The sequence below is a fragment of the Ovis canadensis genome, chromosome 24 (assembly GCF_042477335.2).
Source record: "Ovis canadensis isolate MfBH-ARS-UI-01 breed Bighorn chromosome 24, ARS-UI_OviCan_v2, whole genome shotgun sequence".
In the NCBI taxonomy this organism is placed as follows: domain Eukaryota; kingdom Metazoa; phylum Chordata; class Mammalia; order Artiodactyla; family Bovidae; genus Ovis; species Ovis canadensis.
The window spans coordinates 47,960,953-48,078,199 of record NC_091268.1 but is presented as its reverse complement, the minus strand read 5'-3'; the positions used below and the strand labels follow the sequence as shown (position 1 = coordinate 48,078,199).

The 117,247-nt window shown below is 41.0% G+C and overlaps 1 protein-coding gene and 2 long non-coding RNA genes across 20 annotated transcripts; 1 reads left to right on the top strand and 2 right to left on the bottom strand.

Annotated features, from left to right (window-relative positions):
* Window positions 1-29,213: 29,213 nt before the first annotated feature.
* Window positions 29,214-115,870, top strand: GTF2I (general transcription factor IIi). Of its 18 annotated transcripts, none has more exons than XM_069570976.1 (35): window positions 29,214-30,025; window positions 52,617-52,720; window positions 55,814-55,952; window positions 58,699-58,833; window positions 60,529-60,712; window positions 60,880-60,908; window positions 63,835-63,889; window positions 64,351-64,394; window positions 66,908-66,985; window positions 73,323-73,379; window positions 75,515-75,571; window positions 77,626-77,688; window positions 85,359-85,469; window positions 86,860-86,925; window positions 87,965-88,148; window positions 91,896-91,954; window positions 92,733-92,804; window positions 96,614-96,797; window positions 97,798-97,856; window positions 100,869-100,940; window positions 102,050-102,233; window positions 103,891-103,949; window positions 104,281-104,355; window positions 105,449-105,550; window positions 106,237-106,302; window positions 106,624-106,807; window positions 107,825-107,883; window positions 108,256-108,336; window positions 108,763-108,846; window positions 109,206-109,389; window positions 110,873-110,901; window positions 112,605-112,646; window positions 113,404-113,445; window positions 113,916-113,991; window positions 114,712-115,870. In XM_069570976.1, the coding sequence occupies exons 1-34, from the start codon at window positions 29,302-29,304 to the stop codon at window positions 113,972-113,974; spliced, it is 3,726 nt and encodes a 1,241-aa protein (XP_069427077.1). In that variant the 5' UTR covers window positions 29,214-29,301; the 3' UTR covers window positions 113,975-113,991; window positions 114,712-115,870. The 18 variants fall into 18 exon arrangements, with proteins under 18 accessions (XP_069427077.1, XP_069427075.1, XP_069427078.1 ...); XM_069570974.1 differs by having other exon boundaries at window positions 73,320-73,379; XM_069570983.1 differs by lacking the exon at window positions 29,214-30,025 and adding an exon at window positions 33,580-33,990.
* On the bottom strand, window positions 32,323-34,439 carry LOC138429454 (uncharacterized). Its single transcript, XR_011252805.1, has 2 exons — window positions 33,691-34,439; window positions 32,323-33,591 (listed from the first exon to the last, which is right to left on the bottom strand). It is a non-coding gene; the product is annotated as an uncharacterized lncRNA (long non-coding RNA).
* Window positions 34,790-39,839, bottom strand: LOC138429455 (uncharacterized). Its single transcript, XR_011252806.1, has 3 exons — window positions 39,475-39,839; window positions 36,840-36,945; window positions 34,790-35,011 (listed from the first exon to the last, which is right to left on the bottom strand). It is a non-coding gene; the product is annotated as an uncharacterized lncRNA (long non-coding RNA).
* Window positions 115,871-117,247: the final 1,377 nt, after the last annotated feature.

The window sequence follows — 117,247 nt, the reverse complement described above, 5'->3', positions numbered from 1 at the left end:
TCTTCCAGATGAAGAATTTGAGGTTCACAGAAGATCAAGGGCTATTATCTGGGGTTACACAACTAGGAAAAATTGAGCACTGAGCCAGGATTCAAAACTAAGCCTGGCTGACTCAGAGAATTCAGGCCACCAAGCACTGCCCCAGGGTGGGTCGTACATGGAGCTGACCCTCCCCAACTCTGGACGGAAAAGCAGTGGGCAACCTCCAACTGGGAGGGTTCTCTTCTGATTTCCTCCTTGTCTGATGAAGAACAGAGGTACATTTAAAAAGAGCCGGGGGTGGGGGAAAGTGGGTACCAGCCAGTTCAAGGCTTGCCCAGAAAAGTTGCTAAGACACTCTTCTCAGTCCACAGGAAAGGGACATGAACAGGAGGCCACAGCTGGAAGGACTAGAGAAAACACAACACACACACTCACACGTCTACACATTCACACGCGGGCTCATACACATATTTTTAAAACTGTTAATTAGACGTGTTGTCACAATCCCCAATTATAGCGAGTCCTTGGCTCACAGATGTTGGGATTGGCATCTGAGAAAGTGCCGCAGAGAGGAACCTTCCTCAACCACAGCTCTGAACACTCCCGCCCGCGCTGCCCCGGGAGGAAATCCTCCTGCCTGGCTCTGGCATCTGGGGCCCAGCCCCCCACAGCTCCTTCTGTATCTCCCAGTGTGCCTTGGGCTCCAGCCAAACCATGTCCTCGCTGTTCTCAGAACATTCTAGAGGCTCACATACCTCCATGCCTCTGCCCCAGCTTTCAGCTTGGCTGGCCCGCCCCCTTTGCTTTGCTTGACAAGGGTCTGCCGCGCTCTGCGGTCCAGCAGGAAGGTCCTCTTCCTGTACAGCTTCCCCAGGCAGTCCCAGCCCAGCAGGTGCTCTCAGAAGACACAATGTGCTATTGTCCCCTGGGGGGGAAGAAAAAAGAGCTTATTGAACACACGGCCTGAAACAGTAGCTCCTAACATCTCCTAAATGTGCATGTGTGCTCAATCCCTTTAGACGTGTCCGACTCTGTGTCCAGCAGCGGAGAATGAGATGATTAGATAGCATCACCGACTCAATGGACACGAATTTGAGCAAACTGCAGGAGACAGTGAAGGACAGAAGAGTCTGGAGTGCTGCAGTCCATAGGGTCGAAAAGAGTCAGACACGACTTGTCAACAAGAACAATACCATCTAAGTCCATCCAAGTTGTAGAAAATATTAGGATTTCATTCTTTTTTTGTGGTTGATAATCCACTGTGTGTGTGTATATATTTATATATTTTCTCATTTAGGTTATTACAGAATATTGAGTAGAGTTCCCTGTGCTATCCAGTAGGTCCTTGCTAGTAATCTATTCTCTATATAGTACTGTGTATATGTGTTTTGCTTTGGGGGAGTGTTTTGGCAATACTACACAGCTTGCGGAATCAGTTCCCTGACCAGGGCTTGAACCCAAGCCCTCCACAGTGAGAGTGAAGTGAAGTGATAGTTGCCAGTCATGTCTGACTCTTGGCGACCCCGTGGATTGTAGCCTGCCATTTCCTTCTCCAGGGTCTTCCCAACCCAGGGATTGAACCTGGGTCTTCCGCATTGCAGGCAGATTCTTTACTATCTGAACCACCAGGGAAGCCCCGCAGTGAGAATGAGGAGTCCGGATTGAACTTATGCCCCCTGCATTAGAAGGCAAAATCTTGACCACTGGACTGCCAGGCAAGTCCCCAGTAGTGTATATATGTTAATGCCAATTTTCTAAAGATTTTGAGATCTGTGACTCTGTTTCCGTTTTAGAAAAGAAGTTCATTGGTATCATTTTTATTTGATTCTATATTTAAGTGATATCATATGATGTTTGTCTTTCTCTGTCTTACTTCCTCTGTCCTCTTTTTTTTTTTTTTGGCCTGCCCCCTCGTGGCTTATAGGATTTTAATTTCCCAACCAGAGACTGAACCTAGACCCTCAGCATGGAGTTCTAACCTCTGGACCACCAGGAATCCCCCCTCTGCCCATTTTTAAATCAGATTGTTTACTTTTGCTATTAACTTTTGAGTTCTTTATACGTCTTGGATGTGTGTTGTATGTGTTAAGTCGCTCAGTTGTGTCTGATTCTTTACAGCCTTTTAGAGTGTAGCCTGCCAGGCTCCTCTGTCCATGGAATTTTCCAGAGAAGAATTCCTGGAGTGGGTTGCCACTTCCTCCTCCAGGGGATCTTCCCAACCCTAGGATCAAATCGGAATCTCTTATGTCTCTTGCACTAGCAGGTGGAGGATTCTTTACCACTAGTACCACATTAACCCCTTATCAACTGTATGATTTGCAAATAGTTTCTCCCATTTGATAGATTGTTGAAGCCTCATTTTGAGGGGGAGGGAGGTCTCTAACACTCTTTCCTTCTCCAAGAGCTTGCCCTGCTCAGCAACTAAAAGATCCTATGTGCCACAACTAAGGCCTGGCAGAGCCAAATAAATAAATAAATTGTTGTTCAGTCATTGAGTCATGTCTGACTCTTTCCAACCCCACGGACTGTAGCATGCCAGGTTCCTCTGTCCTCCACTCTCTCCCAGAGTTTGCACAAATTCATGTCCATTGAGACGGTGATGTCATCTAACCATCTCACCTCTGATTAAAAAAAAAAAAAAAAAAAAACACACCAGCCAGCATGTAACTACAAGACCAGAGCTGTGAAGAAAATGAACAAGATATAAGGAACCAAGGCTGAAGTTGGCCAGGGAAGAGACAAGGATGAAACTGAGCCCTTAAAGGTCAGTAGGAGTCAGCCAAGCAAGAGCAGAAGGCAGGCAAATGCCTCAAGAGAGAGGGAGCAGGGCGTGGGGCCCTGGGGAGGGGAGTGGGGAGGATGCGGGCTGCTTTCTGTGGGGTGAGCGATGGGTGAAGGGGAGAGAGCGTGAGATGGGGCTGGGGGGGCAAGACTTCATCCACAGTCACCTGGCTACTGCCAAAGAGTTTTATTTCATCAGGGGAGCAGTACCATCCCATTGATGCTTTTTAAAAACTCACTCTGGTTGCTGTGTGGAGAATCTAAAGAACTCCAACAACTCAACAGAAAACACATACGACCCAGCTGAAAAATGGGCAGAAGACTTGGGTGGCTATTTCTCCAAAGAAGATATGCAAATGGCCCATCAAGTCATCAAAAGCTACTCAACATCATTAATCATTAGGGAAATGCAAATCAAAACCGCAATGAGGTACCACCTCCTAGCTGTGTACCTCACTCAGTCGTGTTTGACTCTTTTCAACCCCATGGACTGTAGCCCTCCAGGCTTCTCTGTCCATGGAATTTTCCAGGCAAGAATATCAGAGTGGGTTGCCATTCCCTTCTCTAGGGGATCTTCCCAAGCTAGGGATCAAACCCAGGTCTCCTCCATTTCAAGTAGATTCTTGACCTGTGAGCCAAAGAAGGCTATTATAAAAAAATAAAACAGAAAATAGCAAGGGTTGATGAGGATGTGGAGAAATTGGAATCTTCCTTCATTGCTGGTGGGAATGTGAAATGGTGAAGGTTCTGTGGGTTTCTCAAAAAGTTAAATATAAAATTATCATGCAACCAGTGTGATATTGCTATATGAGAAGAAATATATATTTTGGCTTTAATCTGTTTTCCCAGTACGGTACAGGTTCAGAGAGCTTCCAAGTGGATGAGCCAGAATGCCTCCACATGCCAGGAGGTTAGCACACCTCAAACTCCACTGGGACAGAAGTCCCTGTGCTCTGGACCCTTCTGGATCTGGCTCTCTGTACCTCATCATCTGGGCTTCCCAGGTGGCACTAGTGGTAAAGAACCCGCCTGCAAATGCAGGAAATGTAACAGATGCTGGTTCAATCCCTGGGTTGAGAAGATCCCCTAGAGGAGGAAATGACAACCAACTCCAGTATTCTTGCCTGAAGAATCCCATGGACAGAGGAGCCTGGTGGGTTACAGTCCATGGGATCGCAAAGAGTCAGGCATGACTGAGCGACGGACACACACAAGACCATTTTTCCTACCATCCATCCATGCTGGGAAAAGCATGTAATATTGACCATACCATCCTCAGCTTGCCATCAAAGATTCCCTGGCCCAAACCCAGGTGATCAGAAGCCCATAGACACTTATAGGTGGGTGTCTGGGAGACTCAAGCTTGTGTTGATCCAACCCAATCCTGCAAGTCCCTCCAGGGCATCTTGAAACTCCCTCATTGTAAAGAAAAAGTACCTGCCGAGAGGGCTTTTTGCTGGTGATGGCAGTGCCAGTGCTAAGCACTCTAAATGCCACGGTAGGTGATGCCACCAAGATGCAGCCCCTGTAGATCACTGAGAGGCCATGGTCACCAGTAAAAGAATGGTTCAGGGCCCAGTGGGAGCTGAATAACTCTCTGTCTGCAGGAGGGAAGAGGAAATTCTATCTCCTTGGATCATGAGGATCCTTTTTCATTAAAAAAAAAATTTTTTTTTTTTGGCCACACTTTACAGCATGTGGGATCTTAGACTCCCAAAAAGGGATCGAACTCTCACTCGCTCCATTGGAAGCGCAAAGTCTTAACCCCTGGACCACCACGGAAGTCCCAGGATCCTTTTTTGTTTCTCCATCTTACACATACCAACTGCTGGCCAGCTGCTCAAAGGTCCAGGAGGCATGCTCCTCTCCCAAGCCTGAGTCTGACACACAGAAGGGTTTCTTGGGACCAGTGGGATGAATAAGTGGATGGTTGAGGCCACAGACAGCATGTTGGGAGCCAGGCAGGGCCACCCCCTGTCCAGGGTGACCCACAGGAAGTTGGTGGCTGAGTCACGATTGAACCTGGGTGCCCACTCCCAGTCTGGGCCTCTCTCCATATCTCGGGGGTGCCCCCCACTGGGAAGAGGTCTCTCCACCCTCAGACCCTGAGCAGGGGCAGCTGTTGTCAGACACTACTCTCTCCACCAGATGGTTTTGTTTTTTTTTTTCTTTTCTTTTGTTCTCTTTCTGAGAAATCTGATTTGAACACTGAAAGCCAGAAGCATCTCATCCTAAGATTTAGCAAATGAAAATTTGTGATGCTCTGTTAAATGTGACTTTCAGATCAACACCCAATCATTCTTTAGTCTTGCGCAACATTTGAGATAGAACTTATACTAAAAATAATTATTTGTTGTTGATCTGAAATTCAAATTCCTGTATTTTTCTGGCAACCTTACCTTGGCAGCCAGACTCTGTTAATCTGCAACGAGAAGGTGGTCTTTGAGTTGGGGGAGATGGAGGAAGAAGCAGAGCAGACAGGCTTAGTTCAGCTCCCCCACTACCCATGGCTGAGCCTAGCAAGCCCCCATCAAGCTGAGCTGTTGTTCCTTCCAGGGAGCACCTTTGAACAATCCCAGAGGCTCTCTGCTTGCTCCCAGCCTGTCTGCGTTTCTCAGAAGCAATCCAGACACCTGCTGCAAGATGAGGAAGTTGTTCAGACAGCCAGAGAGGACAGGAAGCCCCTGGCTGCCACAGAGAGGAAATTGGAGCCAGGAGGAAGCACTGGAGGAGGCGGGGCCAGGACAGAACCCCTGTGGCCCACACCCCCACCCCTCGGTGGTGCAGTGGGGAGCGTGAAACCTCCAGAAATTGAAGACTCACTGGAAAGCCATAGATCAGTGGCATGATTTTGTCTGTGATTTGGTCTGGACACCTGGATCCTGTGTGCTGCAGCCCTGCTCAGCTGCAGGTACAGTGGGATCCAGCTGCAAGTCAAGCCCCACCCCACCCCCAGAGCAGGCGCAGTAACTGAGCCCTGCTCCTGAAAGCCAGGATCACTTGGGAGCCCGGGGCCGACGCTACATTCCACCAGCCCTGCTAGGTTACAGGTCAAGGCTCCTGCTTTGCATCCCCTGGCCCCAGCTTCCCTTGGCCCAGCTTCCCCTCAGGGCAATTAAGCCTGTGCGCCACAACCACTGAGCCTGCGCTCTACAGCCCTCGGGACGCAGCTGCTGAAACTCTTGAGCCTAGAGCCTGTGCTCTGCAACTAGAGAAGCCACTGCAAGGAGACGCTCATGCAGGGCAATGAAGAGTAGCCCCCGCTCACCACAACTAGAGAAAGGCCCCTCGCAGCAATGAAGACCCTAAATGCACAAATAAAGGGGGGAATTTGGACACAGAAACTGACAAGCACTGGGGAAGACGGTGTGAAGAGACACAGGGAGAATGCCACGTGAAGGCAAAGGAATTCCAAAGACCACTGATAAACCACTGGAAGCCAAGGAAGAGAGACCTGGAGAAGGCGCTCCCTCCCACTCTTAGAAGGAACCACCCCTGCTGGTCCCTTGATCTTGGACTTCTAATCTCCAGAACTATGAAACAATACATTTCTGATGTTTTTATTTTTAGTTTATGGTACTTTATCCTGGCAGCCCAAGGAGGTTAACACAACAACTAAGAGGGACTTCCCTGGTGGTCCAGTGGTTAAGACGTCACCTTCCAATGCAGGGGATGTGGGTTTGATCCACAGTTGGGGAGCTAGGATCCCATATGCCTCGTGGTCAAAAATCCAAAACGTAAAACAGAAACAATATGGTAACAAACTCAATAAAGATCTTTTTTTATTGAATTTGAATAAAGACTGAATGATAGACATCCAAACATTTATATTTATATATTAAATATATATATTTGTATTTATGTATATATACTATTTCATTGCACTTATAAAGTGAAACAATGTGTTAGTTGCTCAGTCGTGTATGACTCTTTGCGACCCTATGGACTGTAGCCCGACAAGCTCCATGGAACTTTCCAGGCAAGAGTACTGGAGTGGGTAGCCATTCCTGTCTCCAGGGGATCTTCCTTGACTCAGGGATCAAACTCGGGACTCTCGCATTGCAGGCAGTTTCTTCACTCTCTTGAGCCACCAGTGATTCATATACAACATTTTTTTAAAAAAGAAAGAAAAAAAAACTAAGAGGGGAAAATGGACATATTGGGGGCAGCCAGGGGTGTCTGTAGCTCAGGATCTGGAAAGGAAAGCTCGGTTCCCACGCTGGGCTTCTGGCCCAGATGCGTTACCATCGTGGTAACAGGTTCAGTTCTGGACTACATGTTTTCTGTTGTCTACTTTGGTGCCCAGGGCAGCCTGGAGCCCGGTGTAACGTGTACATGTTAGAACTGGACTTGGAGTGTGGAGCTGGAACATGCCAGGGCAGGGGCAAGAGGGCTGTGGTCCCAGCACACACACGCTGTAAGAGATCACTACTGGGACAGTATTCGCGTGGAAAATGAGCTTTTAAGCACCTCGGTTTGTGTATGCCTGCATTCACTAAACACAACTGGTTGACCCACTTTGTTCTAAATGGAGAAATCAGATGAAAAGGGCCCGCCCTAGGGAGAGACAGACCTGCACATGGGGTATGAGAATGTGGACAGTCTGGTCGTCCCTGGTGGTCCAGTGGTTAAGATGCTGTGCTTCCAATGCAGGGGCCTGGGTTTGATCCCTTGTCAGGGAACTAAGATCCCACATGCTGCATGGTGCAGCCAAAATTCAAAAAACAAATGTGGACACTGGTAAGAAGTTGCTATATAACACAGGGAGCCCAGCTTGGTGCTCTGTGATGACCTAGATGGCGGAGATGAAGGGTGAGAAGTTGCTAGATAACACAGGGACCCAGCCTGGTGCTCTGTGATGACCTAGATGAGGGAGATGAGGGGAGGGGAGGGAGGTTCAAGAGGAAGGGGATATATGTATGATTATGGCTGATCGGTGTTGTTATATGGCAGAAACCAACACAAACATTGTAAAGCGATTTCCCTCCGATTAAAAAATAAATTAAAAAAAAAATGCGGACAGTAGCAATGAGAGGTCACACTTCCAGAGGGTTGCCTCTGTGCCAGGCCCTGCTCTAAGCACCCAATAGATACTAGCTCATTGAAAGCTTATAATAACCCTTTGAGGTAAGACTATTATTATCTCCCCTATGCATCAGAGAAAACTTACTCAAGGCTATAAACTAGTAATAGGCAAAGCCAGCATTTGAACTCAAGAGTGGGAACTCCCAGCTCTCACACTATTCATTCTCTCTACAAAACTATTACAGTACAAGGAATAGTAATAAGGCGCCAGAACAGTAAATACAGTAAGAATAAATATGACCCTAAGAGTGGGCAGAGTTTCCTGCAGGAACAAAGAGGAAACATGACCCACTCTGCCTGGATGGGCTGAAGGATGTTTCCAGGAAGCAGCCATACTCTTAGTGGAGCTTTGGGAAAAGAATTCCCCTGAACCCAGTGGTGGGAAGGTCGTTTCATGCGTGGATGAGACCAGGCAGGTGTGAAGGGGTTGGCCCTGTTTAGCTAGCATTGGTCTCTTTGTTCCAGAAGTGTTCTTTAAATATTAAAGATGAAGAGCTTAAGGGAATACAGTTCATCATTAGGTCCTCTTTGCTCATTTCAATTGCAATTAAATCATGTTTCTTTATTTTAAAAGTAACTATTTAAATTTTAAAACTTTTTTTCATTTAAAATGTTTTGAAAATAAGTATTGTTACTTAATAACTAATCCCATTGATTCTATGACATGCTAACCATTTTTGAAGTGACCTCCAAGGACATAAAAGCTTCAGGAACAGTCTTGGAGATCCAGGGGTTAGGACTTTGCCTTCTAATGCAGGGGTTAAAGGTCCATCCCTGTTGGGGTGGGGGGAAAGGGGGTGGGGTCCCTCCACAGACACCTCATGGCCAAAAAAGATCAAAACATAAAACAGAAACAATATTATAACAAATTCAACAAAGACTTTAAAAATGGTCCACATCAAAAAACTCTTTAAATATAATAAGAAGAAATAAAAATAACAAAAAATAAATAAAAGTTTCAGTTTGCAGATCAAAGATTTCCAGAGGTTTTGGTCCCAGTAACGGTGACTAGAAGATCCTGGAAGAGAGCAAATGTGTATTCTCCACTGAACTGGAAGTTTATCAAAATTTTCCATGAGGTGGCAGCAGTTCTTCAAGTAGTTGTAGAAAATAATCTTGCTTGAAATTTTTAAAAACATTTTTACCAATGAAGTGCTCCCTTTCCTGCGCTTGAATCTTGCCTGCCTTGAAATAAAATCTGTGATTTACGAGTCCTTTGATTTAAAAAATGGAAACTGTTTTCAAGTGTCACCGCTCTTCTCTTGACGGTTTTTTTTTTCCCAAGGACCATGAATTGAGGTTCTCCTCTCTCTCAAGGTCATTTCCAAAGTGTCTAACAAAAGATGCAAAAATTCAATTCCCACCGCAGCTACTGGAAAGCAGTATTTAATTTTAGCCTTGCCAAACAAAGTGAAGCAGGCAGTAAGTGATTTTGGCATCTGGAAGTGTTTCATGCTTCAAGACCGACCAACTGTGTCCCTTACTTTTCACTCTCAGGATGGCTGCCCTCTTAATTCCTAGTTTCTTGGCAATTACACTGATCTCAATTTACACGTAAGAGAAAGAATAAGAAAAGAACCAAGCTGGCTGAATTGCAGCGGAGAACAAAAGGTAGAATGGATGGGCCCTTACAGAAGAGAATTGTTTCAGTCTCAGAACAAAGGGACAGATGGATTAAGCCAGTCTGAGCCCTGGCTCCGCCCCTTGCCAGCTGGGCCCCTCACCTGATCTCTCTAAACCAGCTTTATTCAACCACAAACATAATGACAACGATGTCTATTCACAGGATTGTAGAGAGCAAAGCGGAGTTGTTGTTGTTTTTTAGTCGCTAAGTGGTGTCGGACTCTTTGGGACCCCATGGACTGTAGCCCGCTAAGCTCCTCTGTCCATGAGATCTCCCAGGCAAGACTACTGGAGTTGGTTGCCATTTCCTTCTCCAGGGGATCTGCCTGACCCGGGATCAAACCCAGGTCACCTGCATTGCAAGCAGATTCTTTGCTGCAGGGTCACCAGGGAAGCCTCCAAAGCAGAGAACATCCTTGAAAACACTTTAAATGCTTTATGTGCTATACGAGTTAGCTGGACTTAGAGCAGCCATTTACCAGGTCACTAAAATATTTTTACCCACTGGCTTTTTTTAATCTGTGGGACTCCCATCCAGGACAGACAATGGAAGTAAAACCAAAGTCATCACCCTCCTGTCAATCAATTCTTGGCTGGTTTTCCTCCCTGGCTGCGCATCAGAGTCACTGGGAGCCCTCACCCCAGCCCGGGGCAATGGACACAGTCCTTCTGGGGTGGGGTGTGGACTTGAAGCAGCCACTTCATAAACCTCTGAATGTCCTTGACGGGACTTGGCCTTACCCCGGGTGGTCACATGGTTTCCCTGCTGAGGACACTGCCAGCCGAGAAACCAAAGCTTTTGCTTAAATGAATCTCTTAAACAGCTGCTTCAGATTCAACCTAACAGATCCCTTGGGGGCTAAAGCCGGCCTGACCTCACTGAGTTAAATGGACATCCTTTCATTCTAGTTTAGAGCAGCATTTTAACTAGCACTTTTATAGAATTATTCAACATTGAAAGTGCATATCTGTGGCCTGTAATTTGAGAGATCTTTAATTTAATATAATTATAGGGACAATTCTGAAATTAATGTCCAAATAACCAAAGGCATTAGATGACTACCATGATACATGATTTCAACACCTTCCTCTATTCCTCATCTCTTCTTCAAAGTGATGCTTAGATTTAGAGCTTTTAACTAATTTTAAGTACTTCATTTATTGTGACCAGGTTTAGTAAGTCCCTCTAGTGAAAATATTAGCAGTTTTTGGTTAGTTTTAAGTCAGAGGCATTAATTAATAAAGAGTCATCAAATATAAATATTCCAGGAAATTCCCTGGCAGTCCAGTGAGTGCTTAAGACTCCACACTTCCAATGCAGGGCGTCCAGGTTCCACACATAGTCAGGGAACTAAGATTCTACATGCTGCTCAGCATGACCAAAAAACAAAAAAACAAAAAACTCCAGAAATGTTTTCCATACTATCTGATCAAGATTAATCTGCTATATTACCTTTCTCTGGAAGGTATCTGCATACATTTGAATCGAACTCATTATTTTTCAAAATAAGTCCTAAATTAAAAAAAAAAAAAACTATTCTGTAATAAAACAAAAAGCTTCATACAACTTCCCAGGACTAACAGCAAATGAAACAAGGCCTTCTTGTAAACTGTGGTCCTGAAATGTCCTGGTAGACAATAAATGTGCATTGAACATCCCCTCTTCAGAATCAACAGTGTCTTGCAGCCTTGGAAACCAAGGAAAAGCAGCAACTTCTGGCCAAAAGCAGAACTGAGGCTGCTGGGGTCCAGGTATTTCTCTATTACAGGCCACACATCCACTGGGGTGCAGCCACACTGCGTGTCTGTAGCGCCTTTGTTATGTCGTCCTAACCGCATGCTTGGCCCAGCCTCACTTCTTTCATTTTTTACTTTAAGCCGATGCTCTCTTTTATGTTTTAGATGTGTGTATGTCCTCAGAGGCTCAGTCCGACTCTTTGAGACCACATGGACTGTAGCCCGCCAGGCTCCTCTGGTCCATGGGAATTCTCCAGGCAAGAATACTAGAGTGGGTTGTCATTTCCTTTTCCAGGGGGTCTTCCTAACCCAGCGATCGAACCTGCATCTCCCATGTCTCTTGCGTTGGCAGGTGAGCCACGGGGAAGCCCTCGTTTCAGGTGGACTTCCCAGTAATTCAGCATTTGCATACAGCATAAAGTGATCACCACAATACATCTAGTAACAGACTTAGTCTGCCGACAAAGTCTGCCCCTTTGTAATAACGAGGTTATTACAATATTACTGACTATATCCCTTATGCTGTTTTACATCCCTGTGGCTGATTCACTTTATAACTGGAGGCTCATAACTCTTAATCCCCTTCACCAGTTTTACTACCGCTCCCCCCAGCATCCTAACTTCTCCTTCATACTCTGTGCCTACAAAGTGCTTATTTTTGACAACTATCCCCACACATAAAGTCATCCTCTGTGAGTCTTACAAAGCCATAAAACAGTCATGACCTTCTGCAGAGAAAGTAAATTAAAAAAATTTTTTATCGTTGGTTTCCAATGTTGCATTAATTTCTGCTGTACAGCAAAGTGATTCAGTTATACGTAAATATATTTTTTCATATTCTTTTCTATTATGCTTTATTACAGGATGTTGAATACAGTTCCCTGTGCCATATACAATAGGACCTTGTGGTTTGTCCATCCCATATATAATAGCTTGTAGCTGCTAATCCCAAACTCCCAATCCTTCTCTTCCTTACCCCCCGTAAACTGTTTCAGTTGTGGTCAAGTGAACATAACATCAGACATGCCCTCATAACCATTTTTAAGTGTACAGTTCAGTAGTGCTAAGTATATTGATGGTGTTGTGCAATCCAGTTCCGGAACTCTTTCCATCTTGCAAAACTGAAAACCCATCCAACAACCCCTCTTTCCCCCCCATCTCTCAGTCCCTGGCAACCATCATTCTATGTTCTGTCTCTGTGAATGCTACTACTCTAAGTACTGCATACAAGTGGAATCATACAGTATTTGTCTTTTTTGTGCAAGCAAGTGTTTGTTTGGTTTTGTTTTTAATTTGTTTTTCAGGCAAATGTTTTGAACTATAATTGTGTCCCATCCAGTTCACAGCCAGAGGGCAGACAATCAGAAAACTTGAACTTTGTAAATATGTAAAATAGGTTTACACACATACACACAGACTGCAGACCACACGCTTCCCACAGCCCTGAGCTTGGGACAGAGTCCATCTGTGGGGGCCATCGAAGGGCTGTTGTGCAAACCTGCTGCCCCAGGTGTTTCGTCTGAGTGAGCAGAAAATAAAGGTGTACTTGTGGGCGCTGGGAAGGGTCAAGGTCTTTCAAGTTACACAAGAACGGACCTGCAGAGAAGGTTCTTGGGACACAACCTGGAGCTGAAAGTTGACATGCAACCAGTTGCCAGAGGCAACAGCAGCCACCTCCAAGATCACACCCAGGGCCAGGTGTGCAAAGAGGCCTTGGGGCTCAGAGCTCTGGCCTGGGAATTGCGCAGAGGGCTCCATCTGGTTCTGCAGGTTTGGCTTTGAGGCTGGCTTCCTAGGCCTCCCAATGTGATTTGCATCTCCCAGGCCAACTTGGCCCAGGGTCAAGGCAGACTAGATCCAGGAGAGACCAGAGAGCAGGTGCTCTGCGGATGGCAACAGGAAGCCCCATGGGGAACACTTCTTACTGTCTTCACGCTGAAAGCCACTGTGTTCTTCCTTTAGGAAAGGTTCTGGCTAGTTTGCTCAGGGGTGGAAGCCATGGCTGGCTGCTCTGTTGGTGACGGGGCCAGATTAGGCCCCACAGAGGCCGTCCGACTGGGTATCCTGCGCTGCCAGGGACCCGGTCTGGGGGTCCTATCCTGTGGCTCCTCCCGCATCCACAGGAGGGATGTCAGGCCTGTGAGTGGGAAGGGGCCTTCACTGAGGGCTCTGTGCTGTTCCTCTCCCCCTCTCCCTTTTCTGCTGTTCCTCTCCCCCTCTCCCTTTTCCGCTGTGAATCCATCTGGATAGTTCTTCCAGAGGGCTTGTAGGAACTGGCCGCCTGTGCTGGCCGCCAGCGCTCCAGTGGGCCCGAACAGGCGGCTCCCCCGGGCCTGCCAAGTGAGTTCATGGGAAAGGCCCCTCCTCGGGCCTCCCAGCCTCCAGCCTCAAGCCCAGGGCCTCGCCAAGGCCGAGTGGGCGCCACCTCTCCAGGCAGCCCACCTCCCGCCATGTCCCACCTTGCCTGCTTTCCGAGGCCTTGATCCCGGGGCTCTAGACTGGCTCCGCCCCCAATCTGCACTCGGCCTCCGGCTTCCAGGGACTCCTGGTTGCACCTGCCCGGGGCTCTTCCATGGGGGCGCCTAGGGTTCCATGTAATATTCCGTGCGTTTTTATGGATTGGGAGGAGGCCTGGCTTCCTTGGGATGCTGCGGCAGCCACGATGGTGTGGCCGGGACACAGATGAGCGTAGGTGAATGAGCGCTGTGGGGCCACCCTGCAGATGCCTCCCTCCCTCAAAGGATCGCATTCTAACTTAATTCCCCCGCTGGCCTGAGGGAAGCTCACTCTTTCTCCCTCTCTCTCTTTTTTTTTGTTCCCCAACCAGGGATTGAACCCACGTGCCCTGCAGAGTCTTAACCTCTGGGCCAGGAGGAAAGTCCCTCTCTGCTCTCTCATCTCTCTGCCCCTGTCCCCCACCACTTCCTTCCTCTTCTCTCACAGTTCTGCACCTTCTTAAAAGTTAAACACACATTTTCCTCAACACCCAACAGTTCTACCTCCAGCTATTAATCCAAGAGAAGTGAAAATATGTCCACACAAAGGCTTACACAGGAACATCCAGCTTTGTCCATAATAACCCCAAACTAGAGACCATCCAAAGGTTCATCATGGATGAACAGTGAGTGGTACATTTGTACAAAGGATTAGTATCCAGCGGTAAAGAGGAACAGATTACTAATACCTACAATAGTGTGAATTCATCTCCAAAACATTTGACTGAGTGAAGGGAATAAGTCTGACACAAAAACTACATAGCAGGGACTTCCCTACTGGTCCAGTGGCTAAGACTCCATGCTTCCAATGCAAGGGGCCCGGGGTTCGAGCCCTGGTCAGGGAAATAGATTCCACTGTTGCAACAAAAATAAATATAAATTTCTATGAAATTCTGGAAGAGGCACACTAGTGGCAGAAAGCAGATCAGGTGAGGCTGGGCCTGGAGTTCAGGGGAGAGGATCAATGCATGCAGGGGGGCGGGAGGGGATTTTTTTAGGGTGATAGAAACGTGCTTTATGTTGATGGTGGCAGGGGATTACAAGGGTAAACACATTTGTCAAAACTCCTTTAACTAAACACACAAAAAGGAATCATTTTATTCCATGTAAATAAAATACTTGAATGAAGGTTTTGTTGTTCGTTTAAAGCGGCTTAGTCCGGTTTCCCTGAGTGGGTGGCACAATTTCGCCTGGAAGTAGCAGCTGGAATGACAGGCATCCTGACTAGCATGTCCAGCACACACTTCTTAGGCGGCACAGAAGGCCCATTGTCATCAGATGTGAGTCCCTCTGCAGCCTGGTCTGTTCCTGGCCCCGAGTCCCAGCTGGCACTGACTGTTTGCAACCCCTTCTGTGAGCTGTGCACCTTGACACTTCAGTACCTTTGACATGCTCTTCTCTTTGCCTTCCCAGGTGGCTCAGTGGTAAAGAATCCACCTGCAATTTGGGAAACCTGGGTTCAATCCCTGGGTCGGGGAGATCCCCTGGAGAAGGACATGGCAACCCACTCCAGTATTCTTGCCTAGAGAATCCTGGGGACAGAGAACCCCTACAGTCCACGGGGTTGCAAAGAGTTGGACACAACTGAGCAACTAACACTTTCACATTGCCTTTAATATCCTCCACCCTTCATCTTCTTTGCTAGAAACTTCCATGCGTCCTTCAAAGCCTAACTCAAGAGTCCCTTCCCTTCTCTTCCTCTTTTGGGCCTCCTGACAGTGCGTTAGTCATACTGTGTGATGACCTGTTTATGACTCTGTGCTCCCACCAGTCTGTAGACTTCCTGAGGACGGGGCCGTATTTCTCCTTGCATCCTCCAAAGCATTCAGTAGTCAATATGGAGGACTTCCCAGGTGGCACAGTGGTAAAGAGTCTGCCTGCCACTGCAGGAGACACAAGAGACTCGGTTTTGATCCCTGGGTTAGAAAGTTTCCCTGGAGTAGGAAATGGCAACCCGCTCCAGTATTCTTGCCTGGAAACTTCCATGGACAGAGGAGTCTGGTGGGCAACAGTCCATGGGGTTGCAAAGATATAGGCAATATGGCAGAACTAAATAAGTTCTCACAGTCTCCCTAAGAAATAGATGGCATTCTCCCCAACATGCAGATGAGGACATGTAGCTCAGAGAGTTTAGGCAAGGATGCTGAATATCTCAGAGGCAAGGTGTGGTGGAGTTAAGTCTAAGGTTTCAGAGCCTGAGCTTTAGCTTCATTCAGTCAGTCAACAAACACCAAAGGCCTACTGTGTGCTGAGGCATTGTCATCCTAAACCCAGCTGTGCTTAGTCGCTCAGTCATGTCCAACTCTGTATGACCATATGGACTATAGCCCACCAGGTTCCACTGTTCATGGGAATTTCTCAGGCAAGAATACTGGAGTGGGTTGCCTTGCCTTTCCCCAGAGAATCTTACCAACCCAGGGATTGAACCCAGGTCTCCTGCATCACAGGTGGATTTTGAGACACCAGGGAAGCCCAGAGGGTGGGACAATAAATGAAGCTCATAGAGGGACTTACCTGGTGGTCCAGTGGTTAACAATCTGCCTTCCAACACAGGGGACACCAGTTCAATTCCTAGTCAGGGAACTTAGATCCCACATGCCTCAGGTCAACTAAGCCCACACGCCACAATGAAAGATCAAAGATCCTGTACACCACAATTAAGACCTGATGCAGCCAAAAATAAATAAATAGGCATTTAAAAAAAATGAAGTTCATAGAGGAGAAAAGTTCACGAAGAGTGGAAATGTATACTGGATGGAAACACTGAGTGAGTGAATGAATACAAGCTACCTTTCCCCCTTTTGCTTTCTGCGCCAGCATGCACCTATATATACAGCTGTGCCCCATTTCTTCTGGACTCTCCCAACCCCCACCCTGGAGGAACCTAAACCAGAGGACCTTTGCACACTCCCTCTCAAATGCAGCCAGCTATGGATCTGTGGGATTGCTTGGACTAATGGATTTGCAGTTCTTTAGTAGGCTTACAGTCACAGCTGTGTTTTGTATTGTATTAGAAGAAAATCTGGTTGGTTTATTAACTAGGTTTATGCCGGCACTGTTTGCATTTTTGCTAGAATCTGAATTTGGAATATGTGGCTATCACACATGTAAAGGGCCAAACATAACTTTTCCTATCAGTTCATTCATTTAAGGGCTTTTCTGGGGCCTTGAACAACATTGAAATATAGTAAATGTGCAGATATTTTGTTATGAAGAAGTTTTTGTCCATTTCATTTGCTGAAACTTGATTTTGAGAGAGTGGACTTTCTTAGTCTGAGTTCTAAAGAAAACAAAATATCTTTCATTTCCTATGTCTGTCTGCAATATGTCAGGAAATAGCTCAGAGATCATTTCACTTTACTTGAAAACAAACTTAACCTTTAATTTGGGGCTGAGTGTTACTTGTTTTCTCTTGCTTTCCAATTCATTGGTGAAACAGAAAAAACTGAGCTGTTTTACTCTTAATACATGGTCCCACCCAGAACAATGCAATTTAGAAATTAGTACCAATATTTTGCTTTATGTTTTTTTTTTTTTTGCTTTATGTTTTTATAAGAATTAAACCTATTTGGACTTCCTCGGTGGTCCAGGGGTTAAGACTCCAAGCTCCCACTGCAGGGGGCACCAGTTTGATCCCAGGTCAGGGAACTAAGATCCCGAGTGCCATGAGGCATGGCCAGAAAAGCAAAACAAACAGCAAAAAACACCTATCATCAAGCTATGATGAAACAAAGAATTGCTGCTTAGAACAACGTGGGTGAATCTCACAATATTGAGAGAGAAAAAGAATACAAAGCAGTATGTGCACGTCATGACTCCATTCACTAATTTTTTATGATTTTTATTTATTTCTGGTTTCGGCTTTTCTCTGGAAATCAGAAACTGGTCAACAAAGAAAAGTTGAAGGGTGCACACTTCTGAGTTTCAGACCTTATTACAAAGCCACAGTAATCAAAGCAGTGACAATGGCAAGACAGACATTTAGACCAATGGAACAGAACAGAAGAGAAAGCCCAGAAATAAACCCAAGGCTATTCCATAGGGAAAAGGCAGTCTTTTTGAAAAATGAATGGTGCTGGGAAACTGGAAACTAAATATCCATATGCATAAGAATGAAATTAGACCTTTACCCTGAACCACATACAAAAATTAACTCATGATGGATCAGACCTAAATGTAAGAGCTAAAACTATGACAGTGTTCCAAGAAAATGGGAATATCTTCATGGCCTGAAATTTAGCAATGGTTTCTTAAATATGATACCAAAAGCACTGGCAAGTAAATAAGTAGGTGAATTAGACTTCATCAAAATTAAAATTTTGTGCATCAAAGTACATGTTATTTCATTATTGAAGAGGGCAAAGGAATAAGTTGGGATGTTGGGAGTGGAATATACACACTACTATATATTGTGCTGGCCAAAAAGTTCGTTTTGGTTTTCCAGTAAGATGTTATGGAACTTGAACGAACTTTTGACCAAACCAATATAAAATAGGTGACTATTAAAAACTTGCTGTACAGCACAAGGAACTCTGCTCAATACAGTGTAATGACCTGTATGAGAAAAGAATCTAAAAAGGAGTACATATATGTATAACTGCTTCACTGTGCTGTGTACTGGAAACTAACACAACATTGTAAATCAACTATATCCCAATAAAAACTTTTTTTAAAAAAAGAGTGAAGAGGCAACACACAGAATGGGAGAAAATATTTGCATAAATAAATCTGATGAGAGACTGATATCCAGAATATATAAAGAACTACTACCACACCTCAAGGACAAAACAGACAGCCTCATTGAAAAATGGCCTGGACTGCCCTGGTGGTATGGTGAATAAGAATCCGCCTGCCAGTGCAGGAGACATCGCTTTGATCCCTGGTCCGGGAAGATCCCGCAGGCCATGGAGCAACCAAGCCCTACACCATGGCTGAGCCCATGTGCCGCAGCTGCTGAGGCCCAAGAGTCTCGAGCCCGTGCTCTGCAACAAGAGAAGCCACACAATGAGAAGCCTGGGTACTGCAATGAAGAATAGCCCCCATTCACCACAACCAGAGAAAGCCCCAAGCAGCAGTGAAGACCCAGCGCAGCTAAAAGTAAATAAATAATAATAAAAAAAATCGACCAAGGACTCAATTTCTCCAGTGATTAAAAAATGGCCAATAAGCACTTAAAAAGATGCACAACTTCATTCATCATTAGGGAAATACAAATCTAAACAAGCACAATGAGATACCACTTCATAATCACTGGTGGTGGTGGTGACTTAGTGTATTTGTTTTTGTTTAGTTGCTAAGTCGTGTCCAACTGTTTGTGATCCCATGGACTGTACCCTGCCAGGCTCCTCTGTCCATGGGATTTCCTAGGCAGGAATACTGGAGAGGGTTGCCATTTCCTCCTCCAGGGGATCTGCCCAACTCAGAGATTGAACCCATGTCTCCTGTTTGGCAGATTCTTTACCACTGTGCCACCTGAGAAGCCCCCACACCCACTAGTATAACTAGTATTAAAAGCTGACAAACACAGACATACACACTAATAAAAAAAGAAAACTGCAAGTGGTAGCGTGGATGTGGAAAAATTGGAACCCTCCAATTATTGTTAAGTGGGAATGTAAAATGGGGCAGTCTCTATGGAAAACAGTTTGATGATTCCTCATAAAGTTAAACAGAAGTACTATATGACTGGACAATTCCTCTTATAGGTTTATGTCTAAAAAAAAATGAAAAAAAGGACTCAAACAGATACTTGCACATGAATGTCCATAGCAGCATTATTATTGTTCTTTTAGTTCTACCAGTTTATTACTACTAACCCATCTCCCTCCACCCTCATGCACACATGCTCAGTCATGTAACCCCATGGACTGCAGCCCATAGCCAATCAGTTCAGTTCAGTTCAGTTCAGTCGCTCAGTCATGTCTGACTCTTTGCAGCCCCATGGACTGCATCACACCAGTCCTCCCTGTGCATTACCAACTTCTGGAGCTTACCCAAATGCATGTCCATTGAGCTGGTAATGCCATTCAACCATCTCATCCTCTGTCATCCCCTTCTCCTTCCACCTTCAATCTTTCCCAGCATCAGGGTCTTTTCAAATGAGTTAGCTCTTTGCATCAGGTGGCCAAAGTATTGGAGTTACAGCTTCAACATCAGTCCTTCCAATGAACACTCAGGACTGATCTCCTTTAGGATGGATTGGTTGGCTCTCCTTGCAGTCCAAGGGACTCTCAAGAGTCTTCTCCAACACCACAGTTCAAAAGCATCAATTCTTCAGCATTCAGCTTTCTTTATAGTCCACCCCTCACATCCATACATGACTACTGGAAAGACCATAGCCTTGACTAGATGGACTTTTGTTGGCAAAGTAATGTCTCTGCTTTTGAATATGCTCTCTAGGTTGGTCATAACTTTTCTTCCAAGGAGTAAGCGCCTTTTAATTTCATGGCTGCGGTCACCATCTTCAGTGATTTTGTAGCCCCCAAAATAAAGTCTGACACTGTTTCCACAGTTTCCCCATCTATTTGCCATGAAGTGATGGGACCAGACACCATGATCTTAGTTTTCTGAATGTTGAGCTTTAAGCCAACTTTTTCACTCTCCTTTTTCAGTTTCATCAAGAGGCTCTTTAGTTCCTCTTCAATTCTGCCATAAGGGTGGTGTCATCTGCATATCTGAGGTTATTGATATTTCTCTGGCAATCTTGATTCCAGCTTGTGTTTCTTCCAGCCCAGCGTTTCTCATGATGTACTCTGCATAGAAGTTAAATAAGCAGGGTGACAATATACGGCCTTGACGTACTCCTTTTCCTATTTGGAACCAGTCTGTTGTTCCATGTCCAGTTCTAACTGTTGCTTCCTGACCTGCATATAGGTTTCTCAGGAAGCAGGTCAGGTGGTCTGGTATTTCCATCTCTTTCAGAATTTTCCACAGTTTATTGTGATCCACACAGTCTAAGGCTTTGGCATAGTCAATAAAGCAGAAATAGATGCTTTTCTGGAACTCTCTTGTTTTTTCGATGATCCAAAGGGTGTTGGCAATTTGATCTCTGGTTCTTCTGCCTTTTCTAAATCCAGCTTGAACATCAGGAAGTTCACAGTTCACGTATTGCTGAAGCCTGGCTTGGAGAATTTTGAGCATTACAATAGATGGCAACGATCTAGCCGATGAATAGATACAGCAAACACAGTATATACATACAATGGAATATTATTCAGCCATAAAAAGGATGGATTTCTGATGCATATAACATGTAATCTTAAAAATACGTTGATTGAAGCCAGTCACAGAAGGACAAGTGTTGTATGATTCCACTCTGAAGAGGTATCCAAAGTAGGCAAGTCCAGTGACTTTTCTGGTGGCCTAGTGGCTATGATAGTGTGTTCCCGATGCAGAGAGCCCAGGTTTGATCCCTGGATGGGGAACTCGATCCCACAAGCTGCAACTAAGACCCAGTGCCACCAAATAAATAAGTAAAAATAAATATATAGAAAAATACAATAAGCAAAGTCAAAGAGACAGAATAGAGTTTACTAGGAGCTTTTTGGGATGATGACAAAAGTTCTGGAAATAGGGTGATGGTTATACAACATGAGGAATGCATGTAATACCACTGAATTGTACACTTAAAGTGATTTCAATGGTAGATTTTATGTTATACATATCTATTTTACTACAATAAAACAAAACTGAAATCCATATTAAACTGAAACTTACTCTTCAGCTACTTATAAAGACTGAAAGGACATGTCAAAGGGAAATCTTTCTCACTGTTTAGGTAATGATGCTGTTTGTCTGTGAACAGGATTCGGATGAGGATTAAGGAGGCGAACCCACGCTAAACAAGCTCGCGCAGACTGAACTAGAAAAGCCAGAATACTTATTCACCTAGTCACAGTTTATAATGAGGAGCAGAAACGTGTGATGGACCAAAGGCGCTTTTGTTCTAAGCTATTTATGTTCTGCCTGCAAACTGTACGGAAAGGGAAATCCCTGCCAGGCTGGGGATTTCCCCGCTGATTGGCAGCGGCCGGAGAGATTGCGGCACGGTTTAGCGGTACCCTCGGCCCTTTCTTCCGCCTCCGCATTCAGGACCGAAGTACCCTAGGAAACAGTTCCTTCGGCCACGTGCTTCCGGGATTGGCACGGATGCTCGGATTCAGCGCGCTGCGGGCCACCGATGAAGCCGGTCAGCCGGTGGTGCTAGCGGAGGGGAACAGCAGGTCTCCTCGGCCGCGCGCCTGGAAAACGATGGTCCGGGGCTGCGAGGGAAGTGAAGCCTTCGGGGTCTGGGAGCCCAGGAAGCGGTCCCAGGCGAGGACGGTCCGCGCGCCCCACCTGGACCCGCGGGGACCCAGAGGAAGAGCCTTAAATGGGGCGGTGAACTGGAAAGCCCCAGGCAGGCCAAGCAAAGGAGGATGAAGATGATAGATAGAAATACAGAGATCTTGCTGTGGGGAGAATATGTGGGTGTTTGTGTATACAGGCAGCTCTCTCCCTCCCCTCACCCCTCTTTCTCTCTCTTCTCTCTTGGTGTGGGCGAGAATTTTCTTACCGTTGGTTAACACCAAAGACATGGGGGGAAAATGGATAACTCGGACCACGTAAAAATGAAACTTCTCAGTACAACAGCAACACACAAAAAAAGGTCACAAAAACAAACTGAGGAAATATTTGTAACCTCTTAAACACAAAATTTGCTTTCATTTAGAAAAGTAGTTAAGGAAGGGGGAGGGATAAATTAGGAGTTTGGAATGAATATATATACAATATTGTGTATAAAATAGATAATTAACAAGGACAGGGAACAATTCCCTATGGCACAGGGGAACTCTATATTTTGTAAAACCTATAAGGGAAAAGAATTTGAAAAATAATAGACATTTTATTTATATATCTATATAATGTCTATATTTGAACCACTTTGCTGTATGCCTGAAACTAACACAAGGTTGTAAATCAACCGTACCTCAATTAAAAATAAATAAAGCACTCATGCAAGAAATAAAGGGGAAAAAAAGAGACCAAAGGACCTAATTGTGAAATGCAAATGATTAGTTTGCAAAAACATAATTGCAAATGGATAGTAAAAATATGAAAAGATGCCCAACTTCGTTCACAATGTGCACATTAGAACCACTAAAAAATCTTTACTTTTCACTGAGTGTGGGCAGATGTGGCGGAAATGGGTATTTTCACACTGCGTATGTATAATGGTGCTATCTGGGGAGTAAACACAATAATACACAATATGGATCAAAATTTTAGGTGCGTGGATATTTTTCTTTTATATTTAAAAAATCATTTAAAGTTTTTATTGTGGTAAGAATTTGTGACGTGAGAGCTGTGCTGTTAAAGTTTCAAGTGCATATTCTAGTTGGCTACAGGTAATTTACAGCAGAATTCTAGAACCTGTTCACCTTGCTTAATGAACTGTATCCCTGCTGATTACTATCTGCCCATTTCTCCTTTTCCTCAGCCCCTGACAACCACCCTTCTACTCTCTGAGTCCACGAGTCTCACTATTTTAGATATCTCACATTAGTGAAAGAGCTGAATTTGTCTTTCTGTGACTGGCTGATTTCACTTAGCATAATGTTCTCAAGTTTCATCCATGTTGTTGCATGCTGCAGACTCTCCTTTTTAAAGAATGAATAGTATTCCATGCGGGCTTCCTTGATGGCTCAGAGGGTAAAGAATCCGCCTGGAATGCAGGAGACGCGGAAGATATAGGTTTGATCCCTGGGTCAGGAAGATCCCCTGGAGGAGGAAATGGCAACCCTCTCTGGTATTCTTGCTTGGGAAATCCCATGGACAGAGGAACCTGGCAGGCTACAGTCCATGGGGTCGCAAAAGAGTTGGACATGCCTTAGCAGCTGAATAACAACAACAAATATACCACTATAGGTTTCCCTGCCTGCCCCACCCCCCAGGATGCCTCTGATGAGAGGTATGGGAAGTGTCAATGAAAACTTAAGCAGTCAATCTAAGAAAGAAATGGAAAACTTATTCGAACCAAATTTGAGGATTATAACCCAGGAAGAGCATCTCAGAAAACTCTGAGATCTGTCTGCCTGTTAGAAGTCAAGGCACAGTTAAGGAAGTTTTCTGGCACATTTCATTAATGTACATCAAATGATGTATGATTTTTAAAACTGATTTTATTAAAGCATAGTTGATTTGTAATGTGTTAATTTCTGCTGTACAGCAGAGTGATTTCATTATACATTTAGGTACATCCTTTTTCATGTTCTTTTCCATTCTGGTTTATCACAGGATATTGAATATAGTTCCCTGTGCTATACAGTAGGACCTTGGTGTTTAGCCATCCTATGTATTGATGTAATAGTTTGCAGCTACTAAGCCAAACTCCCACCCATCCCTCAGGAACGATATCTTTTAAGGAGTTGTCTTGTTGATGCTGACAGAAGGTTGCTTTTTGTGGTTGAGCATGTTGGGGATGCGGGAGGTGTGGTCGATGCAAAATGCAGATACAACAGATGCGCGGGGTTGGGGGGGGCAGAGAGAGGAGGTCAGAGAAGGAGGAAGGGAGAGAAGAGTTTTTCTGTTTACATTTTTCTTGTTTTGCCGTAAAGCATGGATTTTATTTCACAGAAACCTAAGAGAGTTTCTTCTCAATTAAAAAAAATTGTTATTATTTTTTTAAATTCTTTTTTTGAGATATATGTGTTTATTTTAATTATTGTTTTTTTAAAGTATTTATTTATCTGGCTGTACCAGGTCTTTGTTGTGGCATGCAGAATCTTTAGTTGCAGCACGGGAACTCTTAGTTGCTTCATGTGGGATCTTAGTTCCCTGACCAGAAATCGAACCCCCTACTCCCTGCATTGGGAGGGTGGAGCCACTAGACTGCCAGGAAAGTAGCCATCTTTTTTTTTTTTCAGTTCTACCAGTTTATTGCTACCAACCTATCTCCCTCCACCCTCATGCATGCATCCTCAGTCATATAACTCCATGGACTGCAGCCCGCCAGGCTCCTCTGTGCATGGGCTTTCCCAGATAAGAATACTGGAGTGGGTTGCCATTTCCCTCTCCACGCATCTTTTAATATTCATTGCAAACGCTACCTCTTCCATTTAAAATTGCCTGCTTTCAGGGCTTCCCTGCCAGTCCAGTGATTAAGACTCTGAGCTTCCACTGCAGTGGCCCAGGGTTCAATCCCCGGTCAGGGAACTAAGCTCCCGCATGGCCGGCCTATAGGAGCAGCCAAAAATGAAATAAAGGTGCTCGCTTTATCACCAGCCATCTCGTACTGTCTCAGTGTGTTTATCTGAGTGTACCTTGCATTTGATTCGTTTATCACATCAGCCCAGCTGAGATGACTCTTAGCCTGCAAAGACATCAATAGTGGAGAATCCAGACTTGGAGACATGCTGATTTAGCTTAGAATCTGGATTTTGCCATCTGTATATCATTAACCAAGTAATTTAACCTTTCTGAGCCTTTTTTAGCATATGAGGAAGTTCTAAGCACCTACCACAGGGGGTAGTTGTCAGTGTAATGAGGTAATCTCAAGTGCTGAGCACAGCATGTGGCATGGAGGGAACGCTCAGTGAGTATTTCCCCTTATTATACATTTCTGAAGGACGGAAACCTTGTCTCAGTCTTTCCAGAATTTAATCAGTGCTCAGCCTCTTTGCTGTTGCTCACTTTGGGATCGGTCTGAGTTCATTTGGGATTGAACTGCACAGTCTGCTGGAAAAAATGGAAGTCAAAAACCCCAGGTACAACCCAAAGCCTGGCTAACCTCTCTCCTTAGATTCTGGGGAAAGAGAGACAATGGTTGGTGTGCCATTCCATTGCTGGGGAAACAGCTTAAAGCAGTACTTGACCCACTGATGATGGGCTAACTTCACATTTGAACAGTATCATTTTTGGCTTCTTCTTTCCCCGCTAATAAATTTCCTTTGACTCTTGATTTCTTTTAATATTTTTTTATTTTTATTTTATTTATTTGGCTGTGTGGGGTCTTATTGCAGCACATGGGATCTTCAGTCTTAGTAGCTCCATCTGGGATCTTTAGTCATGGCATGGAAACTCTCAGTTGTGGTTTGTGGGATCTTAGTTCCCTGACCAAGGATTGAACTTGGGGCCTCTGAGTTGGGAGTCTTAGCTACTAGTCCATCAGGGAAGAACTCCCTTTGGTGGCGGTTTAGTCGCTAAGCCGTGCCTGACTCTCGCGACTCCATGGACTGAAGCCCACTAGTCTGCTTTGTCCATAGGATTTTCCAGGCAAGAATACTGGAGTAGGTTGCCATTTCCTTCCTCAGAACTCCCTTTATTCTTAGACGAAAACTTACCCATTGTATTTGCCCTAATTATAATAAACACAGGTTCAGGAGGGGGTTAAAAAGATTGTTTTGATTCACGAGAAAAAGAGGCCCGGTAAATGCAAAGATAAGAATCAAGCACCCAGATGTGAAGCTGATATTTGAGACAAAAATAGAAAAAGGAAAGAATGGGGCTATTTTTTTCTCAATATTGAATCCAACACTGATTTTACAAATGATACGTTTCAAGGCTATCAATTATACATTTTATTTAGAAATAACTTATTTGATTGGATTTTTTACTCACAGGTTTCTGAGTACAATCTTCCTGGCAGAGATAGTATTCTAAAAGGAAGTGCTGCTTATAATACCAGTTATTTCATTAGTTGCATCACCTGATCTGTCAGATATGATTACAGGTTCACTGAATTGAATAAGTGTTGTTGTTCAATCACTCAGTTGTGTCTAACCCTTTGTAACCCCATGGACTGCAGCATGCCAGGCTTCCCTGTCCTTTGCTATCTCTCAGATTTTGCTCAAATTCGTGTTCATCATATCTAATGATAAGTGTAAGTATCTGTCAATAAATTTTCCTAAATCTTAGAATAAAAAGCATTAAAAAAATCCTTAAGTAGTTACAAAAGAAACATGGACATTTTGTTCTTAAGATATTTAAAAATACTGCTTTGAATGCTAAATTATACCACTTAATATTTATAGAACACTTAACTAAGATTTTATAAAGTATTTTCATTTACATATTGCCTGATTCCCCCAAATCCTTGAGGGGGGCAGGGAAAATATAGTGATTTTATGTTTTAAAAAAGAAGTTACACAACAATTACAGCAAAAGTCACATAATAACTAAATAGAAGATAACACTCATCTGCATGCATGCATGCTAAGTTGCTTCAGTCGTGAACAACTCTGTGTGACCCCATAGAGTGTAGTCTGGCAGGCTTCTCTCTCCATAGGATTCTCCAGGGAAGAATTCTGGATCCTCCTCCAGGGGGTCTTCTGGAACTTAAGTCTTCTGCTTTGTAGGCAGATTCTTTACCATCTGAGCCACCAGGGAAACCCAACATTCATCTAAATCCAGCTAAGTAAGTGAAAGGGAAAGGCATTTAGTCGTGTCCGACTCTGTGCAACCCCATGGACTGTAACCTGCCAAGATCTCTCCATGGAATTCTCCAGGCCAGAATACTGGAGTAGGTTGCTGTTCCCTTCTCCAGGATATCTTCTCAACCCAGGGATCAAACCTAGGTCTCTTATGTTGCAGGCAGATTCTTTACCACCTCACCACCAAACCAACACATAAAACTGTTTATTTCAGTTGGTGTTACATGAATATTAGATTCACAGCACAGGCCAGATGTTTGCACAAAAAGGCATAGCAAGAGCTAGAAGGTCTATTTGGTCACATCTACATTATTAATTATTATGAATAAATCATAACGGGTTTATTTATTTTTCCACCTTTGGAAGAGTTCTGTCAAAGATACTGTTTCCACAGTTGTAATATTCAAATGGTCCAAACAAAAAGCTGTTCACAAATAGTGTTTTATAAACAGTCCTTAAAAAAGCATCCTTATAATAACAAAGGATTTATCTGTTAGAGGGCAGATACCCAGGCAAAAGCTAAAGATGTCATTTTGGCCCTACCCATGTGATCTGGACAAGGCATGCAATTCCTAACTAAACCCAGATCTAAAAGCTCAAACTATTATTTTAATCAAGATATATATTTTTCATCCCATTCTCTCTAAAAGTACTAGATGGTTGGGTGGCATCACTGACTCAATGGACATGAGTTTCAGCAAGCTCCGGGAGTTGGTGATGGACAGTGAAGCCTGGTATGCTCAATCCGTGGGGTTGCAAAGAGTCAGATTCGACTGAGCGACTAAACTGAACTGATACCATAAAGAACACCCAAGAAACTGGACCTGAAATTTATTGGTCCCGCATCAAGCAGAGTTATAGGGAAAAAGACCTCTGTTTAATGTTCATCAAAAGATGGAATCTACTTTGAAAAATGGGTTATGTCAAGAGTGTCTCAGCTTTTGCTAGAGTTACGGTTTGGGGCAATATAAAATATAGGACAGGGTCACAAAAAGATTAATTATTCAGTTTGGATTCCAACCAAACATCTTTTTAAAAGGAGCACTAGGAAATTTCCTGGCAGTCCAGTGGTTAGGACTTGGAGCTTTCACTGACAGGGCTTGGGTTCTGTCTCTGGTGTGGGAGCTAAAATCCTGCAAGCTGTGCAAACAAACCAAAAAAAAAAAAAAGAAAGAAATCAAACAAAAACTCAATCACAGTGACCCTGACCAAGTGGTGGAGGCGCATTTCTGTCATAAAGGTGGCTGATAGGGGGATGGGTCCTGTGATAATGGACAAAGCAGATTCCTGACACCAGTATTAAAAATCCAAGATGGTGATGATTTTTCAGGACTAGTGAAGGCATTCCAACATTGCCATGTGACTTGCTATTTAAAAGCAGTTAACAAGGCTGTGTGTGCTTGGAGATTGTGTGAAGATGCATTTAAGTTGGTGAAAGAGCTCACACTCGGTTTAGTTCTATCTCTAGCCTGGCTGAATCTCTGAATCTCCTCTGACTTGGCTTTTGTCTCCCACAGACAGCAGCCCCCCCTCCCCCCTCCCCGCCCTTATCTGCGGTTTCACTTTCCACGGTTTCAGTTACAGGCATTTGGAAAACATTACAGCCATCCCTTGGTCTAGAAGGGTGATTGGTTCCAGGGATGCCCACCCCCCTCACCTTCCCAAAACCCCCAGGTGCCAAAATCTGCAGAAGCTTAAGTCCCTTATATAAAATGGCTGTAGGATTCACATACGCCGTACACACACCCTCCCTTGTACTTTTAATGATCTCTGGATTTATAATACCTAATACAGTATAAATGCTATGTAAATCATTGTAAATACAATGTAAATGCTATGGAAATCGTTGCTGGGCACCCACCCAGCAAAGGCAAGTTCTGCTTTTTTGAAAGTTTCTGGCATTTTTTTGTTTGTTTGTTTTGGAATATTTTCCATCCACGGTTTGTTGAATCCGCAGATGCAGAACCCGCGGATATGGAGGGCTGGCTGCAGATGGAAAATTCCAGAAATAAACAATTCATAAGTTTTAAATTTCACACCCGCCTGCTCCGTCCTGCCCAGGGTCATGAATCATCTCTTTGTCCAGCGTATCCTGCCCGGTAGTCTCTTGGTAGCTGCCTGGGTTATCAGATCTACTGCTGAGGTATCAGCAGGGCTTGTGCTCAAGTTAACCCTTATTTTACTTAATAATGGCTCCAAAGCGCAAGAGTAGTGATGCTGGTGGTTCAGATATGCCAAAGAGAAGCCGTAAAGTGCTTCCTTTGATTGAAAAAGTGAAAGTTCTTGACTTAGTAAGGAAAGAAAAAAAATCTTATGCTGAGGTTGCTAAGATCTACGGTAAGAACGAATCTTCTATCCGTGAAATTATGAAGAAGGAAAAAGAAATTCGTGCTAGTTTTGCTGTTGCGCCCCGAACTGCAAAAGTTACAGCCACAGTCCGTGATGAGTGCATAGTTAAGATGGAAGAGGCTTTAGATTTGTGGGTGGAAGACATGAACAGAAAGCGTGTTCCTATTGACAGCAACGTGTTGCGTCAGAAAGCACTGACCCTGTATGAGGACTTCAGCCAGGGAGCCCTTGAAACGAGTGACACCAAGCCCTTCACTGCCAGTAAGGGATGGCTGTACAGATTCAGGAATAGGTTTGGACTGAAAAATATAAAGATTACTGGACAGGCTGTGCCTCCTGAGGAAGCAGCTGCTGCCCTGTTTCCAGCGGAGGTGAAGAAGTTGATTAAGGAGAAAGGATGTTATCCAAAGAGAGTCTTCAACTGTGATGAAACTGGGCTCTTCCGGAAGAAGATGTCCAATAGAACCTTTATTCATAAAAGTGCAAAGGAGGCACCAAGGCGTAAAACGCGGAAGAACAGATTAGCTCTGGTGATACCTGGAAGCTCACCTCATCATAAGAAGGGTGAGTATAGTGTAATAAGATATTTAGAGAGAGACACCACATTCATGTAACTTTTATTGCAATACATATTGTTATATTGTTCTTAGTTATTATTAACCTCTTGTGTATGTTCGCTCAATTGTGTCCGACTCTCTGCGATCCCCTGGACTGTAGCCCACCAGGCTCCTCTGTCCGTGGATTTTCCAGGCAAGAATACTGGAATGGGTTGCCACTTCCTTTTCCAGGGTGTCTTTCCAAGCCAGGGATTGAACCTGCATCTCCTGCATTGGTAGGTGGATTCTTTACCACTGCGCCACCTGGAAAGCCCATTAATCTCTCACTCTGCATAATTTATAAATTAAACTTTGCTATAAGGGACTAACCTGGTGGTCCAATGGTTAAGATTCTGTGCTTCCACTGCAGGGAACTTGGGTTCAACCACTGGCCAGGGAAATAAGATCCTCATGCATGGCCAAAAAACGCCCCCAAAACAAAGAACTTTATTATAGGTGTGTACACACAGGAAAAAAAGATAGTATATAGAGAATTCAGTACTATCCTCATAGATAAGGAGGGGCTACTGTATGCAATAGAATGGAGTGTCCTGTTTTTGGACACTCACCTGCAGGACTGCATATGGTGGGTTAAACATAAAAAGAGATGTATATGAAATAATTTGAAATAACCTGTAAGATTCTGCCAGCTGGTAATTCCCTGGCAGTTCAGTGGTTAGGACTCTGAGCTTACACTGGAGGCGGTACAGGTTTGATCTCTGGGTGGGGAACTAAGATCCAATGTGCCGCATGGTGCAGTCAGACTGCAGTCTCAGTCTTGGTACACACATCGTGTTATGTTGAATGTGATTCTAAACAAAAGTTGAGTGTTATTTGAACAAAGGAGGATTCCATAAGAAATCATTCTGAAATATACAAATCAATTTTGTTTTTGTATTTTTCATTTGTTGCTCAACCCAAGCAGTATAATCTTGTGTTGGAAAACAGCTGGCTGTGCTGAGTTGGTATCTCAAGTGGCATGTAATTCTGATCACCATTAACATAGCACTTGTACCAATGAGGTGAGGGAAAAACTGGTTAACCAACAGCAAGTGCACCAGTAACAGCCAAGGTGAGCCGGGTCTTAAGACTGAACATGTATGATATTTACGACTGTAAGTATCAATCTGAGGGTTAAACCTGCCAATAGCAGTACACGGGGAAAAAAGGTTGACTTCTATACATTGTTCATTGTCCCCAACGGGCCAGCTTTCTGTCCAGAGGCAATTCAAAGCCACCTAAAGTTTTAAGACCAGTTCGATAGTTCAACCTCAACCTCAAGGAAGCTGGAGTTGTTCATGAAGTAGCAGCAAAATTTCACACAGAACTGTTAACTTCAGAAAAGGGGGGGCTATCTCCCACATAAGTTTTTAATGACAAGGGTGCTGCTGCTGCTAAGTCGCTTCAGTTGTGTCCGACTCTGTGTGACCCCATAGACGGCAGCCCACCAGGCTCTGCCCTCCCTGGGATTCTGCCTGCAAGAACACTGGAGTGGGTTACCATTTCCTTCTCCAATGCATGAAAGTGAAAAGTGAAAGTGAAGTCAGTCAGTGGTTTCCTACTTTTAGTGACCCCATGGACTGCAGCCCACCAGGCTCCTCTGCCCCTGGGATTTCCAGGCAAGAGTACTGGAGTGGGTTGCCATTGCCTTCTCCAATGACAAGGGTAATCGTGACTAAATGAACTCATCTTACTTCCTAACACCCTTCCAAAGCTCCTCCATTACTCCACCACACCCAGTGCATCCTCCCATCACTGTCTTCAACTTCTCAGTATTCCGAATAATCCGTTCAAGACCAAAAAAAAAAAAAAAGTTGTGTTAGTCCCTCAGTCGTGTTGGACTCCTTGCAATCCCATGAACTGAAGCTCACCAGACTTTTCTGTCCATGGAATTCTCCAGGCAGGAATATAGGAGTGGGTAGCCATTCCCTTCTCCGGGGATCTTCCCGAACCAGGGATTAAACCCTGGACCCCCTTGCATTGCAGGAGGATTCTATGCCCTCTGACCCACCAGGTAAGCCCTCAGGGTTCCTATCCCTCCATAAAACATCCTCAACTGATGCTCACAGCAGCTGAGTTTGCAGCTCCTGGGGTGGTTGCTATTACCAGCTGAATTTTAGGCTTCTCAAGAGTTAATGTTTATCCCTAAGTATGTCAGTTGTACTTGGTATTGGGAAGATGGAGTTTAAATATTTCAAAATGTTAATGAAGAAAGACTGCAAAAAGAAAATTGTTCTTATGAAAAACTAAACACTGTGCAGAAACTTGACAAAGAAAAAGTCTTAATTGAATTAATCGAGGACAAAATGACAGTAAAAGATTGCAGGGGAAATCGGGAAAATGTAGACGTCTTCTGGAATCAGATTGCTTCGCAGGGATCTTTAAATTCTCCATCTGTTTAAAAAGAAATCCAACATGGACATTCTAGATGAGGCTTTATGGGTGCGGTCTACGGAAGAAGATGGGGAAGGCTAATCTGCGAACCCAAATTCAAAGGAAAGGTCTTGGCCCTACATCAAAAGACTAGCTGCTCGGAAAGTTTTCTTGCGAGCGACAAAGGCTGGAAAAAGCGCCGTGGTCGCCACCTACCGAGGAGGAGGGGGTGGGGGGAGGATGGCCGGCGTGGCCCCAATCTCCGGCAGGGAGAAACATCACATAATCACCCGGTTTTGTTTTTACATAAACATCTAAAATTTATGGCCTCGAGTTTTTTAAACTTCTAACTTGGGGTGAACAGTAATATCATCATTTTCGAAATTCGTGAGCTAATGAAAGTTGAGATGCCAAAAAAAAAAAAACAACCAAACACCGGGGGGGTGGGGTTTGAGGAAAATTGCTTAGCGGTTGACAGAACAAAACGGGCTGCAAATCACGTTTTCTGCTCGCCCTCCATGGCTTTTCCGTCTTAAGTTTCCTTCTACACGTCGAGTGAAAAGTGAGCAAAGCCTGGAGGTGGAGGCGTAAATAAAAACAGAATGGTGCCCTTCCTTCGCCCAGTCCGAAGTTGCGGCAAGAGTCTCTCGAGGCAAGCTTTAAAAACTAACAGGAGTTCTTTGTGTCCCGGAGGGTGGTGCAGGGCGGAGGAAGTCCCTTAGCGGAGCAGGGAAGGCGGCAGGCCGGCCTGGGGCTCCCCGGCTTTTGCTGTATTCCAGCCTCTCAATTTGCAGGGAATCTCGGATGCAAGAGTGAGCGCGAGCCACGGGACCGTGGCTGCGGCCGGCTGAAGCCTGGCAAGGGAGCCGACTCGGCCTGGATTTTCATCCCTGCGTCCCCGCTCCCCTCCCCCACTCGGGCAGGCGCGCAGGCCCCAGGTGCAGCCATGTTCCTCGCTCCCACCACCCGCGCCTCCATTGACAGTCCTTGCCCGAGAGGGCCGGGCGCCGAGCTCGCCGCGTCCTCTGGCTCCGGGCTGGTCGGCGCGAGGCTTCCTGGGAGTCGTAGTCCAGCGTCCCTCGCCGTCGCGTTGGTGGGGACAAATAGGAGACTACAACTCCCGCTGGGCGGTGCTGCGGGTGCGCACGCGCAGCGCGCCTTCTAGGAACAAAAAAAAAAAAAAAAAAAGAGGAGGAGGAGGGTGAGAGAGAGAAGCTCGGAGAGCAGAGAAAAGGGGCCACCGATCGCCCCCCCGCTTACCCGCACGCGCTCTCTAGCCGTGGCCGCCCGCCTGCAGCGGTTACCCCGGCCTATCCCTCGGTTCCCCTGTGAGAGGATCTAGGCGCTGAGCGAGGCCCTGCCAAGGGCGGCCATGCGGCGGTGACAGGAGCTCGGCCGAGACGCTCGGGCCCCCTCGCCCTCTCACCTCCTGCCCGCTCGCCAGCCCGTCTCAACCCCAGGCTGCTCCGCCGCGGCCACAGCTCGCGCGCGCGCGGCCCACATTCGCTTCCCTTCGGCGCCCCCCCGGCCCCGGCGCTGCCTGGAGGCGGCTGCACTCGGGTGAGTCCCCGTCGCCTCATCCCCGCTCGCCCCCCCAACCCCGGCCCCGGTTGCCATCTCGAGCGGGGCTTTTATTTTGAGACTCGCCCCCTCCCTCCGTGGGGGGTGCTGCACGGACAGCGGGGGGATCTGAGGACCGTCGGCGGCCGTGTTGGGGGGGCCCACCCCGCCCCCCACCAGCCCCGGGCCGCCGGCGTTGGGGGTGGGGCAGGAGCAGACGCGGTCGCGGGGGACGACAGTTGACGCGCGCGCCTGGCTGCGTGGGGGAGGGGCGCGCGCACCGGCGCGGCGTGTGGCGGCGGAGGGGGGGGCGCCTCACGCGTGAGGGCCCCGCGCGCGAGCGAGCCTGCGGGCTGCGCATGCCCGGTCCGCTGATTGGCCCGCTCGGGCGGTGCGGGTGCGCGCTCGGTGCCAGGCCCCAGCCGTGGGGTCGCGCTCGGACTGGTGTCTCCGGGGCTCGTGCGCCCGGGCAGCAGACGCGCCGGATTGGCCGGCGGGCGGCGGGGGTGGGCGGTGCCGCGCTGCCTAGTAACTGCGGCCGGCGGGCGGGCCGCGGAGCGCCGCCCCTCCCCGCCCCTGCCCGCGCCCAGGTGGAGCCCGGGAGTGGGCTTTGTCCCGGGGCCGGGCCGGCGCGCCTGCCCCCGCGGGGCCTTGCTCTTTGGGGGAAATAAGCACAATGACCGGAAGGAAAACCTCAGCCTGCAAGCTTGGGAAAATAAGCCATCGGGATTCGGCCAGTATCCAGAGGGGATTCAGAGAAGACAACCCCCCCCCCCAAAAAAAAAGCGTTACTCCCGACTTTGTGCTTATCCAAATTTTGCCTTTTAATAAAGCGGTTTTTTTTTAAGTGTTCATGGTTTTGCGCTTGTTGGTGTCTGAGAATGTTCAGACGTCGGCTCTAGTTGGAGTAGCGCCCACTCCTGAATGCGGGGCTGCGGGCACGCTTCTCAGCTTCTTGCGTTCGACTTTGCTGCAGACAATGGCCTGATGGGCCGCTGTGCGTATAAATGGTCTCTGGGTGCTCAGAAAACAAAAGGGGAACTTAGTTTACAGACGAGCGTGTGCATTAGAGTGCCTCCGCCCGGGTCTTACCCACGCCTCGAATCCCTCCCCCCACCCCCAGCTAAGCCCCGGGATTTGGGGTGACCGATTTTATGTCCTACAGCATATTTTTTCCTGGTCCGTTTTCCAGCCACTGCAATCTGCTACCGTGCACTTTGCGTTTGGCCTGCTTCTTGTGATCTTGGCTCACACCTGTAGGCTGGAATGACTTTTTCTTCCCTTGAGGCCGTGAAACTCTTACTGCTCATATGCAGTCACTTCTTTAAAGCCTTCTCTTAAAATTTTGGGTCAGAATTTGTTGCTTCTTCTTACGGTCAGCTCGTTTGCCCCTCTTTATTTCCTCTTGGAGTTTGGTTGGTTCTGCTTTGTGTACACGTGCCTTGACCTGGTCACTAAGTTAAACTCCTGGAGAGGTAGGGATTAAGCCTTTTCTGTCTTTGTCTTTATCCCCCTTCCAGTCTACAACCGTCAAAGCTCATATTAGTAGCGACAGCTAGTGCTTGAGTAATGTTTTTATATGTCAGGCATCGCTCTTAGAAACTTAACGTGGTTTTCTTATTTAATATTCATAACAACCCCCTAATTCCACTGAGAAACAAGTCTAGAGAAGCTGGGTGATTACCTGTTGGTCACCAAGCCAGTAAACCTTGAACCTTTATGACTCTTAGCCCTTAGGCCATTGGTTCTCAGAATCCAAGCATCCCCTGCGGGACTTGTTAAAACACAATTGCTAGGCCCCACCCCAGAAGTTCTGATGCTGCACGTCTGGGATGGCCCGGAGAATTTGCATTTCTGTCTAATTCGCTACTGATGCTAAGGGCTGCTGCTCTGAGGAAGAACTCTGTGAGAACTATTCACTCTGGTATGAAATTAAGTTGTGAGGGGAGTTTGTTCTAGGTGCATGCTTTTCCTTACTTTAAAACGAGGTCTTAAAGAATCAAAGTAATTCAGACTGCTTACTGTAGCTTACTTGGCAAACAGGGAGTTAAGAATTTTTGTTTAACTTGGCAGGTAGAGCAGCTGGAACTCCCCAACTCTTTCCCCCCACCCCCATTTCCAAGCACCAATGATTTGACTAACTTTTAAGAAAGTGACTAAAAGACTTTGTCATTGAAGCATAGGCTTTGGCCTTCATTGTCTTGGGGCACAAGTCTTGGTGAGAACGATTTTAATTTTTAGTATAATGGATTTCTGTTTTGGAAAAGTAAGTAATCTTAAATTAGATAAGGGTAGTGGGATTAGTTTCTAGTAATGTTCTATCATTTTATTTGGATGATCCTTAGATCGATGGTGTGTTCCAAAACATAAAATATAAAAGACAAGGTCTCTGCTCAAGTAAATCAAAAGACTGAAAAATTTCCAAACACCTCACCTTTTCTGTTATTACTGGTGACCAGCTATTTACCTTGCATTCTACCTAATTAAATTCTATCATGTTTCATTCTTCTTTGAAAATATGAATTTTTCAAATATTGCAGTCTCTTCACATAACTGCTGTGGTGTAACTAACATGAAATTGTCTTAGTGGCTTAAACAGATGCTGATCAAGTGATTTTTATGTATGTTTAAGGGGAAGCATTTTTTTGAAGAATTGTTTGAGATTTAATTCTCTTTGAGAATAGTATTAATATTTCACTTTTCCTGAAATGTATTAGAGGTAATCTACCTGAAAGATACGGGCTTCCCAGGTGGCCTGGAGGTAAAGAATTCAACTGCTAATGCCTGAGACAAACTTGATTCAGCCCCTAGGTCGGGAAGATCCTCTGGAGAAGGAAATGGCAACCTACCTACTCCAGTATTCTTGCCAGGAAAAGCCCATGGACAGAGGAGCCTGGTGGGCTACAGTCATGGGGTCGCAAAGAGGCAGACAGAGCTGAATACACACGCACACACCTGAAAGATAATTACCAAGAATTTTTTTAATAGTTTACTAAAGGTCCTTACATTGGTACCTGTTTTCTTCAAAAGTTGTCTCCACTTATTTGAGTTAAGCTTATTCATTGTTACTAAAAGAAGGTAGGAAATGTAATTAATGAGTTGTTCATCACAATTGTAGAGTTGGGTTTCCTTGTAATCAGTGAGCTTAAGTGGCAGTATGGCAGTGTGAAGAATGTGAAGTGAAAGTCGTTCAGTTGTGTTGGACACTTTGCGACCCCATGGACTCTAGAGTCCATGGAATTCTCCAGGCCAGAATACTGGAGTGGGTAGCCTTTCCCTTCTCCAGGGGATCTTCCCCCACACAGGGATCGAACCCAGGTCTCCCGCATTGCGGGCAGATTCTTTACCAGCTGAGCCACCGGGGAAACCCCAATATGAAGAACAATACTTGATTAACCAATGTGTAGCTGAGGCTACTTGTGTGGGGGTAGTAGAACCAAGAATCAGTATTTGAGAGAATGTGTGTACATAATACTGGAAAAAATCAGGTGTATAAGTCAGAAGTACTGAACGCATCTTAATATTATTCTCTTTCTACTCTTTCTTTTTCTTCCTTTAGCGTTTTCTTCTTTCTTGGCTTTCCTTCACTGGAATGCTCCCACATGCAGTTTTCCCATTTTTCTTTTTTTTCCTCTGTTTCTGCAATCCTCGCCTTCATATTCCATGCCTGTTTCTGTCACTACTCCTCTGCTTTTTCCCACTTTGACCTAGTGGGAAAGTAAGAAAAAGTTGCATAGGGATTGTCAGAGTTGATGGCAGATTGACTCATGTTCCTTGGTTGTAAGTTGAAAAATTATGGAGGACTTTAAAAGAATTCGCTTATTTAAAAAGTGTAACTTCAGAGGCAAAACGAATTTATGGCTGAGTGAGACAGAGTATGGCTTCATTCAGTTCAGTTCAGTTCGGTTGCTCAGTCGTGTCCGACTCTTTGTGACCCCACGAATCGCAGCCCGCCAGGCCTGCCTGTCCACCGTATGGCTTAGTGGGTGCCTGTTGACGTGGATTCTGAAATTACTCCATCTGTGTCACCTTGCACAATTCCCTTTCGCCTCTTTGTATCCCAGTTTCCCTGTGTTCCCTTTGTATTAAAAGGATGATGATAATAGAAACTGTTTCTCTTTTAGGGTTGTTCTGAAGATTGAATGAATTAAAATTAAATACTATGTTTAATACTTTACAGAAATTGAATTTCCTAAGGAAATAAAAACTGCATGTGATACAATCCTTGTTATACTGATTACAGGGTTAATCTCCATAGACTCTGGAGAATGTAAATTCTGTGAGGGCAAGAATTGTTCTTCGGGGATTTTCCTCCTCTGACAAAGTGTTTTTGTCTTTGTAGGATGGCAAAGGAAATACATCACCCATTCCTCAGCTTAAAGTACTATCTGTGATTGTGCATGGGAATTCGTAGGTGAGAATTGTGGAGTGGGTTGCCATGTCCATCTCCAGCGCCTCTTCCCGACCCAGGGATTGAACCCCGGTCTCCTGGATTGCAGGCAGATTTTTTCTCATCTGAGGCACCAGGGAAACCTGTATGTGATTGTATTCTGGTATAATTGTAGAATCAGAGTGTAGTCAAGTGCTTGGTCCTATTTGGGGTATCTGGTTAAAATGAGCCCTGGTTAGTAGACAGCTATCTATAATGTGAATTTCTATAATGGAGATTAATGTCTGCCTTGTAATTAGTAAACTTAAAACTGGAAAATAGCCTTTAGAACTGGTTACCCAACACAGAATCCCTCCACCAATTTTCTTCAGCTATCACACAAGTCTTCAAAGCAGTATCTTCCCCCCACCCCACCCCTGCCCCGGGGAGTCGTTATATTTGAGATAGAAACTCATAAATGTGTTGAAGGGCAATTGGTATTTCTTTGTTTTTATTGGGCAATTAAAGAAGGTAAGAAAAGTTTAGCTGTCTTAATTGTGGTCAGGTCTCACTCACCTTAGTGTTTTCACTAGAAATGGACAATTAAATGATACCTGAGAAAACTGCTTATATCTTGTTCATTATTAAGAATTCGATATATTTAGAAAAAGCTCTTAGTATTGACTATAACATAAATGTGAACAGAGTTTTGTCTCGATTGAATTTTCAGACCAAAATTTACTTAAAATGAGATAGTGGAACTGCACTAAAATTAAAAAGTATTTGGCCTCAGTCTTTAAACCACTTACTTTATTGAAATGATAATTTGACAAAGGAGGATGACAGTGTGTAAAGTGCCCCCTGTATACGTAAGGAAAGTGCAAAGAGATCGACCCTAGTACTGGAATTAGTTTGAAAAGTGCCTAAAGGTGTTCAGGGAAATTTGTTTGCTTCCCACTTTTCTCCTGTTCTTTTTCTGTTTTTCCATTTAAAGCATTTTTAAGCCTTTTAAATTCAGTGCCTTTAATTACAATCACAGCATTGTATAACCATCACCACTATTTCTAAAATCTTTTTCATTGCCCCAGATAGAAGGCCATTAAATGATAACTTACCTTTCCTTCTTCCCTGGAGTTCCTGGAAATCTCTTAATTTACTTTCAGTCTCTGAATCTGCTTATTTTAGATAGTTCATGTAGGTAGAATCCTGCAGCACTTGTCCTTTTGTGTCTGGCTGTTTCACTTGGAGTAGTATTCTCAGGGTTCATCTGGGTCGTATGTACCAGAATGTCATTCCTTTTTGTAAAATGGCTGGATGATACTGCATTGCATGATACACCGAATTTTGTTTTCTGCTCCTCTGTTGATGGACATTTAGATTGTTTCTACCTTTTGGACGTTACAGTGTTGCAACATGAACATTGCTGTACAAGTATTTTGAGTCTTCACTGTTTTCAGGCTTTTTGTGTGTATGCTTAGTGGAATTGCTGGATCGTTGCTTTTTCTTTTTATCGATTTCCTTGGGGCAGAATTTAGGTGGATCTGAACAGATCTCTAAATAGCAGAGAAAACCGCTGAGAAATGAGTTTGTCCCTTTGTGAAGAATTTGCGTTGGCCATTTCCACCATGAAAACCTCTTTCTTTCTGATAGTTCCTTATAGTGATTTTTTTAAAAGTTGTGGTAAAATATACATACCACAAAGCAGTGTTAAGGGCAGTGTGTACAGTCACAGGGTTGAGCAGCCTTCATAAAGTCCAGCTCCAGGACTTTTTCATCTTCCTAAACTGAAGTTGCCCATTAACCCATTCCCTCTTTCTTGCAGCCCCTGCACTCACCGTTTTACTTTCTGTCTCTAGGGATTTGACTGTTTGATTTGTTTTATTTGGCTTTGGTGCAGAGATCTTAGTTTGCTGTGTGGAATCTTAGTTTCCCCACTAGGAATCAAACCCAGGCCCACCACTGCAGTGGAAGCGCAGAGTCTGGGCAAGTCCCCATATGTGTGTATTTTAGAAATAAGTGATTTAATTAAATTTACAATTAAGTGCTTATTCAGTTTATGGAATGCTTATGTTTAGCATTCTGTCAGGTACTTGACAGATTCTGATAGGAACCTTGTGAGTTAAGTTGACATATTTATTGCCCTTTCCAGACTAGGAGATTTGGGATTAAAGAATCCCACAGCCAGCCATATCTAATATTGGAGCTAGGCCTTTAATTCAGAATTTTGTCCTGATTACAAAGCTGCCGTTCATAATTGCTTGGCTCTGTTGCCTGCTTTCTGTGGACAATACACTAAAAAGAAAAGATGGCGCTTTTAGGCCAGTTACTTGATTTTTATTTCCTCCTCCAATTCATACAAAGTTAGAAAAAGACAAGTGAGCCAGTTTAACAAGTAAACCAAATGTTTTTTAAACTTGAAGTAAAGTAAAAGGAATATATTCTTTGTGTATTGGTAGAGAAAGCTGCTACTTTCAAAAAACTCTGGACTATGAGTATAAAAATATACTTTATACATGTGTGAAAAATTTCAAACTAGTGCTGAGGAAAGTTGTGGATTTTCCTGAATAGTTGATAAGGTCTGTGTTTGTTTTACAAAGACTGTTCTGGATACTGTGAAACTCAGTATTGAACTTGTGATCCACTATTGGGAAAGATCAACTTTCTCTGGCTTCATTTAATTATTTTATCATTCTTTCCTTCACCTGTTGTGTTTTTTTTTTTTTTTCCCCTAGTTTTTATTATTTTACTTATTTGACTGCATCGTGAGGCCTGTGGAATCTGTTCCCTGAGCAGGGATCAAACAGACCTCTTGCTTGGAGTCTTTAACAACTGGACCACCAGGGAAGTCCCCTGGCTTTTTTATTTCTAAATATTTTATGTATTCATTTGGCTGCAAAAGGTCTTAGTTGCCCCGAGGTATAAGGGATCTTAGTTTTCTGACCAGGGCTCGAACCCCTGTCCCCTGCATAGAAAGGCAGGTTCTTAACCACTGGATCATCCGAGAAGTCCCCCCTGGCTTTTTAAAAAAGGGAAAAATTTGACTGTTTTTGTTAGCTATCTCAACAGTTTTTTGGAAATAGGGTGGAGAGGGTATAATGTTTTAAGTATGAAAGTAAACACTTGGAGATCATTTCAAATCCTAACCTTTGCAATATATTTTGTTTTGTCTTGAGAGATTGCTTGATGTTTACTGATAAAATTACAAACTTTATTTCTGCAGAAATAAGAATTTACACTAGTGCTAAAGAACCTGCCTGCCGATGAAGGAGACGAGATTTGAGTTCCATCCGTGGGTCAGGAAGATCCCCTGGAGGAGGAAGTGGCTACCCACTCCAGTATTCTTACCTGGAAAATCCCATGGATAGAGGAGCCTGGCAGGCTACAGTCCATAGGGTCACAGAGTCGGACGCAACCAAAGCAACTTAACACATCTTAAAATGTAAACGTAGCCTACTATAGAAACTTAAAAGCATTGACTTAAAAATGAGCCTTGATCCATCTTGAATTAACCAGTGTGTCATGAGTTCTGACTGTGCTGAACTGGATGGAGGACCTGGCCCCAAACCCAAACACAGTACTGTTGAAACTAAAAGACCCTGGTACACCATTTGATTGATACATAGTCTGTACGAGAAGTTTTTTCTGACAATCTTTAGATAAAGTTGTGTGCATGTTTATACCTTTGACATGAAATTCTAACTACTCCTTCCTTAAAATGCAAGAAGCAAAAAAAAAAAAAATCCAATTTAATTTAGCTAATCGGGACAAATTCTAATCAGTAATCACAGTGTAACATCCTTCACTCTCCCAGTTCTAATACTCCACTTGTGACTGCGAAAGCAAAAAAGTTAGAACCCCTTTGAAGTCAGGTAAAAGTAGGAGGAATTTTAATTAGTGGCTATGTTTTAATTAATATTTTAAAAATTATTTTAATATTTAATTACTTTAAACAAAATAATTATAAGAAGAGCAAACAAACAAAAATTTCCCACATACCCTTCATCCTGCAAGCCCGTTCATGTTTTGCCAAACACCCCTGTATGTAGCAAAAGGCCTAGTCCAGCAGCGCACTGAGTTCTCCGTCCAGGGATTGAACTGTGGCCTCGGCAATAAAAGCTCAGCGTCCTAACCTCTGAACCACTAGGGAATCCCCAATATCACACTTTTCATCCAGTTGTCCCATCTCTATAATATACTTCACTGTAGAGCGGTTCCTCTGTCTTTGATGTTCATGCCCTTGACGGTTTTGAAGGGCATTTCATAACATGACTGTCAGCTCTGGTTTGTCCAGTGCGTTTTGGACAGGAGCATCACAGTGTTCTTGGGTTTTGCTGGGTGGGCGCGATGTATATTTGTCCTGTGACTGGAGTTACTTTGAACACTTGGTTAAGATGGTAGATGATGTATGCTATATTTTGCTTTGCCTAGTAAGTGTTTTGTGAGGCAGTACTTAGGGATAATGAAAATATCTCTTGTCTTTTTAGCATTGCGGAATGCTGGGAATTTTAAAAATTTAGGCTGAGAATTCTAAACTTTTTTAGGGGTGACATTTAGTGCTTGAACCTAAAAACCTCATGTAGAGGCCTTAACCTAAGTCCTTGAAAACAATGAAATTTAAATATTGTGGGTAGTGGATTTTGAAAAATGTTAAAAATTGGGTTATAGTGTACAGTGTATAGTGTAGTTTAAAAGAACTTGGGAATTAAGAACAGTCAGATATGGATGAGACTAATAATATAATAATTCTGTGATTGTGGGCAATTTACTTTCTAAGTTATCAACTAGTCTTATGTTAGAAAAGGTCTGCTTTGTAAAATATGTCTGGCAGCTGTCACAATAAACATGTCAAGATACTATGTTAGCTTCTTGGGATCTTTCAGAAGTTAAACTAATGGAGTCAATGAATTACTATAAATACATTTTCTTTAGAAACTGCTCAGTGGACATAATTAGAACACATGGTTGGTGCATGCTCAGTCGTGTCTGACTCTTTGCGACCCCATGGACTGTAGCCCGCCAAGCTCCTCTGTCCATGGGGTTTCTCAGTCAAGAATACTGGAGAGGGTTGCCATTTTCTCCTCCAGGGGATCTTCAGGGCCTAGGGATCGAACCTGCGTCTCCTGCATTGCCAAGTTGGTTCTTTACTGCTGAGCCAGCTGGGAAGACCAGAACAAATGGTACTATGCTTAAAAAAATTTAAGATATTTATAAAATCTTTGTTCACAACCCACAGTGATTTCACTAAATGTATGAGTTTAGTTTTAGGGATGAGTAAGTTTTCTCTCCTAAAAAAAACTTTAGCTTTTAGGATATTGTAGCTAGAACACAGAGCTATTAAATACAAGTTTCAGAGGTGGAAATTTTTAGGCAGATTAATAGATTGCCAGTATGTAATATTACATGATAACCTATACTAATTTTAGTGGAACTGAATCTTGTTTAGGATAAAATCAGCTGATTCAGCTATTAGGTCCTTGCCTTTTATTTTAGGTACCATCTAAAGAAAATATATAGTATCTTAGATGATGAATTTTAGCTTTTTCTTAGTTCTCTTGATTAAAAAAAATTACTTTCATAAAATCAGAATTTTATAAAAGTTTGAAATTCCATTTTACTGTTCTTAGAATTAAGTGATACTGAAAGTTATTTTACATTTCTCGCTGAAGATGAGTGTAGTTAAGACTGTAATGATGCCTTTAGTCACAATTTTTTTGAAATCTGGCTTTCATGGCTGTTAGTAAAATTAAGTGAATTGGTAAATTTGAGACTTAGCTAACCTTATAAACAAAAAATAACCTGAGACCAGATCTCAAATAATGGAGACAACTAACAAAGATGTGTGTGTGTGTGTGTTTAGTCACTCAGCTGTGTCTGACACTTTGTGACCCTGTGGATTATAGCCCGCCAGGCTCCTTTGTCCATGGAATTCTCCAGGCAAGAATACTGGAGTAGGGTGCCGTGCCTCCTCTAGGGGATCTTCCCGACCCAGGGACCGAACGCACTGCAGGCAGATTCTGAGCCACCAGGGAAGCCCAAGAATACTGGAGTGGGTAGCTTATCCCTTCTCCGGGGGAATCTTCCTGACCCAAGAAACAAACTGGAGTGTCTGCATTGCAGGCAGATCCTTCACCTGCTGAGGCTACCAAGCAACAACCAAAAAACCAAGGAAGAGATAGCTCATCTTCAATGCTGGTACTGTGGAAGCAACCACAGCACAGGAAAGCCACGCTGCATTTTGTTGGAGTGCGGGTCGAAAAATTAAGTTTCGGTGGAATACTTTCCTGGTTAATTAAAGTATTCCCCCCCCCCTTTTTTTAAACTCTTAAGCCTGTTTTATTGCAGAATTGAATACCGTATTATCTGTCCTAAATATTGTCTGTAGCCTTCCATGGCCAATATCCTAGGGGTAAGTATGTTAATTGATTTTTAATGTTTTCTCAGTTTTAATTGGTCCAGGTATCTGCGGTTTAGTAATTATGGCTCTAGAAATAAAACAGTGAGTTGGGAAACTTACTGGTTTTTGTAGTCATAAAGTTTATTTCACCATGCTTTGCTAAATGTACAGTGTGGCTCTTAGTTGCCTATAATAAGTAAAAATAACAGAACTTAAACTGACTATAGAAAACTGAAAATGAAATTTTTGAGAAGAAAACGTTGAGCCTGGTGCCTGGCTGAATGCAAACCCATTTCTTTCTAGCTGACCATGGGTCTTGGTTTTGGGATTTTACTAAAATAAAGTGTTGCTTAAACGACTCATGGCTGTTTGCATTGTTACTGGTGATGTGTGTGCCTGACCGTGCCTGTCAGCAGAGTTTCGTGACGTAAAGTTACGCCCTCGGCTAGACGGTCGGTCTGCAAATAGTCCATATTTATTTCTTTGAACAACATTCTTTGTTTTTTTCAGAAAGTGCTGTTGTATGTTCATATGTACCCTTCAGTGTCCCTCTGCTGCTAAGTCGCTTCAGTCGTGTCTGACTCTGTGCGACCCCATAGACGGCAGCCCACCAGGCTCCGCCGTCCCTGGGATTCTCCAGGCAAGAACACTGGAGTGGGTTGCCATTTCCTTCTCCAGTGCATGAAAGTGAAAAGCAAACGTGAAGTCGCTCAGTTGTGTCCAACTCTTCTTGACCCCATGAGCTGCAGCCCATCAGGCTCCTCTGTCCATGGGATTTTCCAAGCAAGAGTACTGGAGTGGGCTGCCATTGCCTTCTCCTCTAGTGTTTGTCTTTTGGACAAAAAGGATATTATACTTTTGCTTCAGTTTGCTTCTAAGTGCCAGTTAATTTGCTGCCTTAGAAAGATTGCCTAGTAGTACAGTTCTAATCACCTTTTAACCTGCCTTTCTTGGATTATTTTTGTGCATGAAAGTTAGAATTTGGAGATACAGTTCTAGTCCCTGGTTATAAAATTAGCTGTTTCTATGACTTTATCCAGGCAGCTAATCTTGGTGGGTTGGGTTTCTCATTTCTAATATAATGGAACAAAGAGGTTGCACTAAAATATCTTGAATTTTCTTCTTGATCTAAGATTGTAAGCTTTAAGATTGAAATGGGAAAATGCTCGTTGAAAATAACTATAACATCACAAAAAAGAAGACATAATAAAAAAAACGCAAGATCAGAGTTATGACCCCTCTCCCCCCACTGATTTAACAATCTGACCTGAAGCTTAATTTGAAGAAGTAGTTACTTAATTCTAAATTTTAGCAAAACTTTAGAAATCAACACAATCAGAAATCTTAGAGTCTCGGTTTTTTCATTAGAGTGATGATGGCCTTAGTCAAAATGTTATAGAGCTCTGTTTGACTCTCTATAAAATCTCTTTATTATTGTGCTGCTCAGCATTAATGGCAAAGATCAATAAATTAAAATTGGAAGTGTGGTCAAATGAAAACACTTCCATGGGGGACTTCACTGGTGGCCCAGAGGTTCAGACCCCATGCTTCCATTGCAAGGCCCGTGGGTTCCATCCCTGCCTGCTTGGGGAACTGAGATACTGCAGGCTGTGCGGAGCGAGTGGCCATAAATAAATAAGTAGCAGGCACACTGGTTACAGCAAAAACAAGCCATAAAAAACCAAAGCACTTACATGGAATTAATTATTGGCTAATTTTGAGGTAGAAGAGATCAGTACAGTGAGGACACAAACAAACCTAATCCCTGAAAGGGATCCAATGAGGAACCCAAGAAGACTTTACAGGCTGGCCAGAGTCCCTTTTCAGAGACATGAAAGAAGGCGTTGCTTCTCTTAAACAATAGCTGACAGGTTAAAAGATAAAAAGATGAAATAGCAATAGGCCAATTAAGTTCAGTTTTGAAACTCATAAAGGAGAATTAAAATCAAATCAGGGAAACAAAAGATGAAGTTAACAAACATTTGGAGTTGAAGAAGTAAGGAAATTGAAAACACGGGAAAGAAGGTGGAACGGACTCTGGTAGCCATGATTTTTGTGTCTCTGAGCACTTTTATCAAGCCCTTTCCCTGATGACAGTGCCCTGCTTTGCCTTTTGAATAACTGCTTCCCTTCCCTTCCTAGTCCATGCAGTTCCGGCTGGACTGCCCGTCTCAGTGCGTCCCGGGTAGTCTTGTTCTGACTAGCCAGCTAAGGGGGCTTGGGATGCAAATCCCCAGACCTGTGCAGAAGGCAGCAAGAAGGTACAGGGATCACAGAATAGGTGTGTGGTCAAACTTTAAAGATATATGCATGGCTGTCTTCTTTGTCTTAGGAAAAAACTCATCTTCTTAAGGAGAAATAAGGTCTGCTGGGAGGGAATAGAAGTCTAATGATGTCTCTTGTGTTCCTTGACTGGCTTTGTATGGAGTCAGTGCCACCTTTAGGCTGAATAAAACAAGAAAATTTCCTTTGTTTACTTGTGGTGCTTTGAATTGGGTAACCTTGCAGTTTAATAATAGTTCTGGCTAATTCATAAATTATTCTTGAAGATAAAGACTATTGTAAATTAGATATGGTTCCCAGAGTTGGTGCGACTACTAAGAATGCTCTAGAATTATAAAGAAAAACTTTTGTAAAACTACCAAAAAGTTGGTAGGAATTTTGAAGAGCTGTTATAAGAAAGCTAATATTAACGGGAGGATGGGGGACTTCCCAGGGGACCCAGTGGTTATCATGCCTCGCTTCCACTTCAGGCGGCAAGGGTGTGATCCCTGGTCGGGAAACTTAAGGCCCCATAGCTGCACAGTGAGCAAAAAAAATTCTTTTTTAAGGGAACTAATAGTATAAGTGGAAATCTCTTTTGCTCTGAGGGCGTCTGCCGGTTTCACCATATGACCTTGAGTTTTGAAAACCTTGTGGGTTGAAGAGGCTGAAACCAAAGCACAGAATCTGCACAAAATTCAGGGGTCAGAGTCACCATTCCCCTCCATAACTGGCGACCCCCGATTGAATAAGACTGATTAAGAAATAAGCCAGCTTGTATCCCTGTCTGTGGTCTGGGTTAACATCTAGGAGATCCGAGGAAGGTGAATCCTTGGATTATGGTGATCTCCCAGGCAGGTACTGTTCCCAGACACCAGGTCTCTTGTTTACATCAAGGTTTTGATGTAAAATGACCAGCAGACAGTAAAAGACAGGCAGGTACACACGGGAACAAGGACCATACATTTGAAGGTAGAACTATGAGAACAATCAGAAATACAACTGCAAAGACTTGAGATTTTGAATTATCCTAGACTATGAAACAACTCCCCCTACTATGTTTAAAGAAATATGTCAAGCTTGAAAATCTTTGGGGTGAAGAAAACTTTAAATGTGACATAGCAGCGAACAAATTGTATAAATGAAAATTATAAACAAAGTAAAAATCCTGATGGGTAGTTTTAACAGAATAAGTACAAGTGAAGGAAAAAATGAGTGAAATGGAAGGTAAGTCAGATGACCAGAGTTTAGTTCAGGGAGGATAAATGAGAAACATACAGAAGAGAGTAAGAGATTTAAGGATTAACATACAGTTAACCTGAGCTTCAGTGTGGGATAGGAGACAGAAAATGGGACAGAACCAATACCTGAGGAAAGTGTGTGTGTGTGTGTTCTATCCGACTCTGCAACCCCATGGACTGTAGCCCGCCAGGCTCCTCTGTCCATGGGATTCTCCAGGCAAGAATACTGGAATGGGTTGCCATTTCCTTCTCCAGGAGGTCTTCCCAACCCTGGGTTTGAACGCAGGTCTCCTGCACTGCAGGAGATCTTTACCATCTGAGCCACCAGGGACGCCCCGAGGAAATAATAGCAGAGAATTTGCCACAACCAAAGGATGACAGTCCTTAGTCAAGATGCCCAGTGAATGATAAACATACTGAATAAAAGGAAATCTAAACTCTGCACACTGCTCACATTCTGAATTGTTTCAGTGCATTTTTTCTTCTCTGTTTAAAAAGATTAAAAGCCATCCGCCATTTTTGTATTTATTCTTACATGGAGGACACAGTCGTTTTGGTCATTTCCCTTTTTGTTCCAGAGAACTCGCTGTCCCATTTTAGTTACTTGAAATTATTTTGTTTCATAGTCTCTTTCTTTGGGAGCCTTCTGAGTTTTGATATGACTGATCATATCCTGGGGATTTTTCGTTGTTGCTCATTTCTAGACACACGAGACAGACACAGACACACAAGAGAGACACACAAACACAGCCTCCCTGTTTAACACACAGCCACACACATCCCTGTTTAAATTAAACCAGAAAAAGAGTGCCTGTTTCCTTTCTGTGAGGTGCTGTACCCTTCAAAGTTCTTTTTTTCCTAGGCTCCCCGGATACTTTGTTTTGCTCTTACCCTTCCTCTCTCCCAGGGTTGTTGTGAATATGTAAAAGATGACTAATAAAACATGATAGCTATGTTTAATAAATGTTTATTTCTTTTTGGTCTGTCTTGCTCTTATTTTAAACTGACTGTATAGGGTGAGAGGTGAAAAGACCCTTCCTAGGAGGTGAGTGGTTGGGTGTCTCTGATCAGAGAGGAGGCAGCTGCGGGCAGCCCACCGGGGTCTTGTAGCTGGTTGGTGGTCTGGGGCGCCCCCAGCCTGGCTTTCCTGCTCCTGGCTCTGGGAGGGCCCGCCCGTCAGGCCTCGTGCTCTGGAAGCTCATGTCACCACCCCGCCTGGTGTGTGGTCACCGCTAATGCGGCGGGGCGATGACAGTTTCTTCCTGGCAAAGGCCGGAGGAGCGGACGCAGTCACGGGGTAGGGGTGCAGGGAATGTCCCACGCGCTGTGTTGGTAAGGGCGCTCAGGGAAGTGATCCAGATGCAGCCACTTCTAGAGAGCAGAAAGCCCCAGACAGAATCGGCCTTCCCCATGGAGCCCAACTGGACTCCGCCGCCTCCAGGGCTCTTCCCGTCAGAGTACTGAGATGGTCCCGGGAAGTTCTGAGAATGGAGCGGGAGCGCTCACCTCCTGTGGCTTGCCCACAGGCTGTTAGGATGGCGTCCTTCCCAGTTCTTAAACTTTGAATGTGATGGATATCATAGCATATCTGTGGCAATTGAAGGTGAGAGGTGGAAGCCCCAATAGGCAGGAAATTGTTCTAATGTTATATTCTGGCTCTGAGGATGACTATATGACCTTGAGAAATTATTGCATTTGTAACATGAGAACACATCTTTTTTTCTCTTGCTAGAGAATTAAAGGAAAAGTGAGATTATTAACGTGCTATGAACTTTCAGAAATAATGATAGTATTAATATATTCTAAATGAAAGTGATTATAGAAAAACAGTATGCCTTGTCCATTTTGATTTAAGTAAATTTACATATAACTTAGGGCTTCCCAGGTGGCACAGTGGTAAAGAATCCACCTGCCAATACGGGAGACACGAGAGACTCGTGTTTGATCCCTGGGTCAGGAAGATCCTCTAGAGAAGGAAATGGCAACCCACTCCAGTATTCTTGCCTGGAAACTTCCACGGAAAGAGGAGCCAGGTGGGCTACAGTCCACGGGGTCACACAGAGCCAGACGCAACTTAGCAACTGAATAACAACAATAGTTAAGAAATACCCAGGTGTCTTTAGTAAATTAATTTATATATATGTACTTGTTTTATAGAATTACTGTTGGTCCTTAATTTTTCAGTTATCCTCTCATTAATTTCATTTCATTATTTGGTGTCTTGCTAAAACCTAGAATTAACTGAATTGAAAGGGATAGTTTTTAATAAGCATCTAATTTGCATGCTATTTATAGGAAAGCAGTTCTTTTAGTATTATAATTTTTTAAAATTTGCTTTAGATTTTGGCTTCTTAAGAATGTCTTTATAGGATGTATGTTTGCCTTTTAAATTTTTTATTATATATATTAATATCTAAAATTGAACATTTTAATGATTTAAAATTCCCCTGGCATTAGTTACATTCAGTGTTGTGGGACCGCCGTCACTGTCCATCTCCAAACTTAGACTCTGTATGCATTGAATGATAACTTCTCAGTGCTCTCTTTTCTAGTCCCTGGGAACTAGCATTCTGCTTCCTGTCTCTTAGTCAGATAGGTAGTCTCTTTTGAGTGGATCACACATTTGTCCGTTTGTGTCTGGATTATTTCACTTAGAGTAATAATATTTTTAAGGTTCATCTCTATTACAGCATGTATCAGGACTTCATGCCTTTTTAAGGCTGAGTTACATTCCATTTTATGGATGTACGATGTTTTGTTTGTTCATTCGTCTGACGGTGGACCCTTGGGGTTCCAGCTTTTGGATCTTGTGAATGATGCCGCTGTGAACGTGAGTGTGCAAATATCTGTTCGCATCCCTGCTTTCAGTTCTCTTGAGTATATACCCAGAAGTGGAATTGCTGCATCACGGTAATTCTGGGTAATTTTTTAGAGGAATACCAAACTGTTTTCCACAATGGATGCGCCATTTTACCCTCCGGATAGCACAGGGGCTCCTGTTTCTCCACATGCTTGCCAGCACTTCCTACTGAATGGCTTATGTGTTGCATTTTTATGGTGCTTGGAATTCAGCTGAGCCTCTTTGCTGGCACTGAAGTTTTCTAGAGCAAAAGTGTTATAAAGGAATCGTAGATGTTACTTGTCCTGCAGCCTGTTTCCTTCTTAGTGAAAAGTGAAAGTGAAATCCGTGTCCGATTCTTTGGGACCCCATGAACTGTAGCCCACCAGGCTCCTCCGCCCATGGGATTCTCTAGGCAAGAATACTGGAGTGGGTTGCCATTTCCTTCTCCAGGGGATCTTCCCGACACAGGGATTGAACCCAGGTCTCCCGCGTTGCAGGCAGATGCTTTAACCTCTGAGCCACCAGGGAAGCCCCAAAGAAAGAAATCCCGTGCCTTACCCTGTCTGCTTCATCCACTTTTCTGTAATCAGGGCCCTCAGGAGAAAGGGAGGTGGTGTGTGTTGAACTGTGATATAAAATTCGTGGATTGTGAAGTGCACTACCTCTTTCTGTCATTGGGAAACATTTTAACTAGTTCTGGGTGACATCTAAATTTATTTTGGAAGGTAATGAAGTGAAGTGAAGTGAAGTTGCTCAGTCATGTCCGACTCTTAGTGACCTCATGGACTGTAGCCTACCAGGCTCCTCAGTCCATGGGATTTTCCAGGCAAGAGTCCTGGAGGGGGTTGTCATTTCCTTCTCCAGGGGGTCTTCCCGACCCAGGGACCGAACCCGGGTCTCCCACATTGTAGGCAGGTGCTTTACCATCTGAGCTACCAGGGAAGCCCATTTGGAAGGTGATGCTGACCTAATTTTATGGAAATAAAACTAGATGGAAAATTAGGGGATAGGTTCTGTATCTTATAGGATAATAGCAGTTTGGGGCAAATAGAATACTGTTTTAAATAAATAAATTTTATTTATTTATTTTTGGCTACATCTTGTGGCATGCAGAATCTTAATTCCCCAAGCAGGGATGAAACCCACACCCCCTGCGTTGGAAGATGGGGTCTTAGCTACTAGACCAGCAGGCAAGTCCCTAGAATACTTGGTTTTTGAGTCTCCTACTTTTTCTCTATAGCAAGAAAACTGTGGCTCAGATGATAAAGCATCTGCCTACAGTGCAAGAGACCCAGGTTCAATCCCTGGATCAGGAAGATCCTCTAGATCTTGCCTGGAAAATGCCATGGATGGAGGAGCCTGGTAGGCTACAGTCCATAGGGTCCCAAGGAGTCAGACATGACTTCTCATTCTCGTTGGTTCTTAGGCAACTCATGGAGGACCCTTCCAGCTCTAAACATATGTTGAGCAGGACACTGAGTTTCTAGCACTCACTTCCTTAATGCTTCTCTTTCCTAGGGATCATGGCCCAAGTAGCAGTGTCTACCCTGCCTGTCGAAGACGAGGAGTCCTCGGAGAGCAGGATGGTGGTGACGTTCCTCATGTCTGCTCTTGAGTCCATGGTGAGCTGGCTCTGCAGTTGTGTAAAGCTTCCAGTTGGGTAACACTGGGCTTGTGAAAATGCGATTGATTGGTTTTTGGAAAACATACACTCTGTCTTTTTTTTTTTTTTTTTAGTATATACAGATTTTTTGCTTGAATAATATTTAATGGGATTTAAGCTTTTCAAATCAAATATTATTGCATACCATGTTTCAGAATGTTCTTAACTTAACCTGAATGTGTAGTTTTTTACATTTCAGTTTTCTACCTCCTAATATCTTAGGCAATCCCTTGTTTTGCAAGCCTTAACTTTGAATTTGAGTGTGATATTTGAAGTTAGTCTGAGTCAGTTTATATATTGTAGTGTGTTGCTGGTGTCTTACCGTATCGGTGTAAAGAACATTACCACAATTTGGGGCCTTAAGAGCATATTCACTATTTTACATCTATTCTTTATTATATTGTGCTTTGCATTAACAATTTTCTGAATTCGATGGCCTTTACCAAATCTGTAGTGTAACTTTATTTAAAAAAAAAAACTTATTTATATATAATTGCAAAATAATTAAGTATTTTGTTGCATTTCTGTATTACTATCATAGTACTATAGTTTGCTTATCATGTTTTTATGAATATGTATGAGTTCATAGATTCAAAAACTATCAGACTTAGGTATTTTCTGACACAGTGAAATTATATATTCTAAGCAGGAGGAGGCAGTGTATTTACTGTCTTTAAGTATTATATATATATATATAATATAATACATACATATATATATAGCAGAATACTAGTAGAATCTCTTATTTTTCCATTAGGGCATTTTTTCCACCCTCTTTCTACTACATGGGAATTAAAAAAATTATCTCCTTCAAGAAAGCAATTTTAGAGTGGTTAGTGACCATATGTACTATTTCTCTCTGAATGTCACTTATTTCTCACTTTTGGTCTTAAAATCAGTCAACATGTGTGGCTGTCATGTTAAATAATTTAGAGATTAAATCTACTCTGTTGATATTAAGTCATTTTCTTTAATACTAAACTTTACGTAGGATGACATAGTGTTGCACAGGACCCATTCTCTTCCTCAGACTGTCTTCATAGTTTCCTCGCCTTTGGCAGTGTTTATTTCCTCCTCACCAGCAGGAGTGAAGGTCTCTCCTTTTCCCAGTTGTGTACTGTGAAGTGTGGTAGGATATAGTTTGGCTTCATCCCTCTTCCTTTGGCCCATAGGTTTCTTTGATCTAAATCCTTAGACAGTACGTGAATCTTGCTTTGCTGTTTCATAAACGCTGCGTTTGGTGACAGGGTTGTCCAACTAAGAATGGATAGTGAAGCAAGAATGCACCCTCATTTATCACAAGGTACGTAAATAATAGTTCCTTATAGGTGAGCAGCCAGGGTCCATCTCACAGAAATGTAATATAACACAGCCTCAGTACAGCAGTGTTCGTTATGCTGAGAAGATTGTTGGCTCACCTCAAGGTCACAATTTCTCTGCTGTGGCTTTTATCACAGCTCAGAAGCTTTTTGATCATGAAAGTAGGTATAAAATGATTTATTCCAGATACCATTTTAAAGCGATAGTATGCAAGTAATTCCCATTTAAGAAATTAGAGGGTGGTAATTTCAAAAACAACCAGAGGAAGCTATAGTTTTCAACAAGTGATACTGAGAACATAGGCTATTTGGTGGAAGAAAGTCTTAATCGTGTGTTAAGTTAAATTCTAGATGAGTAAAAACTTCAAGATAGTCATATTAAGATTAAAAAACCAGGAGAAAATGTATGTAAATTTGTATTTAATTCCATAAACAACTTTTCTATGCCTTATAGAGAAACACTAATATAGCATGAAAGATAAGCTGATTTACAGAAAACTGTCTAAAGTTCCATATTCTTTAATCCTCTTTGATTTTTATGCTACTCATTGGATTATTGGTTTTTTTTTGTTTTGTGTTTGTTTTTTTTGCCATGCCTTGTGGCTTGTGGGATAAGTCCCCAGCCAGGAATTGAACTTGGGCCCCAGCAAGTGAGAGCACGGAGCCTTAACCACTGGCCCGCCAGGGAATTCCCTGGATTATTGATTATACTAAAGTATAATAATGGTTTATACTTTTAAAAATGGTTCTGGGAAAGTTGCACAGTAATTTTTGCTAGGATACTGAGAGTTAGCCCTTCTAGAAGTACAGATGGGAGTGTCAACTGATGACCCTTCTTAGAAAGCAATTTTCAGTAGGTTTTGAGGACCTTAAAAGTTTTTACTTTGAGAGTTTTTGGACTGTGGTTTCATGTCTCTGACTGTCTTTTAAGAAAGTCAGTCAAGGTACACATAACTATTTTGTTCCCAGATGATTTTTTCAGTGTTGTGTTTCAGACTGATAAGCAACATTTTCTATAAAGATTGCACTAAATGAATTATTGTTTATCCACAAAATGGAAGGCTGTATACTCTTTTGTAAAGATTTTAAAGAATATTTAGTCTCTTAGGAATGTACTCAGTAGAAGTGTACCTTTCTGAATGGGTTTCCAGTGGTGTATACATATGGAGATACTTGTGGAGGGGGGCATTTGTGATGGAAGTTGTAGTGTGGCTCTTGGGCCCCTATCCCCTGTAGGACTGCTGGCCTCTCTGTGTCAGGGGCTCCCTTGCCCAGGGTCTCCCCTGCCTTGGGGGAGGCCGGAACCAACTCCCGAGTGCCTGCAGTGCCTCCGCAGCAGCTGTCGGTTCTTGCTCTGCAGAATCCGGCTGCCCCTCACCTCACAAGGTTGCTATCACTGGGAATGCTCGACAGCCAGCCTGTGTGCACATCTGAGTCTGTCTCTTGGGTTTTTGAGTTATAATAGGTTACAAAGGATTTCTGCCCTTTTTTCATAAAAATTCTGTGAATCCTTAAAAATCAACGTTATAAACAATTTAGAAATAATGGTCTCTTTAAAAAAATGGGAACTCTCTTCTAGATAGGATAACTTAAGGCCAGAAACTAGAAACTTTACCTTTTTCTAGATGAGGCATTAAGGCTGGTCATGTGATAAGATTTTTTTATTCATCCAGCTGAAAGAGTGCTTTTAAACGTCTGTGTGTAACATAAGATTTTCTATTTGTGTATTTTAGTGTAAAGAACTGGCCAAGTCCAAGGCGGAAGTGGCGTGCATCGCAGTGTATGAAACAGATGTGTTTGTTGTTGGAACCGAGAGAGGACGTGCTTTTGTCAACACTAGAAAGGACTTTCAGAAAGATTTTGTAAAATACTGTAAGTATTGTTTTTTGGTCTTCCATATTCCATAAATGTTTATATTTATGGAGAACTCATTATTTTCGCTTCTAAAGGTGAATGAGATTTATACCCAAAAAAGACTTTTCTGGAGTCCGTGGTGACATTTCAGAATGCTCAAAGGAAATCACTGACATGGTAACATATAAGGGGAAATACTGAAGAGCTTAAGGAAACTCACCACTCTTTATTGTACTGTGCTCCTTGCTTGACTCTGGCTTAGTGAAACACCTTAGAAGGCAGAGAAATGTCAGAGTGATGAAAATTTCTTAATTCAGATAAGAAAGTCTTGTCCTGATAGATGTTTGATGTATTGGGGGGAAAAAGTTCACCTCTGCATTAGGTTTGGGTAAGCATGAAGAAGGTTCCACAGGTCTTCCTGACCCCTCAGTGGAGTCATCTTATCCTCTGTTCTCAGTGAGGTTTATGATCCTCCAGTCAGAAGCTCATCCAGGTAATGTGTTTATTTGATATTGGAACAAATGCATTAGAGAAATTTACTGTAGGGTGTTAAAACCTAGACCCTCCCACAGTATGACAGTGTTCATATCTGTGTCTAACCTAACACTGTCCATAGCTTTTGTCTTTAAGATCCAAACTTAAGTTTCCATTATCAAGTCAGATCTAATTCGTGATACATTAAGGCAGATAATAGGTGAATAAAAGTTCATTCTCAAGTCATTAATTTCAATTCTCAATTGTGTTTTTTAAAAAACGTCTCTCCCCTCCACTTTATCTGCCTCCCCTCCCCATTATCTTTTAAGCTTCATGGTAGTAATCTATTTAAATTTTTTCCCTCATTATTTCTTACCATTTTGAGAATTTTTAAGACTCTGGTTATGTTTGTCTATTTGAATTTGTACTAATAATGTTGCTTTGATTATGTGTGTGTCAGTTGCCGTCTGTCCCATGAATACTGTAATCCCACTGGCAGCTGTGTGTACATCCCTATTCCCTGTATGCTTTGCTAATGGGCTTCTTCAGTGGTTAGAACTAAGCATTGGGGGAATTGTCCTCAGTTGCAAATTATAGTCCCTGCCTGTTAGTATTCATACGTTTTTTTATTACCAAAATGTTGATGCCACAGAGAATAATCTTTTGGTATATAATGCTTAAGTACCTGATACTTGTTTCCTATAAATTGTTCTGCAGATAAGATCAATTGTCTTCCGAAACCAAATCAATGGGTTTATGAGTCAGTTTAGAAATTCTTAGAGTTCTAAGCTCTTTTCCAGGGTTTTGAAAGACACTATCCTATGGAAATAAAATAAGGTGAATCACTTAGGTAATTAAAATTTTTCTAATAAAAAGTAAGGAGAACGTATCATTTGTCTTAGTGCATATATTTTAACCTGACATCTAAAACATCATTCAATATATATAATCAATATGAAGATTATTCTTTTGTACACCTGTGCAAATCCTTTATTAAAGCAACATCCAAAATACAGGATGGCTCATATGGTTTTTTTTTTTTTTTTGCTTTTTTGCCTCTATATCAACTTACATATTAATCATTTGTTTATACTTTTAAATTATTTTTAAAAGGTGAACATTTATAGCTCGCAAATCAACAGTGACATTTCTACCCGGATATATTTTTCCATCTTATTTCCTGGCTTTAACAAGGGACATCCAGAACCAGGGGCACAGCACATCAAACTTAAGTGTCAGCACCTTCTGTGAGCAGCACTAGGTCATTTGAGAGATACACTGAAGGTTTACATTTTTCACTAAATACAAATAATTGATGCCAGGATATTCTTAGACCTATTTGCTTTCTGTTTTTACATTCTCTGTGAGCTTCAGTTTTGATGGTGGCATTCTGAGAATTAAACCCCTTGCAAATGAAATCTCTAAAAAAAATCTCAAAGGTCATTATCACCATCATATGTTATTTTCTTGTATAACAGACACTCAGTCCTTCAGAAAGCATACTAAGCAATTCTGTTTTATTTGATTTTTTTTCCCCCACCACTGATTTGTTTAATCCAAATCTTGTTAATCACTGTAGAAACCTTGGAAGTCATTAGGAAGATGAACTTTGTTATCTCCTAGACGATTTTAAAATGAATAGGTGAATGTAAAAATGTCTAGTACCTTGAAGGATGGGTGGTGGTTTAGTTGCTAAGTTGAGTCTGACTCTTTGCAATCCCATGGACTGTAGCTTGCCAGGCTCCTCTCTCCATGGGATTTCCCAGACAAGAATACTGGAGCGGGTTGCCATTTCCTTCTTCAAAAAAATTATTAATGGGGTATTTTGCATACAATTTTTGGCACTAAATCTTTGAAATCCAGGCTATATTGTAAATGTACAACACGTCTTAATTTGGACTGTGCACATTTCAAGTGCTAAGTAGCCATACGTCAAGTGTCTATAGAAGCTTTTGTGTTAGACTTGGCAACAAGAATGATTTTGTGGTGATAATCTTCCCATATTAAATTTGTAGTTACTCTAAGGTATCTTTTCATTTTAAAATTACTAGTACCTAATTTTTACTTGGCAGAATTGTCACCTATAGCTGCTTTTGTTTCCGAGATGATCTGTGTTTCTTATAATTTCCATTCAAGTCATTTGTCTTTTAGGTTCTTATTCTTAAAGTTCCTCCTCTTCTTTTTCCTTTGTGTCAAATCATAAGTGTTAGCATTTAGAAAAAATATTCTTAGCAAAAATCAGATATTAAGATAATGGATATGGACCTTTTATAGCATTAATATTTTACAGGTGTTGAAGAAGAAGAAAAGGCTGCAGAGATGCATAAAATGAAATCTACAGCCCAGGCGAATCGGATGAGTGTCGATGCTGTGGAGATTGAAACACTCAGAAAAACAGTTGAGGACTACTTCTGCTTTTGCTATGGTAGGGTTATACACTTGAATTGTTTAAAAAAATATGTTATATAGTTGACTTTTCTAAAGGGCAGATTAAGTAATTGACTTAACAATCGCGTAACACACTTTCACAATTGAGTGAGTTGATTCCCAGATACTGCGTTAACATTATGAATGACCTTTCTTTAGCTGTTAGAGTTTTTTTTTGGTTTTGTTTTTTAATGTAGTTTTAGGTTCACAGCAAAATTAAAGAGGAGGGTGCAGAGATTCCCTGTCTACCCCTTTCCTCTTCTACAAATGCTTAACTTCACCACTGTCCGCATCCCCCACCAGAGAACCTGCAGTGATACAGCATAATGGCCTGAAGAGTCCTGTTTATTTTTGACAAGTGTGCTGATCTCAGCAAGTCCCTGGGAAAAAAGCACCTTTCGTTAGTCTAGTTATGCAATAAACAGCTGTTTTTAGGGAAAGAGGAAAGGGGGAGGATAAAGGGTACACTGTGAAGTTGGAGGTAAAACTCAACTCTGGGGACCGAAGTTTCCAGCATGTGTGGGCCTGCCTGTCTGATACCCACAGACAGCCGAGAGGATACGTTCGCTTGTGAATGTAGGGTGTGTTTATCTAATAAGTTTTCAACGAGAATATTAGCCTGAAATTGCTTGGTTTTTTATGGTAACAGTAGGATTTGTCAGGGTTCCATGTGCTGAGGCTGAATTGTATATGAAAAGATTGTATTATACCACAGTGGGCCATTGCACCTTGCCTTTTGTGTGAATTTTATGTGTGTATTTTATCAATATATACTTTCCATTTTGGCTTTTTGAATTCGTTTCAGGTTTAGACCACTGCTAACATAGGAATAGGGCTCTCTAGTATTAGAAAGTAGTTTTGAAATCAAATACTGGTGATTATAGCCATGAAATTAAAAGACGCTTACTTCTTGGAAGGAAAGTTATGACCAACCTAGATAGCATGTTCAAAAGCAGAGACATTACTTTGCCAACAAAGGTCCGTCTAGTCAAGGCTCTGGTTTTTCCAGTAGTCATGTATGGATATAAGAGTTGGACTGTGAAGAAAGCTGAGTGCCGAAGAATTGATGCTTTTGAACTGTGGTGTTGGAGAAGACTCTTGAGAGTCCCTTGGACTGCAAGGAGATCCAACCAGTCCATTCTAAAGGAGATCAGTCCTGGGTGTTCTCTGGAAGGAATGATACTAAAGCTGAAACTCCAGTACTTTGGCCACCTCATGCGAAGAGTTGACTCACTGGAAAAGACTCTGATCCTGGGAGGGATTGGGGACATGAGGAGGAGGGGACGACAGAGGATGAGATGGCTGGATGGCATCACCGACTCGATGGACGTGAGTTTGAGTGAACTCCGGGAGTTGATGATGGACAGGGAGGCCTGGCGCACTGCAATTCATGGGGTCGCAAAGAGTCGGACACGACTGAGCGACTGAACTGAACTGAAAAGCATGAATGCGGGGGAGTTCCCTGGTGGCCTAGTGGTTAGGGTTTTGGGTTTTTTTCACTGATGTGGCCTGGATTCAATCCTTGATTGGGAAACTGAGATTCTGCAAGCAACATGGCAAAAAAAAAAAACAACCCCAAAAAACCTACTAATGCCATTTATTGAACTGTGATAACTGATCATGGTTAAGTTTTTCAAATTTTACCACTTAATGATGACTGTCTTTCTGCCTTTTCCCTATCTCTTAACCTCAGGGAAAGCTTTAGGCAAGTCAACAGTGGTGCCTGTTCCATATGAAAAGATGCTCCGAGATCAGTCGGCCGTGGTGGTGCAGGGGCTTCCAGAAGGAGTAGCTTTCAAACACCCTGAAAACTATGATCTCGCAACCCTGAAGTGGATTTTGGAGAACAAAGCAGGGATTTCATTTATCATTAAAAGGTGAAGTACTTTCTCCCTTGCCCTCAATAGCTTTTTCAAATAAAGTTGAATAATTCTTCACCTTAAGTTATTGTTTTTATGATTATTTACTATAGAAGCCATTTAAATTTATGCTTTTTGATAACTTTTTGTGTTTACATGTAATATTTTGTTCTGTTTTACTGCAGACCTTTCCTAGAGCCAAAGAAGCACCTAGGTAAGTGATTGCTTTGCTTACATTATAACAGGACCAATTACTAAACCTGTTGTGTCAAAAATTTAATACATTGTAATGATGTCTCCTTTATTTTCTTTGCGAATATGATGTAAGACATTTTGGAGTGGAGTGGTACAATGTTTATATAAACCAGTGAAACGTATTGAGCTGAAAAACCGGAGACTTATTGTTTTCAGCTCGGCCGCTTGCTTGATGATGTATTCAAGGCTTTGTGTTTGCAGGGTGTAAGGATCTGCCCTCATACCCCAGAATTATGAGGGATTTAGTTTGCATAGTGTCCACTGAGCGGGCACAGAGAGATGGAACACAGGATTGGGTGGGGAGGGAATGCACAGCCACGTGTAAGCAATAAAGGTGTCCAATGCGGGTGGTCTAAGGGTGGGGTCACCACAGGAGGAGCACGGTGTACCCACTGGAGGAACGGTTAGTGGAGGTTCCAGGGAGGAAGCCCAGGAAGGAGTTTACGAGGAAGAGGGAATTAAGATGGGCCGTTGAAAAATGAACAGGTTTTCAACAAGACTTCCTTCTGGGAAGTCCAGACATTCCTTTTGAAGGGAAAAGGGGTATTTAAAAGACTAGCACCCCTTTGAGAAGGCAGTGGCACCCCACTCCAGTACTCTTGCCTGGAAAATCCCATGGGCGGAGGAGCCTGGTAGGCTGCAGTCCATGGGGTCGTGAAGGGTCAGACACGACTGAGCGACTTCACTTTCCCTTTTCACTTTCATGCATTGCAGAAGGAAATGGCAACCCACTCCAGTGTTCTTGCCTGGAGAATCCCAGGGACGGGGGAGCCTGGTGGGCTGCCGTCTATGGGGTCGCACAGAGTCGGACACGACTGAAGTGACTTAGCAGTAGCAACACCCCTTTGAGACTTGTAAAAGAAAATAATCACTGTTATTGGCAACTTCTGAGCAATGTAAACGTGAAAGGACAAGATAATATATGGATACCCAAGCATATATTGTTTTCTGATCGATAACCTCTGTTGTTCTCACTACGATGAAAAGGTTAATTTTTTAGAAGCTTTATTGGGGTATCATTGACATGCCATAAATAAAGTTCACCCATCTCAAGTATACACTCCATATGGTATATGGAACGACTTTTTGGCAGTTGGTTAGTTGACCTTGTTTATTTCTGGACTTTCTACAGAGGGAATTGTATTGTATGTAAATCAAGACAGTTGACTTCACAGTCTGAATGTTTTGTATTTCTTAGTCTTGTTCTGGCAAGAATGTTCAGTGCAGCATTGAGTAGGACGTGGCTGTAGCAAATGTCACCTCGTTCTCCATACTATGTGGAAGCCATTCGAGCTTTCACTGTTGAGTTAGCTGTAGGTTTTTGTATGTGTCCTTTTTGAGATTGAGAAAGTATAGACTTGGTTTTCATGTTTAAGTTAAAATTCATTTTTTCTTGATTGTATTTTTTTGCCCTGATGTATTGCAGATTAGCTGTAGTTTGCCATTTGTATTTTATGAAGTCTGTGATTCTAGAAACATGTTCTGAAACATTGAGTCCTAGTGGTTAGTTAAACAATATTTCTATAGAGTGTTTAAAATAAAGAGTTGTCCAGGTGGGTGGCTTTGTATGGCTCAGCTCTTTTGCCATACCGACTTTCAAAGTAATTGAAAAGTTGCAATTATAATGGGATTGCATTTTCTAGTGTAAAAACTTTTAACAGGCCTATTGAGATAGGATTGACATACAGTAAACTCCACATATTCAAAGTATACGGTTTGCTGAGCTTTGACACATGTTTATGCCGTGAAAACTGTCACTGCAATCGGGATAATGAAACCTCTCTCACCGCCATGCTTCCTCACCCCCCATCGTAATTCCTCTCCTCCTCTCTGCCTTGTCCCCAGACTCTCACTCATGTTGTCAGCGGAGATTTCCTATATTTTTTTATGGAAATGGAATATTAGAGTATGTACTCTTTTTTGTTTGTCTGGCTTCTTGCTTTGCGATTTTTCTGCGTTTCGTGTATCAACAGATACTATTTTTTTATTACTGACTAGTATTCCACGGTACAGATACTCCCAATTTGTTTACTGATTCACTTGCCTATGCACGTGGGTTTCTATTTCTTGGCTTTTATAAAGAAAGCCACTATGATATTTGAGTGCAAATTTTTATGTGGACATTGTTTTCATGTCTCTTGGGTAGACAAAGGGAATGGTGAGACCGTAACGGTAGCTAGTTATATATTTGCCTTTTTAAGACACTGCCAAAGTGGCTTTCAGTGTGGTGGTGTGGTTCATGTTCCCACCAGCAGTGTGTGAACTGTAGTTGTTCTGCATCTTTGTCAGCATTTGATGGAGCCAGTCTTGCTCGCTCTTCCTTTTTTTTAATTTTTGCAAACATAGAATTCAGCCTTCTGTGGTGTATAAGCCAGTGGGTTGCAGTGTGTCTCCAAGATGTACAGCTATCACACTGTCTCATCACCTTAAGAAGGACCTTGTACCTGTTAGCAGTCATTGTCCAGTTCTTCTGAGTCAGAGATGGACTCATGGTGGATCTTGGTTCCCCAACCAGGGACTGAACCTGTGCCCATTGTAGTCAAAGTGCAGAGTCTTACCCTTTGAACCACCAGGGAAGTCCCCAGATCTTCTCCTAATAGAAATCTGACTTCCTTTATATATTACTATTGTCTTATTCAGTAATAGTATATTGGTATACTTGTTTCACTGATAAAAATAGGAGCTTTCTCATTAATGGGAGGTTTGTGGAGGGTTGAGGGGCTAAAAAGACACTCTTTCAAACTAACAGCAATACTCATTAGAATGACCTTGAGCTGTGAACTCCCTTTCCCCTGTTCATTCTGTAGTTAGGACCTTTGGAAGCATAGTCATATTTTATATTAGTGTTGGAAAAATCTAAATCTTAATATTTTCTTTGTACCTAGGTGGTCGTGTGATGGTTACAGATGCTGAAAGGTCAATGCTATCTCCAAGTGGAAGGTAAAGCATATTTCATTAGTACTAATGAACCTCCACACTTCAGCAAGTTTTAGTGTTTAGGTTATAGATGTATTAGAATATTAAAAAGGCCTGCATTTGAATCCTTTGGAGGGCCTGTGAAAATGCACTTTTTGACTTAGTAGTTATGAGTGGCAGTAGTTAACCTGAATGAAGCTGGTGTGATTAGCCTGGTGACCACATTGTGAATAGGAAGGCCTTCTAGTAAGACTATGTTGTTTTATTTTACTGTTCCCTCCCAAAATGTTGATTGGAATTAGATTTCTAGATTCAGTTGACAAGTCATTGATGCAGGAAATAAATATGTGAATTTTAAAGTGAGTCACTATTGCAGTTTCTGGGTCAGGTGAGTTGAGTTCACCCTGTGAGATCCGGGCATTTGAGTGCTGTGTGTAAGTGGCCCTCATCGTGCTGAGCTTCATCAGGGTTTCTTTTCCTTTCAGCTGTGGCCCCGTCAAAGTAAAAACAGAACCCTCAGAAGATTCTGGTATGTACCAGTGCTTTTAGAATCAGTTGTGAAATGTAAGTAAAGAAGACGTTCCCTTAGTTTATAAGCTTGTATTTGGACTCATTACTTACTGCTTTGATGTGAAGTAGAACAAATTTATTCTGAAAGATGACATTAATAAATAATGTTAATTATTTATTAATATTACTGCTGCTTGTTCATGATTTGAGGCTTATCTTCTAAAACCTTGTAGCATATATAAATAGTTCATACTTGGATATTGTTCCATTGTATGGGATATACTACTTTAATCCATTCACCATTTATTGGACATTTGAGTTCTTGCCAGTTTTGGTTGTTTTGAATAACAGTATGAAAATCTGTATATGTGTCTGTGCGGAGATGTGTCTTCATTACTTTTTTTTTAGTAGATTCAGAGGAGTGAATTGTGGGTCTTTGCTTCACTTTTTAAGCTACTGATGAATTGTTTTCCTTAGTGACTGTATTATTTTATGTTCTTAGCAACAGTGTGTGAGGGTTTGGGTTTCCATCGCTTGACCAATGCTTGTTACTGCCCTTCTTTTTTGTTTCATTGCAATTCTAGTGTTTTCTTGTCTGTCTTCTTTTTCCCTCACTCCCTTTTCTTTTGCTAAGAAATGATGTGTTGGTGCTAGATGTTGCTGCAGTTGGAATATCATTGCTTCTCAGTAGGCGAAGCTGGAGTATCTGTTTATGTGTATTTGTACTTATATACGTATGTTTATCCATCTCCATCTATGATTTTTTCATGTCCATATCTTCAGTTCCACTCTTGGACACCCCAGGGTGTTTTTTTGTTTCCTTCCTTTCCTGGAGAATTTTCTGAGAGTGGTGGAAACCTTGTTTAGCATGTTTACGTATTTCATTTCATGCAGGTTTCATTGCTAACTTCTTTGTCTTGCTGGCCCTTTGACACTTTCGCTGGGCTGTCACTGCTCATGAGTGACCCCCGTTTTCCTCCATCTCCCAGGCCTGTTGCTCAGTTTCTTCTGCCCCCTCAAATAAATAAATAGTGTCCTTCTGCCAGCCTGCTGTGGGCCATTGAAACTCCCTGATGCAGCTGCATGTCTTGGTCAGAGCAATCTAATGGTATTTGAAATGGATTGTTGGGGTTAGGAGAAGTATAAGTGTAAGAGAGAAAGAGAGATGGAATGAATGAGAATTTTTATGTATGTTATTTTTAGAGGGGTCTGCAAGAAAGGCAGCGTTGAGTTCTCCTTATTGGGAATAAATATTTGAGTTTGTTACACAGTTTGTTTCACAGAAGCTTTTTTTCTTTCCCTCTTTTCTTTCACGTCACAGGAAATCTCGGTTTAGTTTTTAGTTTATTGTGCTGAAATCACCATTTTGTAAATCTTCTCCCCTTTATTTATGTATTTGTCTCCTGAATAGTTTGGATCCGAAAATAGACTTGCTGACTTGAGAAAAATCATATTTTTTGAATTTTTTAACCATCTTAATTGTAGATTAATAGTACACATAGTGGTTTATTTATAAAGGGTTGTTTTTTTTTTAATAGGTTTATTTTTTTCTGCCTTACACTTTGTTTTTGAATACGTGGGGAAAATACCTTTTATTAAGAACTGCCTTACACTTTGTTTTTGAATACGTGGGGAAAATACCTTTTATTAAGAACTCACTAAATAATTTGTTAAGAATCTTCTTTAAAACTTTTAATAAAATTGAAGTATATTATATGCCAAATATAAGTGTCTATATGGCCAATGAATAAAATTGCCTGTGACCTAACACTCACTGGGATACAGAATATTAACGACACCCCAAGAAGGGGCTCTCCTTCTCCCCTCTCATTACTCATCTCTGAAAGTCAGCTGTTTGCTTGAATGTGATTTTTTAACCTAAGGCTTATGCATTTTAATTTTCTTCAGCTTTTTTGAGGTATAATTGACATTACCTGAGTTTTAACAACATAGGTTTCTTTTCTCTAATTTTGACTTTCCTCTACATGGAATTGTACAAGATACACTCATTTATATCTGGCCACAAAGGTCTACTTCAAATCATTTATCCTCATTGTGGGCAAAGTGTTATGCTAAAAGGTATGATTTGTTACCTTTTATTAATAAAGGGACATGTTAGGAGGGAAAAAAATCAATATATCTCATTATTAAAATCATTAAGAAGTATGCCATCTTTACTCTGGAATATTGGGTCATTAAAATTGATGTTTACAGGTGATTTTCATTGACTTATAAAAATATTTTAAACTCTGAAAGCAGTGTGACTAATTTTCTTTAATTGCAAAGATAACTTGTTGGAAGACAGATTTAGCATTAAATAATCCCAGAATGTTAGTAGGGTGGTTAAAACTTTGTCTTAGTTGGGTTTTAGGTTATTTTTGTCCCCGTGACACCTTGCAAACATTTGTCTTTTGAAAACCTTTAAAATATGAATTGAATGCATTATTTTGCATTAGTAGCAGAGCACAGGGGACTTCCCTATACAATCTGAATGCCTCAAAGTATAATTTATAATTTAATTTACTTTTATAGGCATTTCTCTGGAAATGGCAGCTGTGACAGTGAAGGAAGAATCTGAAGATCCTGATTACTATCAATATAACATTCAAGGTAGTACTATTTAATAAAGTTTTTCTTTCTAGAAATTATTGGTGGTTATAATTAAAATTTGTTAATTGCCTAAATTTCTTGGATATTGTTTTATTGATTGGTCCTTTGGTCCTTGACTAGCAGGTGTACTTGTAATTCCTCAGTGGAATAAAATTGATTTCAAAATGGGGCACTCAAAGTCAGTCTACAGGGGAAATGTTTAATCATTAATATTCTTTAAAAGGAAAGTAAAAGTTGTAGCTTAAGATAGAATTCAATTTTACTTTTCAGAGTTATTTGCAAGGCATAAAAGGTCTTCTAAACCTTTAATATCTATTTGTAGAACAAAAATAACTTCACATTTTTATTATTTTAAAAATCTGTAAAAGATCAGACATTATTAAGTTTTAGGTATTTATCATTTTATTCTGTATCTTTTCTTGAGTGATAATCAAGAAGGAATTAAAGGTCATAATTTCACAATGCAGTTTGCTTTTCTGCATTGATGGATTTTAGTTTAGAAGAACATCTCTAGTTTATGGTAAGTTTAATTGTCATAGATGCATAAAGTACATTAAACATTTAAAGTATAAGATCTGTTTGGTTTTATGTATACCCATAAACCCAAAAATATTAGTCTTCACTGCACTCAAGATAATGAAGTGTCCATAACCCTCAAATTTCCTTGAGCCTCTTTGTAATTCACAGCTCTCCCCAGCCAATGGCTGATTTGTTTTCTGTCATTTTATTTTAGTTTGCAGCTTTAAGAAATTTATATAAATGGAATCATCATAAAGTATGTACTGTTTTCTTGGGGTGGGGAGCTGTGACTTTCAAATTTCATGTAATTGTTTTGAAATTCATGCACATTGTTGCCTATGTCGATAGCTAATTCCATCTTGTTGCTGAATGTTATGCCATTGTTCATCGGTACCACCATTTATCCCTCCGTCTGTTGATGGACATTTTGGTTGTTTCTAGTTCGGGGCTATTAAAAATAAAGTTGCTATGAACATGTGTTTGGAAATAGCGTTCATTTCTCTGGAGTAGATTTCCCAGAACTGGAGTAGCTGAGATCTGTGGTAGGTATTTAAGCTACTGTGCTTTCACTGCTGTGCGTTTACATCAGTGGGGACAGTAGTTCCTGGGGCTCCGTGTCCTCGTTAACACGGGTGTGGTCTGCATTATTTTTCGCCACTTTATCGGGTGTCTTGTGATACCTCTTTTTGGTTTTAATTTGCATTTCTCTAGTAGGTTTAGTTCATTTAAAATAATAAGTTTTTATCAGTTCTGGAGTATTGTAAAAGCTAGGGATAGATTTAATTTACTTTGTAATCATGTATACATATATATTAAATCTATGTACATATATTAAGTTGTCTCCTAGTGAATTTCATAATTTTTATGTCAGGTTTGATTGTTTTATTGCCATGATGGTAGTAATCACATGGCTAAAAGGTTTAGATAAATCTAAGGGTTTTTAATTGAAAAGTTAAAATTTTGGAAAATATTTAGCCGTTTAGCAGTTTTTGGTATCTTGCTAACATACTTAATAAACACTGTTTAATAAAATCTTTTTTAGCACATTATATTTAATTTTTTAAAATAAAATTCTGCCTTTATCTGTGGCATTGTCTTTTTAGCTTTGCTGTTACTAGACAGGATTATATAAGATTTTTTTCCCCCTTTAAAACAGGGAGTATGAGTGATTTAAGGTAATGCTTGAGTAATGGGAGTGGAAATCTGATATTTGTAGAAGAAAAGATTGCTGAAAAGATCAAGTGCAGTTGAAGAAGGTGGGAGCCAGACTATTGATTTTCGTCTAGCCTGAGAGATACAGTCCATGCAGTTTTGGTATTTTTTGCAGTTCTTTGTATATTCTGAATAAAAGTCCTTTGTGATGGGATTTGCAAATAGGTTAATTTGACGATGTCCAACTTAGTGGGGAATTTTTTCCCTTGTATGAATTGTGCTTAAGTACCATACCTAAAAAAAAAAATCTTAATTTACAGAGATTTTATGTGTTTTATAAGCATTTCAATAGTTCTACATTTAAGTGTATGATTGGTTTAGACCTAGTTTTTATATAATGTGCAGAATTCCAAGTTCAAACTTATACATACGAATATCTAGTTTTTCCAGCACCTTTTGTTGAAAAGGCTATTGTTTTTTTGTTGTAATACTTTTACATCTCAGAATATTCTGTTACATTGTCAGTTTTCTCAAGCGTATCCTGTTACATAGATATTTCTGTTTCCACCTTTTTTCCAAAATTGTTATTGTCTTGAGGACTACAGTTTATAAAAGCCCTTGGGCATTTTGGTGGAGATTATGCTGAATCTATAGACTAAATTTGGTTTAATATCTTAATATTGAGTCTTCTGATGCACGAGCATGATAATGTGAATGTTGTCTGTTTAGCTCTTCTGGGATTCATCAGTGCTTGGTTTTCAGCATACATTTCTTACACATATTTTTTATAAGATTTATATCTAAGTGTTTAATGTTTTTCATTGTTACTATTTACTATAATTGGTTCTTGCTCTGGAACTGTTTCTGTTTTTTGTTTCTTTTTTACTCAAACATCTAGCTTTTGCAAAATTTCAGTATTTTTTTTTTCTTTTTTTGCTCTTGTCTTTTTTTTTTGTTGCTTTAATTTTAATTTAGTTTTATGTGTCCTAACATGGGATCTTAAATCATTCAGATAATTTCCAGTGTAAGTACTTAATGCTGTAAATTTACCTCTTAAGCATTAGTTTAACTGCACCCTATAAACTTAGACATATTAGTATTAATAGTTCTTTTCATTCAGTTCAAAACATTTTCTAGTTTTCCTTATGATTTCCTCTTTGTCCTTCGGTTTACATGGAAAGTGTAGTCTCTTCAGATACTTGTGCAGTTGTGAGATAGCTTTCTGTTACTGATTTTTAGTTATATTTCCATTACAGTTGGAGAACATTCTTTGTATAATTTTAGCTATTTTAGATCTGTTAAGGCTGCTTAACAAATGATCATTCAGGTCTGCTCTATTCTTTCTGGCATTTCTCCCCTCTTGTTCTGTCCACCACAAAAGTACTGAAATCTTCACCTGCCTCTGTCTGTCTCTGGCCTCATGCTTCAGGGGTCAGCATGCTGGAGGCTCCCTTTCCCTTGGCTCCTTTCCTGGCAGCCCCCTTTCCAGCCCTGTTACCAGTGTCCCGAATGGTAACAACCTAAGTTAGTTTTGTCTGTTTTTGTAGTTTATGTAAATAGAATCCATCAGCATGTATCAGGCCTCTTCTGTAAAACATGTAATTTGTGAGACATGCTGTTGATTGTACTTACAGATCGTTTATTTGCACTGCTGTGTTGTACAGTCAGTACCCACGAGAATGGGTTCCAGAGTCACCCCCTCAACCCCCTCCAGTATCAAAATCCACAGATGATCAAGTCCCTTTTATAAAATGGTGTAGTATTTGCATGTAACCTACAGACATCCTCCCGTATTCTTTATTTAAATCATCTCTATATTACTGAAATATCTAACACAATGTAAATGTTATCTTAGTAACTGCCAGCATGCGCATTTTGCATTTTGCATTCTGGAACTTTCTGGAGATTTTCTGTTCCAAATATTTTTGATCTGTGCTTGGTTGAATCTGCAGGTGCTGAATGCACAGATTCAGATGGCCTACTGTATTCTAAAATGCTTTAAAAAATTTTTAAAACCCACAAACATAATGTACATGTTCCCAGGTTTACAGAATCTCACATGAGGTAACACGTTGGCTGTATTATTGACACCCTTCTTTAGGCCCTTCCTATTCCCGTTTTTTTCTCTGAGTTAACCACTTTACTGAAATTGAGGTTTGCCCCCCCGATAATGATTTTATACTTTAAATGAGTATACAGTTCCACAGAACATCTTTGGATGTGTATCCAGGCATACACATAATATTTTATGTTTTTTCTCAGGTTTTAACTTTGGCACAAATGGCATCATTCTCTATATGTGTTTTATGTGTTCTCCTGTATCAGTACAGGTTTTTGAGATGTACCTATTTTTGTCAGGAACAGGTTGTGGGTGTTTTTCTTTTTTTTTTTTTAGTATTTGTCCTTTTTTAATGACTGGCTTATTTCCTTTATTTGTTTTTGGCTGCACTAGGTCTTGACTGCTGCACGCAGGCTTGCTCTAGTTACGGCGAGCACAGACTTGCAGCGTGCTGGCTTCTCATTGCTGTGGCTCCTCTTGTTGCGTAGCACCGGCTCTAGGCACACGGGCTCAGTAGTTGTGGCACACAGGCTTAGTTGCCCCGCGCCGAGTGGGATCTTCCTGGACCAGGGATCGAACCCGGGTCCCCTGCACGGGCAGGCAGATTCCCACTGGACTACCAGGGAAGTCCCACGTACTGATGTAATACTGTCATTGCAGTAGTTACATATGTGATTATACTACAGTTGATTTGTTCATTCTTGTACTTTAAAACCATTCATGTTTTCTGTGAAACTTTTGGAATTCTAAAATAGACTTGGACACGTCTCTATGTACCTATCAGTCTCCTTCTAAGATGGCTCAGATGTGAGCACTGGGAAAGCGTGATTTGTCTGCAAAAACGGGTAGACACTCCTCAAGTTGTGAGGGTGCGTGTGTGACTCATTTAATGACAAAGAAAGTCCAAGTCATGTGCTATTAAAACGTGCCTAAAATTAACATAATTTGATAGTATAGTGATATGTGAAGGTAGCTGGGCAAATATTAACCAAAAGAAACCAAGTTTAGTAATAACAATTTGAGGCCAAAAAAAGAAAAACATAAGTACAAAGAGGAAGACTATATAATCAATATACTAATAAATTACTAAGTTGATAGAATAATCATTAACTTTTATTACCTAAAAATGTAGCCTCAAAAGTCAAAGTAAAAAATTGATTCAATTTGATGTAGTTGATAAATTTGTGAATACAGTCATATGGGAGATTTTAACAAATGACGATGCTTATAAAGTAGAGTATTTGAACTCTGCAGTTGATGAACATAAGCCAGTTCATGTATATCCAGAATTCCATACCCAGCAAATAAATGTTTATTTACAAAATATGGAACTTTTACAAAAAATAAACTTTATAATTGCTTATGGATAGCCTTGAGAAATTGCCAGAAAATATTGTAATTAATTAGAAATCAATAATAAACATGTTATTTAAAATAGAAATCCTATACCATGGGAATCCTAAGAAATATACTTTGGCTTAAAGAGGACCTTATTAAATAATTTAGAGCAGAACAATATTGATAATGATATATAAGCTAGACTTGTGGAAGAGCAGCGACAGCAGTATTGTGAAGTCAATATATTTTGCTGTCATACAATACATTTTTTCTGTATATTTTAAACCTCGATTACGTGACTAGGAAGCAGTGAATCTGGCATTTGAAGTCAGGTCTTTCATTGAGACTCGAAATATAAATAATTTTTCTGTTTCCTGTGAAATTATTTTCTATGCTATATCCTTCACTTATAATGTATACTTTTGTGCCTCTTCATGAAATTCCTCATGCATTTGCAAAGCCTTTAAAAAGTCTTCGGATGTTTTCCAAAAAATATTCAGAGAAAGTGAAGTGGTTTGTATTTATTTCAGATATGAACATGTTTATGTTAAGTAGATGTTGAGAACACAATGTTGTGTTCTCTTTTAAATCTATTACTGTCACTAAAAGCATAATACATGCAAGTGTGTTGTCAGTATCTATAGCAGTCTGTGAAGGTTTAATTAAGACAAAATACATTGTATATTAATTATTGGGGAAAATCATGTTATTAAATTTTTATGGATCTGTAGAGAAAGGATTTTTGAATTAATAATTGTCATACTTCTATTTCAGTGGAGTTTCAAGCTTATTGATAGGTTAATTGCATGATTTTAGAGATTCTAAGGAAGGTATAACAATTTGATTCTGCATTTTTCTTTAGTATGGCAAAGCATTAAGACAAATATTTGTCAAGGAAGAAACAAATGCACCTTGTAAGATATATCTGTGCTTGTAACCTATATGAAGTAAAAGTTACAGTTTGCTGTCACGAACATGACCCATATCCACCGTTTTAGACATTTCATTCCCATTCAATTCATATCTAGACATTTTCAAAATTTCTTTTGACTATCTGTATATGGCTTTATCTGAGTACACTTTTCCCATTCACTAAGACCATAAATTGACACCGTTCATTTGTCAGTCTTTTTTTTTTTTTTCGCTTTTTTTTTAACCCATGAAAAGGCTGTAGTATTCCATATCTCTCACCCAAATTTGTTTGCTGAAGTGACCCAAAATCTATTTTTGGGATTCGTTTTGAAGTGTTATCTTTGTGTCCCAAAGCAGGCCCTTCTGAAACTGATGATGTTGATGACAAACTCCCCCTTTCGAAGTCTTTGCAAGGTATAACTTTTTCACTTCCATTTTCCCACATAATGTTCTTATGTAATGTTTCTTTATACTGGACAGACTGTGTTTTTGTATTTATATCTGTATTATTACTTTTCTAAATGGAAAAGGAAATGTATTGGCCTTTTTTTTTTTTGAAACATAAATGAACTTCACAAGCAACAATTTTTGAAAACCAATTTTCCCTTTTGTGAATCTAGTAATGAATCTCGAAATGGGTACATGACACACTTTCATATTTAAGGTAAAGTACACATTTATACCTTATATCAGAATAGTCAGAAATAAGGCTTATATTGTATAGTTAGTAATGTAAATATCAGTAAGGTCATGTTGATACTTAATGTTTAGAAAGATTGTAAGATATCATTTGTAAATCCCTAATTTTATTGATTGAATGTCTTTTGGGGAATTTCTGTGTAGTGTTCCCTCCCTTGATGACCATAGGCTGTTTGTGATGGCTTTACTTCACCTCTGCTTATTCCGGCTTTGAGTGCATTAGATTTCATTCTTTTTTCTTCTTTGACTGCACTTAGCAGCATGTGGGGTCCTAGTTCCCCTACCAGGATTGAACCCACGCATTGGGAGCACAGAGTATTAACCACTGGACCGCCAGGAAAGTCCCAAGATGTCTTTTCTTTAGCTCTACTTTTAATATAAATGTAATTGCTTGAATTACATTTGGAGAGAACAAAAAGTATGCACAGAATCATCCTTTACATGGACTGTTATGGTGTTATGACCTGATGGAATATCACCTTAGTTATTCTTAGCCAGCCTTCCCTTTTTAAGTACTGGTCCTTTCTCCATTATCTCTCCTTGTTTTGACCTCACATTTTTGTTTTCTTTGGCATTACAGTCAAAGAATCCAGTGCTCCATAAATTCAAATGTTAATGTTTAATGGGTAGAGGGGAGCCGTGTGTTGAGAAAGCATAATTTAAGGAGTTAAGAATAATTCTTGGCTATAGATTTATAGATTTACCTGTTGTTTTGAGCTCAGGTGAGTTTTCAGAACATAAAATAAATGGAAAAGAATCCCAAGATAATTAGAGCGCCATAAAATTAGACATGGAAAACCCTAAATTTTTGGTCTTAGCATGGTACTTTAAATTTGGAGGTGCTAGGCACTGAATGACAGTTTTTTTAAACTGTAGTCAGTGCTCTTTAAAAATCAAGATAAAAGTGTATAAAACCTGTGTCCGGGGGTGGGGGTTACCTTTAGTATAGTTTCTTAAATTAGTTATCAGTGGATGACAAAATAGACCTGATGTTTCCTCCTGCCCCCTTGCTTCATTCTTCCCTATGGGTAATACATTTTAATTTCTACACGAATGCAGTGATTTTCAATCTTCTCGATGTTAGTACCTCAGACATTTAAGGACAGAGGATCAATAGTCCGGGGAAGTTTGGGCACTTAACCTAATTGGCTCTCTTGGGTTTTAGATGACTTCTTTCCTGTTTATGAGTAAAGTTTCTCCAGTAGGATGAGCCTGTTCACTGTTGAATGCCTAACCTGATACATTGCTTTATGTTCCAGTTTGTAGAAGCAGGCAGATTATATTACCTGAATTAAAATGCTTTTGAGACTAAAGGTAGTATCTTAAGTTTTAACTTCTGCATTTCCTTTAAGTGCAACTTTGATTAAATAATGGGGATTTAGTTTCCATAGCTTCCACTATAGTACAAATGGAAAGCAGGAAACGTTTCACAGCCAAACCTGAACTTGTGTTTCTCGACTTGATAGAGTGTTACGAGCAAAGACAGAACTGACTCTGATGTGTGTTTTTGTGTAAGTGCATCAATGGCAGATGAGCTTGGCACTCTGAAACATATTATTCTAGTTCTCAAATTCGAATATCAATCAGTAATTATATCGTGTAGTAACTAATATTAAATCCCCAAACCTACTTAGGTCTACTCTACATGTTTGCATTTTAAAATAATTCTTTGAGTTTTCATACAGAAGTGTTAACATGTTTTTCTGAATTAGATAATATTGTTTGAATTAACTGCTAAGAAGTTAAAAGAATCAGCTTGTATTTGTGTTTTTATTTGCATTGTTACCTAGTTTCTCTTCTCCCAGCGTCAGTCTTTATTGGTTTATTATATGGGCTTATCTTCTTTTTAGGAAGCCATCATTCTTCAGAGGGCAATGAAGGAACAGAAATGGAAGTACCAGCAGAAGGTTAGATTTGGGAATTTTTACTTTGCTGTATTTATATTGTGTTGTTCTGTACTACAGGGAATACTATCCTTAAAGCCTTATTTGGAAATAAAATGATTGTTATGGTGTACCTTCTTAGCTAACGGGTGTTTTCTTTTAGCCCTAAAGATGTTATCCCTCTTTTACTGTATTGAATAATAAAGCATGTGGGGACTAAAATTTAAGTGGTAAGTAAAATTCTTCATGATGCAAAACGTTGCCCGTTTTTTCTTGGTCATCTTATGCCATATTTGGAAAGAATGGTTTTAATATTTAAAATTTCAATTATTACTGGCTCTGTTCATATTAGGGTAATGTCGTCTACATAAGATTACTAAAAGAGAGATGATCTAGCTGCTCATTCTTATACCTACAGCCACCCCGTGGAACTGCTTTGTTAACCAGCCATCCTCCTTTGATTGTAGGATTGAATGAATATTCAGCTACAGCTTTTTAAGTTATTGGAATCTTGAGTTAAACCGTTATCATGAAGAATGGCTTCCTAATTTGTAAACTGTTCAGATAGTTCCAAAAGAATTTTTGTAGGTTTCTCCCAAGGAAAATAAGTGGTAAGGCAACTGGATCTTATTTTGGAATTATTATTTCTCATATAAGCTGGTCATGTCAAGCCTAATTTTTTTAAGACTAAAAAAGGAGTCTATTCTGTACCTTTTTATTCTTTATATTTGCTTTTTTATTTTTTTTAAATCCATAATTTGATATTTTACCCTCTTTGAGTGGCAGGAGTTCCAAAGGTCTTTGGAAAGTTGACTGATCTTTCTAAATTCAGATTTAGAATTGGAGTATTCTAATGGGCCTCCTGGGTGGCTCAGAGGGTAAAGCATCTGCCCGCATTGCGGGAGACCTGTGTTCGATCCCTGGGTCAGGCAGATCCCCTGGAGAAGGGAAAGGCACTCCACTCCGGTACTCTCGCCTGGAAAATCCCATGGACGGAGAAGGCTTGTAGGCTACAGTCCATGGGGTCGCAAAGAGTCGGACACGACTGAGCGACTTCACTTCACTTCAGTGGAATACATTTCTTACAGAAATACTGAGATACTCATTTAAAATAATATTTTAAATTTCTTGTTGAATTTTTTTAATAGATGATGGTGTTGGTGAATTTTTTTTTTGGTTTGTTTTCTTTTACTGTGTGGAGGTAATTAGATATTTCCTCTGTAACAAAATCCTGTTTTAGATAGGCAGTATTTACAACAAGGAAATAACCTGATTACAAGATGAATCATACTGGTGTTCACTGGGCAATGTGATTTAGATATTAGGCTTTGAATCACTTTATTTTTGAGGAAATTTTTATTGTCATATTGCAGTGTTAATAGAGTTGAAGTTAGGTTCTAGTCTTTATTCTTCTACTAACAAGTGAACATAATCTTTGGCAAATCAATTAATCTCTCAACCTTTGCAAAATGAAAGGAGAGTTGATAAAGATACTCTCTAGCTGAGCTTCCAACACTAACATTCTGATGTACATTTGTTTTATGTAGTAACACAAATATTTAATTTTATAAAGTACGTTACATGCAAAGTTAGTCAGGTGATACAGTCCTCCTGTCTGTATTTGTTATAGTAGTCACTGTTTTGATATGAAGGTTCCCACCGCAAAAACATGGTTTTATTTAACAATATAAGCCACTCCTGGTATTTCTGAAAGAAGGAGAAATAGCTTTTTTTTTTTTTTTACATAATAAAGCCTTTGTTTATATCCTAGCACCTTCTAGTTACAGCAGGAAAATAATTTTAACTTCATTATAATCTTACTCCTCTAAAAAGTTTGAGTCCTTTAATGCAGGTAACTTGGTATTGTCTAATAGTTTTCCAGAGTTTCTCTACTTTCTGTTTTCTCTTCTCCCTGTTTAAAAGGGTCAGAGATTTTCATTTAACAAGTATGAGGTGAATTCAAATGACAGTAAAATTTTATGGTAGGCTGCTTTTGGAATATCAAATCCGTAAAATGTTGGAACATAATAGAAAGTGCTTTATAATGAATGTCATTTTAGAATTTTATTTTTTTCAAGATTCTACTCAACATGTCCCTTCAGAAACAAGTGAGGACCCCGAAGTTGAGGTGACTATTGAAGGTTAGTTACCTAAAAGCCTTGATTCCAAAAGTGTACTTCTGGTCATAAAAATTATTTGTCACATTCACATTGCCAAGTATGCATTTCATTCATTTTTTAAAGGAAACTTGTGGGAAAAAAAAAATGGAAGCATATATGTGTATGTGTGACTAAAGTAACCACATCCCACAGCATAACCAATGCTTTGGGAGTTTTAGACAGCAAAAGTCAGCTGTGAAGATGAGTGGTGGACCAGGCTATATACTGGTACTTTCTACCATTGGGAAACAGAGAATTTTTAAAAAGAGAAAACTATGACCAGACCGGGTGCACACAGAAATAGATTTATAACCTATTACTGAGCTGTGGCATAGGAGCCTTACTTAGTACTGGGACCCCGGTTGTCAGCCTTAGTGAAGTGGAGGAGAAAGTATTGATAGTTCAATTTCTAAAGCAAGTTTTCCCCTTAAAATGCTAACATATAATGTGTCCTTCAAAACTTTTGAAGCAGCAGCTATAAAAATATTCTAAACTAATCTATATCAAGTTGCTTCAGACCGAGTTTCTTCTTCAGAGATAGCACATGAATTCAGATGAGCCAGTGTGTCCTGCATTATTTAAAGATTCAGCTAATTAATAACAGGAGCATGCCTTATATTTCATAATTATTAAGTGTATTGATTTTTTTCCTTTTAAGTTATCTCATATGACTCCTATGAGTTTTTTTTTTCTCCTCAAAGTAATTCTTTTCTAAAGCAAAAATCTTAACCCCCGCCCTGCTCCAGTGTCTCTCTACTCAGTGGTGGATGTCACTTTATTGTGACATCTAAAAATAAGTTAGATATGTACACATACATTTAGTTTGGCAAAAATTAGTAGGTGTTTTCAGTGTACAGCTTTATAATGAGCAAGTGAAATACACATATATCACATTTCCCATAGTGTTTTTCTCATAACTTTACATCTTGGTACTTCACTATTTTTTTTTAGCTGCTGCATAACCTGTCTTGGTTTGCCATCTCTGTCTCTCCTTTTCTTCTTTGTTTATAATAACCTGTCTTTTCCTGGTGTCCACTGGTTATTTATAGTGTTTGGCTATTTCAGACTACTGAAAATGTTTGTCTTCATATAAGCTGATTGGTAGCTTTCGCCCAGTATCAGAAATTTTCTCCTACTTTGCATGTTGACATCTCAGTTAATTTAATATACACATTTTATCATTAGCATAATTTTACTAACCTAAAATTGTTTTGAATTGTTTCTAGTCTAGCATTTAATAATTTAATTTATTCATTTAGTCATTCATTCGTTTATTCATTGGCCACACCAGGCAGTTTGTAGGATCTTAGTTCCCTAACCAGGGATTGAATCAGCGCCCTCCTCCCCACCGCTGCAGAGGAAGTGTGAAGTTTTAACCCCTGGACCGCCAGGGAAGTCCTTAATAATTGACTTTAAATTAGAAGCTCAACTGTGAGAAGAAAATCTAGATTATATAATATCTAGATATTATAAATTAAAATTATAAGTTAAAATCTAGATATTATAAATACTCAGAACCTTTCCCTTCCTGTAGAGATAAGAAAAGCAGATGATGATTAAAATTATTAGCATAGGGACTCCCCTGTTGGTCCAGTGGCTAAGACTGAGCACTCTCAATGCAGTAGATCCGAGTTCAATCCCAGGTCAGGGAACTAGATCCGACATGCTGCAACTAAGATCTGGCGCAGGCAAATAAATATTTTATAAAATTATTAGCATAAACCTTTAAAATAGGACTAGTAACCACACTTGATTTATCTTAAACCTTGAAACCCATAAAGGCTATATTAGAATTGCTTAGAAAATAAACACTTGCTTTCCATAGTGTAAACCTTTAAAGGGATATCAAAATAATTAAGAAATCAATAGCTTACAAACCTGAAACGTGTGTCAATCTTTTCAGTTTTCATTCTTTGAAGGGAATGATAAATCCCATTTCTTTTAAACTAAGACATAGTACCAAAATGTTGATTTATCATCCATATTTTCCAATAGTAGAATTTTGCTATTGAGGCTGCTGCTTTATGTTCAGAAGACCAGAGAAATACCAGGTCTGTGTAAAGTAATTACTTTTCCTAGTAACATTTTCCATGGGATATATGCTCACAAACAAGCTATATACCAACTCTAATTAAATTGTTAATAAATTGTTATCCGTATATTATGGAAGATAAATTTTAAGTCTGTGATACTAACAAGGAAGGTCAAATGAGAACTCACATCCACATCTTTTTGATAAGTACATTGTATTTTTTTTTCTAGAAAGATGAGTATAGATGGTAGAAACTAGAAAAATATCCATGGTTAGAAAGTTAAATTTCGATACATTCTAATATTAGAAAAATATACATTGAAATGGTAACTTTTAAAACATATAAGAGATCTGAAAAAAGACCTCTAGTGTATGTAATACGCTTAGTAGTGGGGTGGGGGTAGGAGCCTCCTTTCCCGAATAAGGCATCTTTAAAAGGAGAAGTGTGCCTAGAGGACTGTGTTAGTTTTCTTTAGGAAAATCCTTGTACTTGAAAAGAAATAAGATAATCCTGCTTGCATGGTGGTGACTTTCGTTTTCTCCTATTGTATATTCCTGCATTTTCCAAAAAGTTTATAGAAAAGAAAAAAGAAACTTAGTCTTCAAGTGAGCTTTGTAAGATTTTCCACATTAACCTTGGTATCTTTATTTGCCATTATGTGACTGTGTTATGAAGGGTCTGATTGAGACTGATGCAGACATGTTATCCTGCAAGAAACAGTCCCCTGAGCGGAGATCTGCTCTTCATTTGTTGTTGTTCAGTCTCAGTTATGTCTGACTCTTCGCAACCCCATGAACTGCAGCGTGCTAGGCTTCCCTTCCCTTTTTGGTGATCCGTGTGTTATTGAAGTCAGTGGTGCACATGTGGAACCTCTGTGACCTCGGTTTGGGAAACGGCCCTTAGAGTTATGTGGCTATGCCTGCCTTGATTTCATAAACACCATGACTTCATTTTTGGGTAAAATCAGACTGTTGTCAGGACTTTGGCTTAGGCATGTGTTTGATAAGGGCAGAGAAAATCTTGCCCCAGAATTATCTGAAGTCTGGCTGTCATGAATGAGCTTAAAATGGAAAGTATTTTGCTTTAAAAGAGTTACCTTATATGCAGTTCGCTTTCAAACATTTTTCCCCAACTTGAGCCGTTCACATGTGTTTATTTGGCTGAGGCATAACCCCCTGATTATTATTATTTGTCTTCAGATTGCTTTTAAATAGATTGAAAGGGTTTCATGTCTTTTTTTTACAATTTTTAAAATTTCATGTCTTAAGTAAAACTCCTTGAAATTTAAGGTTTTCTTCAGGAAATAAATTAATTACATAAATATTTACACATAGGAATGCAGTTCATAACACCTCATATATATACACATGGACTACTCTTTGGATAACACTGTTTTAGGGTTTCAGTAGTGGATTTCATCCTCTGATGGTATCCTTCTTTTTTTGTGAAATTTAGAAAAATTTGACTGTCGCACATAATTTTCAGGATTGTGCTATTCAAACGTTCATTTATCAGTCCACAAATATCAGACCCCTTGTATGTACTGAAGGCTGGAATAAGTGTTAAAGATTTTGGAATGAACAAGATAGGAAAGTCCATTGGAGGGTTTCGAACAAGGAAGTAGTAAATCCTTTCTTTTTGAAGAAACAGGGCCGCTGTAAAGACTGAGAGAGCAGGTGATAACGGAAGCAAAGCGGTTACAGTTACTCAGGGAGATGCTTTAGAATTGCCTGGTGACAGTGGCAACAAGGAGTGATTGAATTCTGGGTGTTTCTGAAGATAGAGCAGTTGTTTTGATTGGTTGTTATTTAATTATTCTTATAAATGTTACTTGAGAGTTTGTAGAATCTATATAATTGAGTATGTTATCATTTGAATATTTTGTTTTTAATTTTACAGTTGCTAACAAATCACTTAGTTGACATCCAATTATTATATAAAAATTGGACTTTTGGAGGCGTTAGGACCTGGATCCGTGGGTGAAAAATGCCATTTATTAATTTGAAACGTGGAGGGTAATTAATAGCTCCAAGTAATTTCAGGGGAGAGAGTACCTGAGTTCTTTCATTTCTTTGAGTTTGAATAGGTGTCAGATTATTTGATAAAATGACCAATTTGATCTTGTTGAAAAAATAAGTATAAAAAAAGTTCTTGTATGTTAATGCATTCATCAATAATTAGATAAATTCAGTAACACATTTGAGCTCTGATTTCTGTGTTATTTATGGGCATATCTGTAAGTAGTATGTTGCAAAAAGGAAAACCAGGTTTTTCTCGATAGAAATTTTGACTTGGGGACTATCCCTGCCCTTTCTTCATGGGGTGGGAGGCTTGTTTTTAGCGCTGCGGCATAGCATAGTCTTCACTCATCTGCAGCTTTTGCATGCTAAAATACCTTGAAATTCATTTTATAAGCTTCTAGTTTTGAAGATATAAACATTTTTAGTTTGGGCTTAAATCTGAAGCATCCAGAGATGCGTGGTTTTTTTTTTTTTTTAATACAAATGTGATTGTTTATAATGTGGAAGCGCCATGATAATTAGAAAACAGTGCTCCCTGCTAAACTGATTGTTAGAGGCAGACAGATTTCTGCGACAAAGAAATAATTTTAATCCTCTGTGAAATGAATTGTGAGGTCAAGAGTAACGTTTCCTCATGCTTTCCCAGAATCAGAGTGTTTTGCTGCAGTAGTGGAGAAAAAAAATAGGTGTGTTTGAGTTCATAGCTCTTCTTGACGTAATTCCATATTTCATATAAATTAAAACACTTTATAATTACATAGTGAGTATATGAAATGGGTTAGTCTTTTAATAGAATTTATGTTGTGGTATTTTATTATCACAAATAACTTCACCTGTTCACATTTAATAGATTGACTTCATTATTGTCTCGAGAGATAAACGCTTTTTAATGTTTTACAGTCTTTGTTAAATCATTTGCTAACTTGTTAAAAAACACTCTCCTAGATGTGTCTTTTTTCTAGTTATGGTCAAGGAGGTTATTTTTATAAAATATATTTATACCGTTAAATCCTTTTGTTTTAAAGTAAGTTAATCTGATTGAAGAAATGTGGTTGTTGGACACTAAAGAAAAGCAAAGCTCTCTTGCCCTTTCCCCTTCACCTCAGTTTCAAACTTCTCAGATTACAGTTGGATGAATTTTGTTACCATCATAAGCTACAGTTTCTTCATTTATTTTATACTCTATCAGTTTTCATTTTATCTAATTAATAATCATTTTAAATTACAATTTATAGAAATATTTAGGCTATATTAGCCTGTAAGGAAAATTGTTTTGTTTTAACTATCATTGCTTAATGTTCATAAAGGAATACACTGAATACAGTTAAAATGCTTGAATAGTATCCATAGGTCAGATAAGTATATTTCACTTTATCCTTCGAAGACTAGCCTAAAAATATTCTTTGGCTTCTAAAAATCTGTTTGGAACTTGGAAAAGAAGGATTTTGTCTGTCTGTTTTCAGAAGCCAAACATTAGAGATACCTAATATGTTTTCCAAAATACATCTACTTGGGGCATTAAATAATTAGTTTCAAACCTATTATGGAATCTTTTGACTAGTTTTAATCCTTATACTAACTTATGAGCCCAGGATTCTTCATAGTCAAGTTTTTGTTTTACTGGTAGTTTGTCATTTTAAAATTGTTCTTTACTACAGATTTTTTTTTCTGAATATCCTTTTCTACAGTGGAATTTAGCACTTGAGAGTTTTTATAGTGTCGTACGTTGTTTATGGGATAGCTTTTGTCTGAAACAGTGTCCGTTAGAGTAGTGCGTTTACATTTACCAGCGCCTGTGCTGTGCTTAGTTGCTCAGTTGTGTCCAGCTCTTTGTGACCCCATGGACTATAGCCTTATAGGCTCCTCCATCCTTGGGATTTTTCAGGAAAGAATACTGGAGTGGGTTGCCATTTCCTTTTCCAGATTTACCAGCATGTAAATAAGTCCTAATATGACTTTATCTGGCCCCAGTGACACAATACTTTTTTCTCCTGTTGGTTTGAATGGTCAGTAAATGATTTCAGGTTTTTAGAAATCTGTTGACGTTTTAGTTGGCCCTCCATATCTCCAAGCTTTAACCAACTATGGATGAAGAGTATTCGGGAACAACAACTTTTTTAGCAAGTTCTAAAAAACAAAATTTGAATTAGCCAGGTGCCAGGGAGCTGTCTGTCCAGCACTTACGTTGTCTTAGGTATTATAAGTAATGTAGAGATGATATGAAGTATAAGGGAGGATGTGCATAGGTTATGTGTGAATAATATGCTAATTTTATAGTGACGTCAGCATCCGTGGATTTTGGTATCCACAGGGTTTGTGGCACCAGTCCCTATTAGCCTATAAAGGAGGAACCCACAGTCAGGGAACAGGAGAATCAGTGTGCCCTGTCCTCTGATGCTACGAGAGGAATGACATTTAAGTATTTTAGGCTTATTCATAGATTCCCTTGATTAATATGCAGAGTATATAAAAGTCACCCATTGCTGTGCAAGGCAACATGGCGTATGAGGCTAAATTTGGATTTCATGTTATTCTTTGAGAGCTTATCTATTAGTTATTAGTTATTCTTTAATAGCTTAAAGAATTATATCCATGATCTCATAACATAGTTAAGTCGTGTAACATTCTGTGATCCTGTTTGTTTAGCAATAAAATTAGAATGAAAATTATCCTGAAAAGGGTAATTTATTGTATCTTATGGTATCTCTTTGTTACTGCTGTTTCCTTTAACTCAATAATTATTATCTTCTTCATTCCATGTTTATTTTAAGTGTAGATTTCTTAAAATGATATTTTCAATAATTTACAGATGGTGTTTGAATAGAAATCTTAGTCATGTGCCAACGATATTTTCCAGGGATCAGAAGAATATGACAGTGACAGCTTTTCTTACTTGATCCAATGTCCTTAATTCTAGCACCAGATATACTGAAGCATCATAGCAGAGTTGAGTTGTAGTCACAGCTACAAAGAAATCTTACTACAGGTTTCTTGGGTGGTCTATATTCTGTGCTTAAGTATATGATCGCCATACATAGGTATTGTATCAGATGAATCAACAATGCTTGTTTCACAAATAATGTAATCTTATTTCTTTTAGTTTTGTTTATTGAAAGTTATCTGTACAGTTAGTTATTTAGCCTGCTTTATGTGCTTGAATATTGTGTAAGTTTAAATATTTTTCCATTCAAGCTACATATTCTTCCCCCTTTCTTACATATTTGTATGGTTTCCTTAGCTGTCTCCATTGAAACCTTTTGTATGCAAGACTTAAAATACAGTATAATTCTTGACAGCCCTCTGAGAGGAGTTAGGTGAAAAGGAAATTTCTAATGACTTAATTCAAACTAATTTCAAGCAAATTGAAAAAAGAAGACAAAGGAAGATGAGGATGATTTACTTGATCAGCTCCCAGAAGGGTAGGAAAGCTGGAAATGTGACTGGGAAAAGTGATGCTGAAATGGCAGTACAGAAATGAACCACTGACGTTCCAGTCGTACTTCAATCCCCCACGTCTTTCCGACGTTGAGACCTTTACAGGCAGTGGCTGTCATTCCTTTTGCCTGTCCCTCCAGTGATGATGGTTTTCTTTTTCAAGATGATGACTATCCTCCACCTGCCAAGAGACCAAAGAGCAGTGAGCCTCCCCAGCCACCCGTCACAGAACCTGCGAATGCCGGCAAACGGAAAGTGCGGGAGTTCAACTTCGGTAAGGTCCCGGTTCAGTGTGGTGTCTCCCGTTGTTAATTAGAACTGGGAAGGTTAGGGAAAGTCACTGGTGATCCAGTAGTTAGGACCACTTTCACTGCCTGGGCCCAGGTTTATAGTCCTGGGTCGGGGAACTAAGAGCCCACAAGCCATGGTACAGCCACCAAAAAAGAAAAAGAATGGGCAGGCTTAACAGTCACTGTTACTGACTTAGTAATTCAGTTATCTGTCTGAGATTTAGATCACTTTTTAATTTCAGATATAATTTTTTTAAAGATTGGTTTTCTTTTGGCTGTGGTGGGACTTGGTTGCAATGCATGGGCTTCTCTTGTTACCTTGCACAGGCTCTAGGGGTCTGGTGGGCTTCAGTAGTTGTGGCTCACGGGGTCAGTTGCCCTGCAGCATATGGGATCTTAGTTTCTGGATCAGGGATCAAAGCCACATCCCCTGCGTTGGCAGGTGGATTCTCAACGAATGGGCCACCAGGGAAGCCCCAGATAGAATTTTGGTATAAGTGTAACTACTAGCTTCTAATCTAATCAAATCCCAGTGGAGACAATGTATCCATTTGAAGGGACTAAGTGAAATATTAGTGGCAAATTGGGTTTGTGATCCTTATTTTGAATAGATAGAACAATTACCTGTATACATTTTTTTAAAAAGCGCTTTAATATATTTTAACTTGTCTTTAGTCATAATTACTGGGCTTCCTAGGTGGCGCTAGTGGTAAAGAATCCACCTGCCAATGCAGGAGATGCCAGTGATATGGATTCAATCCCTGGGTCGGGAAGATCTCCTGGAGAAGGAAATGGCTACCCACTCCAGTATTCTTTTGTGGACAATTCTATGGACAGAGGCGCCTGGTGGGCTATAGTCCATGGGGTCACGAAGAGTCAGACACGGCTGAGCGCGCATGCAGTGCGCCACACCCATGCTGAGTTTGCATGTGTTTTTTAGCACGCTATTATGAGTTACAGCTATGCATAAACTCTTATTTCCATACAACTCTGACACGTGTTGGAAGGTTTCCTGCACAGCCTTGGAGACTCTCTCATTTTTGCCTCACTTTGTAGTGTTTAATTGTATGGGTCTTTTCTGCCCACCTGCTTTACAGAATTTATGATTTTTTTTTTTAAAAAGTACTCAGTAAGAAGGATTTTGAAAATAAACTTTAAACACCCCTAACTCCAATCTTTATTGGACTAATTCTAAGTACCATTAAAAAAAAAAACTGTTCTTAGGAAAGCAGTAAAATTATATGGACAGTTTGTTCCAAATTAGAATATATTATATAGAAAATAAGTCTTGAGATATTGGGCCATGTTAAAAGCATATTAGTGCCCCAAGCAGAGATTTATTATTGAGTTTTAACTTGTTCTGTAAATTTTCAGAGAAATGGAATGCTCGAATTACTGATCTACGTAAACAAGTTGAAGAATTGTTTGAAAGAAAGTATGGTAAGTCTTAAACTCAATAATTCTTGTGATATTTTGTTCTCGAGCTTTTATTAACATTGGACTGTTCATCTGACAGGAGCAAGTCCCATTCTGCCAGTGTTGTGCCTTCCTTTTTTAATCTGTCCCTGAGAAGGCCGTGGATGGTGTCTATCCAAATCTTAGAAGTTTTGTTTCTAGGTTAGAGCAAAGCTTTACAAGCGTTTCCTTTATTTAATTGTCAACTAATATTTCCTTTTAACTTTTAGCTTGCATATTTGAGAGTTTGTTTATATATATTTGTTGTAGACTTTGATGCAAAGCATTTTAAAGCTCTGGTGTCCAAGCCATCGTGTCATGTCACCTCTCAGAACTTCTCACTGAAAAGTGCTGAGTTCAGTGAGAGGAAGGTGTTCTCCTAATCTGAGTTCCATTGTCACACTAAGAACCTTGTATGTACTATGTAACACCCAATTGCATTTACATGTCCATTATTATTTAGACAAACTGACTCTTTGTAGTTTAATAAAGGTATCAATGTCTGTTCATTATCTTTGATTTGTAACACTTCCCATCCTTTTGGCTTTTTGCACCTGTTGTATTATTTTGCTCTTGGATACACAAATCTTAGAATTTCTGCATTTCGGAGAAATGTTCTTCTTCAGTTATTTTACTAAAAAATCCTTTTTACAAAAGCATATTTTAAAAATATTACTTCTTCATTATATGCTGTTTGTACTAGCTGATATTTACTAGTATATTTTTCTGGATTCATTTGTGGTTAAAATTTCAAAGGAAGGTCTGCCTCTAGTATTTCAAGATAATACATTGTTAATATATCCTTGCAGTTGGGGTTAAGTAAAGTACTGATATCTTTGGTATTCTTTTCCTTTCAGTTCTTTTGTGCTGTTTTTCTTTTGATGCCTTGATAATAAATGAAATTTTTAAATAGTTATAAAAATTACCGAGTAATATCTGTGTATTCGATTATTAGTCTTTTCTGCTATCTGTGCTGAATCCTTGTCATTTCATAATTTTTTCCTTTCTCTTTTTACCCTTAAAGCTCAAGCTATAAAAGCCAAAGGTCCTGTGACGATCCCGTACCCTCTTTTCCAGTCCCACGTGGAAGATCTTTATGTAGAAGGACTTCCGGAAGGAATCCCCTTTAGAAGGCCATCTACTTATGGAATCCCTCGCCTTGAGAGGATATTACTTGCAAAGGAAAGGATTCGTTTTGTGATTAAGAAGTAAGACTCTCAAACTTTTTCTTTGACCTTGGTTATTGCATCTTTTTATATTGTTGACAAATATTCACTAGCCACTGAAGTGAAGTGAAGTCGCTCAGTCGTGTCCAACTCTTTGCGACCCCATGGACTGTAGCCTGCCAGGCTCCTCTGTCCATGAGATTTTCCAGGCAAGAATACTGGAATGGGTTGCCATTTCCTTCTCGAGCGGCTCTTCCCATCCCAGGGATCGAACCCAGGTCTCCCGCATTGTAGGCAGATGCTTTTACCGTCTGAGCCACCAGGGAAGCCCACTAGCCACTAGGGGCTATATTTAAAGTAAGTTGTTGTTTTATTTTGTGCTTTTCAGTGTGTCTGTGTAAGTTTTGACATAGTTGGCTTTTGGAATATGAACCCCTGTCCAAACCTGACTGGCATACAACCAGTATTTTCTTTTCCAGTTTTTTGCTAAGTATACTAAAAAAAATACTGAAGTATGACTGTCTTATTTTTTAGGTCTGAATTTAAAAAAAACATATGTGGAAATAAAGTAGGTTGTAGAAATAAACAATAGAAGAATGAAAAGAAAGAAAGTAGCTGAATGCTATAAGTTCTTTAGTACTGACATAAGGGTTGTAGCAAGAAGGTGTTTTTTTTTTTAAGTATGTGTAGCATTTGGAAGTGTATCTGCTTCCATTAAAAAATGGCAACCACATAACACATTTCCATATTTTCTACCAACTAAAATTTTATTAAGATTACAATAAAAGATTTAAAAAACTATCAGAACACTTACCACTATATTCAGCAAATGTAGATGTATGGAAGCTTTCTCTTAGCTACATGAAGCGAGTATTAGATGCATTTGTAAATGGGAGCCCCTGGAGACGACTTGTCTTTGGAAATTATTAAATATAAATGCTGCACTAAGATTTGTTAGTATTATAAATCATAAAGACGATTATGTGCATGAGACATGAGGAAGACTAGTGAGTCCTTATCCAGTGACATCTGCTTGTTGTCGCGTCACTAAGTCGTGTCCGACTTTTTGTGACCCCGTGGTCTACAGCTCACCAGGTTTCCCTGTCCACTATCCATCTGGAGTTTGCTCAAACGCATGTGACATCCAACTTAACGTGAAAAGAGAAGGACAGTGTCAAAAACAACATAGCATTTATTTTCCAGGCCTAAAAAAATGTGTGGAGCAGGATAAATGAGAAGAAAACAAAGATATATGCCTAGTCACATTGCATGAAGTTTCAGTGCCCTAAGGATAAAGCCAGAAAGTACTAGGTTCCAGAGAACAAAACCATGTCACAGTAAGGAGTGAAAATTATACTGATGTCATATCCTTTGTTTGAGAGGTAACAGATATAACTGTTCAGTCATTCTTTCCAAGTTCTATGTGAAAATGAGTTGAACCTTCAGTTCTATAGCCAGACAAACATGTATGAAATCAGAGATTCCAGCATAAAAGAGGTTGGGTAGCAGTTGGGATGTCTCCAGCAGTAAATAACAGAAACCCTCCTTCAGGTTGGACTGATATTGTCAGTAAGCGTCTTATCTCACCTAGCTGGGAGATAGGAAGATTAGAACAGTGAGGCTCTGCTTCTGCTTCTCTCCAGATTCTTCCTTCCGTACACTGATAGCTTCCTTAGACTAGTTCTGAGTCTGGATGCAGCAGGTCCAGGAATCACAGCCAGACACCTCTACTGAGGGGAGGCACCAGCTGCCTGTGTTTCTCTGAGAGCAGGAAAACCCGACTTCTCCTTAGTTCAGTTTGTGTCAAATGCTCATTCCTCAGTCAGGCGCAGGCCTGGGAACGAGAACACCACGATGGATTTATTCTGTAGTCCTCACTTTTCAGCGGGGGTGGGCGGAGGTTCACTTATACATGACTTTGATTGTTAAGTCCTAATATGGATGTCTTTGAGTTATGTACATATTATAACTGATTTAATTTTTCCTGACTTAGGGCTATAAATAGTAAGGTCAGTAACAGCAGCAGGATAGTCATTTGCAGAAATGTTGATTTTCTTTATTCTGGTTGAGAAAGTGGAAACATTAACAAACACCTTAACCAATGAGTATAACCAAGCAGACTTCCTTCTGCATTGGTTTTAAATAAGGGAACAACAGAGTTTAACGAAGGATGAAAAAGACCCAAGAGACCCCTCAGTTAATAGGTGAGCTATCCTCTACAGAGAAGCTTGTTACTAACAGATACTCTGCTTTCAAACAAATGATAGTTTAAAGATTTTGGCCTCCATTTTCCCATGATCAGTCAAGTGTTGTCGAGTGTGACTCTGCTTACACGGGACCACGCAGTAGGCAGCCACGCAGACTAGCAGCATCAGCATCACCCACAAGCTATGAGAGACACTGAATCGCAGATCCTGCCCAGACCTACTGCATCCAGCCTGTCTGTGATGTGGGCCCCCAGTGATTCCAGTGCTTATTAAAATTTGAGGCTTCTGGGCATGGGGAACAAGCTCTAAAGGATGATAATAATGGCAGTCCAGCACGATATGTCCAGTATAGCCCAGCAGTTTACCTGATTGCCCACGCCTTTTTTTTTCCTTTTTTTAAACAGATGAGGGATTATGGCAATGAGAAGGAGGAAGTAAATATTTCATAGTCTCTCATGAAACTGAGTGGTAAACAAAAAGGGCTTGTTGTAAAACCCTGACACTAGTCCTAGGCAGGAATCGTAAACAACCTTGCCCCCGCACCCCCCCCACCAACACACATTGAGATATTAAGAAGCATATAGTTTTCAGAACTCTTATACTGTCATTTTCTTTTACAGTGCTTGGTTTTTAATTTGTTAGAAGCTTCAAGTTTTTTTTAATAACTAAGGAAAATATGCAGATTAGTGTGTAGATTTTGCTTGTTGCTAATATTAAAGCATATAAAACTATATATATGGTATTTAAATCTTTGTGCAAGTTCGTCACAAGATACTCATGCCTTGCATGTTCTGTTCAAGTCCTTTTGATATCCTCATTTATTGGAAGCCATCTTCCACGTTTGGAAAACACTTAGTAACCCTTTCCCCAGATGTTAAATGTGGTTAGTCTTGATACACATATACTATTTGTTTATTGAGAGGGGTGATTCTATACTTCAGCAAATGTTTTATTTCACAGCTCCTCCATTACCTTAATCCTGTATTAGTCTCCAGCATTTCTGAGATTACAGTTAATAATTGTCATGCTTCTCTGTGATCCCACTCTCCTTCCCCTGCTCTGTTACTTGAGGATATTACAATAAAATACTGATACATAAGTCAGATTGTGCAAATTCTTTGGAGTATTTATGTATTTGGAAAATTTTTAAAGCATGTGTATCCTGAAATACATTTAGTTCAGTTAGTTTTGAAATTTATTTAGGATTTTTATAGCTAGATTATAGATAAGTTAAAGTAAGGTTATTTTGAATTTAAACTGAAATTGAAGAATCTCATTTAAAATTTTGTAGTTTGATTCTTTTGGTGTTCTGCTTTTGTAAAATACCTTTGATTTGCCAAGTTAACTGTGTATGTGTGTGTGTGTGTGTGTGTTTGAGCACATATGTTCCATGAAGACCACTATGAAACAACTTGCAGTTACCAAATTGTCTTAAATATCTTAGGATTTAATTATGCTCAGGAGTCCAGGCTATCTTTTGAAATCTGGCCTTGAAAACTGAATTATTATATAAGTGCTAGTAGTTACTACTTTTGCTGAATATTGATGGGATAAATATTTAGTAATTTTTCTCACCTTTCAGGCATGAACTTTTGAATTCAACACGTGAAGACTTACAGCTTGATAAACCAGCTTCAGGAGGTAGGTCTCCAGTCTAATGTCAAATTGTATGTTAAATCAGAACATGATATACAAGGAATATTGTTCTAGATTCTCGAGAATAATAATCTCCTTTTCTTCTTAATAACTCATTATAAATAAATGTAAACATCACATTTCTGGGTAGACTATAAAAGGACGATCCTCTGTTCTCCATTGAGATGAGAAATTTCTCTGGCATAATGTGTTGAACAGTTTATTATGCTAGTCGAGATTAATCAGTTGAATGATCATCCATTTTGATACCCACAACTTAAAGACTTAGCACAGAAAGCCACGAGCATCATCACTTGTTGGTTAAATGTGTTTTGAAGGAAATATAGTCATGATTTGTTCTCCTAGTTGCTTTTGCTCTGTAGTGGAGGACATTGGGTGGGGACATAAAATGAAAATTTTATCACTTACAGTTGGTATAATAAAAGGACTGCCCGCATTATCATAGCCCCAAACGTACTGTAACAGAAGCTGCCTGCTAGCTGTTCTTTAGTGAAATGGACTCTCTCTCCTGGCTTTAATGACGACATGTTATGGTACCTGTGCAATAGTACTATTAAATTATACACTTTCATTTTGTCATTGTTTAGTGAGTTTTTACACTTTTCATTCAGTGTCAGCACTGTTTTAATAAACACATTATGAAATCTTAGAGGTAATTTTAGAACAGGAAAACAATACTGCCTACTTAATAATTTATTTCATGATATTTGGTAATTTTATTACTGTCGTCAAACTAAAGCATTTGTGTATGTTACTCTTACAGTCAAGGAAGAGTGGTATGCCAGAATCACTAAGTTACGAAAGATGGTAGATCAGCTTTTCTGTAAAAAATTTGGTAAGTCTAATTTCCTCCCTAGCTAAAGTATTAACAGAATAATTTTTCCAAATTTTGCTTTTTAAGAAAGTAGATACCATGGATAGCCCATCTCCAGCTTTTACTGTTTGCTTTTTGAACATATATTGTGAAAAGTTTTAAACCTGTGCGGAGCGGGAGAGAACATTGTGATGAACCCCCGTGTCCTCTTGACTAGGTTACTGATACTACGGACAGGCTTTTCTGCACTGAGCGGTTCGCAGACAGGGAGTCCTTGTAGCAGCGTGGCCCAGTGGAGTGTGTTTGGCCGCCGGAGGCGCCCTGTCCTGGAGGCAGGCGGTGTCTGCAGTGCTTGCTGGGCTTCGTATCTCCAAACAGTTACAGTACTCAGCTTTGGTTTATCATCATGACAGCTTTTGTCACTTTCTTACTTAAGCGTTTTCAACTGTTCTTATGGAAAGTTTGAAACGTTACTGGCACTGCATTTCTTTCCGTCTCACTGGCTGTCCTCTTCGTTCTCTCCTCAGCCCCCGCCTTAAGTTCAATCTTTTCACGTTGGATGCTACTCCACAGCTCAGTCCTCAGCCCTCTGGCTGTGCTTTCTCCGCAGTTGGTCTCACTCTGTCTACCTTAAAAATGGTGTATCGTCTGTATTGAATAGTGACTTTCACATTCAGGTTTCTAGCCCTGAATACACAGTGGACCCGTGTATTCACCCAGCTGGTTGGCAGCTCTTCAAGCTCCACGCATCCCAAGTCGAGTCCTTGACTCCCCCTGCAGCCCGTCCCTTTCCCGTCCTCCCAGAGCCACCACCCTCCCCCCGGCGTCCAGGCCAACCCCCCTGCAGTCACGCTTGGTTTCTTCATTTCCACAAGGCCTCCTGCTGACTCGACATGGGCAACATAGTGCAGATCGGTATCTTTCTCTTGTCACTGCTGTCTCCCTGTAGTCAAAGCCGTTCCCAAAGCAGCCAGCTTTCAGTCTCACTGAAAACTTACAGTGGAGCTTGTCACTGTTTGTGCTCCGGGGCCTCCCTCTGTGCTGCGAGTGAGTCCCGCAGCCCCTGATCCCGGCCGGCCCGCCTTCCTGCTCGCTCACTCGGTGGCAGCTGTAAGGACCACCTGCTTGTTCTTTGCTTTTGTCAGGCCGTGCCCTCCTCGGACCGCTGCACTGTCAGCACTCTTGTTTCTGGAATGCTCTTCCCGCAGAGGTGTGGTGCCTGCCCTTGATCTCGGTGTACATATGTCTTCTTTGGAGCGGTCTTCACCGGCTGCTCATCTGACATAAACCACGAAGCACACCCTATGTCATCATGCTTAAATTTTTTTTAAAGGACTAATGGCTGCCTTTTTCCTTCCACTATAATACAGTTTGTACAACAGCCCACATCCTGTGTGTCTCGGCTGTTCCTAGAACAGTGCTTGGTGCCTGAGCAGATGACCAACAGATAGTGAATGGACCAGTGTCATTAAAAACTACTGAGAAATTACTGAGCCTTTCAGTCATATAGTATACTTGGGGCCTCACTGAATTATAACACTGCAAAGATCAAAGGAAGCCCAGGAGTGCCACAGAGAATCACGAGGACACGGGGCTTTTCTCAGTTTTGTGAAAGAAACCATGTGAGTTTTACACAAAAAGTTGAAGTCTCCTGGGTGCAGATTCTTGCTCCTCCCCTGGTTTCCGAGAGTGGCTTATGGCTCTGGCTTCTATAGACTCAGGAAACCAGCTTTTAGGAGTAGTTCCAGTGGCAACTACAAACTTAGTCCATTTAATTGTTTGCTGTTTTCAGAATCCGTGTACTTCAGTTTTACTTACATGGTTTAGCTCCCTGAGACTCTTAATACCTTGAGGAAAAGTCAGAATTTAAGTCTTTCCCCCTCATATCCGTGATTGCCCAACATGAATATTTGGGTAGCTTAATGAAGATTTACCTCTGTGTGCATCTGGTCAGAAATCAGCTTAGGAACAGTGAAGAATCTACGCTTTAAAAATCACTATATTTCCGAGCCATTTAGCGAAAGAAGATTGTGAACGTTATCATTAGAGATGCCACCATGGTATTGTCCTAATTCATAACTAGTTGGCATAGATAATGGGCATCTACATGAACAGCCTTAAACTTTAGCCTCTAGGACGTTTAGTTCTAGAAATCGAACCTGGTCTGTAAGAAACAGCCAATCCTAGTAGAGCATTGGTGCTTGCTAGTAAGCTGACTTTTCCCTCATGGAAGAAGAAAGCTGTGCGTGTGGTAGTATAGTCACAGAAAGAAAAATGGGCCAGTAGGAAATACAGAGCTAAGAAAATAGATAAAGAGTTTGTGTGAGATGGCGGGGGAGGAAGGAGGTTTCAGAGGGAGTGGATATATTTATACTGAAGGCTGAGTTGAGTTGCTGTAGGGCAGAAACCAACGCAACATTGTAAAGCAGTTATCCTCCAATTAAAAATTTTAAAAATAGATAAGACTTTATATTTTGTTAAATTACAAACAATAAAATTCTGCTCCTGGCCTGTACTTCAACTTCAGAGAGAGAGAGACACCAGCGAAACTGTTGCTTTCTTCAAGGCTCCTGGCAAGGAAAGAGGAAAACTTAAGACTGTCCATCATATCGAACCCAAGTCCTGAAAGTTACACTGCAGATCGGCACCTATGAACCCCTGTGTGTCTGGTGCTGAGAACTCAGCCCCACAGAAGACAGTGAATGCTTCCCCCCTCCCCAAGGATTCGTTTATAGATTAGGGTGATACGCATAGCAAAGCAACAAGTGAGTAATGTAGTATGCTAGAAAGTGTTCAGTGTTCAGGAAAAAATTAAGCAAAATTAAGCAGAATGACTAGGGAGACAGAAAGGTTACTAAATATAGAGGAGACCTTGTTCATGATGAGATGAATGCTAAAGCGTTTGACCTTCCCCCTTTCTGTAACTTGTGCTGTTTCTTAGCTCCAACAATTTGGTTCTTTTTTATTTTATAGGAAGTTGTTTTAGAATTAAGTTTGTGTCCTTTATTGTTATATTTAGCAGAGTAACTATAATAAATATTACTCCCAGATGTGAGTGTGAAAGCCTTTACCATGTTTTCAGAGGTAATATTTCTTTAAACAGCTCTGCTCTAAATTACATTGTATTTGGGTTTTCAAATACACACTCCCAGGACTTCCCTGCTGGTCTAGTGGTTAAGACTCTCAGCTCCCAATGCCGGGGTCCCAAATTTGATCCCTGGTCAGGGAATGAGATCCCACATGCCGCAGCTAAGACCTGGTGCAGCCAAATAAATGAATAAATATTTAAAAAAAAACAAACAAGAACACAAATACACGCTCCTTACTTAGACTGTCGGGACCCTACAATATAGTAGAGCCGTTCCGGTTTGGTACTGATGAAAGGAAGGAGTTAAGGCAGAAGGCGTTTGGGTTTGAGAGGAAGGTCAGAGTGAGAGTCAGAGAAGTGCAGACGCTTCGGGAAGGCACTCCTGTTTCCACCCGCCAGACTATGAGAGGTTTGAATGTGACACACAGGATGCAAGGGGCACCTGTAAGTGCCGGTAGTTTGTGAATTGATTCTTCCTTGTTACACCTCTGTTTGGATGTGGCTTTAAAGTTGAATTAGTAATTACATTTTTACATTTTAAAGTTTCAGTGCTGCGCCTATTCAGAAACAGAATAGTAAGAGACATTCCCATGTTCCTGTTTTTGTACTCAGTGATTGTTAAGGTTATTTTAAAGATGCTTTTCAAAAAGTTGACCTGTCCTTTATTATGGATTTTTTTAAAAAATATAATTTCAATGAAAATTTAGTCTCCAGTCTTCTGAATTGCTTTTCTTTCATAAAGCTGAAGCCTTAGGGAGCACCGAAGCTAAGGCTGTACCTTACCAGAAATTTGAAGCACACCCTAACGACCTCTACGTGGAAGGACTGCCGGAAAACATTCCTTTTAGAAGTCCCTCGTGGTATGGGATCCCAAGGCTGGAAAAAATTATTCAAGTGGGCAATCGAATTAAATTTGTTATCAAAAGGTAGGATTATAATTTACAGAAACATGTTTAATGTTGTCTTTAAGAAAAGTTAATTTCATATAAATGGGCTTTCCCCCCTCCCAGTTGGACTTTGCTCCCCGTATTTAAAACTGAGGTATTACATTTAGATTCGGTTTTCAAGCAGGTGTCTCTGTAGTACCAGGTACCAGATATACCAAATTGGGTCCAACAGAAACTCCGTCCTTGGGAGGCTTGTTTCATCGATCGATACCGAAAAGCGCCAGCTTTGGGAAAGAGGGCCAGGGCAGCATGCAGAGGGTTCATTTGTGCCCAGAGGATGCAAGAAAGGGGGTTCAAATGAAGGAAATAGCCTAAGTAGGTCAGGGCAGGGAGGTGTCAGGTGGCCTTGCATATTCAGATAACCATACAGTCTGTGTGGAAGGGAGTGATGCCCTTGAGGGCTTGATACACTGAGATGGCCCTGGGGAGGAAGCCTAGCTTTCTGTCCTATACAGTCAGTGAAGGGTTGAAGAGGTTTTGACGCTGATTCCTCTTAAAACAATTTGAACTGGCTCTTAAAAGGGTCGGTCTGGCTTGAGTTGGGAAGGTAGCAGAATGGGTAATTTGAGGGCAGAGTATGGGAGTGGAAGGCCCATTTAATACAAAAGAACTGTCCTTGAGGTAGACTTTGCTTGCTGACTGGGGTTGCGCGTTTGTGGATCTGTTTGTTGGGACAAGCCTCAGGGTGACAACACCAGATGCACCTCCCTGTGGTGTTGTCTAGCCCATCTGAAGGGCAGAAGCCCGAGGTTGACCTGGGATGGGGCCAAACACCAGCTGTTTCGCCGCAAGTTAGCCTAAAATGCCTTTGAGGACGTAGAGGTGGTCCCACCTGAATCTTTATAAATTGCTATTTTCAAAATAATCTAAAGTCACCAAGATGATATTTTATTCACTGCAAATGAAGGTAGAGTGAACCATATGTGAAGTAAAGGCGGTCTTACATGCTCTCATCCTGATACCAACTGTATTTTTACAGACCAGAGCTTCTGACGCACAGCACTACTGAAGTTACTCAGCCCAGAACGAATACACCAGGTAAGAAAGTTGTGAGATCCTTTTTAAAAGCTTGTAAATCAAATAGTTTCTAAGCTTTCATTAAACTTTTAATGCCATAGGATTGTTCTTTTCTCCCTTCCACTCAAAAAAAATGTTTCATGAAAGATCAACACAGGCACTCCTTGTTTTATCAAGATGAACCTAGCAGTTTGGGACAAACTTGAGCTTGAATTTAGACCCATGGTGTTCAGTAGAAATAGAACGTGTCACAAATGCAAGCCCTGTATGTCATGCAGAGTTTGTACATGGTACATTGGTTTACGCTTTTCATTTCACTCATTTACATCCTTTGTTTCAGTCTCTGGTGTATATTGTATACTCCAGCACATCCCAGTTCAGGTGACCACATTTCAAGCGCACAACTGCCCACACGTGCCTGATGGGCCAGACCACGAGATTTAGACCTTCATCTTTTCACGAGGACCTTGGTTTTAAAATGACAGATACTGGGATTGCAGCAGCTGCGCTGACATCCTGCCCGACAGAAAAGAGCTTTAAAAGTCTCTGTCTCAGTTATCAGAATGGTTTTGTTTTCTTTATCTGAGGTATATAACTGTGCCTTTCTTTCTTTCTGATGTTTTTCTTTTCCATTCCATAATGTCAGATAAAATGACCATAACGTGTAGGTCTGCATATTAGGTTCTGTAGGTTTTGCAACCTTAGGAACTTCTGTTGCTAAGAACCAATAATGGGTTCTTCTGAGTTTTTGTTGTTAAATCTTTTCCCATTCCTTCTTTTTCTTGCTTTTGTTTTTGCAGTTAATCATTCTCGTAAATGCTAAGGTGAACTGCTGTCCGAAGTGGGTTATTTGTCTGTACTGGAGTACTGATTCTTGAGTTTTAGGTACCTGGGTGCAACTGGTGAAAGTCATCAGTATGTTAAACAGATGGTATAATCTTTTTGTGTTCATCACGGCATGAGAAGTATTTGGAAAAAAACTATACTGGGAAACAGGCCATCCTGTGCCCAGGATTCTGCCGGGGAGAAGAGGTGATACTTAATTTCTTGGGTTGAATGCAGCTTCCTCAGTCCAGCAAGCTCTTCAGAATGCATTTGACTTAGGCAAAGAAACAAGATATCAGTGACAGATTGGAGACTGGATGTGACAGAGACTTTACTAAGCAACGTAATGCAAGCAAAAATATTCCCAAAGGTAGAGCTGTGGTATGCGTTAGTCTGAATGTGATGGAACTCTATGTGTGTGTCTTCATTTCTGAAGACAGACCTCAAGTTCAAGCTTGTGATTATTGTGATGCCTGATTTTATTAGGAGCATTTCTCATAGTGACTGTGAACTGAGGGTATTAAACATGTATCAAACATGTATCACTGGAACAGTCTGTAGGCAGCATAGACCTTACTCTGAGGATTCAGTAACAGTTTTAGCAGCACTTGATCTGCTGTTTTCTGGCACAGACAGTTACAGGCCTTGTATCTGAAGACACTCCATTCTCCCAGTCATTAACAGAACTTGGCCTTTTGCCATTCGTAGACCTTGGAAAGAATCAAAGCTTGTCCTTCTTCATTCCTACAAAGTGGTATTTGGTCTGCCCGTGCCCTGGGTGTTAGTCCTGCCAGGTTAATTCCAGTCCTTGAGTACCTGCCAGAAGCATTGTGTTAGTCGTTGCCGTCAGAGACACCTGCCTGACTCTTAGGTAACAGTTGCATGCTGAAACACGTGGCCAGGCACTTGGTTCTCAGTCTGGGAAAAGGGAGAGGTCTCGTGCGAGAAAGCTGTGGACCTAGCCAGGTAATTGAGCCTTGCAGGGGAATAGAGAGAAGGCAGTTGGTTCCTGTGTGGAATGGTGCAGAGATCTGTTTGTATTAGCATAGAAATACCAGAGAAGGAAGTGCAGGGTGAGGCAGAAGGGGAGCGACGAGTTGTCAGATGCCCTTGACCTTGGAGAAGGCAGACTCTGCTGACTGGTATAGTAGTATTCTGACTTGCTTCATACCAGACTGACTTTGTCTAGTTGAATGGCTGAGTTACCGTATTAAACCCTTGAGATGCTAGGTTTTGTTTTAAAGAAAAGGTTTTAAAGTACTTTCTTGGTAAAAGTAAAGGAAAAGAAGGAGTTTCTGAGGCTCCCAACCTTGAGCAGTATTTTTAGAACTTCTCCAACATTTCCTGCCGCCTCACCCACAGACACGGCTGACTTTTGCTCCTGGGACGACTCGTGCACTCTCTGCCCTTTTCTCTAAATTAACTCTGTCTCACCCTCCTCCCTCATCCAACACCTCCAAGCATCCTCCACGGTCCCAAAGATCACCTCTATCCTCTGCATCCTCACCTCCACCAAACAAGCCCCGATAGTCTGTCCAAGTGATAACCCTACCTGTCTTTTCTAATAACTTATTTTTTCTTTATTTTTATGTTGTATTTAAAGGGATATGGTTGTCTTACAAATAAAGGGTAAGGAAATCGGGTGTAAATAGCGCTCAGTGACACCTCCCTAATCACTTTATCATTCATTTCTTGCTGTGTTGAGTGAAGTTTTCCTTTGTGTAAATCTGTAGGCGTACATGTGTTCAATAAAACAAGGAAGGCCAGTTTAGAAAAGCGAATACAATTGAAGCTCCTCTAGTTGAGCCTGGTACTGGAGGCCTGGGTCCTTATACAGGTGGTCCTCCTACTCCTGAGAGGGTTCTTCGATGTACCTCCAAGGAGGAGTGTTTAAAAACTATTCATTCTAAATGCTTCTGAACAGGTTCTTCTTTATCTACATTGTGCACTTAAGTTGAAACTCTATCTTCCTGAACTTCTTGACAAGTGCAGGAAATCATTCTTTTCCTTATGAACAGAAGCTTTTGCTCTTAAGAGAAGTTGTATGAAGAGTGTCCCTGGCTATACACCTGAAACTGTTACAGTGTAATATGCTGATTATATCTCAGGTTTTAAAAAATGGCATCACTGGAAAGAAGAGCATCCAATCTGATTTTGTGTCAGCACCCATAAGGGACATGGTTAATTAGATTGATTTTTGCTTTCTAGTCAAAGAAGATTGGAATGTCAGAATTACCAAGCTACGGAAGCAAGTGGAAGAGATTTTTAATTTGAAATTTGGTAAGGAAAACATAGTCTTAGTTTTAAAATGTTAAGGAAAGGCAGTGTTCTGAATGAACATTTTAGCAGTTCAGGACCTAAAGAGGGAAGGTCTCAGAAACTGGGTTTGACTTTCTTTCTGCTCTGACATTGGCTGCTTAAACCGAGCGAGTTACCTTCTGTCCCCTGGACTCCTGATTTCTCGTGTATCAGAGCGGGAGAGTGTGGGAGGTCTCGGGAGGGACCTCAGACCCACTGTCTGTACCTGTAACTTGGCTGACACCATGTGACACATGGGTTTGATCATCTGTTTCAACGTAGATTTGTTGACAATGGTTTCCTGGAATGCTGTCTTGAGGATTCTGACAAGGCTCAGCAAGTGTTTCAGTTGATTGGGTATGTCTCGTGGAGAAGGAAGGAAGGAGTAGAGTGATCCCAGTATTCCCGGGACATTGCCATCATTGTCTTAATATCTGGTGTTAACGTTTGTGTCCTGGATCAGGAACCTTCAGTACACGTGACCAGGCTGCTCAGGTGCATCTTCTTGTGCACCGCTTACCTTCGGCATGTGGGATCTTAGTTCCTTGACCAGGGGTCAAACCCAGGCCCTCAGCAGCGAAAGCCTCTGGACCACCAAAGAATTCCCTCTTATCTTTTAAACAAGATGCTGAGTTCAAGGGCTAGGTACTTGCCATATGGCTGTAGTTCATTTCCTCCCAGAGCACAGAGACAGTTTTGATTGTCCTGTGGGGATAGTTAATGGTCCTGTCCTTTGAAGTATTAAAAGGTTCCTTTTGTTTTTTTAGGCTTGTTCTTCAGTTTTCCCCAATGTACTAAGTAAGATGCCTGCAATGTTAAGTGGAAATTGCTGGATTGTTGGGAACTTTGGCCCAATGTGTTTGAGCATGCACAGATGTCAGCTACACTTACTGTGCTGATCACTTGAGAATATATGCAAATAGCAAGGCATTAGGCCATGCACTTGAAACTAACATACTGTTATATGTTCATTGTATCACAGTTTAAAAATGCGTATAATAAAAGCATAAAGAGAGACTGCTGTCAGACAAAAGTAAAAGATTGTCTATAAAATTTTACCTTTCCTAAGTTATGTTCTCTTGCACTTTCAGCTCAAGCTCTTGGACTCACAGAGGCGGTAAAAGTACCATACCCGGTGTTTGAATCAAACCCCGAGTTCCTTTATGTAGAAGGCTTGCCAGAAGGAATTCCCTTTCGAAGCCCTACCTGGTTTGGAATTCCAAGACTGGAAAGGATTGTCCGTGGAAGTAATAAAATCAAGTTTGTTGTTAAAAAGTAAGTTCTCTTGGCCATTGCAATCCTTTCTGGAATTTAGGCAATTAAGTTGTATTTCTGTTGAAAATCTTCTCTAACTTCAGGTTATGGCTAAGCTTTTGAGGTCCATGATAGAAAGTGCAGCATGAGCCTGGGACCTCACCTTGCCCGTTGCGGCTGTTCTTTAGCCTGCACTTGATTTTTTTTTAATAACCTCAGATATGCAGATGATACCACCCTTATGGCAGAAAGTGAAGAGGAACCAAAAAGCCTCTTGATGAAAGTGAAAGAGGAGAGTGAAAAAGTTGGCTTAAAGCTCAACATTCAGAAAATGAAGATCATGGCATCCAGTCCCATCACTTCATGGGAAATAGATGGAGAAACAGTGTCAGACTTTATTTTTGGGGGCTCCAAAATCACTGCAGATGGTGACTCCAGCCATGAAATAAAAAGACGCTTACTCCTTGGAAGGAAAGCTGTGATCAACCTAGATAGCATATTCAAAAGCAGAGACATTACTTTGCCGACTAAGGTCCGTCTAGTCAAGGCTATCGTTTTTCCAGTAGTCATGTATGGATGTGAGAGTTGGGCTGTGAAGAAGGCTGAGCGCCGAAGAATTAATGCGTTTGAACTGTGGTGTTGGAGAAGACTCTTGAGAGTCCCTTGGGCTGCAAGGAGATCCAACCAGTGCATTCTGAAGGAGATCAGCCCTGGGATTTCTTTGGAAGGAATGATGCTGAAGCTGAAGCTCCAGTACTTTGGCCGCCTCATGGGAAGAGTTGACTCATTGGAAAAGACTCTGATGCTGGGAGGGATTGGGGGCAGGAGGAGAAGGGGAGAACCGAGGATGAGATGGCTGGACGGCATCACTGACTCGATGGATGTGAATCTGAGTGAACTCCGGAGTTGGTGATGGACAGGGAGGCCTGGTGTGCTGCGATTCATGGGGTCGCAAAGAGTCGGACATGACTGAGCGACTGAATTGAACTGAACTGAACTGATTTTTTTCCCCCCTTGATTTTCTTCATATGTACAAGGAGAGCTGTACTTGCCCCACAGTGGTGGTCCTGACATTTGCTGAGAGATGCTATGATGCTATAAGAATCTTATCCATAGATACTTGAAGAAAGAAAGAAAGTGCTGATTTTTAATGTGCTCTGTTTATTCCTGGTTAAACTTATGGGCAACTGAATTTCAACAGTCAAGTTTCTCGTTTATATGTCTCCAAAATTTCAGGAGCTGAAGAAACTAAACCTGTTAGTGTTCATTTTCATGAAAGTGAACGTTGCTTAGTCGTGTCCGACCCTTTGCCACAGCATGGGCTGTACAGCCCATGGAATTCTCCAGGCCAGAACACTGGAGTGAGTAGCCTTTCCCTCCTCTAGGGGATCTTCCCAGCCCGGGAATCACACTGGGGTCTCCTGCATTACGGGCATATTCTTTACCAGCTGAGCTATCATGAAAGAAGTCATTTACTCTTCCTAAAATCTTTTAGCAGCTAGCTGTGGGAAGGAAAAGTGAATTTTTTTGTGTGCACAATGATAGAGATTATTTTTGCCTTACAGAGTTATTTTGTGGTCGCCTTCATTTAAAAAAAAAATTGGTCGTCACAAGTTTTACTAGCTATGAAGACCGATATTATACTGGCCACTGTAACATTTCTTGGTTTTCTCTCTAGACCTGAACTAGTTATTTCCTACTTGCCTCCTGGAATGGCTAGTAAAATTAACACTAAAGGTAAGAGATTATGTATACCTTTATGACACTTCGGTGTGGCAGAAATTTGTGTGGGGGGTGGCTTTTGATTTGTTTTTGAGCTTTTTAAGATATTTAATGCCTGTCCCCCCCCGCAAAGTAAACATTTCATTGGCAGTTTCATATTGCAGTCATCTTTCATTCATGTGTCCACAGCTTTGTTGAGACTCATGTGGAGTATTACACCATCAGTTTAACTCTTCAGGTTTCTGTGAAAAGAGCCAAACTGAATTTCAGTACTCTGCTTTTATAGAGCACTTCCTTATGGATTTTTTACAATATCCAAAAGAAATGGTATATGCTTACTTTACAGCTTTGCAGTCCCCGAAAAGGCCACGAAGCCCCGGGAGTAATTCGAAAGTTCCTGAAATTGAGGTCACTGTGGAAGGTGAGATTGCTCTGCGGCCCGTTTCTGTCCACAGTCCAGTTCACTGATTACAGCTGTTGCCTCTTCACTCTAGTGTTGACATTTTTAGGGAAACGGGCCTTCACAAAACTTGTTTCAGGTGTGGAAAGCTAACCTGTGGTAAGTCTAGAGTTCTAAATGTTTTTAATCAACAGTTTCAAGTAGAGGAAATTTCTCCTCAGCCTCGCCACTACTTGTTATTTTCTGCTTTTAGATAATATCCATCCTGATGCGTGTCTGTTCCTTTTTATTGCTGAGCAATATTCCATTGTGTGGATGTGTACCGAATTTTGTTTATTTATTCATCACCTGATGGACATCTGGGTTGTACTGCTTTTTGGCTATTTATGAGTAATGCCACTCTGAGTATTCATGTACAAGGAGAGTGGTGGGTTAATGAAAAGCTCTTTTGACCTGCCTTCAGGGTGATGGGGTGGAGAGATCAAGCTTCTCCAGAAATACCTTGCTTTTATCACTATGCCATTTAAAAAAGCTTTGGTTTTTATTCATTAGCTTGAAGTAATTAAAGATTAGAATGTTGAGTCTTCATATTTTATTGAATTCTGGGGCCATAGTCAGGCTTTTAGTGGGAGACAACTCAGAACTCATAGCATTGTTTCTGTGTTTTTCTTAGAATTCAAAGAAAAGATATGTCACAAATAGCTAGAGAATCCAAAGGAGAGCTTCACAGTGTAGATGATAGACTTGTATCTAAAGTTGTGTTTATGTTCAGAGGCTAACAGAAAAACCTAAAGGCAAACATAAGTGAGCAGTGTCTTCAAAAGGCTGTGATGAGTCATGAAGTGAACTGAAAGTTCCTCATACCAGCCAGAAGGCTAGATACGTTCGGGGGGTGGGGAATGCCTCGTTGTAGGGATGGGAGTAGGAAAACGGACAGAGGTCTGTAGAACTCACAGCAGTGGCCTTTTCCTTTGCAGACTGCTTATGTCCTCACTGGACTCAACTTTCCCAGCGCAGGTTGGCCTTCAAGAGCAGGTTGTACAGAAGTCACTAGCAGGCGCTTGACTGTGTGTGCTGACTATGTCTTTTGTTTTTGTTTTTTATTCTTCTTTAGGCCCTAATAACAGCAATCCTCAAACCTCAGCCGTTCGAACCCCTACCCAGACGAATGGTTCTAATGTTCCCTTCAAGCCTCGAGGGAGAGAGTTTTCCTTTGGTAAATATATACTTCATTTTTCTTTATTTCATTACTTCAAATAAAAGGAATTAGTAAAATACTGTATTTTAGTAGCTGCACTGTTTTTTAAAGGCGAAGACTACAGAGCCAGATTGAGTTCAAATCTGGCACTAGTACTTATGATTCCATGACCTTGAGCAAGCTGCTTAACCTCTCTGTGCCTCCGTTTCCTTGGCTGTAGATGGGGATAACGTTATTTCTGGTTCCATAGGGTGATTTTTAAGATGATAAATACAGATCGTCTAAAGGGTAGAGCTGTGTCTGCAGAGTAGATACTATAATTGTTGGGGGGGCGGTATTTTGGTCTTTGTTTATTTCGTTAATTTGTAGCTGACATATTAGTAATACACTAAGTTAAAATTAAGTTAGTTGTTCAGTTGCGTCTGACTGTTTGTGGCCCCGTGGGCTGTAGCCCATCAGGCTCCTCCGTCCATGGACCTTCCCGGGTCTCCAGCATTGCAGACAGACTCCTTACCATCTGAGCCACCAGGGAGCCCCAGTAATATAATAGAACAGTTAAATAATGCATCAGGATTAGAATAGTTGCCAAGACATGACTGTGTTAAAAACCTATGTATTTTTTTATTTTGCGCTGAGTAAAGATGCACAATAAAAGATGAAGAAGTTCCTAACCTTTCTGCGTTTTTTTTTTCTTTTTCATGCAGAGGCCTGGAATGCCAAAATCACAGACCTAAAACAGAAAGTTGAAAATCTTTTCAATGAAAAATGTGGTAAGTTTATTTTGAAGTATTATTGTTATTAAAATATGAGATAGCTTTTTTATAAAACAGAAAAATGTGATCAGTGTAAAAATGTTCAACATTTAACTTATCATCAGATGTTTGTGGGCTTTGCAGGCATGAATTTGATCGTTTTTCCCACATTTCTTCAAGAAATTGAAGACATTTTTCTAAAATTAAAATTCATGTGATTCTTTTAAAGAATAGTTTTAGTAGCTGCAAAATGTAGTTTGAATGCTTTTTTTTTTAAGGTTTAATTTTTCAAAAAATTATGTATATGAGAAACGATAAGTGTGTTTTGTTTTTTTTTAGGTGAAGCTCTTGGCCTTAAACAAGCTGTGAAAGTGCCGTTTGCGTTATTTGAGTCTTTCCCAGAAGACTTTTATGTGGAAGGCTTACCCGAGGGTGTGCCATTCCGACGACCGTCTACTTTTGGCATTCCAAGGCTGGAGAAGATACTCAGAAACAAAGCCAAAATTAAGTTCATAATTAAAAAGTAAGGAAATAAGATGAAACGAGCTTGCCCCCTGAGTTGGTACAGTTTGACTGTGGGAGACGGCATGTGGATTCAGCTTTGGGGCCCTAGAGTCAGAAGCTCTTTGAGCTATACTTTTATATATATTTAAAAATTTTTGTAAGTGGTCAAAAGAGGGAAGGAGGGCTGAGACTTACCAGAGGGATGACAACTTGATTTTGCGAAATCTCCTTATAGTCTATATTTTTACTGGTTGATACGGCTGGAACCTTAAGTGGAGGTTCAGTGTTCTAAAGCTTTTTTATTTCTCCAATTTACAGAATAGTTTAAATCTCCCTTCTGTTTGCTTGGGATCTGTGAATTATGCCAGCACAGCTGAAGCAGATGAAAGTAACTGGAGTTAATAAAATATGTGTCAGTGTCCAGGAATTGTTCAAAATTAGTTGAAAGGAATTTTAGGATTTATTTATTTATTAATGGCCACCCTCTGTACTTTCAGCCAGGTCTCTAGAGGCTAAGACCCTGCCTCTGCTTCCTCAGAGAGACAGACTGTTTAATTTTTACTTTTTGGCCTTGCCCTGAGGCATGTGGGATCTTAGTTCCTTACCCAGGGATCAAACCTACATTCCTTTATTGGAAGCCTGTTATTGAAGTCTTAACCAGTCCCTCCAGGGAAGACCCAAGAGAGACAGACTCTTGGACTCTTGGTGCTTGACTTTTCACAGCCTGTCTTTATATTTCCATGCTGCTTGCATGCGGGGCTCTTGTGTTTCCTTCTCAAGTCTAGCATTGCATCTTTCCAGGATATACTGAAACCATAGGAAGAAGCTATTTAAACTAAATAGGGCTTGGTGGATGTTAAAATCACAATGACAGCTAGTCTTTTTGTGTGTGTTCCTTTAGATATCCATGTTATTTCTGTTCCTGCTAAGAATGTGTATGTATATAAAGTTACTAGCTTTTTCAGTGTCTTACTTGTTTAATTTTTAGTGTTTTACTATGGAATACTAACACACATGCTTTTTCTCTTGTTTTTAGGCCAGAAATGTTTGAGACTGCAATTAAGGAAAGCACCTCCTCATCTAAGAGCCCTCCTAGTAAGCATTTTGCTACAGAAAACACTTTGTCAGAGACTTACTTTGCAGCAGTAGTTTTAAACATTATTGCAAGAGTAGCTGTTGAAATAAAACCTGGAAAGTACATTCAAAATTGGGGTTGTGTCTAGTTTATGGTTTTTAAGTTTTTTAGTAACTTAAAGATCTCTACATGTCTGATGCTCTTCAAAGCAGCATGAGGAAGACAAAAAATGAAAAACATCTTTCAGGAAGCCCAATGTCACAGAACAAGAAAACATGTCATGAGGAACAAAGTTGGCTTAAAATACGGTCTTTTATAGTCTGTATTGTAAGCGTTAGGGAAGATTTAATTACGTTTTGTGTATGTTTTTAATCTGAGGTTTCCGTTTTCAGGAAAAATCAATTCATCACCCAGTGTTAATACTACTGCATCAGGTGTTGAAGACCTTAACATCATTCAGGTGACAATTCCAGGTATGATCTCTCTGCCTCAATTATAGCTTGGTAGGGCTTCATGGAGATTGAATATGCTGCACATTGTCTGTTGTTCCCCTAGCCCCTGCAGAAATTATTGACCAAATACATCACCATGTCAGTTTATCTCTATAAATAGTGCTTGGCAATTATTAGATTCAACATGAGCTAAAACCTGTATGCTACCCAGATGCCTAGTGTGTTTAAAAAAATTTTATGAAACGGCAAACAAAACTCTTTATAACTGGAATGATGTTGTTGCATTTTCAGTTTAGTGCTGTTACTAAATTGTTTGGTGAAATCATTTCAATCTTGATTGCTTTTTTAAAAAACATTCCCATAACATAACATTACATAGAGCACCTAAAAATGTATCTGGTCTTAAAATGGCATTGTTAAGTTACAGCTTTCTCTTAACCTTTTCAGACGATGATAATGAAAGACTATCAAAGGTTGAAAAAGCTCGACAGCTAAGGGAGCAAGTTAATGACCTCTTCAGTCGGAAATTTGGTAAGCTTTGCATTTGTGCATGGCTTTCCAGGTGTCTCAGCATCTGCCTGCCAATCAGGAGACACAGGTTCCATTTCCGGGTTGGGAAGATCCCCTGGAGGTGGAAATGGCCGCCCACTTCAATATTCTTGCCTGGGAAATCCCATGAACAGAGGAGCCTGGTGACTCCTATAGTCCGTAGGGTTGCAAAGAGTCAGACATGACTGAGCATGGATGCAGGCATTTGCCTAATACAGCTTGCAATAAGCCAGGACTCAGTTAGATCTTAAAACTGAATTATGCTCAGGTAGTTGTCATCTGTGCTTCTGTAAACCCTCACTAAGGTGGACTCTGCTTTTATGCCATTTGTCTCACTATAGGTGAAGCCATTGGGATGGGTTTCCCCGTGAAGGTTCCCTACAGGAAAATCACAATTAACCCTGGCTGTGTGGTGGTTGATGGCATGCCCCCCGGAGTGTCATTCAAAGCCCCCAGCTATCTGGAAATCAGCTCCATGAGAAGGATCTTAGATTCTGCTGAGTTCATTAAATTCACAGTCATTAGGTACGTGAGAGTGACTTGCTTGGTCATAGGAATGAACCTGCAGATGACTGAGGCCGAGTCATCGTCCAAAATGTGATCCTCTGTAGTAAGTTTACTGTGCGATGAAATGAACTAATACAGTCCTTCAGTTACAGTGAGGCTCTTTTGTGCCTGTGCTGACTCTTCATTCTCTGGTTTTAAGGCAAGGTGTTGTTAGCACACCGTGACCTGTGGACCAGCTCCAGCCCGCCACGTGTTATTATTTTTATGTATTGTTAAAACCCAGTCACTCCTGCTTGTTTACATATTGTCTGTGGCTGCCTTCATATTGCAGTGATAAAATTAAGTAGCTGGAACAGAGACACTGTGCTCTGGAAATATTTATGTCTGGCCCTGTACAGGAAAATGTTGCCAGCCCTTGCCTGTGAGGCATCTTCCTGGGCTTCAGGTCAGACCAAGGATCCAATGCTAAGCCACTTCTGTTTCCTTGTCTGTCCAGTGAGATGGTAGTTGTTCCCTTTAAGCGTGTGAGCTGCTTATCCACAGAGTAGGAATGGTTGCCACACCTGCACACTCACAGCACTGTGCAGATTCCATTTGTTGATATGTGCTTGTCACAGTAAGTGCCACACACGTCCCCTTTGCCATCACCCAAGTAGAAATTCCCAGGGCCCTTCCCGCTTCTCTTCCACCTCCCCCAAACTTCAGGTTCCCGCTGTCAGCTTAGGACCAACACTCAGAAATAGTTGTCTTATCCTCCCAAAGCTTCTTCTCATTTCACTAAAATTACTCTAATTTCCTATTATTTATTTATTTGTATGTGTGTGTGTGTGTGTGTAAAACATAGTCGTGGTTGGTTTTTTTTTTCAGTGTATTCATTTTTAATTGAAGGATAGTTGCTTTACAGTATGGGGTTGGTTTCTGCCATACATCAGCATGGATCTGCCATAGGTATACATGTGTCCCCTCCCACGTGCACCCCCCATCCCACCCCTCTAGGTTGTCCCAGAGCCCCTGAGCTCCCTGAGTCATACAGCAAGTTCCCACTGGTTGTTTCGTTCACATGTGGTCATGAATACGTCTCCATGCTCCTCTGCCTGGTCGTCCTTCCCCTCCTTCCCCTTCACTCGTCCTCCTCCCCAGAGCTTAGCTGTGGTTAGATATACCCATTCATTGTCCAATTCCCACTGTCTGCTTAGGACCGACACTCAGAAATAGCCAATACAGTACTCCCCCAAAGCCTTTTCTCATTTTACTAAAATTACTCCATCTATTTCCCTTACTTTGTTCCTATTTCCCCCCCCCCCCCCACTATCTTTGGTGTAGCGTTTTCTAATGGTTACTTGCCCGTCTGTAGGTTTCAAAGTAGAAGATTAAATGATAGTGCACAGCTTTTGTGTTTCTAGCACATAAGTAACATGGGCTAAATGTTAGTTGAGTAAAAATATACATGTAAATTCTTGTAGAGTAAAAAATACACTTGTACCATCTGTTCTCTCTTCAGACCATTTCCAGGACTTGTGATTAATAACCGTGAGTATTTCTGGATGTCTTTTTTTTTTTTTTCCTTCTCTGGGATGTGAGAAAAGGGGATGGGTGGGTTTATGCAGGTCTGCATGTACAGTTAGAGACGTAATCCAGCAGTAATCATTCAGAGTCGTCGTTTTAGCCCTCAGTATAAAGCACCACGGGTCACTTTGTGGATGTGATACTGGGCAAGTTGCTTCGCTTTTTAAAATCGGTTTACTTACTTGTATAATCAAATAGAAATGATACTTGCACCCATTTTGGCCGTTTTAGAGCATTTTAAATGACACATTGTATGTCAAGCCTCTAACACAGTGCCTAGCAAGCTCCTTACTGTGTGAATATGAAGTTCTAATACAGCACTGCTGGGCCCATGTGCTTATGTCTGACTTAAGAAATTACAGCAAGAAATCACAGCAGAGCAGCCTGCAAAGCCTAAAATATTTACTCATTGCCTCTTTGTGATGAGGCTTGTTGACTCCTGATCTACAGTATGTGTTCAGTAAGCACAATCTATATCTATTCCTGTTTTCACCGTTACTACCGTCACTATTATTTTCTGATTACCGGGCTAGAAAAGGCAAGTCTTCTAACGTAATTTGGCGGCTTCTGTTAATATTGAGGCATTGTGTCTGGCAGTCACTGGGCTCTCAGATAATCTTGCACAAACAAGTGTAAGTGTTTTTCCAGTTCCCTGATATTCCTGTCATTTTAAACAGGTTTTTTGTGTGTGTGTTTTTGGTGTGAAACAAGTATGCTAATATGTTTTATGTTCTTCTATTACCTTTCTTGTTAAAAATTTTCCAAAGTGACAGTTATCCTTAATTGATACACCATTAGCATTTTAGTCATTTTTCCAGCTGGTATCGTCTCGGCTCTTTAACATCCATCTATATTGAGCATTCTGTTCTGTATTTGCTGGGAAAGTGTTCAGGAGTTTTCAGTGACCGCTGCGCAGCTGAGCCCTGTGAGTTGTCGGTTCCCCGCCTGAGCTGAGAGCCACGCGGCTGTTGGGCCTGTCCCGCTGCCCCGTGGGCTTCACGCGGTCGATGCTCTTTGTCTGCCTTGCCTTTAGCGTCACGGATTTGGTCTTGTCTCTTCTGCTTCCCAGTTTTGAGTCTCATTTTATCCTAAAATGTATTTATTTGCTTGTCCCCCCAAGCCACTAGTTCTTTCTCAATAGATTCTGTTTTTATTATTCCCTCCATCTTGGCCAAGTGTGTCAGTGTCTGGGGGTGTCAGTAACGAATGAAAGAAATCTCGCTTCATAGATTTTTCAGTCATCTTCGGCGTTCAGCTTTAATTAACACCAGAGATCTTTAAACGTCCAACCCCATGATACGGTGTGGGGTTTTTGTTTTGTCTTGTTTTTTGGAAAACTTTTTTGATTACAATTCATCTCTCTTATGTAACTTTTAATTTCAAAAGACATTGTGTTTTATGACTCCTTGCCCCTCTCCCGTATGTGTAAAGTGTTCAGTTTTGTTCTTTTCCTTGTGGTAATAATTTACAGAATTTTATGTTAATTGCCGTGAGTTAGTTACTTGGATGGGACCTACCCCAACTTCTAATCTTTGTTCCTTCCTTCTCATAAGGAGAATAGTGTCTCTTATAGCAGAGTTGGAGCATCAGGTTAGAGAATGTGCAAAAATGCTTTTCAAATGTAGCAGTGTGTCATTATTACTTAAATGAATCTGCTTTCTTTTCAGAGTTGGTTGATCAGAATGAGTCAGAAGGCCCAGTGATCCAAGGTAAATTAAGCAGGGTGAAACATGGAAATATTCCTGCTGACGCAGTAGACCGGATCACATCAATGGTGTGGCCTCACGTGCTAATGTGTACCCAACTCTAAGGAAAGTTAATTCCACAGCACACATGTCCACGTGTATGCACACACTCGAGCACACGCAGATTTGGTTTCTTTGACTCCTTTGTCTGAAAGCCTATGTGGGTCGCACATAGGTCATCACTGAGAACTGGACCGCATGCCGTTGGCTCCACCTCCCCATGTCAAGCTCAAGCTCAAGCTCAGGAACCTGAGACCAGTGGCGTTGAGTGTGGTTGTGTGATGAGAAGGTTGTCTTAACTTGGTGCCTTATGCCCTTCATTTCTAATGGTTGCTGTAAGCCAGACTTTTGGCTCGAAATTCCTTGGAAGCAAGTGTTTGTTTAGGCCTGCTGTGTGATTCACTGAAAGTAATGAAAGACTTTCATTAAAAGGGATCCTGCAGAAGGAAGGGGGAAAAGACATAAAGAACCTCCTACTTTCCTGTTGGACCTGTGTTAAGATTGTTATTGATTGTGTAAGATAGCAGGTTTTCAGGAAAGCAGATTTTTAACAGTCCAGTTGAGTAACCCTGCTTTTAATTCCCCAAATTTGTAGCTATTGTTTCATCCTAGATGGGGGCTTTGTGTATGTCTAGAGAGCTTCCTCCCTCTAGGCTTTTTACATAACTGAAGGCGACTTTTGATTAGTGTATTAATAAAATCTTCGTGTGTTTCTCTTCAGAATCAGCTGAGCCAACCCAATTGGAGGTTCCTGCAACTGAAGGTAAAAAGGGTAGCCTGGTTGTCAAAAATTGAAGTGCCAAAGACAAAGAATTAATTGTAGTTTAGAAGCTCTTCACCTGGAAACACGTGGTGGTTTTGTTCCTTGGTTTCTGGGTCAAGTGGGTTTGTAGTTTATGCCCAGAAGCATTGTATTTAGAGATGACTTTCAGGTTCTTTTCTTCCATTTTCCCCAAATGACCCTTAATGAATTCTGAAATTGTTGAATGAATGCTTTGTAACCTAGATTCAGCTAGTGTGGGTCCTTTACATGCATAATTAATAAGGCGTTTGTGACCTTGAAAATCTAAGTAACAAAATTCAGAACTTGACTGCTGGAGAAGAGTCTCTAGTTGCTACTGGTTTTAGTATCCTGTCAAGTTGTAATGAACAGTTTGGTATGAGTAGCTGTATAATCAAGTAAATCTGTATTCATAGTGCAGTTAATCGGTTCCCTTTTGTTTTTCTTGATAGAAATAAAGGAGACTGATGGAAACTCCCAAATCAAGCAAGAACCAGACCCTACGTGGTAGAACTCTTCCTTCCCAGGGTAAATCAGCTTCTCTGTCCAGGACACCATGTAGTGTCTGGGAGAGCCTCCCTGCATATCAGTAAGCTGAAGTGTTTTCCCTGCTTCAGCCATAAACGGTGGGCCCACCTTCGGGGCACGTGAGGACCAAGTGTAAGCGTACTGGGTGGTCTGAGCTAGCGGGCTCAAGCATGGAGAGTTTCCTTGGATCAATGCATGTCTATCAGGCAAAGATGTTAAAGCACTTGGCCTCCAAAGTGTTTTGTTTCTGATCTGTAGGTTAATTCTTGTCCTTGCCATTGGATGCACTGCGAGTCAATGTCACCAGACTGACTCTCCCCTAATCCCTATAACAGTATTTGCAGAGTCTGGCTGAGCTGCACAACCATTGTGTATCCTGGTATGATTTGGCCTGATCCAGTCATTCCAAACACCTTAAACCTTTCTAGGAGGGGCGTTCCTAGACCATCAGTCAGTGAGACTTGGTGTTCATGTCGAGCTGAACCTCACTCAGCCCCAGCATTGACTGTTTTCATGATAGTTAGAGGGTACAGTTATCTCTCACCTGTAGCTGACCCTCTGTTTTTTTTTATATGGAGACTTCTTTGGTCATGGAATGGGCCATGTACCTCCAGTCCCTGGACTGATGTGGTAATTAAGTTGTGATATTAGTGAAAATCATAAATTCCTATAATCAGATTAACCTGTTTTCTCACTTGTCTGTTTTCTCTCCTGTTTTAGCTTAAAGTATCAGTGGGTGAGAAGAGCTTTTCGGACCTGTTACTGCCCCAGGCTGTGTAATATACTTGTATAACAGAAATACCTTCTATACAAACCTTTTTTTCTACTTTTAGATAGAAATGTCTACTTTTTCAGCAGTTCTGTGAATTGAATTAAAGAGCAGAGTGACTGTAGATTTGGAATGGCTGGTTTCCTTGGGAATGTATTATAAGGATTTTACAGCAGTGCTGGAAAAAACGACAGGGAAAATAACAGGGGTGGAGCTCATCAGATTTTTTACATATTCAGCAGAGCCTTCAGCGATGGTGTTTGGTTTTCAATCAAGTGAAGATATCTCCTACTGGAACATCTCAGCTTCGGCAGTGAAGAAAACCCCTGTGATATAGTTCAGCTCTTTAGTTTTTCTATTGGAGAAAATCATTTAAATGATCCTTTTGTTCACGGCTCTCCTTAATGACTGAGTGAACAGTTAGTATCTGTATATTTGACTAAACCTTTTCCTAAGCTCTCTATCATGGTTCATATGTTTTTTATCATCATTAAAACACAACCATCAGGATCAGCTAACAGCCAGTAAGAGGTCGGTAATCTCCGCGTGTGGCTTATAGATGGAACACAGAGAACCTCTTCCATCCACATTTACTTTTCATCCAAATAAAATGCATGGCGTACCAGAAGTTTGAGGTCAGGTATGAGTGTTGGGGCGAGCTGAACGACACTAGAGCCTCACTGCCATGAGCCCAGTCGTGGTGTGGAATTCTTTGGAACACCACCCCAGCTCGGCTCAGAACTTGGGAAGGGGGGGGTTTCGTTGCCTTCATTACTCTGCGGTTGAACCGGTGACACTGAGGCCCAGTGTGGGCAGTGAGGGGTCAGTCAGTTGACCAGGCACCCTCTGACATTCTGCGCCATTTGTAGGAGAATCTTACGTGTGTTGAGATTTCACCAACAGTAAGAGATGTAAAATACCAGCTATACGAAAAGCTAGAGTATGTGATGGCATAGAGTTTTCATTAGCTTTATCACAATATTCACAATGGAGAATTATATTACATGGTAGCAGAAATAGGCATTTTTATGTGTTGCTTATATTTTACCTCAAATTAAATTGTAGATATAGGGTAATAAATAAAATCCATCCATGCCTTTCACACACTAATTCATTTCTTTCTAAGGTGTTTTCATGACTGTTGGGAAACCTGGGGCGGCTCGGCGGTAGGTGGATTGTGAGGTGAGGTCATGTCGCCGCTGTCCAGTGGGTCCGTGCCTCATCAGGACACCCCTGCCGGGGGTGAGTCTGAGACCGGTGTGTCTCTGGTCTGAGCTGGGGCTGGAGCCCCCACCTGTTTGTTCGTGACCTGCCAACAGCATGCGATGTTTGAGGTCAATCCCTCCCAGGATGGAGCCTGTCCATGAGCCCCTCCCACATAAAACTCTGGCTCCAGGTCCTTTCTGTCTCTCCACATCACCTTCTGCCTCTCCGTGACCCTTACCCGTGTGACCTCAAGGAGAGCCAAACCGATTTGTTGACAAACTTAGCAGCCGGCCACCCGGGGGAGTCAGCTGCTCCAGTAGACCCCTGGGGTTACTTTCCGGTGTGCCCCATCTGGCTGCCACCACACACACTTCCCATGCCCATCACCGGGAATTCATAGTCATCCAGAGGCTGCTTTTTCAAAGGGATTACACTTGTACACATAACCCTTCAACAGAAATTTTCTGGGCGCACAGACTTGGAAGGAGATGGACTTTCCTACGCAGTATAAGTATATATATCTCCAGTATGAAAATCCTGTATCTATGCATACACGTATGTTTGGGGATTTTTTAAGTTTCTTACAGCTAAAAATGTATGAGTCTCTGCATTGTGGACCACAGCTCAGAATCTGTGGCATCCTCCTCCTGCTGACTTAGGTATTAAGATGCCATCTGGTCCCATCCTGCCTCTGAACAGCTTACAGGTTCCTTTAAGAAATGTTGACTCTCAGTTGAAGCTGTGTCTGCGAGCAGAAGAGCATGGAGGTGGAAGAAGCTGTTTTATTAACTCACTGTGTCTCCTGGAGGTTTTCACACACCCGTTGACTCTGCTTACCCACAGTCGGGGGTCTCGGTACAGCCTCTCCTGGCAAGGTGACCGCCTTAGCAAATGGCCTTCTTACCTGCAGTGCTCAGATGGGCCCTAGTTTCAGCACCACAGGCTTGTTTAAAAATGTCTGGGGTCACCCTACCTTGCTCATGTGGAGCCCAGGAACCATCTAAGGAGCAAGCCTTCCGCCGCCTGTGTTAGTGAATAGGTTTTGCCCTCATAAATGAGACAGTGGACAAAAGAGCGTGAATCTTCAGAGGGCAAGGGGTGTAAAACTCTCCCACCAAGGTCTTTCCTGGAGGACCAGACTGAAACACGAGCTACAGTTCACGTAGGTTCCGTCAGTAATTCTGACGTGCCCTGTGTTTCTGAAACAACATCCTGATCCTGTGATGGCTGATGGTTCAACATTATTTTATCAGGAAATATAGCAGAATGACCAGGGACATA

Bases quoted from the DNA above. Each gene is read 5' to 3' on its own strand.
- GTF2I (XM_069570974.1), top strand. From the start codon at position 29,302: ATGGCTCCAAAGCGCAAGAGTAGTGATGCTGGTGGTTCAGATATGCCA. The intron at 102,234-103,890 runs GTAAGTTCTCTT...TTTTCTCTCTAG, and splicing joins ATCAAGTTTGTTGTTAAAAA to ACCTGAACTAGTTATTTCCT. The intron at 105,551-106,236 runs GTAAATATATAC...TTTTTCATGCAG, and splicing joins AGGGAGAGAGTTTTCCTTTG to AGGCCTGGAATGCCAAAATC.